General features: G+C 44.2%; 2 long non-coding RNA genes across 2 annotated transcripts in view; both read left to right on the top strand.

Annotated features, from left to right (window-relative positions):
• Positions 1–12968: 12968 nt before the first annotated feature.
• LOC310844138 lies at positions 12969–109208 on the top strand. Its single transcript, XR_014563980.1, has 3 exons — positions 12969–13118; positions 108664–108768; positions 109183–109208. It is a non-coding gene; the product is annotated as an uncharacterized lncRNA (long non-coding RNA).
• Positions 109209–131564: 22356 nt separating this feature from the next.
• Positions 131565–134415, top strand: part of LOC310844133 — a 5326-nt gene continuing 2475 nt past the window's right edge. Inside the window, exon 1 of the long non-coding RNA XR_014563971.1 lies at positions 131565–131746. This is a non-coding gene — a long non-coding RNA (uncharacterized lncRNA). The remainder of the gene's footprint in view (positions 131747–134415) is intronic.

The raw sequence follows: 134415 nt of genomic DNA, 5'->3' as shown, positions 1-134415 counted from the left end.
CAAGTATGCAGAAACAGCTACCTTATTTTTTAGGTGTCTCTGTCTTCTCTCCCCGTGCCCCCCCCACCCCTGCTCTGGGCAACAGCCTGGGGAAGCAAGGGTGTTTATGCAGCTGACAAACATCTCCAAGTTGGCATTTCACTGTATGATGTGTGGAGTGTTATTGTAGGGTGCTTCATATGATCTTTGGTGTGAGGAAGGGGGTGGGCTGGGGTTCAGACAAAAATTGGAACACTTGCCTTTGGGAATTTCTATATAGGAGAGAGCACTGAGGGGGGACATAATATTTGGTCCAAAATAAGGAAATTGCTTGTAATAAAGAAAAGGTATATTTCCCTATGAATTGCTATCTGTATATTTCTCTTTTGAAAATAATTCAAGCCTAAATACTTTAATGTACTTGCTTTGTAGCTCAGCATGTGTTGCTTTTATCACACTTCATTCGGATTTGTTTAGGAATGCTAAACTGATAATATACAAAATGGTCCAACAATACTAATGGTGTTTATTCACTTGTAAGTCCCATTGATTTTTGTGGGACTCCTTCCCATGAAAGAGTGCTTAGAGTTGCAGCCAAAAGCTTGTGTTTCATTTTTGTTTCATTATTAGAAAGCTATTATAATTCCTTAACCCATTGTGCGCAGCCGTTAGCACAACTATAACAAGCATTTCCTCTTCAACCAGAATTTGAAGGGCCTGTGTTACTGTGGATGATGCTATAATGAAGAACAGGCACTTTGCAAGGAAAATATGTTTCATGTATTCCATTTCTTCTCCAGTGCCACAGAGTGTGTAGTCAACTTTCACCATCCTAACAAGGATTGATTTGGCAATAAAATGCATTTAACATTCCTGCATAAGCAGCAGTAAATTCAACTGTTAGGGCTTCAGAAGGAAAACAGGGTTAACTAGCTGGTTCTTTGAAACATAATTAAGCATGAATTAAATACGATGAGTTAAAGGCTAATGCTAATGAAGCTAAAGATAAGTTATGGAGATTCAGTCTGAAATGTTAATGGTTGACTTTCAACATATGTCACATATTGAACATATGTCCCTCTGGACTCTCATGCGCTGTGCAGCTGACATAGGCCAGTCAGAACAGGCTGCCATGCTTCTCAAGCTCAAAGGAGACAACAAATAAAAGCATTAGGACTTAATCTTTGGGTTGGGGGGTCACTACTTGCCCTTGACACTGATAAAGAGAAAGAGACCTTTTGCTTTTCTAGCAGGTTGTACTAACTATAGATTTCTAGAGCCACAGCAAAGATGGATACAAAATAGTAGACATTTACTCAAACAAAGAAATGGGAGAAAGTTAATGCAAAACCTCAGCTCTTTGCTGGAGGCAGGGCTGTGTGCAAAACCTCCATCTCTTCAGACACAGCTAAACAAATGCACCCTTGCTTTGCCCCATTTAAGTCAATGGTGATTACTTGTGCCTTGTAATACCATGTTAGCATTAAGCACAGCCTGGAATCAGATGCAGAGTTCAGCTCCATCTAGTCTTTTTTATGCTTACAAATTGCCACATCAAAACGCAAAAGGGAAAAGGAAGTATGTTTGCTTCTCATGCTGCTCTATTAGCTTTCAAATTTTCAATTTCTTATTTAAATGTGATCTTAGATGAGAATGTTATGTTATTTTCTTGTATTCTTTCATCATAACCTTTTGAGTATGAGCTCGTTGGTGGTGGTGGGGTACCTCTGGTTTTGACAAGCAGTATGCAAGTTGTGATATAATGTTCTAATTATAACAATTGCATTCTATAGGTTTCCACTTCTGCAAGGGCCAGACTAGATGTGACATTGGCTGCAATGCCTGTGTCTCTGCCCATTCACATATAAAGCGGGGGTAGAGAGAGTCTCTCACACAGGGGAATGTTGTGCCGGAGAGAGATGCTGAACCTGACATGTGTTCCTGCATTCTCGCACACCACTCTTCCCTACTATTCTAATATTGGCTACTAGATACAGAGCAAAACTGAAAATGACTCTCTTATAAACCCTTTTCAGACATTACAATTAGGTTAAAATAAACGTAGGGAGGCAGGGAGAGGAACAAGAGCTGAAGGCTCTAACTCTGCTCTGCAGTTGCCATTCGTATCACCCTCCAACCCTTGGAAGGCAAATTTCTGCAAAGGGGAGCCTTTGTATTCATGGAGGCTCCCTGTAATAATAATAATAATAATAATAATAATAATAATAATAATAATAATAATACTCCGCCCATCTCAGCCACTCTGGGCAGCTTACAACACATAGAACCCCAATTACATGCACTGAGCTGATTGCAAGCTCCGGTGTTGACATGGAAAGGGGCACCTGGAACAGCAGAACGAGAGGGAGGTAAATATGGGAGACAGATCCAGGGTTCAGTGCATCCATCCTGTGTTCTCCTCTTACTTATAGAGACAGACGTCTGCTCTATATATCAGTGAGGCAGACACATGAAAAGAAAATGTTAGCCACTGTCATGCCTAGCCTGGCATGTCCAATATGTTTTGGCACTTGAGGTAAACCACAAAATGGTCCTGCCACCCCTCCAGAGAAGAAAGGGTGAGTGACGTTCTACATCAAGAACAAGGCAGGGGGCGATAAATATCCTCATCCAGAACAAGGGTGGGAGGAGATGAGCAGTGCCTCCTATCTGCCAAGAGGCTGCTGAAGTGGCAGCCGTGGGGTAGGGGGCTGCTGAGGAGGTGGCACCTTGCCTCAGGGGTGGGCTGGGTCTGTGTCTACCCTTTCTCCAAGTTAAATGTCTTGAAAAGAGGTTACATTGGTGTTAGACGCAGTAACTCTTGCATTACACAGCTTGTGATGGTGCCGCATTTGTTTGTGTTCTGTGTATTTGCATTTGTTGCCAACAGGAGCCACACTTGGACTCTGTCTCTCGCTTGCTCTGCCTCTGGTCTTCTGCTACTGCACAAAGACAAAAGAACCTTCTGGATCAGGCCAAAGGCCCATCTAGTCCAGCTTCCTGTTCTCACAGTGACCAACTAGATCACACCACTCAACTGCCCCAAATTAAGTGGGACACAAAGAATTTACAGAAGCCACCCCGGCATCTGTTTGAAGTCTGTGCTGTCCTGTTTCCGCTGCCTTCCCTTCTCCACCTCTGGTGGGGCGGCCACAGCCAGAGGCTCCACCACCGCCATGACTGACCTCCACTGTCGCCATATTCCAGTGAGTGAGTGCAGCGCATCTCCACTTCTAATGGCTGCAGCCAGGCCAAGGAGGCTGCAAGAAGGCTGAGGCCAAGCTGTGGTGGTGGAGGAGAAAGAGCTGGTGAAGGTAAGGCTGTGGTGGGAGGGGGCAGCTGCAGCACGAAGATCGGGCCGGGGGGAGCGTGTGCGGATCAGGAGGGAAAGAGTGTGTGGGTCAAGTGGGGTGGGTGGGAGAAAGAGCAGATTGGGAGAAGGGGGTGGTAAAAAGAGCAAGCAGGTGGGGCAGGAGTGGGTGGCAGGAAGAGCATGCAGATGTCCCGCTTTCCTGTCCCAAAAAGTTGGCCAGGATGCTAGATTCCCCAGGGAAAATAGGAAGACCTTTATTTTACCCCCACACCCTTGCAATTACTCAGTTTTTTTAAGCAGAAAAGCGGGGGGGGGGACATAAATATACTTTAAACAAACAGGCACACACATCTGGGAAAAGTTGGAATGTGTAGAGTAATCCCTGGTCTAAGGCACTGAGCTTTTCCCAACCTAATGCATACGGGCTTCCATTTTAATACTATTCACATAACTTCTATATAGTGACAAACCTGTAGAAACAAAGGACTATAAAAAAAAGTTGAAGCAACTTCACTGCCACCCGTGGAAATATTCTCCCTCCCCCAGTTCTAATATTGGTCACTTTATACAGACTAAAACTTAAAATAGCTTTATTATAGTCAACTAGAGCCTACGTTAGATTAATGGCTCCCTGTGATGATGGCTTGAGACCTGTTAGGTTCAAGGCTATTCCTTTCAGGCTCCCACACACTCCAGTCTGGACAATAACACAGACAGACAAAATTCAAGCTGAGCCTTTTGCTTCAGCTAGAAAATGGAAAGCAAAGTTGTCTGTGAAAAAATCATTTGCCATTCAATTGTATGTATCTGTGTCTTGGGGAAGGCAGAGCAACAGCTTTCGAGGTGAGAGTCATGTGTTACCTGAAGGAAAACTGACCACAGAGTGCAGAAAATGTTTTTAAGCTAATCAAAGAAGCAAAGCTCCAAAGCAGAAGCCCAGAGATAGGGGGCTCTGCAGGACAGGACATTTTAAAAAGAGCTTGCTTTTCTACTGCAACCATTTCTTACCATCTCTCCTCTTTTTATTCTTTGCTTATGGTATACTTTATCCCTCCCGTTTAAATGACAAATTGCTCTCAATAATCACCCCCACCCTGTAGCTTTTATGAACACTTTCCCCCTTGAGACTCAGGATTCATTTGTTTTTGATATAGTAAATAATGCATTGTTTTCTCTCTGGTTCAGTCCTTTATATTGTAGCAAAAGTGCTTGTCCAGAATGATTATCCCTCTTTATCACCAGAGTTTACAGCAGGTGAGCTCCTTCACCTAATTATGATTCTATAATTTATCACCAATCTAGCCTGCATTGGTGTCTACTGCCTGGCATATATCATGAGTAATATGTTGTTTGAGGAAACAATGTCCCACTTAGAGTTTGGGCAGCCTGCTCCGCCGAAAATGCACTATTCAGCATGTATGTCTGCCTCCTTTGTTTTCCCCCACGTGATTTATTTCAGTAAGAAGCCCAAATAGCTTGCACAGTCCATACCAAGTCCCACGACGTGCTCCAACAAGTGTTCCCTTCCACGGTTATTTACTGCTCAGATACAGCATTTTAGCTGTACAGCGCCATCAGGGCACATGGTGCTTTTACAGAGTGTCCTATTCTGCTTACTACAGTGCACTCTTAAGTGGGGCTGTCCTCTGAAGAATATTTGCATATGTCAGCAAATGCAGAATTTTACAGTATAATCATTCTCCTAATAGTTGCTGAGATTCTGGGAGCATGTTAACATCTATTCTCCAGTTGCCGTGTGGCTTTCTGTGTGATCCACAACCCTTTGCAAACAGCCGGTTTATGGCTCCTGAAAAACCTAGATCTCATGCAGAGTGAAGCCTCGAGAGGGGCGCCCTTGAGACTCCCGAATGTGTAGTGGGGAGGGGCAAACGGGGTCTTTGACACGGGTGAAATAAAGCCTAGTTTTGCCCCTGCCACATGTATTCTCACGCATGAGCCTAACTCCGGGGCAGCCAACATGTCCCTCTGCAGGCAGCGGCTGTGCAGAGGGACCTCTCCCTCCAAGCCAATGGAGCCTGGAGGGCAGCTCTGGTCACTGGCTTTGGGCAATTTCAGGGTTCAGGGAGCCTTATGTCCGCTGCTATGTTTTTCATCTGTATGTGCTGCTACTTTTTCAGAATGTTTTAAATGCTTCCTTTATTGATGGTTTATATTTTTATCTGTATTGTATTTATTTGTCTGCAAACCACCCAGGGGTTCATTGGAATGAAAGGTGTTTTGGAAGTGCGATAAATAAATAAAGCCTTGAAACTAAATTAACTTACATTGTTCATTTGAGAAAAGGAAGACAAAACAAACAAAAATTTGAGCAGCTTTTATTTCTTGTACGAAAACAATACAAATAATAACACATAGAGAGGATTTTCATTATTGGTACAAGCAAACCTTGGCAACTCCAGTCATTAATTATATATTATTGTGTTATATTGTGCTGTGTATAAATTACCATGGAAAACCTGCAGGACAACATATTAATTTATTATGAAAGGCATATTTGATATTTATGGCGTATATTGTGTTATATTGCTTCTTGATTGTATACAGGGTATGAATTTGGGTATATTTTGTACGTCTTATATGCTTGGCATTCTATTTTCTAAAAAACCCAAGAAACCTTCTAGCTAGTTTCATTACAGAACTGGACTTTAACACCCCCCAAAAATTCTGTTTGTTTTTCTGTTCTTTAGCATTAATGTAAAATGTGTTTTTAAAATACTGAGTACATCTCACTCAGTGCTCTTTTTAGGCAGTTAATACAGTTAATACAGTATATTCTGTTGCATAAATCTACGCTGTTCTTCCCTTGCATAGGTTTTCCAGATCCCCCCTCCCACCCAGGAAAGGGAGTCAGACCTCCTTAGAGGCAGAACTCAGGTTTATTCAGATGAATAAAGAAGAGACATACCCCTGACTTCTCAGGTCAGAAAAAGGGTCTGTGTGGTATGGAAAGAAATCACAGTTTACATATCAAAAATGCATTCCAAGGAAACGGTGTTAAACAAAGGAGTATTTGCCACATTATCTGTCCTGCACTGCTCTGCCAGCTCATCTCTGGCGGCCAAATTTGTTGCAAACCAAGCCTGTTCTGTTAGCCAGTCCTGCCAGCTCCGTCCTTGATGTGATCTGCTTACACGGAGCCTGCATTCCATTCCCTCTCTGACTGTCCCATGCCTTAGAAAAAGTATACTTAGAAGCAAGCAATTAATACATAAGCAAATTAAGTATGATTATTATAATAAGCATAAATGATTAATAATTCAGATTTTTGTAACAATTAAAAAATGTTGACAAGCTGTCTTCTGAATAGCTTAACATAATAAAAAAATTAAATAATTAAGATTCAATAATCAAATTTCTCAAATATTGCACAGAAAGCAGTAAAGCTGCTGTTATAACCCCTACCACTGTGCAACGGAATAGCACGGTTTTAGCGCTTTATGAAAAGGCAAAAAGTTGAGTTAGGTAGGTTATGCAGCTGCGGTCATGTCATCTAAGTATCATATCAGAAGCTTAATTCTCCCTCTCATTTTAGAAAATGCATTTATTCCTAGTACCAGAGTTTTGTACAGTCCAACATTTTGGGGAAATGCTGAGGCACCTGCAGTTTCCCAAGTGCTAATGCTGATCATAAAGATTGATCTAAACCTGAGAAAGAAGACGGACATTGCTCTCCTTTAAAAGTGTGATGTTTTGACAATGCGTAGCAGACTATGTTAGATTATTATTATTATTATTATTTTTCAGAGTTCCTGCTTTTGAATATGACACTGCAGCTTTGCCTGCTTGACATTTCACTTGGCAGGACAAAGCGCTAGCTGCTGTAATGGACCAACCTCCACTGACTTTAACTGGGGAGTGAGAGAAATGAAGAGTGGAAGCGATGGACTAAAATACTAAAATTCACCAAAGGGCATTTCATTGTTTGTAGTCATGTTTCAAAGTTCTCCTCTCTGTTAATGATGCATACTAATGGTTTGGGAGCCCCTCAGCCCCGCAGGGCCCAATTCTGCACATACTCTGCATACCCATAAATTCTACACCTGATGTCAGGTGGTAGACAGGTGAGTGTGGTTTGTGGCAGATCATGTGGAGGCCTGGTGTGGCTGATCACGAGGTTTCCCACTTCAGCCGTAAGTGGTCTTACATTCGCAAGGAAGTTCACAGAACACTGATATTTTTTCTTTCTGCTCATGCTTTTAGATCAAAGTAATTCCTTTTAATAGAACCTTTAGAAGCAAAGTCACTACAAATTTTGAGAATGTCATTAATCTTAATTTTAAGATTAAATATCACTATCACAATAGTTGACAATCCTCTTTCCACCACTGGCCTCTGCTCCCAAAGACTGGGTTTTGTTACTGGACCAGGCCCATCTAGTCCAGCATCCTGCCCTCACAGTGGTGAACCAGATGCCAAGTGGGAAGATGGCAAGCGCATAGCTGTCAACTTACAGATTTGAAAATAAGGGACCAGAAGCCTTGAAAATAAGGGACCAGCAGCCAAAATAAGGGACCTGCAGCCTCACCTGTTCCAGGCACTCCAGTCTTCCTGTCCTCCTGCAGTCTGGTCAAACTCATGCTGGTAGCTTCGAGAACACTGTCCAACCAACTTTGTAACCAGAGGTTCAACTGAATAGAATCTGAATCACATGCACCACAAGGCCTATGCAGCCTTAACTTAAGATGGCTCCCCGGCCTGGCTTTGCACTGCAAAGTTTGCAGCAGCAAGTGCAACAAAATGGCGTCCAGCATTCAAAAAACCCCTCAGGTTGCATTAACTAGCCACACACAAGGCATGCAAGCTCCACCCCCCAGTCATTCTTAGACTTCTTATTGGGTGAGAAACACAGCCAAGCAACACAGTTGGAGCCTCCCTCCTCCCTGGCCGGCAGGGAGGGAGGGAGAGGAGCTGCTTCCTTTGAAATTTAAGGGACATCATTTAAGGGACATTTAAGGGACATCCATCAATAAGGGACAGCAGCGGGACATGCTGCTGGAATAAGGGACTGTCCCTTCAAATAAGGGACACTTGACAGCTATGCGACAAGCGGGACATGAGCGCAGCAGCAATTCCCAGGAGTGGCATTCAGAGGCTTAATGCCTCTGGAGGTGACATACAGCCACTGTGGCTACTGGGGACCTTCAAAGATGCTGCAAATTCTCTCTGCTGCTTTTGGTCAACAGACTCCCAAGCTTATGATGCATTTCAGCAAAGCACAGATCTTACTCCTACTCACTGGTGAACCATGCAAATATGTCCTTTCCCTGAGCTCATTCAGCTCCCAGAGGTGGTCATTACATGCATGAGAGGAAGGAATGAAAAGCTTAGCCGAAAATCAGTTACCCTGAAATTTTGCTCAAAGTGACAAGAGGCTGGAGCATGCAGGAAGCAACATGTTGTGCAACTCTTTTTTTGTACTCATGAGACATCCACTGGTAAAATTTCAAATTCAGCATGTCTTAGCATATGTGTGGTTCTTAGCCCCATTCTAAGATTGTTTGTTTGTGTGTGTCGTAGAGATTCTGGTAGCAGTTCCTGTCTCTGAAGATCTGCATGGACTGCATGTATATGGTTTCCTCTGCCTAATTGGGAACACAGTTTTTGTAGGGTTACTGGTTACATGGACTCAATCATTTGTCATAACAGCCTTCCATCCCCTCCAACATTCTGCTGATGGAAATCAGGGTGAGATTCTTTTGGGGTTGGACTAGATGACCCTTGGCACCTATTCCAACTCTACAGTTCTATGATCTATCACCTCTGTGAGGCAGATTGGAGCTGTGTGGAACTTGCCTAGAATGGTTGCCTCAGCCAATGAGGGGTCTTGTTGTCTTGTCTCTCCACCATCCCAGTCACTGCTTTCTGTTTTCCTCAAAAGCCTTTATTCTCTTCTCTTTCTTTTCTCCCCCCACTGCCTTTCCTTGTGCTCTTTCCCCTCCTCTTTGGAGTCACCCCTGAGGGCCCTGCCATCTGCCATGCTGTCCACTCCTCGATGCTGAGAGAACACTCGGGGGGGGGGTATTGATGTGCAACTCCTCCCAACCACCTTCTTGGCTGTTATGAGGGGGAGATTCCACTTGGGCAGTTCTCTAAAAGTCTGGTAACGGCAAGCACGTTCATCTTGTCCGGGTCCCAGCAGACATCACGGAGGTGGAAAATCCCACCGGCCTCCTCCACCGGCTGGCACGCAAATCACACTCCTCACTTGCTCCTGCCTTGGCTGCTTCCATTTCCTCCACTGACCGGAAACAAAAGCTGCATGTTGAAGTTCCGCTCTTCAAGTGAAGCTTGCATGGCTTTGAGCAGCAGGCGGGAGGGCTCTGGCAGGGTGCGAGAGTCCAAATACCTTCTTCCCAAAGCCTAGTAAGCACCAGGTGGGCTTTGGGAGCTGCTTCCACAGTCCACTGCCGGGAGAAATCAGGGGCCCCTGATTATTACACTTATTACAGGAAGTGCTGTGCAATGGCAGCCAGCACACAGAGACCATTCTTCTGTGGCAAGCAGTCTGCATGGAAGTGGTGCTGAGAGCAAGCTCCACGCTGCTGTGAGTGAACCCAGGGAAGGCTGGTGTACAGAGCCTGTGCAGGCTAGCAATGAGCATACCTAGGGCAGGGAGCCTGCTATCCTGACCTTACTCCTGCACACGTCTTCATTGCGTGTGTGAGACCGTTCTGGTGGAGTGTGGAATGCTACTGGGTGCAGAATTCTGCTTCCCAGAGGCCAAACCATACTTAACACAAAAGATCTGTAACAATCCAGTTGGACCTGCCGTTGTCTTTCTTTAAACATTACAATGTTTAAAAAGTAAAGATTTTACCTCAGCTTGATTGGTGCACCAGTGTTTGACCCTTTTCTGATCTAACAGGCTCCTAGAATGTGCTATTAGCCCAGGAGTGATGAACATATGCAAACAGACAGCCTCCAAAATGTGCTTACTTAGCATAATTTATACTAGAGCACAGAGTCCAGCTTTTCTTTCTCTGCCCTTGGATTAGCTGGGCAGGGAAGTTTAAATTCACTAGCATGGACTGCACCAAGTCCCAAGTGTATGCAAGGTTTGTTTCAAAGGCTTGATTTGAAAGAATATCTTTTTGAGTCTCAATTTTGCCTTGTTTATAAGATTTCATGGCAATTTTGCTTGTGTTGTGCTGAGAATGATTTCTTTATCACATGCAGATTAAGCCATCTAATTTCCCAGTTCCCATTTCTGGTGCTCCTGTAGAGGAGATGCACGGATCTTAACAGAGAGCGCAATATAGGGAAGAACAGCCCTCTGGACAGTTCCAGGGCTAATGGAGATGGACGGTTTGGATTAAGTGGAAGAGAAACCCACTTTCAAAGTAATATACTTTTGGTCTCTATTGGCAGCAGGTTGCCAATGTTCTCTTTATCATTGCTCCAACTACAGACGCAGGTCTGGTCAGAAGGGCCTAGTAATTATTTCAGAAAATTGCTGTTTCGCAGGAACAAGACCAGTTGGAGTAATTTCTTCATATAGTAGTGCTTGCAAAACAAACATTATCATGGCTGCAGGAAATAGAAGGAATGTAACAGTTAGTGATTAACATTTGGGTTCATTGCACTGGTCTTCCGCGCTAAGCATTTAATAACATGAGAGACCCTCTGAACATTTGCAGAGTGCTTTCTTGTCTAGTGCTGCACTGCAAATCTACGTAAAGGCATCTGAGATAAAGGAAAGGGCTTCCATAGCAGTGGCATGGTTTAGGGTAGGGACCCATGGCCCAGGTGTTGTCCTCCAGAGGTTGCTCATCTCCCACCAGTCCCAGCCTGGTACCATGGCCAATGGTGAGGCAGGATGGCAGTTGTAGTCCAAGAGCATCCGGAAGCACCACATTGGCTACCCCTTATTCATGGGGTTTGGGAACTGACTCAGGGAATTGGCTCCCCACCACCACCTCCCACCCTGCACGTGGATAGTCCTTAAGAGAATCTTACGTTTTGTTCAACTTCTTGATTTTATAGACAGACTATTGTTCTGTGCAGGCACTTATGCATGTTCCATTGCGTGTGGCCACGTCTACACGTGGCACCGGGAATAATTAAATAATTCAATTCAAACCCTGAAATGGCAGGAGAGAGCTGGAGAGCCCTTGTAGCTCATGAGGAGACCCTCCCCAGAGCCTGAAGAGGATGTCATTGAAGGTGGAAGAAACCCCAAAGAGACCGAAGGCGCAGTGGGGCTTTGTTAACGCTGCTCAGCCTCCCCGCCTAACAGCTGGTGCATGCAGTAGCGCAGCAGCCGCCAATGCCGCTTTCCCATGCATCCTCCAGCAGCCCCAGAGCTTCAGTTCTCGCTGTGGATATGTTTGGATACTGTACTTTTAAAATGGATGGGAGAGCAACAGAGAGTGCATTTAAAGGGTGTTTAGAGGGTGCTCCCCACTTTACGCAATTTCACTTCTATGTGTGGCGGCCTGGGACTTAACCCACGCATACAGTGAGTTGCCTGTGCAATGAATCCTGTTTGCTTCTGGGCTCAATTTGAAATGCTGGTACTTACCTTTGAGATGCATATACCTGAAGGAACTTCCATTCCTATATTAATCTGCCTGACTCTTCCGTTGAGACCCATCTGCAGGTGCTTCCTCCCTCAGAGGTTTGCTCTTTAACCACAAATGAGTGGCCATTTTTCTTTTTGCAATGAAACCCTCCCTAAAGGGGCTTGTCTAGCACCAACATTGCAATCTTGCTGACACCAAGCAATATTATTTTTATTTACCTAGGGATTTTACTAATGCATCCCCCCCCCTGCATATTATGATATAAATCTGGTTGTATATCATCCTGAATTTAACAGGATGGAGGGTGTTCATAATGTTTGTTATGAATAATAAAACAAATCACTTGGTTTAAAACTGCTTTTGTTTCTCTGCAATTTAATCTCCCTTTTCTCTCTCTCTGGGCTTTAGAATTGAAAATCACATCCACAGTGCACTGGAATGGCATCTTGGTGATAGTTGGGCAGGTTTAAGCCTTGGCACATCCCCCATTATAAATTAATCAGGGAGCAGGAAACCAGGTGTCCATAGTTCTAAAAAGCATTGGCGTAGACACAACAATGGGGTAAAACAAGTGTGCGGGGGGAGAAATTATCCACCCAACACATTTACATTTACTTATTCTACGATTGTCTCCATCATGTAGCATCACTAATCCATTTCAAAGGTGCAGCTTTTCAGGCCTACAGAAGTCATGGAATTTCTTGGGCACTGCATTAGCAATGTCACCCTTCCATATCATGTAAAGAACAATCTTTGCTTTGGCACAGTTTCTTGTTCTATACTAAATCTATCTCTCATACCAATCAAGTTCAACTATAAAACCATTCCACATAGAAACCAATCCTCTTAAGTGTGATTTTGAGCTATCAGCTCTTGTTTGAGATATCGGAAATCCTCTGATTCAAAACGGCCTGTTCTAAGGCTTTTGAAAACTCTTTACCCATTTATGAAGTTGGCTAAGATTATGCATTTGGGTGCCTAAACAGCAGAATTGCTTAGTATGCTGTAGCAATAACCTGCAGTTACTCTGTGCTTGCTACCCTGTGCAGAAAGGTGCAAGCAAGGTGCTTATGGGAAACTGTTGGGAAATTGCAAAGTTTCTGCCCTTGGCTACAATCTCACACACAGTCTTTTAATCGAGGGACTGTTTTAGTCTTCCAGTAATTAGTGATGTGGATGCTAGAAGTTGCTCGGAAGGTTGCAATCACTTCTAGATCTATTGGTCTTACCTCTGTTTTCAAGCAACAGAGAAGAGCAGTTTTGAAGCACCACAGCAAGTTGAGGTCAGTGCTGTCATGCATTATATTAAATATACATTCCAGAATTGTTACAACCTTTTATAGTACCAGAAAATGCTCAGATAATTTGTTCTTAAAGATCCACACATCTAGCTGGGAATTTTACTTTATGTATTCTGGTTAGTTTATGAGGAGTGAGATATCACTGGGATATTCTCTTAAAGAAATGCTTTTTAATGCTGGAAACTTATTAAATGTTTGAGGATATTATTGAACACCCAAGTCCATTCTTGTTGTTGCATGTTGGAGTTTATGCTTTTTCTATAGTCCCATTTTAACTGTTTCTATAATCCCATTTTATCTTGCATATGGACTACGTTCAAATGAGTTTAATTTCCAAAAGGGTTATGTAGATGTTAGTATAGTAATCAATCTTTTTGGGTTGAGTTTCATTAGAAGAGCTTCAAATGCAGTCAGTTTATGCTGCTTTCCATATTTATCTACTGTACTATTTTCTCTGCCACATGTCTAAGTTGAAAAAGCTGAAATAATGGGAGAGTATATTGTCAATGCTTGGTGATGAGAGATCATATTTTCATCTTAAATCCAAGCACATACACACAATATATTTATCCATATTGAAGTATTGATTGTCCTATATAGTTCTTTATCCACCAATTCATCCTGTAGAATTGATGCCAGTGGTGAGAAGACAGAGGCTAAATAAATAGGGAGCTTAATACAAACTTTAATTGTTGCTTTAGTAGAAAGTATAAATTTTTAGTTTGAGGTGTTTTTGTTGGGCTTATATCAAAGTGTATTCCACAGAGATTTCCTATAAAGAATTCTTCTACTTATATAGGAGACATATAACATCTACTTAATTAGAGCTAGTTTAGATGCTTGATGATAGCAAATAATACAGGCACCTCAAGGCTGCCTTTGTTAATTTTTTGGTAGAGATTTTCATTAGCTGTTCTTGAAGGTCTGCTTCTTCAGATAAATTTCATTACTTTCTGTTGCCAAAGTGCTAGGTTTCTTTAAAATAACAATTTCCAGCAAAAATGAACAGAAATATCAATTTTGCTAAGTAACCAGGTTTATGATAGCTATCCTCCCCAGCCATGACACTGGTTATTTTCCCCAGTTCTTTTAGTCCTTCTATATTTGTGTATAAAATAAATTGCAGTTATATTCCTTCATTAGTTCAAAATTTGAGTGAATCCAAATCCCCAGATATCAGAGCGGACTTCCAATTTAGTTTAGTAGTTTCTAGAAGCTTATTTTGTTGTTCACTTGAGATGTTTACTCCAAAAAAACAGATTTTAGAATATTTACGTTATAGCCCAAGGCTTTCCTATATACAGCTGGAGGGCATTCCACCCCCCCCCCCCAAAAAAAAACATTCTGGCTGGGATAGATATAATATTATGTCATCAGCATACAAAGATATTTTTACCTCTTAATATCTGGATCTAATCCTTTAATCTTCTTATTTTCTTGTATGTGAATTGCCAAGAGTTCAAGAAATATAGTTAAGAGTAAAGGGGATAATGGACATCCTAAACGTGTTCCTTGGCAGATAGGTGGCATTTTTGGCATAGGATTATTTATGTAGATTTTTTATTTAAAGCACTGATACAGAAAATTTGTCTATGTCTTGAAAAGGCTACCTAAGTTCAGTTCTTGTGTGGCCCTGGTAAGAAAGCTCCACTGTAATTGATCAAAAGGCTTTTCCATGTCAAATAAGAAAAGAAAAGGGGTTGTTGATTTGGTTCTTTACTCATTTCTATGCAACTGATCTGTCTTTTTACATTTCTTAAAAGGGTTTGTGATTTTTTTCATAAAGCCTGTTGGAACTTAGTGTGTATGTATAGCATAATTTTATGCAATCTTTTAGCAAGAATAGCTAGAAAATAATCTCTGCATCTTGCTACAGTTGTGAGATTGGTCAGTAGGATGTCATGGTCCTTATTTGGTTTTCATATAAGCTTTATGGTTGCCTCTCGCCATGTTTCAGGAAGCCATTTTAAACACAGTTAATTGCTTATCATTGTTATATAATGTGGTGTTACAATTTTAGAGTAGCTTTTAAATGTTTTCAATCACTTGGTTTTAACTGTTTTGTTGATAATATTACTATTTCTTACAAACTGCTTAGCGCTTTTATGACAAAGCCTTATTATCCATCTTAAATATGGTGGTGGGAACATGACAGAGGTTTCTTGGAGATGGAATGGCTTCCTAGTTGTCCTTGTTCCTTCTAGCCTTTTGAAAGATGTGGTTTTTCCAGCATTCATTGCTGGCATAACTTTAGTTTTTTTATACCCTTGTTCTTTAACTCAGTTGTCTATATCACTAAAGCAGGACTCTTGTGGCATCCTGCCCTACCATATTTTTGCAGGTCCCCTGAGCACACAGGTAGTGTGTGCTACCTATAAATACCATAGATCATGTCCCCCACCTTGCCCTATAAAAAAATGTTTGTATGTAGGACTGTTCCATATTGTTGTGCTGTGGTTGTGCTCTGTCTTTGTATAACCTCTAGTTGGCTATGTATTCTTACTTTATTATTATTTTTACAATGGATGGCATTACCTGCTTTAAGAGATCATAGATCAAAGGCAAGGTTAAACTGTTTTAATTAATTAGTAAATTCTGGTAGTTCTTTTATAGTGGACATTTGGCATATGGTTACCAGATTTTTTTTCAATGAATCTGGGGACACTTTTTTTTTTTTTTTTTGAAGCTGAGTAGCAACAGGATGGTGAGGCAAAAGACCCTGGGCTCAAGCACACATGCATGTTGTATAAAGGTGCAAATCCCTTCTTTTGCACCCTGTGAAACATAAATGCGCAGAATTTTCTAAAAAACTGGACAACGCCCACCCACCCAAGACTCCCAAGTCTCCCCCGATCTGTCAAAACAAAGGGGGCAGGAGATCTCTACTGCTGGATGTCCACAGTTCCCCTTGGACAGTGGCGGTGGCAGCGAGCAGCAAGCAGCTCCTGAAGCCAGCCAGAGCCGACTGCACTACCAGGCTGACTTCGGGCTGCTGAGGCTGCTGCTGCCACGTTTCCCGGGGACACATTTGCAAATCTGGGAACTGTCCCCGGGAACCAGGGACATCTGGTAACCCTAATCTGGCGGGAATGGATACTTGTTTGTTTTTTATATATTTTTTATAGAATATTTATTAAGATTTTTTAAAATGTTACAAAAAAAATGAAAAAAAATGAAAATAACAAAAATACAAAATAAAAATAATTAAAAACACATAGATTTTCCATTTACTACTTTTCCTTTAACTTATTTCCCGGACCTCCTCATACCTCCCTTTTTTGTATTTCACTTCAAATTGTTGGTTCACCAAATCCTTACCCTTAGATTTTTAACCCTTTTTTCCTATTCTCTTAAAACATTACAGCTGTAAACCACTTAATTTCTATCCAACATCATTCTAACATTCATTAATTTTACAATATTTCTGTAGATAGTCTTTAAATTTCTTCCAATCTTCTTCCACCGACCCTTCTCCCTGGTCTCGGATTCTGCCAGTCATTTCTGCCAGTCCCATATAGTCCATCACCTTCGTCTGCCATTCTTCCAGAGTGGGTAAGTCTTCCAGTACTTTGCAATAAGTATTCTTGCTGCTGTTGTGGCATACATAAAAAAAAGTTCTGTCCTTCTTTGACACCAATTGGCCGACAATGCCCAGAAGGAAGGCCTCTGGTTTCTTCAGGAAGGTATATTTAAATACCTTTTTCATTTCATTATAGATCATTTCCCAGAAAGCCTTGATCCTTGGGCACTTCCACCAAAGGTGAAAGAATGTACCTTCAGTTTCTTTACATTTCCAACATTTATTATCGGGCAGATGATAGATTTTTGCGAGCTTTACTGGGGTCATGTACCACCTGTATATCATTTTCATAATATTCTCTCTTAAGGCATTACATGCCGTGAATTTCATACCTGTGGTCCACAACTGTTCCCAGTCAGCAAACATAATGTTATGTCCAACATCTTGTGCCCATTTAATCATAGCAGATTTCACCATTTCATCCTGAGTGTTCCATTTCAACAGCAAGTTATACATCTTTGACAAAATCTTAGTTTTGGGTTCTAACAGTTCTGTTTCTAATTTAGATTTTTCCACCTGGAAGCCAATTTTCTTGTCCAAATTATATGCCTCCATTATCTGATAATTATGAAGCCAATCTCGCACTTTGTTTTTTAGTTTCTCAAAATTCTGCAGTTTCAATCTATCTCCCTCTTGTTCCAAAATTTCCATTTGGCCTCCATATTAAGCTTTTTCTGGGCTTTTGCTTCCATTGGTGACAGCCACCTTGGGGTTTTATTTTCCAATAAATCCTTATATCTTATTCAAATATTGAACAATGCTTTCCTGACAATATGGTTTGAATACTTGTTTGTTTTATATCCCACTATTCATCTATATATAGCTCCTGCCCACCTAGCAGTTCGAAAGCACCCCTAAGTGCAAGTAGATAAATAGGTACCGCTTTATAGCGGGAAGGTAAATGGCATTTCTGTGTGCGGCACGGGTGCTGGCTCACCAGTGCAGCTTTGTCACGCTGGCCACGTGACCCGGAAGTGTCCTCGGACGGCGCCAGCTCCCGGCCTCTTGAGTGAGATGAGCGCACAGCCCTAGAGTCGGACACGACTGGCCCATACGGGGTGCCTTTACCTTTACTTTATTCATCTATAATGGACACAATGAAAATTCTAAAACCATCCTTAAAACAACAAACTTCAAAACTCTGGTATCTATATATGGCCCACAATTTTTATTATCTCTGAAAAGCTTGATTAAATAAAAACACCTTAAGTTGACATTGGAAGATTACCAGTGAGAGGGACAGCCAAACTTCCAAAATGAGGAGCATGTGTGCTATGAATCTATAGTGTATCTATCTATTTTAAGCTGAACTGGGGCTCTATAGTGTACAGTTCTGCAAAGCTTTCAGCTTTGAAGAAACAGGGCCCTATTTGTCCATAGGGAACCTAATGATTTACTAGAATATATTTCACATCTCCTGTGCTCAGCCTTTATTCAGAACTATTTGAACCACTGCTGCGTCTGTGTCATGCACAACTGTCTCTGCTGCATGCTGCTAAACTATTATTGGTACTGACTGCCCCTCCAGGGATAGTCTCTTCACTCTACTGATTCCATTCTTGCATTTAGGTTTAAATAGTTACTGCAACAACTGAAATTGCACTCATTTACAATTATTCAGACTTACTTGCTTGCTCAGCTTCTGTGAGTTAGGGTTACATCTTGACGGTATCAGCAACTGTATCTCTGAAACATTTTTCAATGCATATCGATTATCTTGTGATTTTTACAGATAGATCTAAATCCCAGGGAGCAACATTCATCCACAATGGACTGGAAAGTAGTAAGAAAGATGCCAATTGGATCATCTGTAATTAATGCTGAACTTCTTTCATCCTTTGGGGAAAACTCTGATTTGTGTTGAATTCCTGAGGTAAGGCAAATCTGGACTTTATCTTGACTCCCTTAGCTAATTCTTCTTTTTCTGCTTCATCTCCTGATTGTTACTTCCTATCACTGTCTGTCATTGGAGGCTTGTAATGTTGTTGTTTATTGGATGCCTGCAGACATGAAAGGCAACAAGCTGGCTAACCAGACTGTCAGAACGTTGACCCAACTTGCCATCCAACACGTAAGGTGTCCCAGGTAGAAGAGCTGTCCCCTGGTGACAAATACAGCCCCCCCCCCCCCCCGCTTCTGATTGTCATACAAGAACTGAATGCTTCTGAATGGCAAAGTGTACAATAACCTTTTGGCAGACACAGAACTAAGTGAATGATCAGTCTCTAGACTAGAACCAGAGCAATTCAGATATGTATGTGACGGACAGCTGAACTAGACCAGTCTGGTGATGCAGTGCCTCAGAAATCCACTAGCGGCCTGGAACCTCACTTGGATTGGCCACCAAGACTGCCAGCCAGATGATGGGGGTGGAGCCTGCACTTTGGGAGGGGAAATAAAAGGAGGCATTTCTGAGATAGTTGAGAGATTGTTTGTGGGGGAGACTTAGAGAGTTGGTCTTGGTCTCTGCTCTGAGGGAAAGGAGTCTCCTGAGCTTAGACTGGAAGACAAGAGTGTGGTGTCTTGGGAGAGTATTCAGACAGAAATGAACTGGAGGGCTGAGTTTGAGCAGGAGAATTAGAAGTTGTGAGGATCCAGTGGGGAGGAGAGAGATCTTCTAGGTAGAGAAGACTCCCAAGCCTGTTAAGAGGGGTGAGGTGATTCCCTGGGTCTGTTGCACTGCCAGAAGTACCTCAGGAGTGTCATTGACAGAAGGTTGGGGATCTGACAGAAAGGTTCACCTTGCTTAAAGTATTAAGTATTAAGCTGTAACACCTATGCAAAAACTAAGCTAAGGAGCTGAAGTGAAGTAACTGGAAATAAGCTGAGCATTGACCATCTAGGCTAGAAACCTGTAACATGTAACTGAAGCATCCTAACTGAATTAAGCAACAGAAAGGTGCATATAGAAGCCTTGTCTAGAAGCCTGCAACACCCACTAGATTTAGTGTAATATTAATAAGTTAACTGTTTCCTGAAAGAACATTGTCTCCTGACACATCCTTTGTTTTATCAACTTTGTTCTGTAAATTTGTTCTTTTATTTGTTCAGCTTCTGCCTGAGTCTCCAAAGATCTAAGTTTACCCCCACAAAAGAAAACCCCATAAGATAACCCATACATACATAGGTGGTATCTGCCACAACTGGTGACAGAGGGGTAGGATCTGCTACAGTCTGCTCCAAGGTGGTAGAGGAAAAGGAGTGAGAAGGCTAGGAAGATGGGTAGAGGAAACAGGTAGATAAATTGCACACGTAGCAATTTTGAAGTGTGGATGTGTAAAATAAAAACAAAAGGGAAAAGGGTTCCAGCACTGCATACCGCTGAGCTGCATACCTGGGGAAAAAGCACTGGAGCTCAGGATTCCTCCACAGGGACATAGTAGCATACATGGTTGAACTCAGGTTTGATCCCACCCTGTTCTGAGTCCAACACTTTATTTCTCTTTCTACAAGTCCAACCTTATAATTGCAGGGGAGAACAGTGTTTTTATGTAGACCTTTTTCTATGGCTAGTGGCTGATGCAAATAAAGATTCTTCTGATCTGTTCTATTGCAGGGGAGGGAAAGCTGTAACCCTCCAGATGCTGCTGAACTCCACCCCCCCCCCCCGCCAGCCTGGCCAGGGATCAGGGGTGGTGGGAGCTGCAGTCCAGCAACATTTGGAGGGTTACAATTCCCCACATCTGCTATATTAGGTCATTTTTTACACATCAAAAACCCTGGAATTCTATTCCCAATTTATGATTTGTTCTTAACCTTCAGTGCCAGGGAATGCATGATTAATCTAAAGGCCATTGAAATTCCTTTGGGGTGGGGTGGGGGGGAAATGAGACAAGAAAGATGTTGGCTGCATCTCAGAGCTGCCATTTACATGTCACGTCACACAATGAGAACTTGCAATACACTTTAAAGATTGGAGATGCGGGTGGTGCTATGGTCTAAACCACTGAGCCTCTTGGGCTTGCTGATAGGAAGGTTGGCGGTTCAAATTCGTGCTATAGGGTGAGCTCCTGTTGCTCTGTCCCAGCTCTTGCCAACCTAGCAGTTTGAAAGCATGCCAGTGCAAGTAGATAAATAGGTACAGCTGTGGCAGGAAGGTAAACGGCATTTCCGTGTGCTCTGGCTTCTGTCATGGTGTTCTGTTGCACCAGAAGCGGTTTAGTCCTGCTGGCCACATGACCCAAAAACCTGTCTGTGGACAAACACTGGCTCCCTTGGCCTGAAAGAGAGATAAGCGCTGAAGCCCCATAGTAAAATTCAACTAGACTTAACTGTCCAAGGATCCTTTACCTAACAGCATAAAGAAAATTGATATGCTGAGTGAGGAAAACAGCAGTCAACTATTTCTTTTGTCCTCACTTCGGCCACACTGAAATTCTTTGCATCTATTAAAGCGTGCCAGAGTACTGCCATTGCCAGCACCACTGAGCCTCTTGTTTGTAGCAAAATAAAATCAACCAAGTCTTTCATAAATATGTGAAGGAGAGACAACATGTCTTAAAAGATAAAATACGAAAAAGTCAGTATCAAGGGGAAAAACTATCCAAAGCTCTAGAGACTCTGTGCAGCTAGTCTTGGTGAGACTTTGTTCAGTCAAGGAGCTAATCCATGTTAACATTTTGTCCAAGATGTTGACCATGGCTCAATTCATAGGAAGAAAAAAGATCATTTACTTTTTATTTTCAAACCTGTATATCTGGCTCAAAAAATAACTGCTTTTAAAGAGGCGACTTTCTTCTTGTCTGAGTAAATTTTGTTCCAATTTTGTTTTGGACACAAGTCAAAGATAACAGCTGTACACTTGTGGGTTCACTGAACTTTACGTGATTGCTGGCTGCATTTGCCGACTAGAGGGAATAACCAATAATTAGAACATTTCAGGTCATCTTCTGAAGAACAGTTTTCTCATGTCATGTGATAACCCCCTGCTGTCTTCCCTTGATTTCCCCAATTGTGGAGCTGGCAGTCATGGAGAATGGAATTTTTCAAGACTGCTGTGTTGTGAGATTAGTGAAAATAGAAAAATTGCCACTCCTTCCAGTTTTGATGTAGGTTGTGCTTAAAGTTTTTCATTTTCATTTGATTTGTTACAAAATGTCTCTAGCAGAATCACTCACAATGTTTCCAATAACAGAGAACTCCCAGAATTTCCGTATCTGACTTTTGGCTCAAGTTTTGGAAATCCTTGTGTTTCTTTCTTCCAATTGAATAAGATTAGCCTAAATGCTGCCTTGCTCCTGTAGGATCATTTTTATTTGCCTTCCAGGTGATAATGTTGATGACCAAAGAAAAGTTGGTTAACTGAATACAAACAACAAGATGAGGTACTGTTGTTGTTGTTGTTGTTGTTGTTTTGTTATAGTTATATTTATTTATACCCCACCCTTTCCCCTGACTCAAGGAGGTCAATAGATAAAATGTGAACAACTAAAACAACTAAACCTTAATAGAATTATATCTATCTATCATCTATCTATCTATCTATCTATCTATCTATCTATCTATCTATCTATCTATATCTATATCTATCTATCTATCTATCTATCTATCTATCTATCTATCGTCATCATCATCTATCTATCTATAGCTGTCTATCTATCTATCATCTATCATCATCATCATCATCTATCCATCTATCTAGTGTTATAGATTTGAGAGGGGGACTCCCTAAACCCTAGAAATTAATAAGTGATAAGATTTTGATTATCTGCAATGTGAAGGGAGAAATACAAGCTGCAGAGGAATTCTTGAGCTGGCCTATGATAAATGACCTGGTCAGGCTAGCGCCATTAAGAAACAATACAGGGCCATTGAGGGCCATTGGCAAGGCAAGAGAACTGTCCTTTCCCTTTGCCCTGAGGAGTGAACAGAGACAAGGGATTTGGAAGGTTCCCAGGGCAACGGAATGTGAGATGATAGGAAGAGAGTCCTGAATCAGGGTTGCTGGGAAAAGGAAGGAAGGAAGACTGGGCTCCATTTTGGGCAGGCTGGCTGCACTGCTGTGCGGCACAAGCTCTTCTACCATGCTGTCTACCATGCTGTAAGGACTGGACTCACTCCATGCAGACTGAATGTGTAAATAGGTGAATAAATCATATTTCTTACGGCTACGACAGTCTCCGCCGTGTCTCAATTCACCAAAGGACCACAGACCTGGCTGCGTGCCTGGAACCCCATCGGCAGAGTGAGGGGGAAGACCCAGGTCTTGTAACACTATCTATCTAGCTCCCTCCCTAGCATCTATCTATCTAAAACATCTATTAACAACATACAGATAATTACAATAAAGACAGTATGGAATCAGCTCTTTCATTAAAAGTCACTTCCCAAAAGCCTGTAGGAACAAGAGGGTCTTTACCTGCTGGAGGAAGGACAACAAGGAGGGAGCCAGGCTGGCTTCCCTAGGGAGGGAGCTCAAAAGTCTGGGAGCAGCCACCAAGAAGGAAACATTTCTTTTCCTAAACATTAGAGCTTACTGTCACTTTGCTCCATCTCCCTGCCCAAAAGGTCAGACTTTAGGTGAAATTACTAGATGGGAAAATGTGGACACTATCAAAATTAAGGTAACCAGTCTTTAAAACTAGCCTGCCATATTCTACTGTTGTCTATATTATATCTACAGTGGTACCTCGCAAGACGAATGCCTCGCAAGACGAATGCCTCGCAAGACGAAAGGGTTTTTTCGTTTTTTGCGTTGCTTCGCAAGACGATTTTCCCTATGGGCTTGCTTCGCAAGACGAAAACGTCTTGCGAGTTTGCTTCCTTTTTCTTAAAGCCGTTAATACTCAGGGAATCCGCGCTCCGCAAGACGAAAGAATCGCAATACGAAACAACTCGCAGAATGAATTAATTTCGTCTTGCAAGGCACCACTGTATTTAAAAGGCAGACAACTGGATGACCTGTGCGTCTCTTGGAGGCAAATGCATAGTCAGGCACGCAACAGCATGTGGAGAACTACAGCTTCTCCACCCCTGATTTCAGTTTTATGAATCTAGAAGTATTAATAGTAACTGGGTGCTGGGCTTGATCACGTTTGGGGAGAAATGAGTTCAACCCTTCTTCCTGCTTTGCCATGGTTCTGAGAAACCTCAACCCGCACCCCACAAGCTGGGAGGGATGCTCCCATCGCCCCCTCAAACAATGTTGAAGAGGTGGGCAGGGGAAGAACTAGGCAGCCCCATTCCCACCCCGTGTTTTCATTCCAAACCACCCACTTCCAGTACTGTTTTGCAGCAAGGAAATAGGTGCCTGGGCTATTCTTACATACCATATGATGTAAGAAGTATATAGGAACTATCATCTATCATCCAAAAAAGTGACAGGTGTCCCTCTCCCCTTTTCACTAGAAGTCCCACTTCCCTTTAAGATTCATTTAGGATTCTGCATGAAAAAGCTATTTTGAGGTGCTGCCCTTAAACATTGTATTTTGGGTGTGTTGTGAGTTTTTATGCATTTGTACTTTTGTATCTAACCCCAGGGAATAGGTTTCACATTCCCCAACCCTGCTCAGGTCCAGCTTGTTGGTTTCATTTAACTTCTGGTTGTCCTCTGTGGATGGCAGACTAAGTGCTGGAGGGGCTCCTTTGGTCTGATCCAGGAGGCTCTCCTTATGCGCGTGGGAGGGGTGATTCAGTGTTCTAGTGCAAAGCAAAATTTCTCATCCAGCATCATCTGGGAATGCAACTATCGCATGCAGTTGCTCCATTAATATCTGACATTTGACGGGGGGAGGGGAGAAATTTAGTATCAGGGTTCAGTAAAATGCAGAGTTAAGACACCGTGAAATATGAAATACTAAAATTAGATATGCATGAGTTAAAATTCATGTGATTTCAGAGGAAGGGAAAAATCACAATGAAAATGCATCCTTCTCTGAACCATGATTTGATTTAATTACTGCTGAACCTTAAATGTACTGTCCAATTAGCAAATGGCATATGAAACTGCTCCCCCTCCCCGCCCCGCTGAACAGAAGTGGTAGTTTTTGTGCTTATCTCCTGAAGTCTGAGAAATAGCTGCAAAAACCAGCTTTGTCGGCCTCCACTTGAAGATAGTTGTTTATGCCAGAGTCCAGAAAGGGGAGCTCACCCAGCGGAATCTGTGGAGGGAGTGATTTATGGAAACTAATTTTATATCCTGAGACAAGACTAAAAAGTTCAATCTATGTAATTAAATTTTATACTGATATTATGAGGGAAGTGAGACAACAGCAGGACAATTTCAGTACAGAATGTTGGCATTTGCGAGTGTTGTAAGCATGCGAATGCTGCAGTGAAACCCTGAAGAAAAACCCATTAAAAGATAAAAGGTCTGACAATGTGCAAAAATTGTGCATGCGAGGTCATTTCCAAGGATTTGGCCAACCACATATAGTCTCTCTTTTATGTCAGTTGCACATACAGTTGTGTTATTGGGAGGGGAGGGCAGGGCATTCTGGCCTCCCAGAATGACAGCTGGTACTACCTACTAGGGGAGTCTTGTTTTTCTGCCCTTACTAGTGAGGAGTCCAGCAATGGGCTGGGAGTGGGTGATCTCCTTGCTTGGGGGGGGGGTGCTTGTCTCATTCTGTTGCTGCCCATGATTATGCCACGTTGATAGATATCGCTTTGCCCAAAGTATCATGGGAACTGTGGTTTGTTTGTTGGTGAGAGTTGTTAGGAGATCCCTATTCCTCTAACAGAGCTATAATTCCCAGAGGGGTTTAACAGTCCCCCTGGGAATTGTAGCTCTGTGAGGGAAATAGGGGGACTTCAAGCAGGAGTAAAACTAGGCTTTATTTTACCCGGGTCAAAGACACAGTTTGGTGCACACACCCACACCCACACACACCGTGCCCATTTGTGTACACACAGACTGGGAGCCTGAATGACACCCCTCCGGAGGCTTCACCCGGGGCAGAAAATCTGGCTAGCCCCCCCCCCCCGCCCCCCCGTAGCTACGGCTCTGCCTGAAGCCTCAGTAATTTTCAGCACTCTTCACAAACTGCAGTTCCCAGGATTATCTGTGGAAAGGCGTGGCTGTTAATGTGGTATAATAGTGCTTTAAGTGCAGATGAATGAATGAACTATGATTGAAAAGCTAAAAAAAATGGGTTTATTGCATGTTTAGTTTATCCTTCCTGCAAGGAGGTCAGAGCAGTGTTAATGGGGCTTCCCTCTTCATGCCACCATGACAGCAAGCTTGTGAGATAGGATAGGTCAAAAGAGAGACTTGCTACCCGGTGAGCTTTCTGACGGAGCAGAGACTTCAGCCCAGAGTTTCCTGCTCTAAAACTCTCTCCCCTTTACACTTAACTCTCTCAAGGAATGAACTGACACTGTGGAGGAAAATATTTCCATCTCTGTGTTGGGGAAATTGATGATTCACAAAAAGTTAGTGATGGCAATGCTTTACAGTCCTGTAATTCTGCTTGGAAGTCATATACGTATTCCATGCCTGTGCCCAGTCCAATCAAACTTTTCTTCTTTTCCCCACATGGTCTGGGGATTGGCAAGGGTCACTCCTCCCTTTGATTCCATTCAGATATAATTTGGTGTGCTTTGTAATCAAAATCTTTTAAATCTGTCCTGGATGCTTTAGCTGTGAGTCCTGCATTGCAGGGGGTTGGACTAGATGACCCTTGGGTCCCTTCCAACTCTAAGATTCTTTGATTCTATGAAACTCAAAGCAAGCACTGCAGTTTGAACTGGGTAGCTGCTTCTTTCTAGGCACAGGGCTATTCCTGTGTGGGCAAACCCTTGCTCACCTCCAGTTTGGAACTCTTTGTACATTGTACATGGTGCTTTAGGGATGTGGGTGGCATTGTGCTCTAAACCACAGAGCCTAGGGCTTGCCTATCAGAGGGTCAGCGGTTTGAATCCCCGCGACGGGGTGAGCTCCAGTTGTTTGGTCCCAGCTCCTACCAACCTAGCAGTTCAAGTGCAAGTACATAAATAGGTACTGCTGTGGCGGGAAGGTAAACGGCATTTCCGTGCACTGCTCTGGTTCACTAGAAGCAGCTTAGTCATGCTGGACCCATGACCCGGAAACTGTCTGCAGACAAACACCAGCTTCCTTGGCCTATAGAGCGAGATGAGCGCCGCAACCCCAGAGTCGTCTGCGACTGGACTTCACGGTCAGGGGTCCCTTTAGCTGTACCTTTACATGGTGCTTCATAGTGCTTGGGGGCTGAAGGAAAAATGGGAGAAGTAAAGGTAGCGAAAGATAAATGAGAGCAAATCAAGTTGCATGGACACAGGCTTCAGTATACTTGGGACTGAGTTTTGGTTTTTCAGAATATGTGAATTTGGGGTATAAAGGGCGGAGTGAAATAAAGTAGTATACAGTGGTTCCTCAAGTTACAGACGCTTCAGATTACAGACGCTTCAGGTTACAGACTCCGCTAACCCAGAAATATTACCTCAGGTTAAGAATTTTGCTTCAGGATGAGAACAGAAACTGTGCTCTGGCAGCGCAGCGGCAGTGGGAGGCCCCATTAGCTAAAGTGGTGCTTCAGGTTAAGAACGGACCTCCAGAACGAATTAAGTTCTTAACCCGAGGTACCACTGTATCAGTAATAATCAAGACAATACCAACAAGAAAGAAAAGTGGGAGGCATCTAAGGAAACCGGTGTGTCTGCATGAGGAGCTTACATATGAGCTGAGAGTTACGAAGGATATATATACGAAATGGAAGAAAGAGGAAATCACAAAGGAGGAGTATACACAAGTAGTCAACAGTTGCAGGGGGAAAGTCAGGCTGGCTAAAGCTCAGAATGAGCTCAGGTTTGCAAGAGAGGTTAAAAATAATTAAAAAGGTTTCTTCAGCTATGTCTGAAGAGGAAGAACAAGCAAGTGGTAGGTCCTCTGTGTGGGGAACAGAGAGAAATGCTATTGGGTGACAGGGAAAAGGTGGAACTCCTCAACATCTACTTTGCCTCTGTCTTCACCCAAAGGAAAAGTGATGCCCAACCTGGTGATAACAGAATAAATGATGTAAGGAGGGAGCTGCAGCCCAAGATAGGAAAAGAGATGGTAAGGGAACACCAGGCTACTTTACATGAATTCAAATCTCTGGTGAGCTGCATCCATGGGTTTAAAGGAGCTTGTGGATGTAATTTCAGAGCCTTGTCTATTATCTTTGAGAATTCTTTGAGAACAGGTGAGGTCCCTACAGACTGGAGGCAGACAAATGTCCCCATATTTAAAAAGGGGGGAAAGGAAGACCCAGACCAACCGGTGGGCTTGACATTGATACCAGGGAAGGTCCTGGAACAGATCATTCAGCAGTTGGCCTGTGAGCATTTTGAAAAGGATGCTGTGATTCATAGGCGCCGACTCCATGGGGCCTGAGGGGGCCCGAGCCCCCTCAAAAATTCGTTTGGGGGGGCTCTGCCCCCCCAATAATTTAAGAAAATTATTAGTTATATTATGCTTTGTAAAATCACAAAATTATGTTGGTATTTTTTATTTTCCTTGTTTGACGATAGTTACCTTTTAAAATACATTCAGTAATGAGTTAAAACAAAGGCACTCCCGATCTAGAGAGGGGGTGGGGCTCTCGACCCATCAACAATCTCGCGGGGCTGGCGTCAAAGGGGCGAGAAGCGGGGATTCCCCCTAGCTCATTAATATTCACCGCCCACGGCGGCAGCCAATCGGCTGCCGCAAAGGGCGGGCCCTCACAGGTTCACTTAAGGTTGGGGCAGCCCGGGGCTCGCCCCTTTCGTTCCCCCAGCAGCAGCGGTTTGGAGGTCTTGGGCCCCCCCGAAATTTTTTTTAAGTCGGTATGGGCCCCCACCCCCCCATACAGCCCCTGCTGTGATTACTAAGACCCAGCATGGGTTTCTCAAAAATCTGATTTCTTTTTTTGATGGAATTACAAACTTGGTGGATCAGGGGAATGCTGTGGACATATTGTATTTTGATTTCAGTAAGGCTTTTGACAAAGTCCCCCATATTCTTGTGAGGAAGCTGGTAAAATGTGGGTTGAATGAGGTAACTGTTTGGTGGATTTGTAGCTGGTTGACTGAAGTTACAAGTGGTGTGCCACGGGGTTCTGTCCTGGTCTGTTGCTGTTTGGCATCTTTATGTCTTGGATGAAGGAATTGAGAGGATGCTCATCAAATTTGTAGATGACACCAAATTGGGAAGGGTAGCTAATGTTGCAGAAGACAGAATCAGAATTCAAAATGACCTTAACAAATTGGAGAACTGGGCACAAGCTAACAAAATGAATTTCAGTAGGGACAAATGTAAGGTTCTGCGCCTACGCAGGAAGAACCAGATGCACAAATATAGAATGGGGAACACCTGGCTTACCAGCAGTACATGTGAAAAGCTTAACATGAGTCAGCAGTGTGATGATGCAGCAACAAAAAAACTTATGCTACTCTAAGCTGCATCAACAGAAGTGTAGTGTATAGATCCGGGACGTGGGTGGCGCTGTGGGTTAAAGCACCGAGCCTCTTGGGCTTGCCGATCATAAGGTTGGCGGTTCGAATCCCCGCAACGGGTTGAGCTCCCGTTGCTCGGTCCCTGCTTCCACCAACCTAGCAGTTCGAAAGCACATCAAAGTGCAAGTAGATAAATAGGTACCGCTCCAGCGGGAAGGTAAACGGCGTTTCCGTGCGCTGCTCTGGTTCGCCAGAAGCGGCTTAGTCATGCTGGCCACATGACCCAGAAGCTGTATGCCGGCTCCTTCGGCCAATAAAGTGAGATGAGCGCCCCAACCCCAGATGCAGAGTCGGTCACGACTGGACCTAATGGTCAGGGGTCCTTTTACCTTTTTAGTGTATAGATCAGGCACCCCCAAACATGGCCCTCCAGCTGTTTTGGGACTACAGTTTCCATCATCCCTGACCACTGGTCCTGTTAGGTAGGGATGATGGGCGTTGTAGTCCCGAAATATCTGGAGGGCCGAGTTTGGGGGTGCTTGGTCTAGATCAAGGGAAGTAATAGTCCTGCTCTATTTTGCCTTGGTCAGAGCCCACCTAGAGTCCTGTGTCCAATTCTGGACACCACCATTTAAGAAGGATGTTGACTAGCTGGAAGGTGTGCAGAGGAGGAGGACCAAGCCTTATGAGGAGCACTTGAAGGAGCTGGGTATGTTTAGCCTAGAAAAGAGGAGAGAGAGAGGAGATATGATAGCCATCTTCAAATATCTTAAGGGCTATCACATGGAGAAGGGAGCAAGCTTGTTTCTGCTCTTGAGGGTAGGACTCAAGACAGTGGCTTCAAGTTATAAGAAAGGAGATTCTGACTAAACATTCATAAAAACTTTCTGACAGTAAGAGCTGTTTGGCAGTGGAACAGACTCCCACGAGAGGTGGTGGACTCTCCTTCCTTGGAGGTTTTTAAAGAGAGGTTGGGTGGCCATCTGCCATGGATGCTTTAGCTGAGATTCCTACATTGCAGGGGGTTGGACTAGATGACCCTTGGGTCCCTTCCAACTCTAAGGTTCTATGATTCTATCAGTGGGACCTCCAGGAGAGGCCAGAAAGGGCCAGGAGTGCAGCTACGTGAGACTTCTGCAACAGGAGGAACAAATGACAGACAGACAGAGATATTTCAGAATTAGAGCATAACAAATGAAGAGAAGTGAAGAATTGGGAAGCTTTGGTAGAAGATGATTATCAGATCCAGCCCCCATCTTCCTTATTGCCCATCCTAGTAATCCCACTTGGAAGATCAACAATAATTTGAGATGCTTAGCCATCTTTGAGCTGGTAGTGTTCTCTTAATATTTTTGCAGTACTGTACACAGATGGACAATAAGCCTTAGAATGAATGCCAAATTGTAGTGATATTGTAAAAAAGTAGGCAAGAGTTGTCCCTTGATGTAGCTTGGACAGCAAACGTTCCAAGGCAGCACTGGCATACGGATTTAAAAGTTGGTGAATAGGAAAAGCTTCAGTTGGTTACAGCATGCATCCAGGTTTTTATGACTTCTCATTGCATTACTTCATACTCTCCAAAGCAGGTGCTAGAAGGTTTTACATGCTCAGTGATGGGAGCTGGTGAGAAAAACTCAGTCACTGTAATTCTCCGCCTCCCTTAAAAGGTCGGCACACCATCTCTGTTGGTGCAGACAAAAGAACTTCTGCATAAAGCAGGGGTGGTCTCTGAGGTCATCCTAATAAAAGTGACTGGCTTATGAGATCCAGGAACATTTAGGCTAGACCAGGATTCCCCAAACTCCACATGTTAAGGTGAATTTTGACACAAATCACTACCCTGGTCTCCTATTTTATTCAGGAACAAAAAGGTAATGCTATGCTTTGAACTAGGGACGCAGGTGGCGCTGTGGGTTAAAGCCTCAGCGCCTAGGACTTGCCGATCGAAAGGTCGGCGGTTCGAATCCCTGCGGCGGGGTGCGCTCCCGCTGCTCGGTCCCAGCTCCTGCCAACCTAGCAGTTCGAAAGCACCTCCGGGTGCAAGTAGATAAATAGGGACCGCTTACCAGCGGGAAGGTAAACGGCGTTTCCGTGTGCGGCTCTGGCTCACCAGAGCAGCGATGTCACGCTGGCCACGTGACCCGGAAGTGTCTCCGGACAGCGCTGGCCCCTGGCCTCTTAAGTGAGATGGGCGCACAACCCCAGAGTCTGTCAAGACTGGCCCGTACGGGCAGGGGTACCTTTACCTTTACTTATGCTTTGAACTTAAAGGTCTTAAGGAGAGCCTCCTCTTTAGATGGTACTACTGTATGTATTGCTTCCCTTTAGAATGTGGTGAGCCAGGCCTGCTGCAAATGAGAGTTCTTTTGCTCATTCTGCTGAGTAGGCCCCCGAGGATCCTGCCTCAAAGTCCTGCCTTGATGGCACTGTTACTTGCTTCCTTTCTTCCTTCTACCAGGACTCTGCAAATGACTTAAACATGTACAGGAACTGATTTCACACAGATGAGGGAAGCGGGCTTCTGTCAGAAGGGATACTTTCAGCTGGTCACCTGAACAGATGTCATATGCATATGGACTATACTTGCAGACTATACAGCTTGGGATCCTGTAAGAAGCAGTTTTTACATGTGTGTAGCACATGTTTTTTATTGGTACCAAATTGCTGGTTGAAGGTGGTGCCCCACACCGAGCCTAGTGGTGGAGGCTGGTGGTGCCTGGATGACAAGTGCAGATCTTCTTAGCCAAGCCTGAATAAACCTTTCGGTGGGAGCATCTATTGACGTTTCAACCAGATTTTGTTACCAGGTAAGAGATATTCACAAGGTGCTTCCAAATATCCATAAGATCATTTTGATTTACAGCTGAATGCCTGAAAACACAGTATAGTTCCCTTTAATTTAGTACTGGCTGCACTAGTTTTTCTGTAACATTTTCAGTGCAAGGCCTTGAGCACGGCTTGGTTGTTGAATGTGCGCTTGCTGGGCCACCTGCACAGGAATACTAGAAGAGCAGGGGTTGTGTATCCATCTCTACCCATGGCTTGCTGGTGCTCCAGCTGCACGCAGAGAGCTTTCTTCACGTACAGCTGTGTACAAGGGATTCTGTTCAAGTGTTCTAATAAAGACACACGGGTTGGTTTTCAAGGCTGATGCCATAATGCCGTCCTTCACGCACGTTTATTCCACATGCAAGTCACATCTGAAAACAATTAAGGGCACAATGCTTTCATTGTTATACCTGGGAGCCTTGAAGCACATGCTGAAGAAGGTTTATGCAGAAGGCAGTCCCACTGCGTTCAATAGGTTTAACCCCTTAGGAAGCATGCCTAATTTTAACTTAGACATACAGCGGTGTCCCTGCCGTGCGTTTGTGGGGAGGGCTCTTCCCCCTGCTAGCCCATTCTCCATCTTGGGCTTGGGGACGGGGCCCATACTCCACCTCAGCATATAAGCATATAAGGTATATATAAGCATATATACCTCACCCATACTCCCCAAGGAGGCCCGGGACACTGCTGCTGCCACTTTGCCAGTGAGTCTTGGGGAGGACCGCTCCCCCTGCAAGCCCATTCTCCACCTTGGGCCTGGGGGCGGGCCCCAGACTCCACCTCAGCATATAAGGCTCCAAGGAGGCCTCGGAACATTGCTGCTGCCGCTTTGCCGTGCGTTTGTGGGGAGGGCTCTTCCCCCTGCAGGCCCACTCTCCATCAGGCCAGGGGGCGGGGCCCACGCTCACCACTGCCGCAGCTTTGGGGACACTGGTGCTGCGGCAGCGGTTGTTTGAAGTGTTTTTATATGTTTTAAACTGTTTTTATTTTTTGCTTTGTTGTACCACCATAAGCGGTGGTTTTTATCCATGTATTTTTTATCCATGTATTTTTATTTTGTTTTGGATTATTTTGGGTTGGGGTGGGGTAGTTGTGGAGTGGGGTGGGGATTGGTTTTGTTTTCGTGTAATTGTTTTTGTTTGTTTGCTTTTATATTCTGTAAATGGAGGCGAGTCTGAGGCTTGGGATTCCTACTGTAGAGGGGCAAGGGAGGTACGGCGGTGGGGGCAGATGTCATAGGCGAAGGGGATCGAGATACGGATATGCTCGTACCCCTTCCAATCTGCGCCCCATCCCGAGAGACGAGGGTAGGGTGAGCAAGGATTACTCACCTCCGTCACTGGTGTTGTGCAATGCCAGGTCTATAGGCAACAAAACCGCCACCCTGCGAGATTTCTTCACCTCGCAGGGGGTTGACCTGGCATGTGTGACTGAGACCTGGGTGCGCGAAGGGGATACTGTTACCTTACGAGAGATGGCGCCCCCGGGTTTCTCCGTCCTCCACCAGTCGCGGACTGTGGGCCGGGGGGGAGGGGTGGCATTATTAATCCGGGAAGATTGTTCTTTCAGGGCTCTACCATCGCCATCGATCCCCGGCATTGAATGTGTTGGCCTAGTGTGGGGCTCCGAGGTGAGCTTGGCTGTCTGGCTGGTGTACCGGCCACCTAGCGCACCAGCAGCCACCCTGTCAGGCCTGCTGGAGGCGGTGGCCGGCTGGGCCTTGGAGTTCCCTAACCTATTGGTATTGGGGGACTTCAACGTCCATGCTGATGCCACTCCCTCCTCACAGGCTCTGGACCTGGTGTCTTCCATGGCGACACTAGGGCTCTCCCAGTTTGTTTCGGGCCCCACACATCAAGCAGGCCACACGCTGGATTTGATCTTTGGCATCGGTATAGATGTGATCATGTTTCCTTCGATGAAGGTGCCATGGTCTGATCACTATGCTCTGAAAGCCAGGATTGACGTTCCACCCTCACCCTGCTTAGGTGGCGAGCCAATTTGAGCTCACCCGCAGAGGCTGATGGACCCTGATAGATTCCGTCAAGCCTTGCGGGACCTTTCTCCCCCTGGCGACTCATTGACTGAGCTTGTTGAGGCCTGGAATACCCAGCTCCTGGCAGCCATCAATGAGATTGCACCTAAGCGCCCTCTGCGACCCCACAGAAACCGGGCTCCCTGGTTTACTGAGGAGCTCCGGAAAATGAAGCGGGACCTCAGACGGCTAGAGCGAGTATGGCGGGTTGCCCGTGACGGAGCTTCAAGAACATCTTATAGGGTTTTTATGAAAACCTACGAGATGGCTGTGAAGGCCGCTAAGAAGTCCTACTTCTCGGCCTCCATTGCATCCGCTAGCTCTCGCCCGGCGCAATTATTTAGTATAATTCGGTCTTTAACGTCCCTCGAAGGACAGCCAAATTTAAATAACAATTTGACACACAGCTGTGAGGCATTTGCGAGCTTTTTTGCGGAGAAGGTCTTGTTGCTCCGCCATGACCTCCCTGCCAATTTGGATACAATAAAGGAATTGGAGGCCCCTCGACTGTCCTCGGGTTCAGTATTGGACCACTTTGACTGGATATCCCCAGCCGATGTGGACAGACTCCTCCGAGCTGGAAAGCCCACCACCTGTCCTCTTGACCCGTGCCCGTCCTGGCTGATTAGAGCGTGTCCAGACGAGGTGCGGGGCCCCCTGGGGGATATCATCAATCTGTCCCTTGGCACCGGGACATTCCCAGGGGAACTGAAGGAGGCAGTGGTGCGCCCGCTCTTAAAGAAAACATCATTAGATTCCTTAGATCTATCCAATTACCGCCCGGTTTCGAATCTTCCATTCCTGGGTAAGGTGATTGAGAGAGCGGTTGCTGAACAGCTTGGTAGGTTTCTGGATGAAACATCAGCTCTGGATCCATTCCAGTCCGGCTTCCGCGCTGGTCATGGGACCGAGACGGCTCTGGTCGCCCTAACAGATGATCTCCGCAGGCAGCTGGATCGAGGCGGGTCGGGGCTGCTGATTCTTCTAGACCTGTCAGCATCCTTCGACATGGTCGATCACGAACTCTTGGACCACCGCCTTGCTGACGTGGGGATCCAGGGCACAGTCCTTCAATGGCTGCGCTCGTTTCTCTCTGGTCGGGGACAGAGGGTGGCGCTTGGGGGGGAATTGTCATCCCGCCACTCCTTGGTGTGTGGTGTGCCCCAGGGTGCAATACTCTCCCCGATGCTTTTTAACATCTTTATGCGCCCCCTCGCTCAGCTTGTCCGGAGTTTTGGGCTGGGCTGCCATCAGTATGCTGATGACACCCAGCTCTATCTGTTGATGGATGGCCACCCGGACTCGGCCCCAGACACACTGATCAGGTGCTTGGAGGCTGTGGCTGGATGGTTACGTGGGAGCCGGTTGAAGTTAAATCCTTCGAAGACAGAGGTCCTCTGGCTGGGACGGGACGACATGGGACTGAGGGGGCAACTCCCATCTCTTGCGGGGGTGCAATTAGTGCCAGCACCGTCCGTTAAGAGTTTGGGTGTAATCTTTGATACCTCCCTCTCCATGGAGGCGCAGATTGCAGCTATAACAAAGGCGGCATTTTTTCATCTCCGCCAAGCTAAGCAGTTGGCTCCTTACCTCTCTCGCCCTGACCTAGCCACTGTGATCCATGTGACGGTCACCTCCAGACTGGATTATTGTAACTCGCTCTACGTGGGGCTGCCCTTGAGACTGACCCAGAAACTCCAGCGGGTGCAAAATGCCGCAGCGAGACTCCTTACGGGGTCTTCGCTTAGAGATCACATTCATCCGGTGCTATACCAGCTGCACTGGCTCCCGGTGGAGTACAGGATCAGGTTTAAGGTGCTGGTTTTAACCTTCAAAGCCCTATACGGCCTAGGGCCCTCGTACCTACGGGACCGCCTCTCCTGGTATGCCCCACAGAGGAACTTACGATCTTCAAATAAAAACACCTTGAAGGTCCCAAGCCACAGAGAGGTTAGGCTGGCCTCAACTAGAGCCAGGGCTTTTTCGGCTGCGGCTCCAACCTGGTGGAACGCTCTGTCTCAAGAGACAAGGGCCCTGCAGGACTTGACATCTTTCCGCAGGGCCTGCAAGACAGAGCTGTTCCACCTGGCCTTTGGTCAGGGCGCAGCCTGACTCCCTCCTTTGGCAATCTTTACAAAACTTTAGTTTATGGTTGCCATCAATTTTGATTTTAATTCATTTTTATAATGTTTTATAATGTTGTACTGTTTTAGTGTTGTTAGCCGCCCTGAGCCCGGCTTTGGCTGGGGAGGGCGGGATATAAATAAAATTTATTATTATTATTATTATTAAAGGCTGGTAGCCGAGGCTGTTTTTTCTTTCAAAATAAAATTGGAGGCAAAATTTGCTTGCACATAAGCTGTAAACATATGTGGGTATAAGACTGAGTGCCAACCACCCTCAGAGGGCTACGCAGTGTGCAGTTCTCTGTGAACCACTGGTCAGGCAATGCTTCTGGGTGCACAGAAGGAAGAAAGCCAGAGGCTTATGCAGTCCTGAAACTGTTGGGCTAGAACTGGGAATGTTTAGTCCTGCTGAATGTAGAACTGGCCCGTGCAGTGAATGATCAGAACTGCAGTTTAAAACATCCTTTTGAACAGTGACTCTGTGAGGCTACTGGGTCTTCCTGAAATGGAAGGCAGGGCCAACCCACCCATCGGGCAGAGTGGAGCAGCCCACCTTGGGCGGCAGCTCCGCAGGTGCCCCACCAGCCCCTGGCATTGCATTGCACTTATTTGCCCTATTAGCTGCTTGTCACCTGAAGGTCTCCAAGTGACTTGCAGCAGCAGCAGCAACAACAAATATACACTGCAGATTACTGTAGGAGGGAAAGGGGGGAATCATATAATGCATTAATATTTCATATACCTTAATATCCACACATAAAACCCATGTTTAAATAATAAACAAAGCAATGCTCAGACCCACTAATTACCAAAGAAATAAAATACACAAAACCTCAAACTCCCCATAGTCCAAAAATCATTCCCACCAGACCAATATTTCTTGTCTCAACCTCCCCGCCCACCCAGAAGTCTGGGGTCAAGGCCAGCTGCTACCCATCCATGGTGGTGGGGGGGCAGCCTGGCACCTCTCCTTTCCCTTCATGGGGAGCAGCAACAAAGCAAAGCAGGAAGAAGACGGGAACCAGAGTTCTACCTGCTTTGCAGCTGACCTGGCTGCTGCTCCTCTCCTGCTGCTCAGGCCCCCCCGGCTTGGCTCCCAGATTATGGGGGCCTGCGACATAACGTGGGTGGCATGATGACGTCGTGAAATCAAGATGTCACGTGAAATTGGCACACCGCAGTCGTGCTTCTGAGGCCTCGCAGGGCCTAAGAGGCCACGCCGAAGGCCTCATGAGACCTCCAATGTGACTGACGGTTTTTACTGGAATGGGAGCCCCGCTGTGTGGGTGCTGAGCACCCAGGGGCCCCTCTAGTTGGCCCCAGTGCTGCTGCTGCTGGGGGCCTGCTGCTGTGACTGCTGGGATTGCATGGCTGCAGCAGCTGCTTCTGGAGAGATCTGGCTGAACTCTGCAAGAGTTCTGTTTGCTCTTACTAGAAGCTACTGGCACGCAAAAATGCTCTTCTGGTTCTGGTTTGCCTCAAATCTCTGACTTCTGATTCCTGTCTCCTGCTCACCTCTGACAGCTGCCCAAAACTGAGCCTTGACCAAGTGGAAGTCATTCCTTCCCTCTGCGCTGGGAGTGATTTGTCCAGTCAAATCTAATGTGCAGGCACAAGAAAATAACCTACTTCCAGCAAGAGGCTCTTTGGAAAAAGCCAAGGCCAGAACAATGAATCAGAGGTGGCAGGCAGCTCTGGGTTCACCAAGACTCCTTAATATTATTAGTTCTTCCTGGCACACCATTTGCCTGAGCAAGGTTACACTAGAGAATCCCAAAAATTCTATAATGGCTTCTTCTGAGAAACAGCAAAATGTGGAGACAGTGAGAGCAGACGTACTTGCTGCAACACTTTACATCCTAATCATCCTCATGTAATAAAAGTTGCTCTTCCAATTCACAACCAACACATTCATGTCTATTTGTTGCAGAAGATGTCACTGGAATTTAAATCCCCTTTTAACCTAAATGATGGGTGGGCTTGTGTTCACTAGCTGTGGAAGAATTTGCTATCCACCCACCATTGTATAATTTTAGTAGATTAAACTGTGTTGATTTTCTGACAGATTTTGTAGAAATCGGATGACAAAAAAAATTAAACTTAAAAATTTATGACACTTATAAAAACTGGTTGGAAAATTTCAGCTCGTAAAGACACGAGGCAATGCTTTGTGGCTTATAGTTAAAACTCTTGTGAGGCAATATTCTTGATTTTACTACTAGCAGATTAATCTTGGTATTAAAATAGGTAGTATAAAGGTAGCACTGCTTCTTTTTAGGCGGTTCCTGTGCGGTTGGGTCTTGCTCTTCAGATCAAAGCGGGAAAAGGTTTTTGATGACTTAATTTACCCACTTCTATACAGTGAATACTGTATAGAAAATACTGAAAAGACATTGAAGAGGTGCAACAGTAGATTACTGGTTGTTAAGCAACTCTTAACTTTGGTTTGTGATTCTCTGTGACAAGCAGAATCAGAACTGCATCACAGTGTCACTGAGGAGATGTGGAGGGGTTCCTGTTGCAAGCCCTGCCAGCATCTACATGCATCCAACTGCCATTGAAAAGTTAAGGCCAGAGTGACCAGCTTTGATGGCAGTAGGAGCATTGGATGATAGACAAAGAGCCAACATGATTCATCTCATTTTATCCTTAGCAAAACCCTCAAAAGGACAAAATGATTTTGCCTCTAAGCTGATGAGGATGGAAAGGCAAACATTTAAGCTTCTCATTCTGATAAGAAAATTCAAACGTGCTCAAAGCTTACGCCTTTCAGTATCCTTGTGGTTCCATTAATGCACTGCCATTCAGTAAAATATAAAAGAACCAAAAGGATCTTTCTGTACTCGGCTTTATATCTCATGTTATCTTCCATAAAACTATTCTTCAGCAATGGAACTGATTGTACCTCTTAAAATACTACTGGTGAGGTGTTGGGTTTTTTTTTTTTAAAAGAATTTGCTTAAATTGGATGCATTCATGAAGCAGCAGCTACATTAATATTTGCAGGCAATTGACACTGAAATGTGACAGGAGCACATGGTCAGCTTTCCAGTGTGTCTGTTGCGGAGAACCTACTTTTTGCCTATGGGAGTGGCAATGTAACTTTATTCCAATCTGTTCATCCCTTCCGGCAATCTCCACCATCCTTGGCTGCCTAAACAATTATTGCCATTTCTTTTTGTTGCACCTTATGAGCAATAAAATAAGAAAATAAAACAGGACATTTTTTCCAACATGCATGCAAAAATGAGGTAAATCTTATTGGCTCAGCTCCACAATGAAATCTTAACTCCCTGTAATTGCTTCTTCATCTCTTGCTACTCTTTCTTCCCTCTGTGCATCAGAGTCAACAGAGTTTAGATTGGGGGGTGGGGTCTATCACTGCTCCCTTTATGTTACGCTGGAAAATGCTGTGTATGTTTGTGATGCTGTGTAAAAAATCGACACCTCACAGAAACACCTATACATAGTATGTATTGCATTCCCAGTGAAGCTGTGGTAATGTGATTTTTAGTAAGATGTATTGTTATGCATTTCCTACCACCACTCAGGTGAAAATTAAATTTACTAATGAGTTATGACAGTTGACTAATGAGATGCATGGAAAGGTTAGGCTTTTCAGGAGTGAAACCACGCCCCCATTCTGGTAGCTGCAAATTTAGGGCTTTTGCAACTCATTAGCAAATGTAATCTCTCTAATGTATCATGCCCTCATTATGTGAGTGACATTTCAATGTATTGTTTTAGTACTTTTTCCACACAATATTAGTGATATGTATATAACGGGGGGGGGGGGGGAGTAATATTGATCCTTCTGGTCAGGTCTCTCCCTCTCCAAATAAGTAGGTATTTTTTTCCTTGTATGAGACAAGCTCTGGAGACATATTCACTGAACCCTGTGGGGTCAGCTTACATAGCTTTCCAGCCATTCAGTGAACTCATCTGCTGGCAAGTCTGGTGTAAGTCTTTTCCCTTATAAAGGAAAGTCTTTTCTCTTTGACCACCAGGGGAAAGGCTGCAGACTTTTGCTCTCCACTCCCACTCCTTGTCTCCACTGCCTATTTCTATCTGGTAATGGTGGATGTTTCAACTCCCTGGGATGATATTGCAACTCTGCTGTAGTTGTGCTGGTATAAGGTGGTGCAGAAAGGCCCACCTCACCTGTAGAGCATGTGCCCAACTTTGAGAGTATTGCACGCTGACTCCTCAGCATATCTTCAATCACAGTTAGCAGGGCTAGAAAAAGCCTCTAACTTTGGACCCTCAATAGCTTTTAGCAAGCTGTGAAACAATTGGACCACAGGTTTGAATCTCAGAGCTGCTTCACACACTACAAGGAGTGTGTGGATGCAGTTTGTTATGTTGAAAAGGAAACTTCTTCATGGAGACATTTCAAATAAATCCTATATGTCTGAAACCATTTCAAGTTGGATTTCCCCACCTCAGTTGGTTTCCTGTTTCCATCTGAAGCTGCTCCAATTCAGACCAGTGTTGCTGTGCTCACACTGGAACTGTGTGCATGCCTGTGTCATGTGCAAGTTCTCTTTCAGATTTTATAAACAAAAGTCTCCTCATTGACATAGTAAAGGTAAAGGTGCCCCTGCCCGTACGGGCCAGTCGTGTCCGACTCTAGGGTTGTGCGCCCATCTCACTTAAGAGGCCGGGGGCCAGCGCTGTCTGGAGACACTTCCGGGTCACGTGAGCAGCGTGACGAAGCTGCTCTGGCGAGCCAGCACCAGCACAGCACATGGAAACGCCGTTTACCTTCCCGCTATAAAGCGGTACCTACGGTATTTATCTACTTGCACTTAGGGGTGCTTTCGAACTGCTAGGTGGGCAGGAGCTGGGACCAAAAGATGGGAGCTCACCCCGCCGCGGGGATTCGAACCGCCAACCATGCGATCAGCAAGTCCTAGGCGCTGAGGTTTTACCCACAGCGCCACCCGCGTCACATATATAAGCTGGACTTGATATTGTGGGGAAAGGGTGGTTTACATGTTAGATGTTTCTCCTGTCAACCCCTTTAATTTAAAAGACCTTATGTGAAGCATTAAAATAGGATCTAGGAAGGTCATGAATGTGTAGATAACTAAAAACTGAGTCCCTACATCCCACTGAATTTAGTGGTCTGAGTAGACATGTAAAGGACTGCAGTGTGTGCGAATGGGACTCCACGTATGCAAGTGGCTTTCAGATTGCCCACAAGGAACTAGCCTCTTAAGTGTCAGAACTGTTTCACAGTCTCCAGCATTTCCCAAATGATTAATGGGGCACACATGTCTCCTTAGAACAACAATCACTGCATGAGCCCATTGCAGATTGTTATAGAAGCGCATTGTGAATCCTCTGCTCTCTATTAAATTACTTTGCATCAGCCTGCAGTATACCCCAATATGTCCCTTTCACTTAAGAATGTTCAGTATTATGTTTAGATTAATAATGGATCTGATTGTGCTGTATTACTTTATTTATTTATTTATTTATTTATTTTTTTAAAAAAATCCTACTTTTCCTCAAGACAGAGCAGAACACTAGTTGCAATCAATAAAAACGTACAAAGAGTGTAGAAAGAACTATAGATTTTAAAAATGAGAAATAAGGAGCAAAACTATGATTGGCTGGATAAAATAGCATTATGAAGTACCCATTAAAATAATTTCCAGCAGAGTTAAAAACAATTAAGAGCCAGAAGGCGTCCAGGAAGAGGAAGGCTTTCACTATGCAGCAAAAAGGCCTTAATGAGGAGGCAGGTTGAGCTTCCCTTGGGAAGGGGCTCCAGAGCCCGCAGTCAAGGCTGCAAGTCAAGGCACTTTGTGGGTTTTTATAAAGAGAAAGGATGGAAGGGAAGCAGGCAATGTGCTGGTGTTTGTGTCTCTGCATGCATTTAAATACATGTGCAATAGAATGGAGCTGCATGTCTGCTCTGATTCAGAAATTTAACCTGAACAGACTCAAGGGGAGAGCAGTAAATCTCTGAGGAATTCTAGTGCAATTATGTGCGTGTGAACAAAACTTTCAAAAGTTATCACCCAAGGGCAAAAAAAGGGCAGTGGTTTAACAGAGGCAGGCCTAGCAAACAGGGACAGTGGCAGCGTGTGAAGTTTTACTGTCCCCAAAGCAGCTAGACAGGGGCAGTTGGTTGGGAAGTCCCTCAAGGAAAAGATGAAAGGAATATTGCGGGAGTAGCTGCCTGGCCTGGAGGCCTTTCCCTTTGGCATGATTTTAAATCACCTTTTGAATCTCCTGGGTCTCAGGAGGATATTTGAGTCTGCCCTTTTTGGTTCTGCTGAATTGCTAGACACATTAGCCTGTATAATGTGACCTTTCTTATCCAGAAACCTGAGTCCCCAAAGCACAAAGATATTCAGAGAATTCTTCAAAGACTTCACAAACTTCCCTTTGTTTTATGTTTTTCTGGTTCCCACAATCTTTTAATTGTGAAGATCTTTTCTTCTGTCTCTTGGATCAAGTGTATAAGCTTTTAACCAGGGGAAAGCATTGCTGAAGTACATCAGTAGCCTAGAAATGGTATACAACTGACCGCAAAAAAAAACGAAGCTTAGGCACTTGAGATTGTTAAGAGCTCTTCTCATTTGAAATGGATTTTCCCACTCTTGATGTCTAACTGAAAAAGGAATGAAACTCAGACCACTTTTTCTTTATAATACCTTAGAGCAAGAATAGGCATTTTTTTATCCCTTTTTGCAACTAGGCATCCCTGCAGAGCGACATCATCCAATGGTGCATCTCTTTTTCTTCTTGCTTTCCTGCTAAAAGTATGCAAAGTAAAAATAAAAAATGAAACTGCGCATTCCAGTATGATGGTTCTGCTTCTAAGCCTGCATTGTCACATTAGGAATTTTCTTTCAAGATACTCCATATGCTCTAATTTCCCCCCCATATGCCATATAAAGTATGGCTTGATGAAGGGCTTAATTAGTATATATTAATTAGCTTTCATTTAATCTTTCCTGTTTCAGTCTTTCTCATCCTTGGTCCACAGATGTTCTTGAACTGCAACTCCCATCATCCCTGACCCCTGGCCTCCTGGCTAGGAATAATGGGGCTTGTAGTTTCATAACATCTACGGACCCAAGACGGAGAGAGGATGGAATCCTCACTTCAGAATTTGCTGTTAAGTCAGATGTAAGCATCAAAATAAAACCAGCTTCTTTCTGATGCTTCATGAAATAATGTAAACAAGATATATTGTACATCCGACAGTGTAATGGATTTCACTAATAGAAGAATTTCAAAGAAAAATCTAAATCACTTACATCTATTTGGCTCTAATTTCTGGGGAAATATTCTAAAGCCCAGGAGTGATAATTCTTAGTGTAGCTTTTGGGCATTAATTTCTTCATGTATCTATCTTAAAAATGCATTCAGGGTTGCTGTATGAAATATGCAATACTAACTTTCCATTTATATTGTATTATCCTTGTGGCAGTGAAGCCCCTGACATGCACTGTGTGAACTAGCTTGGTGCCTGGAATGTTTACAGTCAAACATCTGCAAGAAGAGCCTTGATGAATCAGGTGGGGGGTTCATAGAGTCAAGCGACTTGTTTACAACAGCAGCCAGCCAGAACTAGCACAGCCAGGCACTTGGTTTCAGACTCTCACTTCTGTCAACTGGAAGGTTTACAGGAGAGGGGAGCAGATTTTTGCTGATTCCCTGCTTCTCTCTTTCCCTTGCACTTCCCTGCATCACTTTCTATGCTGCTCCAGATGGTCCCCCAAACCTTTTGGACCCCCATTAATATCAGTGCTGTATCTGCAGTTTTTCCCCTAGGGGCCAAAGGTCTGCACTGCACTGGTCTGCCCCATGGCTGGCACCAATGTGTGTGTATGGGGGTGGAGGTGGTGAAAAAGTCTTTCTGCTCTTCATGTCCCATGCAGGCTTCCATAGAAAGGGCTATCTCCTTGCCTGCCCTAGGAAGAGGAAGGTGAGAAGCTGCAGCAGGAAATTATTATTATTATTATTATTATTATTATTATTATTATTATTATTATTATTAAATTTGCTGTCCATCTGACTGGGTTGCCCCAGCCATTCTAGGCAGCTTCCAGCCAATTAAAACTTCTGAGCACAGTCAACCACACTGCATCTGTCATCAAAGCCTGAACCCGCCTTTATGTCCCTGCTGCGTCAGCAGAACATGAAGGAAGAGTCAGGACCTGGTGACAACACGGTGTGTCAGATGGAGGCATGCCATCCACCATCCACCTACCACTTCTAATAAGTGGACGCTGCCTGGAAGGTGTGGAGCCACCGAGTGTGTGTGGCAGCGGCTGCAGGGAGGGTGTCTCTAAACTCACATTTCTAGTTCATGTGTTACTCAAAACCAATTTCCCTGCTTATGCCTTTCTAGAACATCTAAACAGACTTCTGTGTAGTTGCCAGTGCCTGCAGGAAGCAGTTAAAGGGGACTGATGAATATATATTACTTAAGATTTTCTGCATGCTGGGATGGAGATATGGCTGATGGGATGAATCAGAATCAACTTGTTGAGAAGCCAGCAATAGTGAATGATTAAGGTATGAATCTGACCTAACTGTATAGAGAGCAGGTTGGATAGCTGAGCAAAATGAGTCTGCTGTGGCAGAGACAAAAATAATTGCACACTGGAACTACAGAGCATATCCCGGCGGTTAATTCATTAAGAAGCCTTTCTATTTAGTTATCCTGGCTATCGTTTTCTGCATTAGATCCCTCATGCAATTCACAATTCCACAGCTGGAGAGCTGAAATACATGAAACCAACCCTTTTCACAGCACTGAAGTTTCTGCAATGGCAAGAGTCATAGCCAGAGACTTGCCAAGAACCTTATTTGCCAGTCCTAGTTGTGCGGGTCTCCCCAAGAATGGATCCTTCACAGAAGTATTCTATAGTTTGCTGTGTAGGGGAGGCACATTGCAGTGGACGATTGTGCTGCGTTCACTGGCATGTCTGCAATGCGTCTGTGAAGTGGAAATCTGCAAAGGCAGGGATCGCCATGGCTCAGAGAGGTGCCTGCAATATGTCAGCATTCAGACATTACAAATATGCCCCTGAATGCATGTACAGTGAGGTGTGGGAGGAGAGTCTCCTCCCTCCCCACATGGTACGTGCATTCTGGAGGAGAGCCAACAAGAGATTAGGGTCCTTGAAGATGCAGTTGGGGGCAGTGATCACTTTTCAGTTACTGAAGAAGTCACCCCCCCCTAAGTGAACGTGACCCAGAAGAGGAGGGCCCAGCCAGATCCGTGGGCCCAGTGGCAACAGAAGCAACGAGGCTGGATAACAATCCAGGCAGTAGCATCATACCTGGATCTGAGCCAGAGCCTCTCCTTCGGGGGCTGCTTGCGCCAGGGACCCCTTTCCCTAGGGACCCTGTGCACCCCTATGCCTACTCCTTGGGCAGGCAGAGAGGCAAAGAAGAGGCAGAGTGATGGGCCAGACCACGGCCAGTGCAAGGCCTCCCCTCCTCTGGTGCGAGGCTGATCTGAACCTAGAAGAATGAAAGGTCTCCGTTCAGCCCTGGGCTTCATGGAAGTTGCTCATGCGTGAGCTTTCCAAGGTCCTGCATTCTTGCTTTCCTTGCTGAGCACCACAATACTTGCATGTATTTCCACTCAAGGTATGCACTGTTAAATCTTGCTTAATTTCTATGACTTGCCTCTGTCCCTGTGCATTTAGCATTGAATACCATCCTAAGGCACACTTCCAGCAATTCACCAACTTTTATCGTGTTCCTAGAGCCCCAGAGTTCCCTCCCCTGACTGCATTGTCTGTGTAGATTCATACATATGAAAAATGAGGAATTTATCTGACTGCTTTTTCAGTGTCTGCCTGTTTAAATGGCAAAAAGTGATATTCTCAGTTTCTTTTGCCAGCCGCTTCAGTGCACTTTGTGTGTATGTACCAGCTGTGGTTATTACAGCTCCACACCAGAACCTCTGTACTATGAACATCTGCTGTAGCTGATGGCTCCATTCCTTGCCAGATGTGTTTTGTAATTCTCAAGGGTCTCTGCAGCTGCACGTCCCATTTGTTTTGGTGAGCCTTATACTGGCACCATAGTTTAAGGATTGGGCCATTTTTACATGAGTTTGTTGTCATAAAAAGAAATGTTATTGCAGTAGCAGATCAATGAAGGCTGCATATACCAGAGACCTCTTGTAAACTTATGAAACTCTGCATTCTGTTGTGTAAATACTGAATTAATGAGGGTGGGTTGGGAATAGTCAGAAAAGAGAGGCTCCAGCAATGCATTTTTTACCACACACCAAACTTGTAATCATTTTAAAGCTCCGATTGACATGAAAAAGCCGATATAAACGAGGGTTGCCACATCTTGAAGAGCAAAAGAAGGGCAGTCCAAGCTGCTGCCAGCCTGAGTGGGGCAGGACCCCAGCTCCGCCCTGGTCTTTGCTGAGAAGGCTTCACTCTGCTGCGGCGCTTCTGCTTCTGGGGCATGTTGGCCCCCCAAAAGAGGACATGTCCAGGTTTTCCTGGACATATGGCAATCCTATATAAACTTAAGATTGTAATATATATTGATCATGAGTGATTTGAATGCAGAGCCTCAAATCCAATAGATTTGACTGCATCTATACCTGCGAATATACTATCTTCAACACATATTTTCTTTTTTGCTACTTAGTAAAATTCTGTGTATTAAAGAGCTGCCGAGATCAATTGTCAGTTCCATCTACTGTAAATCATTGTGAAAGACCACAATATTGGGTCTCAGCGGTTTTAGATATATTAACATTCTAGTAAACCACTGAAAGTCTTCTTTACCGGAAAGCACTAGATGTAATTTGACCTTTTTATAATACAAAAATCAGATCTTCTCATTCAGGATTTTATAATGCAGTAAAAACAGCATGGCTCGTGAAACGTAGTATATGCATTCTAGTTTCCTGTAAATATAATAGTACTTGGGTTGTATTTGATTATTTTATTACACCTGCTATATTCAATTATACTAGCATGTATACATATTTCTTCCTACAGTGTTGCTGGGTTCCCCCACCACACTCCAGCCCAAGCCGTGGTTTTCAAACCTCATATCAATTTAAAAGCAATCCTTTCCTCATAGGTGCCTGTCAGGGAATTCCAGCTAGTCTGCAAGAAAAGCCCTAGATGATGGACAAAGGATTATAAGGTATGTTCTAGGTAAAGTGGGGTGTCATCCAGCTGTGTTGGGCTGCTTCTTCCCTACATATTTCCTAACAGTACATCAGATAACACCTTCATGCTTCAATTTTCTGGAGAAGATCTGTGCTGAGGGAGCTGATTTCCAGGGATGCTTTTCCGCTGTTGCTGATCATGTCACTGAGGAACTCCTGAGATGCTCCCAAGGAACCACAGGGTTCCCTGGAGTGCAAACTGAATATGTCTGCCATAGAGCTTACTGGGACTGTAGATCAACACATTTTAAACCATTTGGGAATCAATGTGTTGTAAATGACTTTTCTGGTTGCTTGTCAGGTCTAATGTCCTGGATTGCAATCCTTGCCCCACTTACTTGGGAGGAAGCCACATTTAACTCAGTGGAACTTCCTTTCAGGTAGAGATGTCTAGGACTGAGCAGGCAGGAAAGAAAACAATTGCTGTTCTGAGGATCAGTCCTAGTGTACCTGCATGGAATATGCTCTTTGCCAAACCATGTTGTCTACACTTAGGGCAGTAGCTTTGGGTATTCCAATCTTTGACAGAGTTGGAGAAGACCAAGACTTCCAGTTCCTGTCCCAGCCGATGTGGATGGAATACATAAAGCCAACACAATCCAGATACATGGCAGGATTCTGACATGGGAACAGTAAGAGGAGCATATGAGCAGGTACAAGCATTCAGGCCAGGAGTCTTAAACAAAATAAGAGTGAATGAAATGGTATGAATCAACACTGCATCAAATGTTGAGGTTTTTAAATGCAGATAAGGCCACAATTTGAAAGAATTGTAAAAATGTGCAGTATCAGTGGTAGTATGTGTCTCATGGAGAGCAAAATTGCAGATGCAGATATGAACACAAATCACACAGAATAGCACTAAGTTACCCATGGAGCAATGCTCTGATATCTGTCCTCATTCAGGGAAAAGGATGAATTGATAAAAACTTACAAGGGTGATTCTAGTGCCCTCCTAGCTCAAAAGCCTATTAAAGCCTTGGGAAAGCAAAAGAAGAGCTAAATTTTCCTTTTCTCTTTTTTTCCTTCTCTGGCTGTCAGAGGGGTGAGGATGGCTCACTCTTCGGGTCACTGCAGATTGATTTTGTGTAGCACACTAAAAAGAACTGAGGGGGATTTTTCAGGGGGGTTGTCTCTGTATGACTTGCTTTTAAAGATTTCCATTTGTACTATTGATTTTTTATTTTTCATCTTTCCTTTGCTGAGAAGGGCTTGTCATTTTAAGAAACAAATGGCACATATTCTGTGAGGCAAAATAGACTCCCCACCCTTCTTTGGGGGATCTTCTGAGCTGGCAAGGAAATGCCACCTTAGCCCAATTCCAATGGCCCTGTTCCTTTGCAGGTCATAGTCTTTAGTCTTTGAAGCAGCACCTTGGGACTGTGAGGCTAATGATGTGATTAATAGGGAAGTTATGTAAATATGGATCTGGTTTATTCATATTTCTAGCTTGGTAGTAGACTATAATCCTTGCTGAACCTGGATTCTCAAAGTAAGCTTTTGCCCAGGGGGCGAGGACTTGTTTGTGCTTTTAAATGTATCCCAGTAGTAGAGATAATGTGATGCTCTTTCCATATCAATTGGATGACCTTCTGTTTTACTGTGCTGCTTAATGTGAAAAGCTATGAAAAAGCACAATTTGGCTTAGACCTGTTCAGAGGCTGCCTTATGGAGCTTGGTGGGGAGAGAGCTTCATTCCCTACCATCTGCATTCACTTTTGGGACATCAAATAATGGCTGTAACCTTTTGTGTTTTGACATGTGGGTCTAATTTGCCAGCAGAGTAGGGTCGCCCAATGGATAAAACTTGATGAATTACAAGCAAATAGGTCCTGCAGTTCTGTGCTGGACACTGCTAAAATGTGATTTGTTTCTTCTCCCCCCCCCCAAAAAAGGAACCGTCTATCTGTTTTTGTTTTGTTTTGCATTTTACTTTTGACCAGAATTGGATGAAATTTGCAGGCTACATTGCCTCTTCTGAGGAGATGCATCTTGCAAAAGGCTGGCAACAGAGTATGACTCAATAAGCTCTCCACACCAAGAAAGAGTTCCAAAGTTTTACTGCAAATTGTCTTTAAATTTGTTACAAAAAGTTGTACATACAAACCAACACATTGCTCTTAAACAATGAGCAATGCAGTCCAGTTTTCTTTAAGTTCTTACTTGTTTATATAGTCTAAGATCTATTATTTCTCTGATTCCAAGGAGAGATTCAAATAAGTACAATAAGTTGCTTCTTCATTGTGCTGTCAGCTTCTGAGAGAGACCCAGGGCTCTTCCATACTTACCTTTGCTAGGCACAGGTCTGCTCTTTAAAGCTCCCTGTCCAAGCATCCTTCTCCACCAGTGCTTTCCATACAAAAACCTGCTCTTTACCACTGAATCAGAGCAAATGACAATCTGCAAATTGCCATTAGTTCCAATTCAGCATTAAAAAGTGACTTTTCCTGGGGAAAGCAGCAGAACAGCAGCAGCAATTGGACACGGACTTAGAAAGCACTATGGTTGCCAGATTCCCAAAAGTGAAAATCTAGACAAAATTGTTGACCTCCTCGCCTCCACCGCCCCGAAATTGTTGAGCCATTGGGCTTTTGGGAGATTTTTAAAGCTTTTAAATTAAAAAATCGCCCTGGTTTCCATACCTCTGTGTTTTCCTGGACATTTTGCAAATTCAGGGAAAATCCACCCAGACGCCATTTTAACAGTCCCATTCGCAGACATGTCGGGGAAAACCGGGGCATAGGGCAGCCCTAATGATGAGGACCCTGCGGAGCTGAATTGGACCTGAAGGCTGGAGGTTCCTCTCTGCAGCACCACTGTGTGGAGTAATGCTCACCAACTTGAACAGCCTTCAAAGGGAATTTGACAAATCTAAGGAGCATAAGGCCATCAGTGGCTACTAGCAATGTTAGCTACCTCTAGTATCTGAGTAGCATGTCTCCAAATTGTAGCTGGTAGGGAGCAAAAGTGGGGGAAATGTTGTACTCTGGTGCTGCTTGTGGCCTCCCATAGGCATCTGATTGGCCACTGTCAGAAGACGATGCTGGATGACATGGGCCTTTGGCCTGATCCAAGAGGGCTCTTCTTACACTCGAGTTTTATTCTTGTCTGCGTACCATGATATCTTTCAGCAGTCACACTGATGGAATGCGTATGAGCAAGAGAGGTTAGCCAGGGGCAAAGCAACAAGCAATCAACCCAGAGAGCTTCTGTTTTATCTGCCCAGTTGCTGGAAGTAAATTAAGTTTGTATTCCCACCTATGGTTTCAAACAGTAGTAGTTTATTCTAACAATGACAGTAAAGGCAATAAAGGACTTCACTTTATACTCTCCATATTACTACCTCAGCTTACACCCAGTGTGTTGGCCATAGTGGTAGGATAAACTCTGCAATTGGGTGACTTGCTTCCTCAGCTTTGGACCTCATTCGCTCCTGTCCAGTAAGTTGTGCAGATTGGGTGGAGCTGCTCCTCCCAATTCTCGTCTTTAAAAAGTGGCCCTATACTTAGTATATTACTGAAGCAGCTTGGGGTGCAGCTTTGAGAAAGCAGTGCTGCCGTCACTCAGGTAAGTGTATGCATTAGGGCTATAAAGCAGGACAGAGCCAGTTTATTTTTTTGTCTTGATCTGTGTGTGTTCCTTTTGCAAGTGTTGAAAAGTACCCCCCCCCACACACACATCCATTTGCGGCAATTGTAACAGACATATTGCAATACTGAACAGCTGAAGCCTCACCCTTCAAGTGCTGGCCCTCCTTTTCTTTCAGTCATACCCTCATTGTAATAAACATTTGCACTGCTCTTGAGTGCCTTTTGTTTCTTGGTGTCCTCCGCCTTCCTTCCCAGTTGCTGCGGCTGATGGAATGGCAGCAACAGGTCCATTTCTGTTGGCTTTATTAGCCTCTTGGACACCTTCAGGCACACACAGATTGCACATGCAGACTGGGAAGTGGGACTGGGTCTAGTAATCCTGTTCTCCCTCCCACCCCGATGTCTGTGTCTTCAGAGGAAGACCTGAAAAGGGCCACTGTGGACACACGTAGGCTCTTTATGCACACAGCTGTAGGTGCACAGAATAAGGGCAGCAGCAGAACTTGCTACCACCTCAGTGTGTTCACAGCCTATGCATGGAGAAGAGAGCTGGGAAGGAATGGCAAGAAAACTGCTTGCTTGTTTGCCCACTGCAACAGCAACAAAATGGGTGACAAGAAGAAGAAGCTGCCCCCACCTCTGCCACTTATCCCCCCCCCGCGCTTAGCCGCTGCTCTTAATTTCCTGGTCCAGCAGATGTGTGAGCAAGACTGCATGCAGCCCATTCTTCCTTGGGCAGCATTGGCAGCTCCTCCTTCTGATGATCCCTCTTCCACACGCCAGAATGGGCAGGCAAGGGCACAGGAGAGCACAGGACAAGCAAGCCGTGGCCATTCTGCCTCATCACCCTAACCACTAAGCCTGCCTGCCCCTGCCTACCAAGCAGGAGTTGCTGCAGCCTGCCTTCTCCATGGATGTGGGCTGCAGCAGATGGGAGAAGGAGCAGGAGGAATGGTGGGGATGGGCTACTAGCAAAGATTCAATCCTCTCTTAGGGCCACACGGTGGTAGCAGTGGCAGCTGCAGCTGCAGCTTTTCTCAAGAGTTTGGGTTTTGGAAGTGACTGATCAGGGCAGCCTTGCTGATTGCTGCTACTGCATTTCTTCTTTATCCTTAACCCACCTTGGGGGTTCTGCACCTGCAGCACTGCAAGGAGGAGAAGCCCCTGTTGGCAAAGGAGATAAAGAGAATAGAGAAGAAGAAGTCAGCAAGCACTGTAAAATCAACACACATGATCAGTGAGGGTTTGGGGGGAGACGTGGGGTGTGTGTGTGTGATTTGTTCACCTTTGTTAAATATGCTTATTTTGAACTAATTTTGAAACTGGAGAATATTTGGTGCAACCCTAGGATGAGGTGCTGTGTGTGTGTGTGTGTGTGTGTGTGTGTATACGCACACAAATTCCATTCCATTCTTGTGCGCCTTGGCAATCAGCTGTTTTATTATAGGTCTGCTGTTGCTTTACAATGCTGCCAAATAATATTCTGGAGGGAGACTTTTCCTGACCAATTTTTGCAGAATTGTAATGCATAGGCAATATGTCTCTTGCTGTGGTTTTAGCAGCTACTGTGGAGTGTGCAGGGAGAGCTACAAAATGGAGCACATGGGGAAACAAAGAAAATGTTCACAGGGTTATAAAGAGAGTGATACAAATTATGAGGGGAGAGGGTTTTTTATGAAGGTTTTGTTGATGAAATGACTTTTTCTCGCCACATGAAAATTAAAGAATCCCTGGACCCAAACCCTTTTAATACCCCAAACAAGGCTTCTGCCACTGCAGGAAGTCAATTATCTCCATGGCAACGAAAACAAATAGTGAGCACTGCCTTAGCAGCCACAAAGGATAAAAGGTGCATCTAAAATTAATTTATGTCTTGGGATCAGACACTTCAGATGAGAGAACTGGTCCATAAAGCACCCAAGAGAAGCTATTAAAAGGAAAAACAAAATAAACCCACTAGTTTTGCACTCAGGGGAGCAATGTTAGGAGCCTGCGCATTTGTTTTGATTCTGCCTTGAAGCAGGGGCTGGGCAAATGCTGCACCCCTTCTTCCATCATTCCTCCTTTAAGGTTCCTATGTAAATGCTGAGGCTGGCCACAGAGGGTTTATTGTAATTATTATTACTGTTATTTTTTAAAAAATTATAACCTGCCCTTCATCTATATCAGCATTTTCCAACCTTTGCTTGTGTGAGAAGCCTTTTTCTAATCTCAAAAAAATTCATAGAGCCCCACATGCTAACTGTTGCAATTTTAGGCTCCATTAATTGAGAAAATACAAAATGACAAACAATTTTTATGAACTTAGTAGCACTTTTGAAGAAATTCATGGATGTGGCAAAATCAAGAAAGAAAGAAAAAAATAATTTATTTATTTCTCTAATCAACGACCCAAGCAATTAATTCCAAAAGGTGTTAAATATATATTTGTTATTTATAAACATAAATTCATTTCTTTCTCCAGTATGCCCCCGATCAATCCAGTTAATTAATTTAAAAGATATGTTTTTTTATAAATACAAATTAATTTATTTCTTTCACAAATATGCTCACTGATCAACCCAGCTAATAAATTTAAAAAGGTATGAAAGATAAGTTTTTTATTTATAATTATAAATACATTCATTTATTTCCCCAGCAACAATCAACAATGCAATTTACCAATCGATCTGAACAAAATGCAAATTTACTTGTTTATTTATTTCCAACGGAACTGAGTTGACATACAGTGGTACCTTGGGTTACATGCGCTTCAGGTTACATGCGCTTCAGGTTACATACGCTTCAGGTTACAGACACCACTAACCCAGAAATAGTGCTTCAGGTTAAGAACTTTGCTTCAGGATGAGAACAGAAATCGTGCTTGGGTGGTGCGGCGGAAGCGGGAGGCCCCATTAGCTAAAGTGGTACCTCAGGTTGAGAACAGTTTCAGCTTAAGAACAGACCTCCGGAATGAATTAAGTTCTTAACCCGAGGGACCACTGTAATACCAAAAGAATTAAAATGGAAACATTTATTGCCATTAATGTACCTAGAAATAAGACTTAATATTTCAATGCAATCCTTAATCCCTATAATTAAATCTATTTTTATACATAATTAAATATTTATATTGATGTATTTATTAGTATTTTTTGTTCTTAAAAGCCGGAGGGCATGGGCAGCGAATGCCACTTAGGACAACAACCTGCCCCAAAAGATCTACTCCCAAAATCACCTAAACTGGGGGGGGGGGGGACCAGGGGGAAAGCCCCAGCCATAGAATTTATTCCAATAAGGCACCAGAAGTAAACCAAGGAAAACAGAATTCAACAAGCAATTCTTCTGCAGAAAGCCCACCAATGGTCCCCAATGCAAAGCCCGCTGAAATCAAATTGGGGTCTTTAAGCTGCCAAGCTGTATTCTGCTTCCCACTAATAAGTCCTTTGTGTGGTGCAACGTAAAAGGCCCTGGGCAAAATGTGCCTCCACAAACAATACGGCAGAGCGGGGAATGCAACCCCCAAAGTACTGATTTCCTGCACCTCAGTGCCAGGCTCTTTGAAGTTCACTGAGCATCAGCAAGGGAAGTGAGGAAGACACAGGCCAAAGCTGTTGAACTGTGTCCCTGCACTTTGCAACAGATGCAAGCAGCACTCCTGGAGATAAGCAAGGTTCTTGGAGATGTTGCTGCTGTGAAGAAGAGCGTGGCAGGAGAACTAAACCAAGCACTGTCTGGAAGAGTATTAATCGTGGACCCCTTGGGATAACTGTGGGTCTGCAGTTTGCAGGATGTGAACCACAGGTCTGTACAAATAGAGTGACCTACACACACACACACACACACACACACACACACACACACACACATCCACTTCAAAGCTGGAGCTGCAAATTGCATAATTAGTGGGCATTGAAAGGCAATGTGATTCACTAAATGGAAGTGAATAAAAAAATAGAAGTGCCATAAGGGCAAAGCTTCTGTCTGCAGAATAAGGAGAAAATTTCCAAATAAACCCATAACACAAATTAGCTGCAGAAGAGCATTACTGATTATTGCGAGGCACTTGGCTGAGGCGTCTTCAGGAGTGCCTTCGTTTGGACTGGGAGTCTCTCAGTCTTGGTAGGAGTGACCACTGTTGAATCACACAACTTGCTTAGTACAGATTGTCCAAGTCCCAAAGAATCATTCTCACAATATGTGTTTATTATTATAAATATTGATATCCATCAATTATGTCTAAGACAGCTATCCATAATAAACAGCTGGTGAAAGGCTAGGAGTTCTCTCATTCCTTTGGTGGGAAGCTTAATTCATTGGTTGTAAGTTTTAAATTTCCCTTTCAATACAGTTTTTGCTTCTGCCTTTGGATTTAGATACATACTTATTTTGCTGCTACTGAAAGTTGCATGTAATGGTAAATTTTTTTGTTTTTATAATGACTGTTTTGTGATGATTTACTAATGTGCACTTAACTCCCTTCAATCCTACTTTGTGGGAGAAAATATTTTAAATAAATATTATGTGGGGACAATTACCCTCATAGCGTCAGCATGCTTCATGGTCCCATGAAGATATCACACAGGTTTTAAATCTCAAGTGTGGAGTTATGCCAAGAACAAAACAAAGATCACACTGCAATTTATGGTCACAGGTGGTGGGGCATTCCTGGGTGAAGTTTTTGCATGCAGATTCATTCTTATTCCATTTGTGTTCCGATCTCCTTCTGCAGCAGAATGGGACAAAGCAGTTATCTAAGCAAAGGTAACCTCCAAGTAAAAACAAAATTAAACATGTATTAGAAGATGTTATGACTATACCCTCTTGAAAATATGTTTTGGAGTTTTCATGTTTCTGGAAACACCAAAGCTGATAAGCTTACATAGCATATGGCAACACACTTTTTCATTCCCGCTTAGGGATGTAATAATGCCACATCTCCACATACTGGCCTCCAGAAAACTCGTTGAATCATTCTGTGTATCTCAATTATTGAGTGCATGCCCCTTTTCTCTATTTGAAAGGGCACAAAGTCGCTGATAAATGGGGAAAGGGCAACATTCTTTTGATAACAGAGTAGCTTAGTAAACTACGGCATAGTGCCAAATTAACTACGTATGTACAAATTTGGCAGAAACCATTAAGAAAAGGGTCATTTATCAGATCTAGAGTGTGTACAGTTCAGATGGCTTTCAGTGGCCCCATATCACATATGTCCTTTGCTGCTTTTTTCTGTGCATGTTCACAAAGGCTGTTCTTATAGCATCATGTGAACTCTTTCTGCTCTTAAATTGTTTCTAAAGTTACATTGGGCTCTTTAAGTAAAATGGCCCATTACATGCAAATATTTGTGTTAAGTGGTCTCCATCGCGTGAAGTGGCTTGGAATTTTGTCCAGGTACCGAACAAAAAGTGCAATCATACTAAGTGATCTCACATCACGAAATGAACAGTATTTGCATGTAATGGACAATTCTGCTTAAAGGCTACTACTATATGTGTGTGTGGTAAAAAAAACCAATGAATGGAGTTACACACATGTTTCCATTTGCTTCAGTGGAAATCCTACAGTATATATACTTATCTATAAGTAAGTCCAATTGAACTTGAGCCATACTTTTTAGTAGAAATGTACAGGATTATACAATTAAGGCCATGCCATGTCCCCACTGAAAAGCATAAGTCTAACAGCATAATCCTTTACTTCTCAGAAGTAAGGCTGAGGGAGTGATTGTTCTTATGCTCATGGGCTTCTTATAGGCATCTGAGGAAACTTACTGCCTGGTAAGCAGAGTGGAATACATCCTAAGAAATATAAATCCTACAGGGCACGTTCATGTGTTTTTATGAAACTGGCTTGAAACTACAGTGGTGCCTCGCAAGACGAAATTAATTTGTTCCGCAAGTCTTTTCGTCTTGCAATGTTTTTCGTCTTGCAAAGCACGGTCCGTCGCAACTGCACCTCTTCAAGCGGCTTTAGGAAAAAAGCGAACAAACTCACAAGACGTTTTCGTCTTGCAAAGCAAGCCCATAGGGAAATTTGTCTTGCGAAGCGACGCAAAAACCGAAAAACCCTTTCGTCTTGTGCGTTTTTCATTTTGCGAGGCATTCATCTTGCGGGGCACCACTGTACATCCTATTGCAAAGGTCCAAGGAAGGTACCAGGCTTATAGCACACACCCACACCCACACACCCACACCCACACACCCACACACCGGTCTTAGAAGAGTGTGCCAGTTTAATTGTTTTTCCTTCACCAAGCAGGTGATATTACCAAGCCAACCTAGCCGTTCAAAAGCATGTCAAGCGCAAGTAGATGAATAGGTACCACTGTGGTGGGAAGGTAAATGGCATTTCCATGCACTTGTCACGGTCCTCTGTGTGACAGTAGCAGTTTAGTCTTGCTGGCCACATGACCCAGAAAAGTGTTTGTGGACAAACACCGGCTTCCTTGGTCTGAAGAGAGATGAGCGCTGCACCCCATAGTCAAGTTTGACTGGACGTAACCGTTCAGGGGTCCTTTACCATTACCTATTACCAAGCAGGTAATACAAGAACATATATTCTTGGGTAGCACTTATGACAACCATGTCAAATAGGCAAGTATTATTATCCCTACTTAAGAGCATCATGTAAGAAGAGCCCTGCTGGGTATGACCAAACACGTATCCTGTTCTACCAGTGGTCAACCCATAAGCAAGTTATCAGCACCAGCACACTCTTCTGCCCATGTTCCATAGCAGCTGGCATTTGTTGGCATACGGCCTCTGATACAAGGGGAAGTGCACAGCCACCAGCACTAGCAGCCATTGATAGTCTTCTCACCCAGGAATTTGCCTCAATTCATTTTAAAGCCATCCAAGTTTGCAGCCATCACCACATTTCGTTTACAGATGAGAAGGCTGAGAATGTGTGACTTGCCCAAGATAGCACCAAGAAGATTGTTTTCACAAGAGGGGTGAGGGATTCATTCTGTGCACATAAAGCGTTTCCTGAGCTCTGTTCTTCCTTGTCTTCCTTCTTCCATGACACAGAATCATAGAATCATAGAGTTGGAAGAGACCACAAGAGCCATCGAGTCCAACTCCCTGCCAAGCAGGAAACACCATCAGAGCACTCCTGACATATGGTTGTCAAGCCTCTGCTTAAAGACCTCCAAAGACACCCTTTATGACACTGTCATTTACTAATGAGTAGCAGACGGGGTGTGGGTGGCACTGTGGTGTAAACCACTGAGTCTTGGGCTTGCTGATCGGAAGGTCGGCGGTTCAAATCGCCGCAACAGGGTGAGCTTCTGTTATTTGGTCCCAGCTCCTGCCAACCTAGCAGTTCAAAAGCATGTCAAAGTGCAAGTAGATAAATGGGTACCCCTCCAGCGGGAAGATAAATGGCGTTTCCCTTCGCTGCTTTGGTTTTGCCAGAAGCGGCTTAGTCATGCTGGCCACATGACCTGGAAGCTGTCTGCGGACAAACATCGGCTCCCTCGACCAGTAAAGCGAGATGAGCGCCGCAACCCCAGAGTCATTCGCGACTGAACTTAACTGTCAGGGGTCCTTTACCTTTATCTTTTTAGCAGACAACAGTGTGGTTTAAGCATAGCTCTTGTTATGGAACATAAGTTGTGAGAAATGTGGTAAAACACTTCCTAGCCACCCCCTCCAGTGTGCAAGGACCATTCTTCATATATGTGGGCCAAGCAACCTGAATCCTCAGCTGGAAGAGGACTATAGTTGATATAGAAAAGGGTTTGTAGCACTTGTGTGCTGATGTTGGAAGGACACTGAAGCCAATGAAGACAAACTAGAAATTGGTAAAAAAAAAGTTTCCATATGCTAGAACATGTGGTGCTCCTCTGGCAGAGCCTGAGAGTTTTTCTCTGTAGCCAGACCCTCACCTTCTTGATTACACAGAATCACAGAACTGTAGAGTTGGAAGGGACCCTAAGGATCAACTAGTCCAACCCCCTGCAATGCAGGAATCTCAACTAAAGAATCCGTGACAGATGGCCATCCAACTTCTTCTTAAAAACCCCCAAGGAAGGAGAGTCCACCACTTCCAAAGGGAGCCCATTCCATTGTCCAGCAGCTCTTAGCATCAGAAAGTTCTTCCTATGTCTAGTGGGAATCTCCTTCCTTTCTTTTTTTCTTTCTTTTAAAATATTTTTTAAAAGGTTTACAATGCACGTACTTTTGTAAACTGAGAATCTCCTGTCTTGTAACTTGATTAGTTCAGGTCCTCCCCTCTGTATCAGGAGAAACCAAGATTGCTCTATCTTCCATGGGTCAGCCCTTTAGAAATTTGAAGATGGCTGTCGTATCTCCTCTCAGTCTTCTCTTATCCAGGCTGAACATACCTTATGATCCTGGCCTTCAAACCCCAGCGTGCAAGGCAGATCTTTGTCATAGCTTGCTGCCACAGGAACTGCTCAGGTGCTTTGCAAGAGACCTGCGGATGCTCATGAAAGAGTGTGGGGTGTTCCCCCCCTTCCCTGACCCCCTCTTAATGGCAGGTAGGTGCAGACAGGTAGCACATCTGTGGATCGTGTTTTCCTGGGTTCCTTGACCTCGATGCTCTTCTTTGGTGACAGGCTTTTTGTGAGATGATGCTCCATCCATAGTGATGGAAAAGGAGCCCATCTCTCTATTATTTACAGTCTGTCCAACTATATCATCCAATAATGTTATCACCAGGCTGGTATAGCTAGGGAGCATTTGTTTCCATGGGGTTTGGTGCATGGGGAGCTGTTAGAATATTTATGCCAATGAATTCAATTTGGTTTGGATCAGCTGGATGGACAGACATAGCCATCCTGTGTTCTACTAGTGAGACGAATCTTTCACCACCTCTGTAATGGACTCTGCTTTTGGGTTGCTAAGTCATATTCACACACACATTTGCATCAGCCAGGGTAGGCAGATCCTGCTATTTGTTGAAATGCGCACATTAAAGGAGTGGCGGAGCAAAAGTCAAGGAGAACTGACTGCAGATCCAGACATTTATGTCTTCAGTGAGTGTGCCTCCCTTTTAGATGATAAAAAACTTTTCCTCTCCCCTCCCCTTCCTTTACAGCAGTAAAAACCCACTAGAGCTATCTACTTGTGAGTGATAAATATACCGAAATTCTTTAAAAAGGTTGGTCTGTAGGACAATCTCTGTTCTCTATGCTAATAGCACTCTTGCCATGCTTTCTAATCCTTTGTTTCGTGTCTTGGGATTCTTTCATATGCAAATCAAACCATAGGGGCACTTTCACATGTAAATCACATTATCAAGTTCATATGTGTCACACTGTTTTCAATTTCTTTGTCTTTGGGGAGATAATAAGTAGTACTTATTCAACATATATAGCATTGCATTGGGCACGTTTCCTGAGTTCAGAATAAACTGGAAATGGGGCAGGACACCAGTTCTGATGCAGGATTTGGAAGAAGCATAAAAATTGGGAAGGAATTGTAAATACCTAGTGGCTGATTGCTTCATTTTTCATAGAATCATAGAATTACAGAGTTGTAAGGGACTCCAAGGGTCAGCTAGTCAGACCCCATACAATGCAGGAATTTCCACTATAGCAGATGGCCACCCAACCTTTGCTAAAAAATTTCCAAGGAAGGAGAGACCACAACCTCCCAAGGGAGACCGTTCCATTGTCAAACAGCTCATACTGTCAGAAAGTTCATCCTGATGTTTGTTGGAGTCTCCTTTCTTGTAACCTGAAGCCCTTGCTTTGAGTCCTATCCTTCAGAGCAGGAGAAAACAAGCTTGTTTCCTCTTCCATGTGGCATCCCTTGAGTTATTCGAAAATGGGTATCTTATCTCCTCTCAGTCTCCTCTTGTCCAATCTAAACATACTCAGCTCCTTCAGACGTTCCTCATAAGGCTTGGTTTCCAGGCCCTTGATAATCTTGGTCGCCCTCCTCTGCACATGTTCTAGCTTGTCAACAACCTTCTTAAATTGTGATGCCCAGAGTTGGACACAGCATTCCAGGTGTGGTCCGACCAAGGCAGTAGAGAGTCATACTATTACTTCCCTTGATTTGGACACAATACTTCTGTTAATGCAGCCTAGAATGGCATTAGCTTTTTTTGCTGCTGCATCACACTGTTGACTGTTGTTTTCTACTCTGGCAACTTCATAAGGGCCCCCACCAAATAAATACCACTTAGCTGCTAAGGTGAATTTGGGAAGATGATTGTGTAGCATGATGTACATGTAGGAAATCACTCCTGGCACTGTGATTCGGAGGGAGCTTTCCACCCATAGAGTCCAACCTTCTGCTGATGCAGGAAACCCAGAGTGGGAGCATCTCCAGCAGATAGCTGACCTCCAGTGAGGAAGAGCATATCACCCTTATAAAGAAGGTGGTCCCATTGTCAAGCTGCTGCTACTGTTGAGTTGTTTCTCCTAATGCCCACTCAAAATCTACCCTCCCATAACTTCTCAAGCCCCTTAGGCAGAGTCATTCCCTGTGGGGATAGCAGAAGGCAAGTCTTTGGATGCATACAGACCTTTAAAGCACAATCCTCCACTTGAAGAATTATGGGCACTGGAGTCTGTTAAGGGTTGCTGGGAGTAGAATGTTGTGAGGGTTAAATCACATAGCCCAGAATTATTTGAGCAAAATAATTTGCTTCAGTTGTTCTTTAAGGGTATAATGGTGTTCAGCCTTTGTGACAGCCATTTAGGTGTTTGAAGAGCACTATCATGCAACCCCAGAGTCATCTGTGACTGGACCTAACGGTCAGGAGTCCCTTTACCTTTATCACGTGTGCCACCCTCCCCCCAACCCTCTTCCTATTTCTGGCTAAATGTACCCACTTCCTTCCGTCCTTCTCTTTTAAGTGAGAGATTCAAGGAACAGCCCTACAGGGGTCCATTTATCTTTGGATCAAAGTTATAGATACTTGTATGTGCAATGCACACACACACACACACACACACACACACGGGTGGGGAGGGAGGGAGCTCCCCTCAACAGGCAGCATCTGCTTCAAACCGGCCAAAGCTCCTTCCCGCCAGCTGGAATAGCCAGGCTTGTTTCTCCCTGATCCGGCTACTTTGCAGTTCCAAGCTGTTTTCTCTCTCTCTCTGCCCCAAAGACATACTGGCGGAATACTGATCTCAGCTGTGACCTGGCTGGTAATAGCTCTGAACCATCAAGTCTCATTTTAGACACATCAACTACTCTTAGCAGGCAATCAAGCACAAAAGGTGGTCATTTGACAGATACTAAAACTTTTTATGATTTGGGCTGGCCATGGCTCCCCGAATCCAGCTTGCAAAGAAAGGGGGGGGGGAATCAATTTCAGCTGCTACAACTGGTCCAACAAAAGATAGTTCATTACCTATTCTATAGGTGTACAATTGCAGTGCTGCTCTGATACAAAAGCATTTAGCAGGATAAGGTCAAAGGATATCTGCTTCCAAGCATTCAGTGTGTCAAGGTCTATCAGGGCCAATCACATACCCTTTCTAAAGTCCTCTTAAAAATACACGGTAGTGAATTTCTATCATATGATATCAGAAATCAATTTTGGAGCTAAAGAGCATTTGACCTGACATGCTTGGAAGGCCAGGAAAATGAAAAACACACACATATATATGCCAGTTTCTGGCAATGTCTGGAGTGGTTGGTAGAGGCAGAAAGCAATACCGATAAAGCTTGTTGCAGCCTCAATAATACATCATAAGGAGCAGGAGGTTTTTCTTCAGGTGAATCATACTGTCAAAATTGTTCCAGCTAGAACTGTGTGAAATAGCCAGAGTTGAAAAATCTCAAAAAGTAATTGGAAACTGTTTTTACCACCACCTCCCTGAGATTCCTGCATTGCAGGGGGCTGGACTAGATGGCCCTTGGGGTCCCACCCAACTCTACAATTCCATGATTCTGTAATTCTCTGGTCTGCAGAGAGAGGACGGTGGTAAAAATAAAAAAACTCTGCCCCACTCTCAAATCAGTGACTTCATTTAATATGCCATTCTATATAAATATGCCAGGTGCCTGTCATTATCATCCTGATAGTTTAATATTTCACCATTCTCCAGTGCCTGGGGGAAAGGAAGGTGGGGAGGGCTGGCTGCCTAGGTGGAGTTCTCCCTCTCTTTCACTATAATCATGTCCTGACAGCATTATGTTTTGCAATTCCCCACCACCAGGAGCTACTGATGCAGGAGAAAACATATACCTTCTAATGGCATCTGGACATCACTGAAATTGCAGAATACGGAGAGGTAGAACTTGACATCATTATAAAATGCATTTCTACCATAGGAATCCCCAAGTTACTGGGGTGAATGCAGCTATGAGTTCCAGTTCTGAACTCTCCTACGGCTCCTCCTGAAAATGAATCCACTAGCTCAGAATTTGACCCTTGGCAACCCTGAGCTCCTTGAATAAAAATGTGGTAAATAAAATACAAAATAATATCCTACTTAAGGGGTTTCTGCAGCGGCACTGAGGGAAGGCAGGGTCTGTACAATGTGTGACCCACCAAGCCAAGCAGAACATACCAACCATGTATGGTACAATGGAGAGGGGAGAGCCATGTCTGCCATCTTGAGCTCTTTGGAGATAAGATGAGATATAAATGTAATAATAAAATAAACAGTTGCTCATCTTGTTCAGTCACTTCACTGATAGGTTTAAAGTGAATTTTCTCCTTCCCGGAACCATCTAGACTGGATACCTGCAGGATTCCAAAACTGGTCCCTGCATCAATGCAGCTGAACTTACCGGATGCTCATTCTTGAAGAGTAGCTCTTGAGGCCATTTCCTACTGTCTTGCAGAGGTAAACTGCAGAAGGGCTGAAGAATCACAGTTTGAGCTTAAAATGTGAATGGGAAGATTTGTAATATAAGTCAATCAAGATTGTATATTTAGCCATCTGTTATGGATACTTGAGTGGAGAGTCCGGCATGGCAGAGGGTTGGGCTAGATGGCCATGGGGTTCCAAATCCACAATTCTATGATTCTAAGACTTCTCACCTGATTCTCTGCTCCACCTTGGATGAACTCTGATGTTGGGCTGCTGTTAAAGCAGATTAAAGCAGATTAGAAGATCTCTATACCTAATCCATGTCTGATAGAAAAGTCCCATCAGAATAGACAGTCTCCAAATAATTGGGTTTGTTCTGTGTATGGCTCTCTTTTTGCATCTTTTTGGGTAATGGGTATTTTTATGTTTTCAGATTCACTGCACTGTTAGACTTCAGAACCTATGGGGAAAACATGAGGTTAACAATTATTTCTCTGTCTCATAATGAGGCAATGTTGAGAAACTGCTGAGAGGGCACAGCAAAAGAAAATGAAAAATTGGAGGAATGTGGAAACAGAGAGATGACATTCCTTGAAATCAAAGTACAGGAAATAGATCTTATGAGATAAACTGAGCAATATGAGAAGAAAAAAGATCTCATTAATCTCTCAGGTATTTCTTCCTACGGTGATTGAGTGCTAACACAAAAAGCAACACAGCTGGTTTGTGATCAGCACTTTTTGTTATGGATAGAAGACTGAAGCAACAGATCATGAGTAGTGCTGGAGTTGTTGTAGGGTAAAGGATGCAGATTCTTCCTTAGCTCAGCTCAGGCTTACAAAAGAAAATTTTGCTTGGTGCAATTGTTCTTCAGGATGAGAGAAAAAGGATTCTTAACTCAATAAATCATTTGGAAAAGTTATCTATTTTCAAGGGGAAAGGGAGCTCTGCAGCAGAATCTGGTGACAGTTGTGACCCATCTTAGATTGATACCCCACTCCTTTTGTCTAGGCTGGAGGAGAGCCAGTAGACCTGGTTGAATTTGGCTGTTTAATACAGCTACTGTCTAATTTTTCATTGCCCAAATGAAATGTGTTTTATCTTATATTTTAAAAAGTAGTGTGTGGTCAAAGATGTGTGCACGTGCGTGTTTGCTTATTTCAAATGTGATGGCGCTACTTTTGAGATACCCCCCCCCAAGTACTGCAACAACAGCATTACTAATTGGGTGTGCTTGTGTGTGTGCTTGTGTGTGTGTGTAATCCCATGTTTATAGTGGTTTTATTTACCATCAGAAGTTGTACTGAAGCAGCAGTAAAGCATGTAGATAGCCCAATAAATTATAAAATAATCATTCAGGTGAGACATTCAAAACCAAATCTTAATGCATTTGAACAGAATCTATTGAAAGCAACCAAAGCGTTCTGTTCTTTTGTTCTAAAAATGTTTCTTATTTAAAGACATTGCTTGTACTAAAACCAAAATGTTCTGTAGGATTCTGATATTTGAGAGATGGGGAAATATTGGAAGCAGTATTTTAAAGAATTTATTCTTGTAAACAATATATAAAAGGTGGAGATGGGGAAAGTAGTTAATCACTCTGTGTCTAAAACGTGCTTTGCTTCTCTTTGGAGAAATCCTGGTGGTAATATATACAGACACACACATGGCAGTTAATAATAGATTATAAAAAGCAGTGCCCTTTATCATCTAAACCCCAAACCTTTTGAGGCTTGCAAATATAGAACCGTCTGCTTGGTGATTGTAGAGATTTGACGTCAGAAAGCAGTTCTGTTTCTCATCTGAAATACCAGTGTGTTATTTCACATACACAAAGGGGTAGTATTCAACAGGTTATATGGATTTGCAGTAATTCAGGTAGAATAGCAGAGAAAAATAAACTTCTTGCAGAGGGGTAACAAAAAGCTTGACAATAAGGCCAGTAATTTAAATATCTAGACAAAGATGATACCGGCTAGAACAGGGATCGGCAAGGTTTACCTCGCCTGGGCCAGTTCACTCCAGCGGAGATCCCTCCGTGGGCCAGATTGCGCGTGCGTGCCTGTGATTCCCAGCGTCTGCGCAGACGCCATTTGCAGCGCTGCAGAAGCGAGTCCCCACACTGCACTGCGCTGGTTTAGCACAGCGTGCAGAGACTCGCTGAGCAGGCAGCTCGGTTTGGGCGTGGCTCGAGGGCCAGTTAAATGACCCCCTGGGCCGCTTGTGGCCCATGGGCCTTAGGTTGCCGACCCCTAGGCTAGAAGAATTATGTTACCTGTACTGTGTTCTTGCTGCCAGGCTACGCTTTTAATATGCACATTAATTGCTTAAGAAAACCCAAAGGATTGGATAAGCTTTTTAAAAAATAAAATAAATCTAAAATTGTTTGACTGCTGTTCTCTGTGTATATATAAAACTTTGGAGGAGTGGGAATGCAATGGAGTACTCTGAAAAGGGGTGTTGCTGAACAGGAGAATTCTACAATGCAATGTTTGAGGTTATGGCATAGTGGAGCTTTTTCCATTGTTTGTTGGTATGTTCAGATCTCTTTTTTCTAAGATGCTGCAATACATTTTTAGATCTGATATATTCTGGGGGTGGGGCTGTGGCCTCTTCCTTACGGTGTTGTTGGAAGATATTCCGGATGTGTGTTTTGAGATCTCTGCATTCCTTATCAAACCAGATTGCAGCAAAGGGCTTCGCACTATGAATTGTTGTTTTGGAAACTCATTCAGAGATGTTGTTAGGATTTCAAATGATTCAATAGCATCTTAGGGGATTATTGAGTTAATTATAGAAGCTCTACATTCCAACATGATCTCAGTTTGTGACAGTTGGAGAAGTTTGTGAGTTGAGTCTCTGGTCCAAGGGATTCTAAGCAGGAAATCTTTGCTTGCTTCAGGAGTCAGAGGCAATGCAGATGTGAGCACAGGATTTTTAAATTTGGTGGCCAGAGTCAAAGATGAATAATCACCATTGGTGCAAAGTTCATGGCTCATGCCAGATCAGTTCCATTGGCAGGGGGTTCATGAAGAGGGTGCACGGGGAAGGAAGAGCTGATGGTTAGAATCACAGGGAGGTGATCGCTCTCACTGTGGTGTCCCACCTGAAAGGTTTCAACCTAGTTTATTAGAGCAGAGGAGCCTAAGATGTAGTTGATCATGCTATGTGAACTCCGCTAGCCAATCACTGGGTAATGAACCATTCAGGTCAAAACGTGCACACAGCTTGGCAAGGCAAACTCCGGCCTCATTTATATGGGTGTCTTTGGAATGCTGCATGCTAGAGAGAAGCTCGGGCAGGGGATCCTTGGTGTCAAAACCCAGCTCTCTTGCAAGCTCAAAATTGTCTTTCCCACTCTTGCGTTGAAATCGCTTGCACTTAGCAGATTGATGTTGGGGAATTTGGTCTCCAGTTTTTCCAAAAATGATGTAAGTTGATTACAATAGCCCATCAATGTTTGCTTGTTGAGGCAAGGGGCGGTGTATAAACGTTAATTATAATTAGAACCAAGTTTGAAGTTCTCAACAAGAATGCCTGGGCAATGGCTGGAGGGGAATCATTTCAAGATTAGGCTGCCGGGTGCAGAGAAGGGTTAGTCCCGCTTTATATAGGCCCAAATTGAGAGTGCTTCAAAATGCTTTATGAAGGAGAGAATTGATCTTAATGTGCAAAATGACTAATCACAGGTTAATTGTAACATATTAACATGATGATAGAGCAATCTGGTTTTTTTGCTGACAGCTTTTTAATAGTCTTAGACTCATGGGCATAATGGATTTTTAATAGCCACTGACAAACCAACCCTTATGACTACTTTCCATAAAAAGGTAGTACTCCCTTTAAAATGGGAGCATGTGGACACAGCTCTGCAGATTCTGACTGCTGGTGGAGGTAAATACACTCTCGCAGTTTCAAGCAGCCAGCTCCTTTCTTTCTCCAGCCATGTCTCTGTGTGAGGACAGTGTGTAAATACCACTTGTCTGAACATGTTTGATCAATGTCTGAACATGTCTGAACATGTTTGTGCTTCATAAGCTTGCTCATATGTAAATACTAGGGGTGTGTATAGGCCCCAGAATTGGCCTTGCATGTGATCTATCTATCTATGATTGGTTTCAAGAGTTGCTCTGAGCTCTCAGCTTCAATATGCAATTCAGGTTTCTAATCACTCTGTATAAAACAAAGCTCAGTGGTGCCCATTAGCTATGCAGCGGACCCTCTAGTTATGCACTGTTCTGGATTCGTAACTTTCGGGTTACGAATGCAGCAAACCTGGAAGTGTATACTTTCAGGTTTCGCCACATGCACATGCGAAAATTGTGTCTGCACATGTCCGTGGCGTCAGAAATCGCTTCTGTGCATGCCCAGACGCTGAAAATTGCACCTGTGCAGAAGCATTTTTCGGCGTCTGGGCATGCGCAGAAGCGATTTTTTGGTATATGCGCATGCGCAATTTCTGGCATTGCTCGGTGATTCCCTTCACCGCGTCGTGCTGTGCCCGTTTAGTACAGCGTGCAGGGAACTCGCCAAGTGGGTGGCTCAGTTCAGGGGCAGCTCATGGGCCGGTAAAACCGTCTTTGTGGGCCGGATCTGGCCCATGGGCCGCACGTTGCCGACCCCGGGCCCGGTATATAGACACCTTAAGCCAGCCCAGGCTTATAGGTGATAGGTCACCTTGTGTTGTAACTAGCGAATCACAACACTGGCCCTTTCGCAGCAGGGGATTGGCTGCCTGCCAGCTACCAACAACCTCATTGGAGCGTTTTAGAATCCTCCCTGTATTTTGTTATGCAGTTGAAGCTCCAGGAGGCATTAAGGGCTAGGCCTGCAATGACATGCACGCAGCATGGGTTTGGCCTACAAAGCCTGCATGCATAACAATTTGGCTCCGCCCAGGGGTGCCAACTTGAATAAAATATGGATGGGGGAAGGTAAGCTCCGCCCCACATAATCATTCACAAGATACAGTGCACACACACCATCTGATGGGGGCCCCCGCCTCCCTCAAATATTTAATGGGGGGCGAAGGGACCTCAGTCCCTACGGGCTGGCTCCTATGCCCCCTCCCCCAAGCCAATGCTTTCTTTCCCATCAGGTTGTGGTTGTGAATCCCCATGGTAATTATATAGTAGATGGACTAGTCCCAGGACAGCATTGTCCTGAAAAGGTTAATGTTTATTTGTCACTGATACACCTAGCACATGCAGAATAGTGAAGTTTGTTACATTTCTCTGGAGGATTGTGACATGTTGTTAATTGGAAGGCGATAAGCCTGGCAAGTTAAGTGCCTTTTAATGGGCCATGCTGGATTAGGAAGATAAGTCACAATCTTCAGGTGCAGAGTGCAAGGGAACATGTATTTTAATTGGTGCATAGTTGAGTATTCGTGCATTTGAGGTAAATTATCTGGTAAAAAATGAGCATGTCATTTGTGTGACAGGCTTGTTTAGGCGCATTTACAATCCAATCCCACTATCTTTAGCAGGGGGGGAAATTTCAGTGCTGGATGATTTTAAAAGCACATAACCCAAGGCATTAATGGAATTACAGAAGGGTTAAGGATGCAGCTTTGCCATAGCCTTTAGAAGGAAAACTTGGGCAAAGATGTGATAGATCACATGTAGATTTATTTGCAACACAAAATTAGCTTGGTTCCTTGCAGCATAACCTGCTCCCTTCAAGATGCTTATTTAACTTATATGCAGAATTCATCGTGCGAAAGGCTGGGCTGGATGAATCCCTAGCCGGAATTAAGATTGCCGGAAGAAATATCAACAACCTCAGATATGTAGATGACACAACCTTGATGGCAGAAAGTGAGGAGGAATTAAAGAACCTCTTAATGAGGATGAAAGAGGAGAGCGCAAAAATGGTTTGAAGCTCAACATCAAATAAATGAAGATCATGGCCACTGGGCCCATCACCTCCTGGCAAATAGAAGGGGAAGAAATGGAGGCAGTGAGAGTTTTTACTTTCTTGGGCTCCATGATCACTGCAGATGGTGACAGCAGCCATGAAATTAAAAGACTCCTGCTTCTTGGGATAAAAGCCATGACAAACCTAGACAGCATCTTAAAAAGTAGAGACATCACCTGTCAGGGAACTGCCATCGGAGCCAGAGGCAGAGGGAAGGCTCCAGAGCGATGCCGGAGAGGGTCCCAGCAGGGAGAGAGGCAGCCCATCTGCTGGGGAAGGAAATCGGCGTAACACCAGGGATAAAGGGGGGCAGATGGGGGAATTGGAGAGAAGGCTCCAGGACTCTTCACCGGAGACCAGTGGGGAGAGCACGGGTCCTCCGCTGCCCACACCCTCCCTGCGCAGAAGACTTCCGCGCAGGGAGAGTAGGAGGAGACTTGGCGTCAAAGAACTTCTTTGCTGGAAGAAGTTCAAGAAACGCCCACTGACGGATTCTGCCAGCGACTGAGACAGGCACAAAGTTAAAGGCAGTCCAGAAAGAAAGGGTTCAACCAGATAACCTAGCCAGGAGTGGCGGCAACTTACGCACGAGCAACCCCTAGAACCATTACATCACCTTGCCAACAAGTTCCGTATAGTAAAAGCTATGATTTTCCCAGTAGTGATGTATGGAAGTGAGAGCTGGACCATAAAGAAGGCTGATCGCTGAAGAATTGATGCTTTTGAATTATGGTGCTGAAGGAGACTCTTGAGAGTCCCATGGACTGCAAGAAGATCAAACCTATCCATTCTTAAGGAAATCAGCCCTGAGTGCTCACTGGAAGGACAGATCGTGAAGCTGAGACAGATCGTGAAGAGAAGACTCCCTGGAAGAGACCCTGATGTTGGGAAAGATGGAGGGCACAAGGAGAAGGGAACGATGGAGGACGAGATGGTTGGATAGTGTTCTCAAAGCTACCAGCATGAGTTTGACCAAACTGCGGGAGGCAGTGGAAGACAGAAGTGCCTGGCGTGCTCTCGTTCATGGGGTCATGAAGCATTGGACACGACTAAACAACAACAACAACAATTACTCCCTTTATTGGAACTCTATGTATCCTAGAATAGCATGAGCTTTTTTTGCTTCTGAAGCACAATGTTGACTCATGTTAAGCTTGGGGTCTACTAAGACCCCTAAATCTGGTAAGCCAGGTGTCCTCCATCTTATATATGTGCAGCTGGGTATTCCTGCCAAAGTATAGAACCTTATGTTTGTCCCTGTTGAAATTCATTTTGTAAATTATAAAAAAATTATAATTATCTGACTGGGTTGGCTCCCAACAAAATATTAAAAATACAATAAACCATCAACCATTTAAAACTTCCCTGTCCAGGGCTTCCTTCAGATGTCTTCTAAAAGCCATATAGTTATTTGTCAGCTTGACATCTGATGGGTGGGCATTCCACAGGGATGGAAACCACCAGAAGGCCCTTTGAGATAGGGTTCAGGCTAGACAATGTGGGTAGAGACGCTCCTTCAGGTATATAGGGCCTAGTTCTCCAATCTCTTCAGGTCATATTGAATACTGATTGTGTCTTCTGTGAGAAACCCTCCCAGTTTGGTGTCATCTGTAAATTTGATGAATATCCCCTCAATTCCTTCATCCAAGTCATTTATAAAGATGCTGAACAACATTGGGGCCAGGACAGAACCCTGTGGCACCCCACTTGTCACTTTTTCCAGTATGACAAATTAAAACTAGACCTCTCCATCAAAACAAAATCTCTCCCATGCTGACCATTTCTCCTCTTTTCTCTACCTTTTTCCAGCTCTGGTAAAAGGTAAAGGTAAAGGTACCCCTGCCTGTACGGGCCAGTCTTGACAGACTCTGGGGTTGTGTGCCCATCTCACTCAAGAGGCCAGGGGCCAGCACTATCCGGAGACACTTCCGGGTCACGTGGCCAGCGTGACATCGCTGCTCTGGCGAGCCAGAGCTGCACACGGAAACGCCGTTTACCTTCCCGCTGGTAAGCGGTCCCTATTTATCTACTTGCACCCGGAGGTGCTTTCGAACTGCTAGGTTGGCAGGCACTGGGACCGAGCAGCGGGAGCGCACCCCGCCGCAGGGATTCGAACCGCCGACCTTTCGATCGGCAAGTCCTAGGCGCTGAGGCTTTAACCCACAGCGCCACCTGTGTCCCTCATTTTCCAGCTCTGGACATTTCTCCAATTAGCTTGGTTTTGTTTCTTGGGGGAAGAGAGAGCAAAGTTGTGTGTTGGGTTGGGTATTCCCTAATGTGCCTCAACATGCCTTGTTAATGGCTCAGCTCTGACTTGGGAATGTGAGACCCTAATCCCTTTGATTCATCTAGTCATTGATGGTTGATGTGCATGACTAATATTTAAAACGACAAGACATTTCTGGTTGAATTAAGCAGCCAATGGTAACGGTAAGGCAAAATCAAATAATGTAACGCAAATAGCATTTCCTCATTATCACTATCTACTCATTGCCTTAATTGCTAAGGAAACATTAATATTCACAGACATAAGTGCAATGTTTAAAGCTCTGCCTTACATTAGCAAAAGATAGAAATTTGCTACAAGTTACTTTATTAGAGTGTGGATGATACCTTTGGGAAAATAGGATCTGTGATCTGTACCTAATTTGGAGCATATTTTCAGTTTACCTGAAATTAGGGGGAGATGAGTGCCTGGATGCTGTAGTGATTAGAATGGGGTTGAGCAAAGCAGTATCTTTTGCCTACTGCATTGGGCTCCAGTCTGGTTGCTTCCGGCTCAAGCTCTAAAATTTCCCTGTCTAGCAGAAGACAGCTGGGACATTTCAAAGTCTCCTATTTTGAATCAGCTTGCCTCACCTGGTTCTAAAAGACCTCACAACAGACATTGTAGAAGATACAGTATCGTGTGCCCCCCCCAGCCCCAGTTGATGAACAATACCATTCAAAAGGTGTGCTTGTGTGCTGTGTCTTGTGATTGATTATGCAGGTCAGGCCTTACCTGCCCCTCCCATATTTTATCCAAATTGGCACCCCTGCCTGGAGGAGTAACTTCAAAGCAGCTTGCTCCATTTCAAAGCACTTCCCAAAATGGAGCACTCCATTTTAAGAAGCAATTTGAATGCAAGCGTCTTCAAAACGGAGCAAAAGAGCCCCCACAGCTGCATATTGGGGCTTCCTGTCAGGGAAAGGGAGCCCTGCTTGCGCAGGAACAGGCAGGAGCTCACATTAGGTTCCCGCTTGCTCCTCTGTGTCCATGTCCATACCTGCTCCACACATGATGTGCTGTTGGCCTTGGGGCTGGTGGGTGTGGCTTGTAGGGAATGGCCTAGGCCCATGGTCTGGAGGCTCCCCAATGCCAAGAAACAGGCTAGTAAATAAAAACATGATCCCGGAGTTTCATTGTTTGGTCTGCTTGTTGGTAGAGAGGGAGGAAGCAGATTGAATTGGCTGGCTTCAGTCCCATCCACTCAACCACAGAACCCAGTGATGGACTACATTAACCCAAAATCTCTCCCATGCTGACCATTTCTCCTCTTTTCTCTACCTTTTTCAGCAACCCAAACGCAGCAAGTCATCAGTTCTTGAGCCAACGTAACCCACATGGCTGCTGTAGTTACTGATACAAAGGTCAGGAATCGAGCATCCCATTCTCTTATGTTTCTGTGCTTTAAGTATTTTTGTATAGTGCTGAACTTTAAGCATTTTCTAAATAAAAGATGATGGCTTCTATTCTTGACTGTGAGCCTGTGGGCATCTGCTGTTGTACAGCACTTCGTTACATTAGGTGCTTAATAATAATTTTTTTTGCCACAGCAGGACTCTTCAAGTTGACCTCGGAGTTTGCTTTAGGCAAATTCCATGGGCAACTCTACCTAGTGCTTATTAGCAAATCTCATGCTATTTTACTCTTGGGCCTTTCTTGAGTGTTGGATTTCTGTTTGCACAGAACAGCGTCACATCTCATGGTTTTAGTGATGCAAAGCAAGCAACTCATTTGACACTTAAACCAACTTTTGAAATACAGAGTGTGGAAATAAAAGACTGCCTTGTTTGTACTCAGGGCTGTCACCAGGCTCACACACAATGAGCATATTCTGTGCCAGAAATACCTTGACAGGTGTTAGCAGCTGGCTCTACAATTACAATTAACACAGTGCCTTTATTAGATTTGACATTGACATGTGTATTAATAAATCTTGGACTGGGGTAAGAAAATCACTCAGCTGTACTTTAAAGGTTTAATTACACATGTGCATGTTTGTGTGCAGTGTCTCCACACCCACATTCAATTTTCTCTGCCTAATGTCTTGTGTCACATTGGTGGTTTTTTTTTTTCTTTTTTAAAAATAGCTGGTGTTTATTTATAATATATATTCCCCCTACTAGACTCAGTAAAACAAGATGGATTTACATTTCTTAAGATTGCTTAGCAGTGACACACCCCCTCGAGAGATTGCACTAATCTTTTAACATCTTTCAAAATTCCTACATGATTCTTGCCTGGCCAAGACTCTCCAAATTGTGTGTTGTTTATTTATTTATTTGCTCAATCAGTTTTTATTATTATTTAAAATATTTTCACCCAGTGTTTAAGAGAACTCCTTACAAGACAACTTACAAAAACCACTCACGTCGCTGTAGCCAAAAGTCCATTCTACATCTAGGTTTCTTTCCAAAGGCTGCAGCTGTGTTCTAGGTAGGGGCCAGGGGTAACCAATGTGGCACCCTTCAGATGTTGTAGAACTACCTGGTCATTTTAATCCTACTAATGGCTCCTGGTGATACGGCTACCCTGGCTCCATATGGACGGATACGATGCAGACCTGTTCATGGCTCTCCTGCATCTCCCTACTGTGAATGGTAAGATATTCTAGGAGTGACATTTGACAGCATCTGTTCCCTTTTTAGGAAAGGGTTCTGGAGACTTTAATGTCTGTTGAAATTAACAGTTTGTTGACATATACACAGGTTGAACAGACAGAAAAGAAGTTAACAGACAGTTTCACCATTTAAGCCAGCCAAGTATCTTACAGGCTATTTCTGGGAGCCAGGAATATCAGAACTGTTAGATAGTGGGTAGACATAGCAGATGACGCAGCGATTTCTCCAAAGCAGCTCTTCATTTTTAAGCTGGAACAGAACTGAACAGCAAACAGCTGTCAATATTGTAGCAACAACAGCCCTAAGGTAACTGACGTGGACCTGAGTGAAAACTATCTACACAATACTCCTGGTGGCCAGGGTGAGAACTTCAATACATACCCCCCCCCCACGAGAAAAGGCATTAGTTACAATCATGGTGGTTCCATTACATACAGCAATACCCTTATTGGTTTCAGTAAGGCACATAAGCATATTAATTGACCCTATTCACCATACAGCTTTACATGTGCAGTTTGTCCAGTGAACATAGTCTTTTAAATACGCTGGGCGCTTGGAAACCCTGCTAGATCGCCGAGGGCCAGTACCAGAGTCCAGGTGGCCTTCCGATTATGGCTGTGACTGTGGTGTGACCAAATGTGGCATTGAGCCCGAGTTCCCTGGCTCCGCTGCTGTCAAAGGAACCGCCGTGAGTGGACTCGGTGGACGGTCAGGCATGACGGTAATGTGACACGGGCTGCTGGCCTTGCAGATCTCCTGGGTGGAGCGTTCAGCAGCTTCTGAGGTCACAGCCTCCTCAATGGCTTTCTGCAGCGTGAGGTCTGGCTTGGCGAGGAGACGCCGTTGCGGACGGATGTCCTGGACCCTGCAGACGATTTGATCCATCAGGGCATCGTCTGAGGCTCAGAACTCGCAGTGCATTGCAGCCTGTCGCAGGGCGGTGGTGTAGTTGTTAATTGACTCCCCCTCTGCCTGGTTCCGGTGGTAGAACGCATGGTGGGCAGCAATCTTGGACGGCTTTGGCGTGTAGTGGTTGCAGAGCTTCTCTTGAATTGTGTCCCTTGGCGCTGCCTGTACTGCTAAAGGCGCAACCAATGCTTGGGCCATTGTGAACACCTCAGGGCCACAAAGGCTGAGGAATAGGCCCCGCTTCTGCTCTACAGACCCTTTTGTCAGCTCATTTGCTTGGAGGTAGCAGTCAAACCGAGCGAGGTAGGAGTCCCATGATTCAGAGGATGGGGCAAACAGTGGTAGAGGCGACGTGAAGGCGATGGATGGAACACAGTGCTCTAGCCAGAACGGTCAGCTCTGAATTGGTTCCGCTCTGTGATTTCGCTCAGTGTTTCAGCTCTGTGATTCAGCTCAGCTCAGAGGGTGGCCACGTCTGCCTGTGCTCTGATGTCCATTGATCCCACCTTCATCGCCAGTGTTAAATAGTGGGTAGACATAGCAGACGACACAGCGATTTCTCCAAAGCAGCTCTTTATTTGTAAGCTGGAACAGAACTGAACAGCAAACAGCTCAGCCGGCCTGCTTTTATAGGAAGCCGGCTGACAACATTGTAGCAACCCAGGGTTTTCCACATAAAGTAACTGACGCGGGCCTGAGTGAAAACTATCTACACGATACTCCTGGTGGCCAGGGTGAGAACAATAACAATTTTCTCCATCAAGTGCAAAACTCACTTTGAGTCTTTTTCTCACTCTGCCTCCAACTGACCAAAACAGTAACAGTTTTGGTTTTATCTTTTAAATGTGTAATAATAGCATAAATTCATTAAAAAAACCAAAAACCTTTTAAAGACATAGCTTGTACTGCATCATTTGACCCCTAAATGTTTCCATTAATGATTTGTGGCTGTCAAAAAAGTAAAACTTCTTGTAATTGGTAACTTAAGAGGTGCACCCTTACTTTTATAAAGTCACTCTGAATTTTGCTATTGATTTCTTCAACTCTTGGGCAAATAATGCACTTTGACTTAATGTTCCTGCTTAGAAACAGCTGCACCTTAATGTTTGGGGTGGGCCTAGGGGGCTTGTCTTCCTTCTTTACAGAGAAGAACCCTGTTTGAAGAGCCGTCTGGTCCTACACAATCATTTCAAGCCTGCTAGCAGTAACTGTTAGCTGTAAACTGCCAGGTCACTGTGACTCGCGACTCGTCTTGGGTTCCCTGTAAATGTAACCGGCCATCTCTCTTCCGAGTCTGAGTCAGTCTCAGCTCAGTATGTGAGTTGCAGACAGAATGGCTCCAGGCTCCAGTTAATCAGAAACTAAGATCTGTGCCTCTCTGAAGACTAAGATAGCTGCTATGAGCACTCTGTGTATGCTCTTTAACTATGCTGCTTATGAACAAGTTTATTTTCTTCAAGTAAAAGTTTGATTCTGTTCATAAAGAAGACTGCATGGATTAATTTACCACTGCGTGAAACATGGCTCGCTGCATTCTGTGTCTGCTGTTTGGAGGTGAACCAGGACAGGGCATCCACCCTTCCGCTTGCCCTGAGTCTAGAAGCCACAGGTCTGAGTGATTTCTCCCTTGTCCGGTGCTTGCTAGGCATGGGTCCAATTGGTTTTGCCTTTGCCCCACCACTTTCTCCTAGAAAATGCACTCTTTAGCACTAAATTGGGGTAAACGTCAATCCAGAAAAAACCTGATTGGCATTCAGCAGTAAAGAGCAGGTTTTCCTGGGGAGAAGTTGTGGGACAAGCGGAAGGATGCTTGAACCATGTGTGTTGCACTGAGAGAGTATATGAGGGGCTACTTTAAAATGAAGGTTTTACTGGCCACAACAGCATGGCTGAAATAAATGTAGACTTCTCTTTGTGTTGGATTTGCTATCAACATGAATTTCAAAACAGTAGGAATAAAGGCTTGTGTCTCATTCCATTTTGCATTTGGAAAAGCTCAGAAGAGTGGAACAACTCTACAGTCACACAGCATATCCAGAAAAACATTAAAAGTCATCCTTTATTTGGTTCTCTCTCTCTCTCTCTCTGGCCCCCACTTTGTTCTAATCACAAAACCACACTGCTTTTTGCTTGAGAGCTTGCTTAGCTCTTCGTCCTCATAAATGAAAAACATAAAGGCAAAAGTGAGCCAATATGTTCCTGAAAATAATGCCTTTTCCTTATCTTTTGCATCTGGAGTGTCAGTTACAGAGACACAAAAAGCTTTGAGAGTTAGATTTCTCCTCCCCTCCCCTCCCCCAAGGAAATTAAAATCTGCTGAGAATTGCTTTATCAAAAGATGTCTATCTAATAATTCCTTTAGCAATTCAACTATGGTAAAGTTACCTTGAGAGAGTATTATGAGGCTTTTTCTTTTTTAAAGCATAATGTTTCTCATTCATTGTCTGGAATGGATCTTGAATTCAAATTTGGTGTTATCATATTCAACATACTTGCAAGTGGCCAAGGAAGTCCATCACAGTCACACTGGACTTCAAAAGAGGAAAGCTCTAAAAAGTGAGGTGGAAAGGAAACTGGAAGGGAGAGTCCGTTTCTCCAGAAAACTTTAGGGTTATTCAAAACCATCATAATTGCATTCACAAATGATGAAATGGGAGTGAAGAGTTTGGTGAATTTTCCATGTGTATCTGGCCATAGTGGAAAACAGGATGATGAATTAAACCGGTCTTTGGTTCTTCTTACATCCTTACCATTGGCATCATCAATTTGGCCTCCTGCCTTTCTAGAGTTAAATCAGCAAAGCAGGAGGCAGATCTTGCAGGACTCACAGGTAAAATTCTGTATGTGTGCGGACTTATCCACACTTACGGTATCTTTCCTCTACTTTCCAGGCATCGTCCATGCTTTATAGCTCTGTGTCCAAGTGCGCTCTCTCTCTCTCTCTCTCTCTCTCTCTCTCTCTCTCTCCTGACACTTTCCCCATGAAAGTCCACTCTTTAAATCACTCTGGAATCAGAGCAAATGACAATATGCAGAAAACCTGAATTGTCATTTGTTGTGCTTCAGCATTAAGGAGCGGGATTTTATGGGAAAAGTTCTGAGGCAAAAACAAAGTGTGCTTGGGCCTGGAGGTTTAAAAGCCTGGAAAGCATGAGACAAAAGCTAAGTGTGGACAAGGCCGTAGTCAGGCTGCGGCAGCAGCTGAAGCCAGGCTGGGGACCCCAATGCAGACCCACCGATTTAGAGGTTTGAGCTGTGGAATCTGGATGCTGTTGCTCATGGAATCTTCTGCCTCATTAGACAAGTGCTAAATACCAGGCTGCTAGTGCTCCCTGCCCATCCATTTATTAAATATAATATATTCCAGGACTTCGCATGGGGTATATGCCTTTGTGCTTCTAGTGTTCCTGCATCCTTCTGGAAACTCCTCCTCCCTCAGCCCCTCTTCATGCCCAAACTAGGAACTTCCCACACATATAGTACTGATTTAATATTGGATCTTGCAAAGTCAGAGCCTTCACACTTCTTGCCCACCACTGGGGCTGAAGATGAATATCCCTGCTGCTTTAGCTACATGAAAGACACTCTGAACTTTGTGTGTTAGGTCAGGCCCCAACCACAGACTTCGAGGTTCCCAGCTGAAGCCTCTGTTGACTCAACAGTTACTGGTATATAAAATTAATGCAGGGGCGGTAATTAATGGTTCAAATTCTATAGCTGGCCTTTGTCTGCCTTTGTCAGATATATGTTGTCTTTCCCCCCCTTCCTCCTTTTTCTTTTTTGCATAAACTTTGTAGATATTTTCTTCCCGCAAAGCAACCCCGCTGAGGGAAATGGATATAAACACTTTGAATGTCAAATTCATTTCATTACAAAAATACTTGAAAAGCCTCATTAGCAAGAAACAAAACAGAAACACCCACATCCATTTTGCTTATCTTGTGTCATCAGTGACAGTTGGGAAAGACAAATACGCCTTCCCTTCTATTACTGCCGTCAGCCAAGCAGTAAAGCTTAAAGCGAAGGGGGAAAATGCAAATAAAACCCATGAACCTATGAAAGCTTTAACTACAGTTCCAGATGAACATGTATTCTGCAGTGAATAATGCCAGGAAATACTTCATGTGGCATCCTATTTCCCCCCATGTCATCCAGTGACTCTTGAGTACTAAAATAACATTACTTGTTTTATTACCATAGGAACTACTGTCATGTCCTTCAAGGGGGGTTGGGGGGTAGTATCTGTATTTTTTGTTTTGAACTGAAGATTCAAAATAACTGCGTTAGCACCATGAAAGTGTTCACAGCTGGAAGATTCCCTACAAGATTGATTATATGGATTCACTGATTTATAAATCCTGCATGAAGAGGTTTTGTTATAGCAATGGTGGGACACCCGCTCACAGTCACAGCTTCTCTTCATTTAGATGCTTTTAGATGCTTTTGGCTATGATGTTGTTATATTTTTTTATTGCTCTGATGTACAGTGGTACCTCAGGTTAAGTACTTAATTTGTTCCAGAGGTCCGTACTTAACCTGAAACTGTTCTTAACCTGAAGCACCACTATAGCTAATGAGGCCTCCTGCTGCTGCCGAGCCGCCGGAGCCCAATTTCTGTTCTCATCCTGAAGCAAAGTTCTTAACCTGAAGCACTATTTCTGGGTTAGCGGAGTCTGTAACCTGAAGCGTATGTAACCTGAAGTGTATGTAACCTGAGGTACCACTGTATTTGGCATTCTGGGCTCCTCTGAGAAGAAGGTGGGATAGAAATTTAATTATAAATGAATAATCCATTCTATGCAGCCACTGACATAGAGGATTTTCCCAGTGATTTCTCCTCCAGGAAGTTCTTGGGTGAGGGACCCAGCAAGTCACTTGCCACAAAAACCACACAGCTACATAGAACACTGTTTCCATTTGAGTCTGGTCGCTCTCCCTGTCTTCCTTGCTTCCATATGTACCTTTTGGTAATATTTATACCTTACTCTCCGGTGAACACCTGTGGAGTGAAAGGTCTGTCATTCTGATGCTAAATAACTGCCATTTGATGTGGCCTACCCTCGTTTCCCACTAGTACTGCAGAGTTCAGTGTACATTGCAATATCATGATGATATGATTTACTGCAAGAAGTGTGGAACCTAAAAGTTGCAATTTGTGCCAGCCCTTCCTCTTGGTCCCTCCTAAAGACCTCTTCGGACTTTTAATGTTTTTAGGTGCACACCTAAAAATGTATGGTATGAATTTGACCTGTTTGCCAGCAGAGAGCTAAAAGAGCTAGGATGGGCTGTGGTCAAATATACACAAGGTAACAAACCCAGTTTTTGCTGTGTAATGCACAATATGGCCCTAGCATGCTTTTGAGCCAGCCAGATTCATGTATAGGAAGACTCTGGCTACTGTGTTCGTTCTGCTCCTAACGGCTTACGGTTGTCCTTCATATTCCGCTCAGATCTTCTTTGCAGCCATATAAGCCTATTAGTTTTTGTTCTGTTCTCATTCACTAATGAGAATAATTGGTCTCTATCCTCCTCCTTTCAGGCAACCTTCTGTGAATTTGTAGATGGGTCACGTCTCCTTTCAGTCCTCTTGTCTCTAGACAGAACATGTTTAAATCACTTGCCCTTTCCTCACAGATCCTATTTTCCCAAACGTTTTATCATTTTTTCCTTGCTGTCCTCTGAACTCACTCCAATTTGTCTGTCCTCTCAAACATATTTTGCTCCCCCCCAAATGAATGTAGTAATCCAGCTGAGGCCTAATCAGTGTCAAAAAGAGCAAAATAATTACCTCGCTTGTTTTGCATGCTGTACTCCTGTTAATACTTCTCAGTGTAATATTTTATGGTTTTATACACAGTGCAGCCTTACTGAATTGTAATCTGTTGTGTTGTTTGCTAAATCCTACTCTCTGTGGCATTAGTCACTTGGCATTACAATGTTATTCCCTCACCCCAAAGCCTAAACTGCTGTGTACAATATCTTGTCTACTCAGCATCCTTCCGTTTTATGAGGAAGATTTCTTTAATCAGATAAAAGTGTCTGAAAATGAGCACTAAAAAGTTTCATGTACATCTGAGAGAAATTATGCGGCTTAAATAAACCAGACAAATTAGGCAAACCCATTTATGGCATAATTCTCATGTAGCTGCAGCTGCCTGCAGAGGGAGAAGATCAGCATAAGACTCAATAGGGCCTCCAAACTCCTCCCTCCCTCCCTCTGTGCAGGTGAAATTCAGTAGGTATGGCTGGTACATGCTTTGATATGCAGCTACTGCTACTGCTACAATCTATGTACATGGAGCTTTCCAGAAAGGTTTAAGATGCCCCCTATTGCAAGGGATTTGTAATCTGCAATTCAACATAGGGCAAACAACTTAGTTGGGTTAAAGGGTAGTTGGGGCCACGGGAGGGATGGGGAACTATTACCCCATGGGCTGGATGAAGGCTCTGTGGGCTCCCCTTCCAACCTGCAGCAACTCATCCACACCCCTCACAGAAATGGGGCTGGGGGAAAACCCTCTCTCGGATCATAGGAAATGTTTCTTCAAGTCTAATTATTGTGAAGGGGGCTTTTATTTTGGTGGTGCAGGGTTTGCAGCACATCCTCCCCATCGCATGCACTGTGACTCCTGCACCACAATTAGACTGGTGGTGGTGGTGGAGAACTCCTGCTGCAGATAATAGAATTCTTCTAACAACTTGGCTGACCTGTCCTTGCTGAATTAATATGGGGATGGAGACAGTTGTCCACTCAATTTTGCACATATTATGTGTATATTGAGATAAAATGCATTTCAAAAGTGAAGATTCTAATGCACATATCAACATGCAAATGTTATAGACCAGAAGTAAACAAATATGAAGGTGACATATACCTCTTCTCATGAGGTGGCCAAAGTATTGGAGCCTCAGCTTCAGGATCTGTCCTTCCAGTGAGCACTCAGGGCTGATTTCCTTCAGAATGGGAGAGGTTTGATCTTCTTGCAGTCCATGGGACTCTCAAGAGTCTCCTCCAGCACCAGAATTCAAAAGCATCAATTCTTCGGCGATCAGCCTTCCTTATGGTCCAGCTCTCACATCCATACATCACTACTGGGAAAAGTGGGAAGCTTTAACTATATGGACCTTTGTCAGCAAGGTGATGTCTCTGCTTTTTAAGATGCTGTCTAGGTTTGCCATCGCCTTTCTCCCAAGGAGCAGTTGTCTTTTAATTTCGTGACTGCTGTCACAATCTGCAGTGATCTTAAAGAAAATACTGATGTCATTAAAGTAAAATGCATTTAAGGACATTTAAAATGTCCTTCCACACAGCCCTACCTCATTGCTGCCCTTCCTCTGCACTACCCCAGTAACTGCTGTTGGGAGGGTGGGGGCACAGCGTTGCCCCACTGTGCTCCTGAAAAACCACTTAGGGCATAGATGTATTTGTAGACAATGCAACAAATAGATAAATAGACTAGCTGTGCTTCCTTGCTGTGCTTCCTTGCTGTTTTCATTAGCATACAGTGGTACCTCGAGTTACAAATGCCTCAGGTTACAAACGCTTCAGGTTACAAACTCCGCTAACCTGGAAGAGTTAGCTCAAGTTGAGAACTTTGCCCCAGGATGAGAATGGAAATCGTGTGCCGGTGGCACAGCAGCAGCAAGAGGCCCCATTAGTGAAAGCACGCCTCTAGTTAAGAATAGTTTCAGGTTAAGAACGGACCTCCGGAATGAATTAAGTTCGTAATTAGAGGTACTACTGTACTAGAAAATTTAAGTTGTGCAATTATAGTTGACTGGGATGTCTTGCACTTCCCCAAAGATCAGACTTTCTGCAACAGGGAACATGCCAGGAAAATGCACTGGAAAGTATGTAATAGCCCTACCTTTGACATGTCACCTCTCTGAAAACAAATCAGAATGAATGCTCATTAAAAAGCCAGTGTCCTTTAATCTCCCTGCAAACAAATTAAGATGGATGCTCAATAAACAGGTTGTCTGGAGGCATATTATTCTGGTGTCTGCTCCACCTTTTACTTGAGGTAAAAAAAATTAAGGCTTTACGTTTACGCACACTTGCACAGGAGTAAACATCAAAACCAATGAGACTTACACCTCATCAAAATGAAGATGATCAAGGGTCTGGAAACCAAGCCTTGTGAGGAATGTTTGAAGGAGCTGGGTATGTTTATCCTGGAAAAAAGGAGACTGAGAGGAGATATGATAGCCATCTTCAAATATCTTAAGGGCTGTCACATGGAGGAAGGAGCAAGCTTGTTTTCTCTTGCACTGGAGGGTAGGACCTGAACTAATGGCTTCAAGTTACAATAAAGGAGATTCTGACTAAACATCAGAAATAACTTTATGGCAGTAAAAGCCTTTTGACAGTGGAACGGTTTCCCTCCGGAAGTTGTGGACTCTCCTTCCTTGGAGGTTTTCAAGCAGAGGTTGGATGGCTGTCTGTCATGGATACTTCATCTGAGATACCTGCATTGCAGGGGTTGGACTAGAGGATTCTCGGGGTCTCTACCAACTCTACCATTCTATGTTTCTATGACAATCTTGCCTGTGCTTCAGCTATTGATATTCCCCTCCCTCCACCCTGTTCAGGATGCGACAAAGTGTGACTGTGAGAAGGATGGTTCTGCTGGCAGCATGTCAACTCCTTCCTACAACCCTGGACCCGTATATCAGCTGCTTCCCAAGGTTTCATCACATGAAGACAGACAACCCAGGGTGGTGGATGCAGGTTGAGGGGTGGGGTTAAGCAGATATGCTTTTTAAAAGTAAAATAAAGGGGCACGGTTGTACTACTTTTCGGTCTAATTTCTAGGGTGTTTACCCAATGGTCTGTCTGCCAAGAGAGCACAGTTCTTGGCTGTTTTTGCAAAAGAGGTCTGAGCAGCCACTTTTCAGTTGCCAGCAGGCTTGACTATTCAGGTGGCAGGGGGACATAGATGTGGCCACAAAGAGGAGCAGAAGTAGCTCCCTGACTAGTTTCTGGCAAGTAGATGTAAGCATTCCAGTCTGGGAGCATCATTTCAGCTGCCAAGCTGTCCTCCCCACAGAGGAGAAAACCTAAACGACACTTCATATTCCCAGTTAAAGAACCACTACCCCATATAAGAGGGAGAGCAGAACAGCTCCCCTGACCGGCTTTGGGACTTCCGTGCATACAACCCTTCCTCTTTCACTGTCCCCACAGCTGGGAGGTGAGGGCAAGAAGTCAGAGTATCAAGGTAGGCCCCCATGGTGCATTCAGCAAGCCAGCATCCCTTCTCACTCCTTGCCACAATGGTCCAAGAGGACTGCAAGTGGTGCAGCAGCAGGCTCCGGGCAGGCAGGTGGTGAGAGAAGGAGTTCAAGGGGCCAGCAGGGCATGGATGGATGCGCTCCCACCGCTTCCATGGGCAAGCAAGCAAGCCGGCTGCTCCCAGGCTCTGGGTGGGGTCTCCCCTCACTCAGCAGCCAGATCTGCTCCAGGAGAGCCAGTGAAGAGATGGCTCTGGCAGGTTGTGGGGTGGGGACCTCTCCAGGATGTCTTCCCCTCCCAGATAAGAAGTTTGGGATGAATACTTTGGCCTAATACCATTTCATTTGCACCGAGTTAAAAGATATAGCTTTAGCTGTTCAGTACTATTTCCTTTGTTTCAATAGGAACTCTAAAAAAGTATTCTTCTGGGACACACAATATTGTAATACAGACCTTCCAAGTAAGTGTGCATCCCTGTTTTGTTATGTTTTAAAAAGTTTTGCTAAAACTTCTGTTGTGTTTTGTGACTTTGGGATTATAGAGTGATCATTATCCTGGCACCAAACCTGCAAATCCACAACAGAGATGACTCGAAGGAAGGTGCTTGTTACTGCTACTCAGATGGAAACAATATGAATTAATAGTCTTCCTGCTGACAGTTGGCATAAAATGATTTACAATTTTCAGCATGGAGCCGAATTTTCATCATTTAGGTGTACTACTTCCTTATAGATTATAATTTAGCATAATGATGTGATTATCTGTCTAAAGTACAAAAGGGCTTGTTGTCAGCTGAGGATGTAAAGTACCTATTTTCAGTGCCTCGAAGCAATCCTTTGAGTTTATTTCCCCCAGTTCTAGCATGCTGGTTCAACACAGGCAAACCCAGTGCTTGTGACTAATCTTATTTTCCTTTGTTCAAGAAAAACTTCAATCCTGATTGGTTCCTAATCACACTGCCCTTTAACACAGCCTGCGTTGTATGTCAGAGTAAAGGGAGCTGCTAAAAAAACAAGGAGGAAATGTTGTGATAAATGTAAAGCAGTTATAGCCTCTGTCACACATTTATTCAGGTTTTGTTTTAAAGTTTTGTTCAGATTACTACCTGGAGTGTGCCTAGTCAAGCACTGACAATATTATGAATGTTATTTTCTGGCAATTGAATGAGTGAAATTCTTGGTTTTCTGGGATAAATTGGATATATTCACCTAGAAAATATAAGGAAGATGAAGTGTTTATGTGTGTGTCTTTTTCATCCCTGTAATGGGACAGCCTCTGGGCTCCTAAAAAGCCACTCTGGAAGGTCAACAGGTTCTACAGAACCCTATATAATGTGGCTTGTGAGGCGGCAGCTGGTGTGAGTGAGACATCCATAGAAACTGGATTTCCTCTCGTTGCAAAATGCAAGTGCGTTCTTCTCACAAGCGGCTTTGAGGATCCAGTATGTTGAAAACAGTTGAGCTGAATATGAATAAAATACAAATGAAACAATTGAGTTCAATATGTGCAAGATTCCGGGCCAAATTAGTTGTGACATTACATTTATGAATGCATTGAGTCTAGTTTGGAAGGGGTGGTGGTGGATATGTGCAGGATTTAACCATTTCGCGTTATGCCAAAAGTTATTCCCCTGAAACTGCTGTTCACCCTGGGAGGAAGGGGGCCAATCTCCTTTCTCCTGCCTATAATGAAAGATGTCGGGGGGGGGGCATTCCTTATGAAGGATGGTGACTTTGGTAAAAACTTCATAAAACCTTGGATAATTGCATAATTAATTACTACTTTTTATAATAACTTAAGGGTAATTAGGTATGTTTTTATGATCCCCCTCCCCTGCAGTTGTAGCACCTCATTAAAAATGCTTCGAAGATATTTGATACCTTCTTGAAAATATCTCTCATACAAAAGAGAAAATAACCAATGGGATGCAAAGCGTTATTGGAGAGAGGAATGGTGGGTGGACTTGGAGAGGGGGGGCAAATAGGCCGGGCTTTGGTGGACAGAACTTTTGGTATGAACAGTTCAAGAACACAAGCCAACAATGCTGTCTGCCCACCCTCACTTTTTTGTAGATGTGGTGAACATTTTTTGACAACACCCAGTAGCGGGAAAACACAGCAGTAATGGCAACATACAATAGTATTTGTAGGCAAAGATGAATTGAAAAGCTTTTATTTACAATTCTATTATTTTTTCAGTGGTGTTTGAAGCAAAAAATAAAATACTGGTAAAATAAAATAACAAGAGCTAAAATGATGGGTGTTAAAATAGTTTACATATCTTTTCTAAAATCCTAAATACCATGTGATGTTACAGATAGGTAGCCGTGTTGGTCTGCCATAGTCAAAACAAAAAAAATTCCTTCCAGTAGCACCTTAAAGACCAACTAAGTCAATTCTTGGTATGAGCTTTCGTGTGCATGCACACTTCTTCAGATACACTGAAACAGAAGTTTCCAGACCCTTCTATATAGTGAGAAGGTGGGGAGGGATATTACTCAGAAGGGTGGTGGGAATGGGTGATTGGCAGATAGCTGTGATGAGCCTGTTGACGACTCTTAACGACTGCAATAGGTCTTACAGAAAAAAGCAAGGGGTGAAAAGGTGAAAAATGGCTTTGTCATGTATAATGAGATAAGAATCCAAGGTCTTTGTTCAGACCAGGTTTCTCCATGGTTTTAAGTTTGGTGATAAGTTGCAATTCAGCAGCTTCTCGGGACTATTTAATTGCTCATCATCTAACATTGTGTATGCCATCAAATGCCAACAGTGTCCTTCAGCTCTCTATATTGGACAAACAGGCCAGACCTTACGCCAAAGAATAAACGGACATAAATCGGACATCAGGAATCACAAGACAGAGAAACCAGTAGGAGAACACTTCAATCTCCCAGGACATTCTATACAAGATCTCAAAGTAGCTGTTTTACTACAAAGGAATTTCAGAAATAGACTGGAAAGAGAAGCTGCTGAATTGCAACTTATCACCAAACTTAAAACCATGGAGAAACCTGGTCTGAACAAAGACCTTGGATTCTTATCTCATTATACATGACAAAGACATTTTTCACCTTTTCACCCCTTGCTTTTTTCTGTAAGACCTATTGCAGTCGTTAAGAGTCGTCAACAGGCTCATCACAGCTATCTGCCAATCACCCATTCCCACCACCCTTCTGAGTAATACCCCTCCCCACCTTCTCACTATATAGAAGGGTCTGGAAACTTCTGTTTCAGTGTATCTGAAGAAGTGTGCATGCACACGAAAGCTCATACCAAGAACTGACTTAGTTGGTCTTTAAGGTGCTACCGGAAGGAATTTTTTTTGTTTTTACCATGTGATGGTAATGGATTAGATTTAAAAGCCAGCAGTTAAACTGTAGATTTTAAATTCTAAAGTGGAGTGCTAGGTTATTTGTTAGTTGCTCTTTTCTGTGGCATATATAAAAGCACTTGCACATAGGACTGTTCCACTTTGCACATGGCAACAGACATGGATTTGGTACCAGGTGTATACTGGAGTGGCTTCTACAGTCCTTCTTGCTTTTCTTATGCATGTCCCTGTAGAACATGCAAACTTCCAAATGGGTCTCATTGGTGTGTTATACATGTAAGTGTATTCTTAAATCTTAACTGATCCATCAATAGCAATGTGTGTGTGAAGTAGCCCTCAGTTCCTTCATGCAACTTTCGTCTTATTTGCTTTTTACACCTCTTATCAGCCATGTAGTTGTCTTCGCCTGAGTCCTTTCTCAAAATGAGATCTAGTGTGTCCCAAACAGAGAAGGGCTATCATTTCCCAAAACTTGATTATCCTGACATTTGTCAATGCAACTTAAAATGATTCTTATTCCTCTTCTGCCTTCCTTGGGGCTACTATGAACCCTGATGGAATGCAAAAGCTAGCAAGCCTGGGCCAGAGAGCACATAACTATCAGCTCTTGAAGTGGGCTTGAAAATAGTTTGGACCATTTGTTTGTGTTAATATGACAGGAAGGCTTTACTAAAATGCATTAAGTAAATATTAGTATATAATAAGATTGTAAGAATGTCAACACACTTCAGTTTCTGTGGCTGCCCAAAGATGGCCACACGTATTGTAGCATGACAACGGAACAGCAGGCAGGTGGCTTGGGCAGGCAGAGGAGGTCCAGGCAAGTGGTGCAGGTGATGGCCAGTCCAGTTGGGTCTCAGAGAAACAGCCACCTCATACCAACGCTACCATTTCAGTCTCAGGCCAAGGAGGAAAAGTGGTAGCAGCTCTGGACGGCTGCTCTGAGGAGCTCCCCCAGCATGTCCTGCCTGCTCCTCTTTCTTGGGCTGCTCTTTGGCCAAGCGGGTGAGTGAGGAGGAAGGAACTGGAGGTGGATGCAGTTGGGCAGGGTGGGTTTTCAAGCCTTCCTACAGTCCCTCTGCCACTGCTGATAGAGAGAAAGTCTGCTCTTGGTCTGCTCTCCTCCACGCTGCTGCCACAGCCATGGCTGCTGCTTTGGGAAGGAGAGAAAAAGTTGACATTTTGAAACGCAGACTTCTTTCTCCCCTCCTCACTGCAATAGCCTCCCACAGCTAGCGCGCTCTCTCTCTCTCTCTCTCTCTCTCTCTCTCTCTCTCTCTCTCGGCATGTGTGTGAGTGCAGAGGGATGGTGAAGGGGATAAGGAGTTTCTCCCCTTCATTCCCCTCTCCCCTGCCAGTGGTGTAACTGGAGGTGGAGTTTGGGGTTGGCAAGGTGCAAAGGGAGGGGTGATTTGGGGTCAGCTCTGATGGGAGGGGGGTTTGGGGTGCTGTAAAGGGAGAGGAAGGAATTTTCGTCAGGTGTAAAGGGAGGGGGCTGCAAAGGTGTGGCAGTTTGGCGGGGGTGATGCCCCTGGCAACCCAACTGAGTGATAGTCCACAAACTGACCACTCGCATCACAGGTAACATGGTTCTCCCCCACAATATAAATTCTGGCTATGCCCACGCAAGCAGATTATTTGTACAGTATTGTTCAATGTTACCTTCTTTCCAACAGGTATGGACCCAGATGTTGCTAATGCTTCATTTCCCACTTCCAGTACAGAGTGAAATTGCCTTGTATCCTGGTGAAATACTTGAGCCTAGGCTCTGAGCACATGATCTGATCCTTGGCCATCTTGTAGCAAAGCCTGGCTCAGTTTTACGATTGAGAACTGGGTGTCTGCATACCTGGTGATCAAGATCCAGGCTCTAGGTCCATCCATTTATATTCATGAAGAACAGTATGCAGCATGTGCTCTCAACATACTTCTTTGTGTACTGCAATGCAGGTGTTGTATTCTTTTAAAAACAAGGTGCTGTGTCTCCTTTTCTTCTCTCTGTAATTTACAAGGCAAGTTAAACTCTGGGCCTGTTTAATGGACCTAATAGCAGACTTTCAAAGCCAACAACTGAATCAACTACAAAGCCATGCATTTGCAGACAAGCCCGATGATTTACAAAATTTAATAAGCTTCTTCCTTATGGCTTTCTCCCCAAAGATGCTGTTCCTGTAACTGCTGCCAGGAATGCTGTCAGAGGTGCACAGACTATTGCTATAATGAAAATTTTGTGGAAAACTGCATAAACAATCTCTAGCACTTGCTAATTCATTAACAGTGACTATATTCTGCACTATGTAATGCATACAATTACCTACAGACACCTTATAGATAGGAGCAAGAACCCAAGGATTGTCTGACTATCCACTTGTGATAAATGCTCTCACTGTTCAACTATAGAATTGTGCACAGAACAGCAGGCAAAGAGAGAAAGAAACATTTGCAAAGAGGAAGAAAATAAGTGAAATAGATAGCAAAAAAGAGTAAAATGGAAAAAGCACTGTAGGGAGTTAGGAAGCCACCATCAACAGCAACCTAGCATCCCGCCATTTAGTGCTAACTATAGCATATTGGCCTGTCTCACTGCTGTTGCTGCATGACATTGGGCCTGATCCAGACCGGCTTGGAGCTGGTGCAGAGATTGGACCCAGTTGCCCTGTCCCCCCTTACTTGCTGCTGCAGCCGCCATGAGCAGCTGGGCTGTGGCTTCTGTGGTGGCTAAACCACACTTCACCTCAGGCCTTTTTGAACATCTGCAACATTCATTGTGGTCTTGCAAATATATCACAAGTTATGTTGGAGCAGTGCAGATTTAACAAACTTGTAGTTAGGCTATCATGAGATTGGTACTCTCCTGGCTCACCTTAATCAAAGTGAGGCATTACTGCTCCAGCGCAGATGTTCACAGAGGTGAAAGTTCATCAGATTTCCATTTAGCCAGAGTTGCTATCAGCTTTAAATCCTGGTTAAGCGAATTTCTCCATTATAGCTGTGTAAGAATATAGGGTGGTCTTCTCAACAGTACCATTCTGTTTTGCAGCATTTCTTCAAGTCTAGATACACATTTTGTAGAATGTGTTTATTCAGTATAGGATGTTGTTCCTGTTTAGACTAAATCTGTTTAGAGCTGGGGAATTGATAATAGATTCTGACTGAATGACACTTCCTGATTAGATAAATTTCCCCATTCTAAATTATTAAGCCGTCTTCTGCTTCCTGTTTCCTGCCTTCCATTATTCTTGTCCCTTTGTCTCCTACTTTGTCTCCTCCCCTGTTTGGCTTTGAGATTTTCCAGTTGTATTATTCACATAGTCACAACTCACTTTCTCCCCTACCATAAGAACATAATAAGAGGTCTGCTGGATCAGACCAACAGCCCACCTAATCCAGCCCCCTGTTCTCAAAGTGGCTAACCAGATGCACCAGGGAGCCTGCAGGCAGCCGAGGAGACCTGTGGTCCTCTTCCACCGCAGTTCAGAGACTGGTCTTCAGAGGCATGCCGCTTATGATCCTGCAGGCCATATATAATCTCTGTCGTGACTGGTAGTGGTTTTATCCTTCACACGTTTGTCCAGATCCCTTTTAAAGGCACTCAAGGTGATGGCCACCACATCATCTTGTGGAAGTGAATTCCATAGTTTAAATATGTCTCATGTGACCAAGTTCTTTGTTTGTCTGTCCTGAACTTCTATGGGACAGGAAGCAAATCATCTTTCTACTCACTTTCTCCAAATCATGCATAATTATGTACATCTGTATCATTTCCAGTGATACAGTGTGGTGTAGTGGTTAAGAGCAGTGGACTCGTAATCTGGGGAACCGGGTTCGCGTCTCCGCTCCTCCACCTGCAGCTGCTGGGTAACCTTGGGCCAGTCACCCTTCTCTGAAGTCTCTCAGCCCCACTCACCTCACAGAGTGTTTGTTGTGGGGGAGGAAGGGAAAGGAGAATGTTAGCCGCTTTGAGACTCCTTAAGGGGAGTGATAAAGCGGGATATCAAATCCAAACTCCTCCTCTTCCTCTTCCTCTTCTTCTTCTTCTTCTTCTTCATCCATTATTTATTTAACCCCCCACTCACGTTGTAACACAATGGGGAAAAGCTCCAGCCTTCTGATCATTTGCTTTGCCCTTTTGTGCACTTTTTTCAGCTGCACAGTGTTGCCAAATCTACAATACCCAATCTTCTTAAAATGTAGATTTTTCTCCAGAGGTGTTTAGCAAGAAACGCCTCTAATGTAATGATAAATGTGAGAAAGCAGACACATTCTGTTATCACAAATGCCTACTATGATTTATTTCCAGCACAGGAGCCCCTCATGGAGATATGTGGGCAAAACAAATTGAAATCAGAAGGGTGCTTTCCTTTCTTACTATCTGATAGGATTTGGGTCCTCCCTCACTTGCCCCTTGCAAATTTTTGTGTATGTCCTTGGGCTGTGCAGAAAGTACACACATTTGTGGAATCACAAGGGAATTCTTTTTAGATGAAAAAGAGATGTGTGGGACAGCTTAGTGAGAATGAATTAGAGGTATTTTCTCCTCTAAACATCTGTCAGCCACAGGGAAGAATAGAGATGGTAGAATAATTTAATGCATGAAAAATGATTTCTTGACATTGTTACAATATACTTGAACCTTGTTAGGTGTTCAGTCACATTCCTCCACCTCAGAATAGTTTCTAACTCAGTTTTATACCAGGAACAGCTTGTAGCTTTAAAAAAATATATATTGGCGAATATTAACACATGTTAATGTTCTACAGAGGGTAGGAGGGCCATTGGAAGGTGTCAGTGATTCAATGATCTATGGCTTTCTTGCCATTGGGTTGTATATTTTTATAGACTGTTTAGGGTTAGCAAATAGGATTGGAAAGGAAACCCACTGTTCATGTCATGAGTACAGCAAGAGAAATAGAATATTGAAATATACTCAGAGTCGCAAAGTGATTTCATGCTCTTTATTCAGCTCATAGTGGTGAGGAGGAATGAATAATGTCCCCTCAAAGTATCTGCTTTATATACATTCTTTACACAATGGGCTGCACATGATTGGCTAATTCTGGAATTCTACTGTAAGCCAATCAGGTTGTGGATTCACTTATATCTGGAGCATGATTGGGTGGTTCCTGCCAACCAATCATATTGCTGCATTGTTCTAGGACCAATCAGACTGCTGCAGTTTAGATCCTATTCAACTCAGTACATAACACCCCTCCCCTCTAAGTTCCAGTCCTGCCCGGGAGGTCGCATTCATAGTCCTCGAGGTACGCCGGCGGCCTACGTGTGCGTTGTGGCCTGGGGTGTTCCCTGGTCCGGGGTTCAGGTTCTGGCTCGTGTTCCAAGGATGCTGGCTGTGATGGGGCTGTTTGGTCTGGCGCAACCGGCTCGCTCAGTCGTGGTTCTGGCTCCGGTGTCCTTTCGGCCTCGCAGGTCCTCTCTGTATTTACTGATTCTGCCTCTCCTGCTGCCCCCTCCTGCTCTATGGGCCTCACTGCCCCGCTGTTCCCTTGGGACTCCTCTGACCTTTCCTCCTCCTGGTTTTCTCCCGGGAATCGTCGCCGTATCTGGTCGCAGTGGCGGCGCCAGCATTGCCCCCCATCCGTTAGCACCTCGTACGACACGGGGCCAGTGACCCTGGTGACTGTGGCAGGTACCCATGCTGGGCCTGCCCCAAAATTCTTTGCGTACACTGGGTCCTGGGCCTTGAAGGTCCAGGGGTTCCTGCCTTCCCCCACCACTACCTCATCCTGAGCTCTATCGGGGTGAAGGCGGTCCAATCTGATTGCAAGGCGCCGACCCATTAGTAGTTCAGCGGGGCTCCGGCCAGTTGTTGAGCTGGGGGTGCTGTGCTGTGCTAGGAGGAATGTGGCAAGGCGGTACTCCCAATCCCCTTGCGTCATGCGGCGAAGGGTGTCCTTGGTGGTCCGCACCATGCGTTCTGCTTGGCCATTGGTGGCAGGGTGGAATGGCGCCGAACGGATGTGGCGGATGGCGTTCTGCGCTGTGAAGGTTTGGAATTCTCCTGACGTAAATGCAGTCCCATTGTCTGAGACGAGAGTGTCAGGGAGCCCATGGGTTGCAAAGAGCCTGCGTAGTACCTGGATGGCTGCGGATGTAGAAGTGGACGGTACCAGTGCAACTTCCAGCCATTTGGTGTAGGAGTCCACCACTATGAAGAATGTTTTCCCCTGAAAGGGGCCAGCGAAGTCCACATGCAGGCGTGACCATGGTGCTCGGGCAGACTCCCAGGACTGGACTGGGGCCCTTGGGGGATCTGGGCGGGATTCTTGGCAGGCCTGGCAGTGTTTGACCCAGGCCTCTATCTCTCCGTTGATCCCTGGCCACCACACATAACTCCTGGCCAGGGCCTTCATTCTTACTACCCCTGGGTGTGTCTCATGTAGGGCTGTGAGGACCCTTTTGCGGAGGGGCTGGGGAACAACAACCCTGCTTCCCCATAACAGGCACCCCTTGTGGGCCGACAGTTCATGTTTGCGGGTTGTGTAGCCAGCGAATTCTGGCCCAGGACTGCTGCTGGGCCATCCCCTCCACACCCAGTCCAGGACCCGGGAGATGACCCTATCTTTCTTGGAATGGTGTGCAACTTCTTGTGCCTGAATGGGGCGGTCAGGAAGCAGCTCCAGGCTCATAACCTCTTGTGCAGGTGCTGGGTCGGGGCCTGTTTCTGGTAGTGGTAGCCTGCTGAGGGCGTCCGCATGGCCCATCGCCTTCCCCGGGCGGTGAATCAGTGCATACTGGTAGCTGGCAAGGAAAATTGACCACCTGAGGACACGAGGAGACAGCACTTGGGGGGTCTGCTTTTCGGGAGCAAACAAGCCAAGCAACGGCTTGTGGTCAGTCACCACGGTGAAGGGCCGCCCGTACAAGAAATCATGGAATTTTTTTACTCCCTTCACGATTGCGAGCCCCTCCTTGTCTATTTGCGAGTAGTTCCGCTCGGTTGCGTTGAGTGTCTGGGAAAAGTATGCTACCGGTACCTCTCTTCCATCTGGGAGTTGGTGTCCCAGGACAGCGCCAATGCCATAGGGCGAGGCGTCGCATGCTAGCACCACCGGCAGCCTCTCGTCGAAGTGTGCCAAGACCGAGTTTGAGACAAGCAGGTCCTTGACTGCCTGGAATGCAGCCTCCTGGCGCTGGCCCCACACCCAAGGGGCCCGCTTGTCCAGGAGTCTGTGTAGGGGCTCCGCTACCGCCGCTTTGTGGGGAAGGAGGGAATGGTAAAAGTTCAATAGTCCCAAGAAGGCCTGAAGTTCAGTCTTGCTCTTGGGTGCTGGGGCATCACAAATGGCCCGTACCTTGTCCCCAGTTGGGTGGACCCCTTCTGCGTCCACCATAAATCCCAAAAAGTCCACCTGAGGCACTCCTAGTAGACATTTTTCCCGCTTCACCTTGAGACCCGCCATCTGGAAACGGTGCAGAACGGTGCGGAGGCGGTCCTCAAACTCCTCTGGTGTGGGCCCGGCAATCAACACATCACCGAAGAAGGGGGTGACGCCAGGAATCCCTTTAAGGAGCGAGTCCATTAGATTCTGGAATATGCCTGGTGCCACACTGACACCGAATTGCAGCCGCTTTACCCTGAACGCTCCTCTGTGCGTCACAATTGTCTGTGCCTCTGCTGTGGCCTCATCTACTGGAAGCTGTTGATATGCTTGGGCCAAGTCCAGCTTGCCAAAAATTTTCGACCCAGCCAGGGTGGCAAGGACATGGCTGACCACTGGCACTGGGTATGCATGGGCCGTGAGGGCCTTGTTTATGGTACATTTGTAGTCTGCGCAGATGCGGACTGAACCATTAGGCTTGACGGGTGTGACGATTGGGGTTTCCCAGGGGGCATTGGGCACCGGCTCCAGCACTCCTTGCTCCACAAGCCGGTCCAATTCCTCGTCTATACGGGGTTTCAGGGCGAACGGGACCCGGCGGGCCTTTAGCCTGACCAGTCGTACTGCGGGGTCAAGCTGTAGAGCAATGGGGGGGCCCGTATACTGTCCCAATTTCCCATTGAAAACCTCTGGAAATTCCTTGCATATGGCATCCACGTCCACTTGTAAGGTAGTGTGGTTCACCCCGGTGATGGCTAGCCCCAGTGGTCCAAACCATGCCAATCCCAGTAAGCTAATGTAGGGGCCCTTGACCACAAGCAAGTCCAGTTGCCGCGTCCGCCCTCGGTATTGCACCCTGAAGGTCCCCACCCCCATTGTGGAGACCTTACGTTTCTGGAAGTCCCGGAGGGTGAATGGGGCTGGCCTGAGTTTGGGACCCCCAGTAGGACACAGTTTCCTTAAGGTCCTTGCCGAGATTATGGATAGATTTGAACCTGTGTCAAGCTCCATGTGGCATGGGGCCCCCTCTATCCGTACCTCTACATAAATTTTCTCTATGTTGGGGTAGGGCAACTGGTATACCTGGACGTCCGTGAGCTCCGTCGAGTTGCCTTGGTGCGTTGGGCCCCGGGACCTGGGGCTCTTGGATTGGTCATCTGATGCCTGGCGTCGGGTGGGCCGAGCCCGACACACCCGGGCGATGTGTCCCAATTTTCTGCACTGCCTGCACTCTACGTTGCGGAAACGGCAGGTCCTCCTCTCGTGACTTTCCCCGCAGCTTGCGCAGTTCCCTCCTTCTCGTCGAGGCAGCTGTGGTATGTGGGCTGCTTGAGTGCACTGCTGTACTCGGTGCACCTCCTCCCTGTCGGATCCTGAGTCGTTGGTGAGGTCTTCGTGGTGGACCCTCGGTTGGGACGGCTGGCTTGGCCGTGCCTCTTGCGTCGACCTCTCGGCAGCTTCCGTTGCCAGGGCCTCCTCCAGAGCGACCTGGAACATTAGGTCCTTCTTAGCGTAGAGGCGTCGTTGCAGCTTCTCATCCTTCAGGCCACCGACGAGGCGGTCCCGAAGCATGTTCTCCAGCTCTGAGAAGTTGCAGAACCGGGCGGTTTGGCGGAGAGAGGTCACAAACCCAGTTATGGTTTCCCCAGGGGCTTGCCGCTTTGCGTAGAAGGCATTTCGACGAGCCACCACTGAGGGCTGTGGCGAAAAGTGCCCCTTAAGCTGTTCCATTATTGTTTTGTATGGAACAGTAGCGACGTCTTCAGGCGCAAGGAGAGCCCGGGCGATTTCAAATGTCTCCTCTCCGCAGACGCTGAAGAATATCGCCCTCTTCTTGGCGTCTTCTTCATCGGTGACCCCTTTGGCTTCTAGGAGGAAGGTAAAATGGGAGGCGTACGCTTCCCAGTCTCCCGTTGCTGGGTTGAACGGCGAGAAGCTGCTGTCGGTTGCCATTCTGAGTTCCTTGTGTCCCGGAGCTGAAGCCTGGATACACGGTGCGAGGCAGCGGTGCGGCAGGTGGCGGTGCTGCGGTGCTGTGCGTGGCAGTCAGCTCAGCGGGATCCCACCTTCGTCGCCAGTGAAATATACTCAGAGTCGCAAAGTGATTTCATGCTCTTTATTCAGCTCATAGTGGTGAGGAGGAATGAATAATGTCCCCTCAAAGTATCTGCTTTATATACATTCTTTACACAATGGGCTGCACATGATTGGCTAATTCTGGAATTCTACTGTAAGCCAATCAGGTTGTGGATTCACTTATATCTGGAGCATGATTGGGTGGTTCCTGCCAACCAATCATATTGCTGCATTGTTCTAGGACCAATCAGACTGCTGCAGTTTGGATCCTATTCAACTCAGTACATAACAAATATGAAGAAGCTTATGGCACTGGCAGCTTTTCAACTGGTTCAGTGCATGTTGGGAAGTAAAAGTTCTTCTCCATCCCACCTGCAAAGCTCAGATATTTTCTCTCCTTAAGAAAACTCCCACTTCATTTGTGGCTCTTTCAAGAGACTCACACACTCAACTGCTTTTATTCCCGGTCTTTCCTTGAAGGCAATGAAGTGGGGGGGACGGATGCCCTACTGATTTAAAAGATATATTAAGAGAGATCAATGACACAATGTCACTGACAATTGAATTCATGTAAAGCTCCTCAGAGTGTTAGAAAATAAAGTGGAAGCCACAGAGTTTCATTCCTTTTATCTCTTTGATCCCCATGTTCAAGACTAGCAAAGGCCTGCAGCAGTGCTTAGACTGTAACACCATCATGAGAGGAGCTATTATTGACTTTGGCATTACTGAGCACATGGTGCCAGTTTACTGAAGCCAAAGATGCTGATTTTTATTTTTATTTATTATTTTTAGCTCAGCCACAATTTCTGCAACAGCAGAACTCATCATGATGGCACTGATGTTTTGTCTTAAGGAATGAGCTACTTGCCATCAATAGCATTTATGGGATGGTTCAAAGGGTGTACATTTTTCTTAATGGTTTAATCAGAAAGGATTTAACTTGTTAATCTGTAAAAGGAAGTTCAGCACATAACTCATTGGGAAATTGCTTCCCTCAGTTATGGAGGAGGAAATCACCCAGTTCTGCATGGATTTCTAGCTCTCTGAAGACAAACTGATATGTCTTTGAAATGATGCAAAATTCTCATAGGTTTGTGAGAATTAAATTGTGTGCCATCCACACTTTCATTTCTCCCACAATTTCTACTATTTTGCATTGGTCTATTATCACAGGTCTGAGGGGGTTTTTTTGTTGGTAATGTCCTGGGAAAACCCGCTATTTACTGCTGAATCAGATCAAACATCAATCTGTGGAAAAAACAAATACAAAATTGTCCCTCTTCTGAACCAGTCCTAAAACAGCTCCTGAATGGGGTTTGCTTGCTTACCCGGGAGCTGTGTTGGGGGTGGTCTGCTCCCACCTCCTTTTTTTCTTTCCCCAGCTATCCCTGTAGGATAGTTTTCCAATGGTCTCTCCAGCCTGCAACAGCAAACTTTGTGTCCTCAGCATGCTTCAACTTTTATTTATTTATTTTTACTTTCCCCTGTTTGGTGCTCATATAAAAGCTGCAATCAAACAATAGATGTACAAAACGAATGTGTGTGATCCTGCTCAGTTGTTTTGACTTGTTTTCATGGTTCCAATCCCAGTTTTATTTTCTGTCTTGTATTGGAAGTGTCCTGGCTCCTTTTGTGTGTGCTAAATGCTTGTCAGTTTATCCAGTTTTCTGCTAATCTGGTTTTCTGATTCCTTTGGAGTGAATGTTAGTTTTTTTAAAAAAATAATAAAGTGGACCCTGGGACTTATCCTTCACACCCAGTGGTTTGACAAGCCCTGGACCCATTGCACAGACGTACGAGAGAATTCCACCTTCATACAAGATCCCGCTCTCTCAGCTGTTCTGGCCAGAAATAAAGACCTCCTCAAGGAAACAGGAATGTCTGTTGTTGTAGTAGTTAGTAGAGGCGAGCGATGGACAATAGTTTTATCTGAGTGCTGAAGATGTTAAATGAGAGGTACTGCTCCCATAGTGAGTATATTCATCTGCCCACCACATTGGGTAAAGAAGTTTTGTGGCTGTTTGAAAGGCTACAAAGGGCGGTTGCAGGTTTTGGTGTTCTTTCCCAGGCCTGCGAAACCTGTTTTGTCACAGTCTTATCTGACAAAATCGCAGCCTGAAGACAATACCCCTACCACACATTTCAGTGCTAATAAGGGATTGTATCCAGCTAGAGACAAACAGAATCTGATATGTTGCCTGATATTAACCTCGAAGAAACCTGAAGTCCACTTTTGCAGCAACCTTGATTTATGAGTTCATCATTTATTATTGAAGGCATGTATCCTGTGAAGTACATTGCCAAGGTGCTTCTTTTTAATCTTGAGAATTGACTTTGAATCATGTATCCAGGCTGTACCTTTACTGCTTTTACAGGAAGCTATAAAGCCCCCAACCTTTCCCTAGCTTTGCAGCCTTGCCCTCTTTCAGCCCTGAGCTCCCTCTTCAGCACTGTTGCAAGCTCATTTTTATTTCCAGAATTTTGTCAGGAATTTAGCTACTGCTAGAATTGCCAGCTGGCTGCTGAGTTGCCAGCCTAGCTGTTATTTTGGTTAATTAGCCAGTTGAGTTGACTGCAAGAGCCTCTTATGGGCAATTGCACCAACTGGCATTTGTGTGTTGCTCCTCTTGGTGCCATAAGTGGAGGGCTTTCCTGCTGAAAGACATGCCGGCTGTCTCAGGCTCTAGCAAAATGCATCCAGAAAGGGTGGTTCTCCTTCCCATCTTGATGTTGTATGCTTGTCTCTTCTCCCGCCTCTCTCCCTGCTGCCTGCCCCCCACATACCTCCCCAGGTATTCCTCCCCACATACCTCTTCTATTGTGACATGCAATGGCTGGGGCTGTTTTTCTGCTTCTCTTCATCAAGAAGAATTTGCAGACCCAATGCCAACACAGCAGAAGGAAATGACGGCTGCTGCTAGGGCAGTGTTGCCAACCCATACTGCCACAGCCTGGAACCACAGGCTGCTTTCTCCTGCATGCCCAGATGCTCTTTAGAAATAGGTTTTTAGGGGAAGGTTAGGCCCACAGGCAAAATGGGTTTTCAGCACATTCCAAGAACGCAATCTTTTCAATTATAAGGTTTTAAAAAACACCTTCAAAGCAACTCTCTTTCTCAGCTTTTTTCTGTGGTGCTGATGGACTAGTTACATATTACATGCTAGTGTATATTATCCCCTGGATGTTATATATAACATAGCCACTTTGGGGAAAGGGGGGATTTAGAATGAAGAACTGCAAGGGAGAAAGGGGCTCAACCCTTTCATTGTCCACTTTCCCCCCTTCTACAAATTGTACCTTCAGCAGGTATTTTTCTCCACAGTTTCAGATACATGCCTAATCTTACAGATGTGGGTTTTGAACCCTTGCACAAAGTATTGGCTTAACTGGAGCAGAGCAATGCCCTTTCCCCACTGATTTTCCATTCCAAATTTCTCATCCCAAAATGGCTGCTCAAAACATGCATTTGGATAGTGTAGATTGTGCAAACAAAGACGTGCTCTCTCTCCCAAGCCCACATTCCCAGCATGTCCACAATCCTGTCTCTGCAACATCTGCACTGGATTGGTCATGTCCACAGAATGGAAGATGGCAGGATCCCCAAGTAGGTGATCTACAGGAAGCTAGGTTCAGGCAACCAGGCCTGTTGGCAGACAAACTCTGTGCTAAGAAGATGTCTGCAAACGTGACATGAAGGCTGGCAACATTAACCCTGCAATGCCTGGAGACAGTCCGGTTGTTTATCCATAGCAATGACCAGAGGACAAATGACCATTGGGAGGAGTGCAGAGAGAAGAAACACCTTGGTGAATGTGCATCAGCACAACTTGGCGCCTTCATCTGCCCCACCTGCAACAAAACATCTCTCTCCTGTATCAGTCTCTACAGCCACAGCTGGCGATGTAACTTTCAACAGTTTGACTTCACCCCTAAAGGCACACACATCTGTTGTCTCCCGAGACAGACAGATGCCCACCAAACACTTCAGTACCCACAATGGTCCCTACAGTGGCTCCAAATTCTGGGTGTCAGCCATTGGCACGCAGAGCCTGCTGGGTGCCTTTACTTCAGGGGGAGCTCTGTAGGTTGTCCAAGTGTAACTGTGCTGTAAACCTAAATGATTTGTGTAGCTTGAACTTTTAAACGCAACTGATGAGAGTAAAAATGACACCAGCCTTGTGCTCATATAGATCTATTATATCTTGAAGTTGGTCCATGCATACTAAAGAGAGCACATTTGGAAATCAGAAGTCACTTAAAATGTCTCTTGCCTGGAATATGTCTGGATTTCCTGCCAATATGAGGAGTGACGTCAAATAATAGGTGCTATTACTGGAGCATGAAATGATTAGTTAAAGTTCACAGTGCTTGGCTAGATCATTTAGACCCTTATTAGGCAAAAAGAAGAAAAAGAAATTGTGAGTGATTTGTGTGTGTGTTCCTTTTAAAAAATGTAACTGCTCCAACAACTTTGGCATACAATTCTTATTCCGCACTGCGGCCCCAGTCCAGTACATGGAGGCAAGTTTCTATGTGATACACCTAGGTAGCAAGGTTAGGGAGAACTCTGCCTGAGGCCTAGGGGAGAGAGCGCCACTGCCTGCTAAAGATGGCTGGATGGGGTAGCTTCATATTGTTCCTGTAGTAATAATAGTGCACCCACCGCCTGTCCACAATGGGCACTGATCAGATATTGGGAGTAGGGACATAGAACCGTTTTTCTCCTTTACAGTCAATCAGCACCATTGCCTGTTATTTGACAGTTTGTATAGCAGAGATCACGAACCTGATGCCACGTTGGCTACCCTTGCCAAGGCTGGGTTGGTGGTGTGGCATTCAATGCGTGGTACTTGCCTGTATGTGGAATCTAGGTTAACCTAGATCAGGAGGGCATCCAGCTTGACTTAAGATGGATTGACAAGCCGTCCTTCCTTTCATTCTTGCCGTTTGTCTAACGATCTGCACGGGAGTTCCCCTGTGTATTCTGTGACACTTATTAGCAAGTGTGCAGGGCTGAGGCAACTGTTGTTTATATCCATATCTCACCTGTGATAACTTTAACAAGAAATGACATGAGCTAGCGTCTGGAGCTGGCTGAAGGTCACAGCCAGTTTGCAAAGGAAGCCCAGTGCAGCCCCTTCTCCAACTCTGGGCCTTGCCAATTCAGATTTGTCGAGAGCAGCCGGCTGAGTCATTTCACATCATTAATGCCAAAACGACTGAGGGCATGCTACCTGCATTAGCTTCTCAGTTCCAGGAGTAGAAGCACACAGAGCTATTAGCGCACCTCATTCACATCTTAGATAAGAATGTTGGAATAGTTCCACATGGCAGATGAACAAAAGAAGTCATTAGGCTTATGCTTGTCCACATCTACTCAAGTGGCTGACATTCCCTGCCTTTGCTGTTTTAAATCAAGACTGATTTACTGCATTGCCTTTTTTGTGAGGGTTGTGTAAAAAAGAAAAGAAAAAAGAACCCCCTTCTGCACATCACATGCAGTCCATTAGAGCAGCTAACCTACATTTTCCACTGCAAACAGCTTCTGTTGTACACATTATGCCCTTAATAGTGCTATAACAACATGTGCATTTGCAGCTCTGTTAATGGCAGTAATTACTGGGATGCCTACAACTGGTGCAGCTGTGTGGCTAAAAGAGTGAGCAAAGGTTGTTCTCCCACTTCTGCAGCCCCGTCTGCAGGATGTGAAGGTAGGAAGACATTCTTCAGCAACCTACTTCAGTTGGGGGCAAGTGAAAGCTTTAAAATTGTCAGAGGCATGAGGACTTATCAGTAAGCACAGTAGTCGTAGGAGTTTGTTTTGAAATTTGTCTTCATTTTATGGAATTTTTTCTTTCTGCTAGTAGTCTACATTGGCTATCTGTCTAATTCAGCAACGATCTTCTAATGTGGAATTGAACCAAATATTGACTCATAGACTTGGTGACTATGCTACACCCTCCCATCCGCTACATACTTCAGACCAGTTTTGAGCAAAATACTAGAGGAACCTGCTTCTTGTATGCATCATGGACTGTGTATACACAAAATCTTATTCTAGAATCAGTGGAGTCTGGGTACTTGTTCTTGTTGTTTTACATATTCCACACACAATCGAGATATGTTGCATTTGTCCCTGAAAAGTACTTCTTGAGAAACTGGTTTCATTCTGAAAATGAAAGCTCATTGCAGATTGATTCTGTCCAAGCAGTGTGTCCATTTGAAAACAGGTTCCGGCAGCCCCAGCAATGGGGGTGTAGCCACACCCTTGGGGTGGGGGTGCATCAAGAATGCAATTGCCACTTCCTTCATTCACTTTAGGTATGTGAAAGGGGGAAAATGCATGTACAGTACAGTGGTACCTCGGGTTACAGATGCTTTAGGTTACAGACTCCGCTAACCCAGAAATAGTACCTCGGGTTAAGAACTTTGCTTCAGGATGAGAACAGAAATCGCATGGCAGCAGTGGGAGGCCCCATTAGCTTCAGGTTAAGAACAGTTACAGGTTAAGAACGGACCTCCAGAACGAATTAAGTACATAACCTGAGGTACCACTGTATAAACTACGTAATCGAAGAGGGGGTGTCCAAATGTGCATACTGTAAAGTAAGCACAGCCAGTCTTGCAGATGGCAAGGCCTAGAATCAATCTAGCATAAAAGCAGCATGCTAGCTGAGGACAAGCATGAACGATTCTGAATTGAGAAAAACTACATTTTTGTATTACAAATGGTTTAGTGTGTACGCAACCTTTGTCCCCTTTGGGGTTTGGGTGATTGCAAAATCATAGAAGCATAAAATCATAGAAGAACTGTAGATTTGGAAGAAACCCCGAGGGTCACCTAGTCCAACCCACTGCAGTGCAGGAATCTCAACTAAAACAACAGGGGGAGCTGACTTGGCCCCGGGGTTATGGGTGCGCAGTGTGCATGACGCCATGAAATCCCATTGTGACATGGCGTCACGGCGTCACACGCCCCTCCCCCAGCCTCAACTTGACTTCTGGTTCTGAGGTCTTGCAAGGCCTCGGAAACATGTCTGAGGTCTTGTGAGGCCTCAGACATAGACAAAACAAGAAATGGCAGTTGCTTAGCTGCCCCTTTTGTTGCTGCAAGGCAGTTGTGGATTGGAACACTGTCACTCAAAGTGCCAATATCATAATTTATGGACAAAGTAATGAAAGAGAGAGATATCAACAGCTATTAAGCATGATAAGTACTGGTTTGGCCACTGCTGCTTTTCAGAACTCCTAAAGAACCCACTATTCTGCTGGGCTTGATCCATGGTAATTTGCTTTTTTTGGAACACCTGTATGATGGAAGAAAGACAAATCATTTGTCTTTTGTTGCCTCTGACAAGGGTTATGGAAATCAATGGAAAGATTCCTAATGCAGGATTGTGGCTCCTTAGATATTGTTGGACTATAACTCCCATTATCTGTGACCATTGGTCATGCTGGCTAGGGCTGATGGTTAACTCCCATCCAATAACCACTGGGGGGGGGCACAGATCCCCCACCCAATTATGATGGGGTTTCTATTTTTAAAAAAGTCAACTTTTGAAATAAATTTAGATGAGTCAGTTCATGCTAACAAAGACCTTCCATTTAAGATGCTTCCATTCATACACTGCATCCAATAAACCTTCCATTTCTCCCTCGGGGTCATCACATTCCCTTTTTGCTTGGGAATACTTGAACCAACTCTAGCACAAGTTGCAATATATTCCACATACAGTGATGAGCAATAAGAGTAAAAAGGGAACATTAACAGCGGCTTACAGCAGAACAACAAGGAAGCTGTTTGTATTAATTATCCTGTAAACAAAAAACACAATAAGGAAAAAACAGATTACATGCTCTTACATTAGATGGAACAAGAGAGTGAAGCATCCACTGAATTATTTCTTTGATCTGAGGGAAAACAGTTCCTGGTGAATTAGAGTCCTGGAAAAGAGCCATGGAAACTAAATGGTTGAAGAATGAAAACATGCAAAAATACGTAAAGGATTCCATTTCCGATAGTTAAATTCTGTTTCCATGGCAATGTATTATGAAATGTTGTTATTTGCTTCTGGTGACCTAATCGGCCTACTGGGCTCTGAAAGTTAAAATCTGGGCTGAGGATTCAAACAAAACAGAACAGAAAAAAACTTGCAAAGTTTTGAAGAGTGTTGCTGCATTTCTGACTGTTTACCACTTTCTCAAAAGGGACTTTAATGTCCTCCTAGCCAGAAGCATCTCAGATTCTCCGCTAACAAGCTAGTGCCAGAGGTATTCATGATGTTAGTACCCTTTCTCATGCCCGGCTGATTTGTTTTGCTTCCACCCTCTGGAAATGTGTTGCCATCTTTGTCTTTTGTTTCTTCATTTTATTCTGCTTCATAGTATTTTGCTATTCCCAGTGATGCCAGCATCCTTAAGAAAGCAACGACAGTCTCTTTCCATTCACATGATAATGCGTGGTGTCTACTATCAAAGCATGGTGTGAAGTGAAGCCTGGGCTCCCAGGCAGGCTCCTCTGCTGGAAGACTGGGTGTGGACACCCTTCACCAATTCCTATTTTTATTGGGCAGGAAACGTTACACAATTTTAATATTTTAAAAAGGATTTTATAGTCTTGGCAAAGCTGCTGGATCCAGTCAAGGTTGGTTTTGATTTTATGTTGGCAATTAGTGTCTTGTTGCCATGGCAACCACACTTCACATGGTTCTTGGAAATTAAACGGCTGAACGTGAGCCCCTTCTTTCTTTTAGCCTCTGCAGTTAAAGGCGCTCACTGTGTGTGAGAGATTTTGATTACAGATCCCCATAAAATATCTATAAACATGCACCATAACAGAAGAGCTCCATCAATTAAAACCAAGTATTCAATAATTTATTCTTTAATTAAAGCACCCTGCTTTTCCTTTTGCTCTAACCTTTCAAGTGTTAAAGGAGACATAAGAGCTAATTATTTTGCAAGGAGTACTTTTTAAAAATTAACAAATTAACAGACAAGCATGAAGAGGAAGGGAGGCATGGAGGTTTTCAAATGCATTACTTATCTGCATTTATTGAACACAATACAAATTGTTTTCAAAGTTAAATAACTAATTCAATAGTTTTTCTTAAAGGCTTGTGTATATGCGGGGGGGGGGGGGAGAGACACATGTCACTCATATCTGCTACTGAGCAGGTTATGTCAATCTATGAAGGAGGTATAACCCATGTGTGAATTTTGAGCAGGTCTACAAACATGATTTTTTGTGATAACAGAGGCCTTGAATGACACTGATTCATTAAAACAGGACTAGAAGTGGAAATGAGAGCAATTGGAGAGTTCCAGTCTGTGTAGAAGTTATTATGCTTTCATCATTTCAGAACTTGCCATAAACTACACCCGGTTCTCACAATTGAAAGCTGTGTGTTACCAGATCTGTTCATGTGTCATACACACACACAAACCAGCATCTTACACAAGTGTAGGTGGAAGAATCATTTTTGGAAACTTTACCGGAGAGAACTGTGTGCAACAGACATTTCTGCAAGGGACATTATTACTTTTAGAAATACCCTGCTTATTTGCAGCAACTGTAAGAACCAAACATATGCCAATTTAAATGAATATAGTTTATTTACACAAAATGGCAGACAAAGAGCAAAATAGCATTGTGGCCTAGAGTCCTATTACAGAAAGATAAAATAATAAGCTGGTTAGTAGTAAGTAAGCACCTACATTGTCTGAATTGTAGAATAAGAATAAAGAGATAGGAATAGGTGAAGATATTGCCTTATATGGAATGTAGCAGAGTGCTAGGGAAAAAGCAACCAGGTAAAATAAAATGGGCCTAAAACACACCAGATGGAAAACTTGAAATGGAAATTACTTGGCTTTGGACTATTGGGAGGTTCAGAGACAGTGAGATTAGGGAAATAAGGGTCAATACATGAAAGAGGAGCAAGCTGCTAGTAGTTCCAAAGGAGAGTAATGGCCTGTGTTCCAGATAGAGCTAGGGAGGAATGATCATGGCAAAGGCCAGACCAAGCCTTATGAGGTATGTTTAGCCTTAAGGAGAGAAGACTGAGAGGTGATATAATAGCCACCTTCAAATATCTAAAGGGCTGACCCATGGAAGATGGAGCAAGATTGTTCTCTGCTGCTCCAGAATGACAGAAAACCAGTGACTTCAATCAAGAAAGGATATTCTGACTAAACATAAGCAATAGGTTTCTGATGGCAAGAGCTGTTGGACAACGGAAGGGACTATCTTGGAAGGTGGTGGACTCTCCTTCATTGGAGGTTTCCTAAACAGGTTGGACAGTTGCTTGCAAGGGATTCTTTAGTTGTGTTTCTTGCATTGCAGGGGAGTAGACTATATGACACTTGGAGTCCCTTCAGACTCTACAGGTTTTGGTTGCTGCTCTATGTGGAATTCATAGGCTGCCTTTGAGCTTAGTCCACACACAACCCTGCAGTGTTCTGAATCCACTGACGAAAAGTTTTAAAAAGAAAAAAGAACTTTCCTTTTGAGAAATGCTGACTTCCTGCAATCCTAACCCTGAGGGCAAAATAACAAACATCACTTGAGAAGCAGGGATGCAGAGTGAGGAGGGAAGAGGGCGAACTCCCACAGGCATCCACAGGATTGGAGCAGGCCTGAAGAAGGGGGGGGGCATGGAGGACTGCAGCAGTCTCAGGGGAGAAAGAGCACACTAGGTGGTGGGGTGAGAGGTGTGCAGTCATCAGAAAGAGACTTACTTGAGGGATGTTAACTTTAACACAAAGTCTTCTAGCCTAAAAGCATGGCTAGCTACACAGTGAACTGTCAGAAGACATCACAATACATTTTTTTTCCTACTGAAGAGTGGCAGCAACGGCAGAAGCAATCTCTGGCCAGTCAGAACTTACAGGATGCGACTGATGGACCATCGTGGGGGAAGGTAGAGAGAAATGCAAATTCAGAGTTCATCCGATGTCCCTTTGTTACTTTGAATAAGGGTTTCTAAGTCTGGGGGATTTACGTAGGCTTTGCACATATGCTTTCCTCTATGTTCTGCTTGCCTGGTCAGGCAATATGTTTCTGAATAACAATTGCTATTGTGGTTGGGGGCTGCTTGAGAGTTTTTCACAGGCCTCCAGGTGTTCACAGTGAGAAGAAGATGCTGGACTGGATGCGCCATCGCCCTGACCCCCCAGGCTCTTCTTATGTTCTTATGTGAATGGTCTACACATGTGATTTAGCCAAAATGAGGCTATGTGTCAAGGGGCACAGTCACCGCTGAACAGTTGCAGTGCAGCCCCTGCATGGTCATGTTTAAAAGCAGCCACCCACGTGGGTCACTGCTTGAATGAATTAGGTCATTCAATGTTTTATTATTTAATTGATGTTTATTCTTTAATTGCAGGTCAATCTGTTACTGTTACTAAACATATGTTGAAGAATAAATGATTTGACCTGCACATTGAAGACTTCTAAATACCACAAGGAAAAAGAACCTGATGCTGTTAAGGTATGGACAGATTTCCTATTTCTTAACTTCTTATTCAGATTAACCTGCCATTTCTCTAATTTTGCCCTGTTCTAAATGCCGCCAGAGCTCAACATCTCTTTGGGCTTGTCCACACTTCTGAAAGGTTTCCAGACAGGCTTTATAGACATGGGTCCAAGGGGTTTTGTCTTTGCCCCAGAAAACCTGCTCTTTAGCGCTAAATCAGAACAAAGGGCAATCCATCAATTCATGGGAAAAGCCAATTGCCATTTGTTTCAACTCGGTGCAAAACTGCTGGTTTTCCTGGGGGAAAGCCACAGGGCAAACAGAGATGTGGATGAGCCCTTTGTGGTGCCCTTAAAGGCATCAAAGAAAACTTGTCACAACACATTTGAAGGCACGGATGCTTAATATTCTGAAACTTCCTTCTTTCAGATGTTTTCCGAAGTTGCAACCTGAGCATCTACCAGAATCAATGTGAGAGGTTTCAGTTAAAGCATGCATTTAATCAGCAAATATATGTAAACAGCTGCTTTAGTTGCACACTTAAGAATTTGGTATTTTATAAAGCAACATGTCTAAAATGAGTATTTCAGGGCCATGTAGGTTTAAGCTCTTGTAGAAGTAAACATTGTGAAAGTTGAAGAGGAATCCAGTTTCTTTTCTGGGAAATTTGCCGAACTTGAACTGGGAAGAGGGAGAAACCTCAGCAATGCGCAATAATTGGCTTATTAAAGGCCTTGTACATTTTGAATCTAGAGATTCTTCCTTAGTAGCTACTAGAAAATAAAGATACAAAGGTGCAGACTTATAACTGAGACCAGATGGTCCAAACATGTAACACCGGTGCTTGCGCTTCTGCACTGACTGCTAGTTGGTTTCTGAGCCAAAGTCAAAGTTCTGGTGTTAGCCTATTAAGCCTTATATGACTTGGAACCCCATTACTTCATAGTGCATTTTCCCATATGAACCTGCCTGGACCCTTGGCCAGCCATCTTTGGAGCTCCTTCTCCAGTACCCTCTCCAAAGGAGGTGCAGAGGCTCCACACAAGAAAGGGCCTTGGGAATGATCTCTTCAGGCAGGTGCACCATCTTTCTGGTACCAGGCTAATGCTACAGCCAGCAAAAGGGAGCCCCTGTGTTCCATGCTGGGACTTGCTTTTAAAAAAGAGATTGGGGGAGGGAGGGAGGGAGAGAGAGAGAGGGAGAGAGAAAGAAGGGGTATCCCCACATGTACTGGCTTGGCAGGTTCCTCTTTCACCCCATACTGGGCTTGCTGCTGCTGCTGCTGCTTCTTTAAAGGTTGGGGAGGGAAGGAAGGAGTGGCAGGGCTTTCAGTTGCATTCAGGCTACCATGGTCTTCTAGCCAGGCAACGCCAGGGGCGAGTGTTCCCTTGGCCCCAAGGAAGAGCTGTTCTGAATGGGGTGTGCGTACTTGTGCATACATAAGTAGTGCATATACTCAAGTAATGTATGTGTAAGTGTGGTTTTAAAGAGTTATGAATGTGTGATTTGTGTAAGAGATAGAGAGGTGTATTTGTGGCATGTGTGATGGAGGGAGTTGTGTGTATGCATGTGAGAGGAAAGGAAATATGTATGTGAGGTACAGTATGTGGGGGAGGGGTGCACCTGAATAGTGAGGAGGAGATCTATGCAAGGTGTGTGTGTGTGTGTGTGTGAGAGAGAGAGAGAGAGAGAGAGGGAGGGAGGGAGGGAGGGAAAGAAAGAGAGAGACCCCTATATGTGTGGTTGTGTAAATGTAAAGTCTGAGTGGGTGAGATGGATAGATGCATCTGTGCCTGAGGTTTGTGGGTGCTAAGTGAATGCTCCATTTGTGTACTAGAGAGAATGCCATGGCCTTTCTATATGTTTCCCCTGGAACTTTTGCACTGGACAATAACAGTGTCACTGTATGCGCACGGGGGTGGTGGGGTGGGGGCAGTGTTGGCGCTGGCATCTCTGTGTGGAAAATCAATATTATGTGAATGTCACAAACAGGACCAGCAGCGCATAGCACCGACTTCTCATGCTAAGCACAAGTTTGGATGGGGCAAACAGCAGTGACTCCACTCTCGTTTAATTTTGTGCTGTGCCACACACCTCCCAGTGTTCATTTTGGGACTGATGCCCTTGGTAGCAGTCTTAATTGCTACTTCTATATAATTCAAGGTAATAAATACCATCTATAAAACGGTAAACATTTTGAATTTTATTATCAACTTTTTAATAAAAAAGTTCATCACAAAATCAACAGAGAAATGGGGAGTGGGAGGAGAGGTATTTAGCAATTTATCAGGATACAAGTATGGGCACCTTCTGTTTCTACAGAAAAAGCACTGCTTGTGGTAATCATAAGTGGAATGGAATGTTTCTGTGAAGGTCCACAGGCTTGCCAGTGCCAGGGAGGCTGGCCATGTGCTGTGTGAGCCTTTCTTCATACAGTAAACGCTGCTGAGCAGTGTGACGAGGAGGGAAGTTGCCAGCACCTGTGATTGTGTAGCCAAAGGCCTTTTGTGTTTGCTTCTGAAGTAGTGTAATTTCCATGTCTCATCACCTCATTTTCACATACAGAAAATGTGTTAATTGCCCCATTTTAATTAGTAATAAAAAAATTAGACGCTGCTTTGCCTTTGTGAAAGTATGAAGTAATCAAGCATGTTGCTATGTTCACACTACCATTCGTGAAACAAATAAGCCTGCAAGTGATCTTTCCACCCTCACAAATGATGGACAATCTAGACCCCAGACATTCACTGCGAGAAGTTCATTAAAGACTTTACTGCATCCACAATAGAATTAAGGCATTTCTGGGTTACAAAAATGTTAACAAATTAATATAATATAATTAATGTATTCATTAATTTAAAATGTAACTGTCAAAATACCGGTTGCGCCATGCTCCTCCTTCAACTGCCACCAATAACCTTCGCTCAAGCTACAGGAGAGTGAGAAAGATGGGGCAGAACCACTTCAACCACTGAAAGACTAGCAACCTTTGGCTCATCTCCCAAATGCTTATATTTTTGCTGTTTACTACAAGATCTCTGCAACTAATTCTGTGTTCACACTTCCATTTACTGTACACTCACTGCTTTTCCAGTGCTGAGTTTTTAATCCACTTTCACACATGCATATGTATCCTGTGCTTTATTATAAGATACGACTGTATGATGCCTTGTACTCAAACTAACCTCAAACTTAAGCCATTCCTAATTTGCATAGGCTAAGGACACCCCTGCCTTCTCAGTGTCCCCTGGTGTGTACACAAACGGAAACAAATGGGGCACTGATGAAGTCATGATGATGTGAACGGGGTGGGGGTGGAGACGTGATATACAACAATTAAAGAAAAGAAAGCTCCATTAAGTGCATGTATTGCTTTTCGTTTGCTCCCCGTTCCTTTTGTGTCACCTCTCTCTTACTGTGGGCACAGACTGTCTTCTCACTGATATTTGTAAGCTGCTCTGGAAGCCTATTTCAGCAGAACAGCAGGATAAAAATGCCAATGATAAATCACAATAACAGTTTTAATATATGAAGGAAAACATGTCCCAGTTTGGCAGCACTGCATTCAAGTAACATCAAGTTGGATAGGTGGGTTGATAAGCTGCACTGCATCTCCACAGGGGCATATTTACAGAGGCTACTTATCAAAAAGTGAATGCATAATCTATGATCTGTAATTCATATGAAATTTGCTCTTATCTTTCAGGCTTTTGATTCTATCCTTAACCATTTTTTTCTACTTCTTTATGGATGAAACTCTCTGAACAGTGTGTGAATGTTTATAAATAGGTGTCCACTCTAGAAACAAGTTATATGCTACATCTCTTTTAAAATGTTTAGATGCACTTCTGCAACGAGAACGTCAGCACAAGTGAGGCCAAACCAGCTGAATCCTCTGCACCAGCAAAGGCTTGCACAGCTGTCAATCATTTAGGGAATGGTGAGGTGAGGCTAGGAGAAAAAAGAAAAGAAAAGGTGAGCCTACACCTGCCTTTCTCAACTTTGGGTCCCTAGATGTTATTGGACCACAACTCCCACCATTCCTAGCTAACATGGCCAATGTTGGGTATTGTAGTTCAATAACACATGGGGACCCAAGGTTGAGAAAGGCTGTGTAAGCGGGGCTCTTCTGTTATTTCAGTGGCACAGGAGTTGTTTCTCCATGACTTTTCCCCATGCTGGTACATTAAGTCCAGAATGATATGGGAAGAACCAGCTGTATTGGTTCCTTTTAACTGATTGTCACCCTGTCTTCCTACTCATCTGGTGATGGTCAGTTGAAAATGAATTATATGATTGGTCCCACCTATGTGGTTCTGGGCTTCAAGACATTAACGTGCTTCTTGTGAAAAAACAGACATGTTCTGTGATTGGGACCTAGATTAAATTTGGGTTAATATCTGAACACAACTCTCCCTGATTTGGAGATACTGCAAGCTCATCCCTAACTTGTTTTTGTGGAATTTGTGAAAGGACCTCAGCAGCTATGGGGGAGTCCCGCCCGGAAACCAACGTCCCCACTGTGGAAGGACATGTGGATCCAGAATTGGCCTCCACGGTCACTTATAGACTCATTGTTAAAACTGTGTTTATGGAAGATAATCTTACTCGGCTGTGAGTGATCGCCAAAGAAGAAGAAGAAATTTGGGTAATTCCATTTGTTTGCAAGTCAGATTTTGACCACAGCACATCTGAATTTGTATGCATGTCTGAATAGGTATCTGGTTAAAAAGGAATGACCTCGTCTGGGAAAAAATGTATGCTAGAAGAATGTCAGAGTGCCAGACTGTGTGACCTTGGTCAAATCTTTATCAGCATAGGCTATCTTAACAGAGTGGCCTTTGAGGCAAAACAGCTGCATTGAACTCCTAGGAAACAGGGCAGGAAATAGAATCATAGAATTGGAAAGGGACCCTGTGGATCATCTAGATCCACATTCTAACCAACTGAGCTGTCCAATTGGAAGTAATAAATCTATTGGAACCAGCTTTTTTTCACTTTCAGCACTATTTAAAAGTTAAGCATAGTCTCTAACATACTTTCCTTCTCTTGGATCTATTTAACTCCAAGCAAATTTATGGAAATGACCCTTATTCAGATTAATTGAATTGACTGTATGTAAGTGGGAAGACAGCCCTAGTGTGCTGACTTGAGCCCATGTGTCTAAGGTTGAGACATGACTCCTCATAATAAATGTCTCGGGGCATGTGCATATATATATTTAAAAGAAATATCTTTCCAGTGGTTACACTTGCCATCATTTCAGATACCTGAACCTTGATCCCAATTTCATTCTGATAATTTGTAGTCAGATATGTCCTTGCAGTGGAATGTTCTCTTGACCTCTTGCAACATCATACAAGAGTGTGGTGCAAATAAAAGCCTTTAAAAATTGCAAATCCAGTATTAATCATTGCATCATCATACAATTGCCACTGTATGGTAGAATTTTATTTGCACAATCCGGTGCACTTGGGTTTATTGAATGCACTGAATAGCTTCTACTATATTAGTGCCTCTTGTTCATTGTGCTATCTAATTTACCAGTAATTGTTTTCATGAACTTATCAAATTTTATCTCGGAGTTCATTAAAAACATGCTGGGCAAAGAGGATCAATTTACTAATTCAAGTTTATAAAGAAGCAGGCATTTGTCCCTGAATTTATACCATGGCTATTGCAACAGAAGGTTCAGAGGAGAATAAATATTCTGGCACAACGGAATATCAAATACTAAATTTCAAGCTAAAGCCCTTCTTAAAAAGTCAAAACTTGTTCTTAACTCTTATTGGAATCAAAAGATCTCCCACATGGATACATCTGAATCATGCTATATGTGGAATTTTATCAGAGAGATTTAAAAATCAATGTGCTGACCACAAGATTGGTCTGGACCCCAATTTGGTGCTTTGTGAAACAGCTTAATTTGGGCTGGACCAATATATGGAGGTCGTCTAATGTGGCTCAGCAGTCCAGGTCTGTTTCATTTCCCCCATTCACTATTTGGAAATCTGTGATAACCTTTTCCACTTTTGACAGAAGTAGATGAATATTGCACAGAGTATTGGCTAAAACCTATCAAATTATAGTCCAGGGAGCCGACCATATCTAATCTGGACACCCCCCCCAAAAAAAAACACACACCCCAGAATGGTCTATAAGTTTTGTTATTATTTTGGCCAGAATTTGATTAAATTAGCAGTCACTCCTTCTGGAGGCATGAACTCAGTTAAATTTCAGACAGCTAGCTGCTGTACTTTCCCCATAAAGGCAGCTGTTGTACTTTTGATTATCTGTTCAATTCCCCTGTGTCAGTATTTAGAAATAAAAAATGGCTCAAACTTTATTTTATTTTAACAGAATTGGGTGAAATTTGTAGACATAGTGGCTCCTCCGGCATGAATAAGAGTGGTCAATTTTATGTACTGAAGTTCTCACCCTGGGCCAGCAGGGGGATACTGTAGATAGTTATGCAAATGAAGGATCGAAAGTGACGTTTAGTGATTGGATAGTTTTGTATGCAAATGAAGGATCGAAAAGTGATGTTCAGTGATTGGATAGTTTTAGAACGTTGCAACAGTTACAATTGTTCTGTAAGCTCTATATAAGCAGGCTGACTGAGCTCCTCAATTCAGTTCTGTTCCAGTTTACAAAATAAAGAGCTGCTTGGAGATATCGCTGTGTCGTCTGCTATGTCAACCCACAACTTAACAGTCAAGTTACAGAAAAATGGTTATAACTTCTAGTATCCTGAAGCCAGCTGCCAGCGACAGAAGGAGCTGTGCCATTTTCTCTTTTCTTTCAAATCCCCACCTGAAATGGGAGGTTTGCTTTCTCCCCCACCTCACAACATGGGACTGACTAGCTGTATGTAGTTCATTGGTATACATGTATGGCTCTTCAGATGCAACTCCTAGCTTAGCTGAAAAAAGTCCTAGGCCGAGGGTCCTCTTTATAATAAGTTTATCATCACAGCAAGTTATGAAGGAGTATTTGCTCCTGAATTTGCAGTGGCATACAGAAATGTCTGCTTCAAATATTGGATATGCTTTGCTTGCTCTTGCTCTTCCTAGATGTGATCTAGGTCTGTGGGTGAAAAGAAGAAATGGAAACCAGAGATTTGAGTGAGGAATAAGAGAGGGGCAGAGCAAGAGGCAGAGAGCTGGGTGTGGGGAACTGCAACTGCGGGAGCATTCTGGAGGGCTCTCTGCCTTTCTCTGGAGACCTGATGTGGGCCAGGGATAAAGAATCTGTGCCCCCCCCCCACATGTTGAACTGCAGTGAAGTTAATTAAGTCAAATATTACAAAACACCATAAGCATTCACTAACCTCCTTCCAAAGGAAACCAAACCTGGTTAAGCACTGCCACCCTGCAATTTCTCACTGCTTGGGTATAATAAGGGTCAGTGAGCAGTTGGGGCAGTCTGCTTAAATGTTAAGAACAGAAGCTTGTCCTTTGGTGGGGAAGAAGGAGATTGCTCAGTGGTAGAGCATAAGATTACCATGCAAAAAGTCCCAGATTATCTCCTGTCATCTCTTTGTCAAAGATCTCACACTGCAGAGCTAAGAAATCCCCGGCCTGTGACCTTAGTCTTACTGCCAGCAAAAATGACAATAATGGATGAGGTGGAGCAACGCTCCTACTCCTTTCATGACTAAGCTTCATATGTTCATAATGTCTGGATATTATGTGCTTGGAAAATGTAGATTAAATATATCTACTGCAATGCATTTTGTTTTGTACTTGAACCTTCTGGGAAAGTGTACTTTGCACAAGCAAAGTGCACTGCATTCAGCTAGTGCGGAAAGCTTTTCTAGTTTCCATTGTATTTTTCTGCCCTCTCGTTTCATGCTGTTCTTGCCTGTAAAAATAGATACATCCATTTACCACTGGCTCAAATGCTCACCAAGGCTCAATGGGAGCCATAAAACATTCTCTGGATAACCTAAAAGCTTTTCTATGCCTAAAAATGTCATGACATTAACATCCAATACCTTGGGACCTTCTTGGAATGGAAGGTGGGAAATCACTCCTTTTCACATAGTATAAAACTGTCGTTTCTAGCCATAGAGGGTTGCAAGATAATGGACTTTAAACCTGTGGCATATTTATGTATAGGAAAGGTGTCACTGAGGCTGGGTTAAATATACTGTTGCATCTCAGGCCAATTTAATTTGGGGGGTGGGATGGGGAACTACCTCAATTATGGGAGCAGGAGGCAGGCTTTTATTTGATACTTAAATGGTGATGGTTGTGACATTTGAGAAGACCGACATCAAATTGGCATTCGGGCAAAGAGAAAGGACAGAGCTTGAAATGGCATCACAAAAGGAACTGCACACTTACTTAAATCAAAGATTTGTTTAATTTGGAATAATGCTGGCTTCACATTAGGATGGCTTAGCATGATCATGTACCTTGGTTACTTTCTCTCGTGTTCTGTGTGTATAATAGGGAAGCTGGAATATGCTTCTACCTCTTGGTGTGTACATTTAATCTGCATGGTCTTCTCACATGAACACCTATTACTTACTTGTGCACAAATAATTAGGAGCCATTGTGGTGCAGTAGACGGTGTGCTTGGACTGGAGAGAGCTGGTAGTCAAATATTTGCTTAGCTACAAAGTCCATTGAGTGACTTTGGTTCAGTAATTCCCATATCGCCATAACCTACCTCACAAGATTGTTATGAGGATAAATGAGGTTAGTGACCTGTGTATTGCCAGAGCTGCTTGGAGGAGGGGAGGGGAAATACATATTCATATTTTGTCTTTGGTTCTTCCTTGATGCAGTGCTTTGTGAGAAGTGATGTTTCTTAACTGAGCACACTTCTTGCAGGAAACTGAAGCATTTTTCAGATAATAATGTGTCATTGGTTTTTCAGCCCAATAATTGTGCATTTGTTATACAAACATCCTCCTTCAGCTCTGTGTTTCTGTTGTGCAGTTGCTGGGCATTCTAATACTCAAGGCAATATTTAGTTGCTGTGAGCAACACAACTCTTTTCCATGTTCTAAATTCTCAGTATGTTGATGGTTTTGCCACCTGTCAGTTACTGCCTAGTTTTATGCCTCTCTTCCATTGGTGATGGGGGAAATGGGAAAATGTGGGGCAGGGTGAGAGGAGAACTGAATTGTGTTTGTATCTGCTTTAGCAGATGCTGTTTTGAGTTCTGCCGTACTATCAATCAGAGTGAGGCAACCTCAGGCAGCATATGTTGAAGGAGAGACGGCAGAACCCCTTGGCCACAATTTCCCCCATCTGTCTGGGGACAGAGTTGTCTGTGCTCTGGTCTCCTGCTCTGTGTCTGCTCTGCTAGCCTCCTCCCTGCAGGGGGAAGGGAAGACACTGTCCCTTTCCCTGTGTTAAAGAAGAAGATTTAGCTGCCGGTCTTGTCAGGCAGCAAAGTGCCAGGGGCCAGTCCACTTTCTCTCGGGTGTCCCTGTGGCCCTGTTTGTATTTCTTCCATGCTAAAGGTGAAATGCCAGGAAAAGGCTGGCCCACCCATGAGGCAAGGTGAGGCAACTGCCTCAGTCTGCCTCCTGAGGTGGATCTGTCCCCTCCTCCTCCGTTCCCCCTCACTCCTTCGTCCCCGGCAGGGAGGTTGTGGCCTTCTTGTGATTCACCTCAGGTGCCAAATTGGCTTGGTCCGGCCCTGCTCACCATTGCAATAAGGATCTTATTTGCTTCTTTTAAGGCTGTGCAGTCTCCCACTTCAGCATGTTTGATTAAAATAAAATAGTGAACATATTTGTGGAATTTCCTTCCCAGAGAGATCCTTTAAGCCTGCTTTCTATTATCCTTCTAAGGGTTGACAAAGACATTCCTGCTGCAAAAGGCCCTTGAGGCAGAGGCCTCGTGACTAGGGCTGCCATATTTCAGACACAAAAGTTGTTGAGCTATTTTTATGAGAAATACCTCCACTTCTGTCATGGGTTGCCATACGTCCAGATTTTCCCGGACATTTCAGTGCTTCATTACATGACTGAGGTGCATAAATTGGTGCTGTGTTGCTGTGATGGAGAGACATGCTTCTCTAATAGTTTTCAAGTTTTTAAATGATGTTTTATAGTATCAGTTGTTTTATGCTGATGAGTGTAAGTCACCTTGGGAGCCCTTGAGAATATGACTATAAATATTGTTATAAAATATAAATATATAAAATATTCCACTAGTGGTGGTGATCTTGGGCTTGTACAAGAATAACATTGTGAAAAAGGTGTGTGTGTTTGTGTGTGTGTGTGTGTGTGAGAGAGAGAGAGAGAGAGAGAGAGGTGTGTTTAATGCTTTGGAAAGGACCTTAAAGTTGTAATTAATTGCAAGTTTGGGAATGAATGTGAAAATCTTTTGCCCAGTTCAGTTTTGGCAAGGAGGCAAATGAGTTGGCATAAAAAGTGTATGCTACAGTCAGGTTGTCTTCCCAGTCAATGCCTCAGGCAGAGCAGTTGAGTGAAGGTAGATTGAATCTGCTCCAGAGGCTTAGTGTCTTGGTGTAGTAGAGCAGTAGAGCAGAAGTGAGATTATTTACTTTTCTTGGAGGGCAGAGATCTTTTTGTTGTCTGGTTTCTTTTTTGGATTTATCCACAACAGAGTTCAACAATCAAGTTGCAAGACTTTGCACAGGTCAGTTTGGAGGGCCTGTGCATTGTACATGACTCTGGGCTGTCACCAAAGTGGCAATCTGTTTTTAGAAAATGTATATCCCATGTTTTGGACTTTGGCTGAAGATCTCAAAGCAGCTCATAAGATAAAAATACTGGATAGAATACAGCTCAAATTCCACCAATCAGGTCAGCCTCCTACTGCCCCTGGGGCAGCTGATTTCATCCTTATGGCTTTTGTGTCTTTTAAGGTCTAGCTCAGCCCCTCCTGGATCAGCCAAGGAAATACAATGGACATGTGTTTTTGTGGGTGATTTGTTCATCTATCTAGGAATATGCAAGTGGAAGCAAGCTTCCATGCGGTTATTATATCAAGCTGGACTGAAACAGATATATGGGAACTTATCAGAAATAGCTTTTATGAGATGACCTACCTTAAACTGTGGTTGTAATTGTAGAGGCAGTCACCACATATTATTGTGTCCGGCCTGGAAGGTCCTCACACTAGTCTCAGCTACCTGCCATAAGAAGTACCATTGGTGCTCATCTTATTGAGCACATAACTTAGAGAACAGGCTGTGAAGGATGGAGCCACCCCAATGAAGAATGGAGCTCATCCAGGAGCAAGACCTGCATGAAAGCCCCAGGACCGAGTGCCTGTCTTCCTGAAGGGTGCCTGCCCTCACTGGCCTTCAAGGGCATAACCTCAACTTCTGCAACACCTTTGAGGTGAGCCACCACCTCAGCACCTTGGAGCGGCTGGGAGACATCAACAGTTCCAGCTTCGCCAAATTCTTCATGAAGAACTTCTTCACTAAAAGGACAAAGGAACTCAAACCTGCTGTCCACAGTTCTCCTGTGCACAAGGCAGGAAAGGTAATTCGGGGGCTGTCCTACCAGACCCATCCTCTGCCCACCCTGCATAAACTCCCGCTCTCGCTCTGCTCCCACTGGACCCACCCTCTGCCTGCACCGTTAGGATTATGACTTCAGATATGGGTCAAACTGTGTTCCATATTAAATCAGTATTAAATCAGGGATGTAGAATGCCCTCCCTCCTGAAGCATGAGATGCCCCCTCCACATTGGCACTCTGCTTCCTCTTGAAGACACACCTGGGTAGGCAACCATCTGCCTGAACTTGAACTTCTTTCTCTTTTAACTGTTTTAATTGTTGTGCTTTTTATTGGGCTTGTTCTACTGTATATTTTAAATATAGATGCTTTTAATGTTTCAATGGAATTGTTTTCTTGCATATTTTGATTATGTATGGATTTCTTAATTGACCTTATGCTAATAAACTGTTTAGAAGTCAGTCCATTAATATATACATTTAATATTACTATATCTTACAAAAGCATGGGGCTCAACGTGGTGCTGCATATCTAGGATTATAACATGTGGAGCCACTTGTGTTTGCATGGCTAGTTTTAAATAATTTGGGCAGGAGCGGATGTATTTTGTAGTAGGCTGTTTTCGAAATAACTTCTTTTAAAAGGAAAACCATTTAAAAAACGCAGTTATTTGTGAGCAGAACAAAAACATTTAATAGAAACTTGGAGGCTGTGAAAATCAGTCACACAAGGGGGGGGGTGGAGAGAAGATTTGATGTTTGAGGCTTTTGAACTGACTTGGAAATTTTCCATGCAGTTCTTCGCTGACTGACATGTACAACCTAGTATAATGATATGAGATTGTACCGAAGTATTTAAATTTCAGAATGATTGATTAGCTTATAGTGACAGACTGCCAACCTCTGCAAGCTGGTGCCATAGTGCTATCCCAATAGCAGCACTTCCATCTGAAGTGGATTTGCCTAACCTTTGCAGCATCAAATCATAGGATTTCAAGGCCTGAAGAGGATCTTAAAAGTTCAATAGTCCATCATCTGGCACTGAAGCAAGACCAATTAGACTTCACATATCTCAACTATTCTTCAGGCTAAAGTCGTTTTCAAAATATACAGTAATAGGGGTTCCACAGCCTTTCCCTTTTTGTTGCCACATGGATGAAATATTTTCATTTTTATCCCAAAATCTTTTGTTCATTTTGAGCTCATTTTCCTTTGTATTACTTCTGGTGGTTTTTTAAAAAAGCAGTTAATTCCCACCTTGTTTATCATTGTAAGCCCATAACTTAATGCACACTCTGTTTTATACGCTTGGCAAAAAAAACATTAAATAGGGGGGGGGGAGGGCAGAAAGAGGGAGGAGTTCCGGGGAAAACGACTTTGGCAATCCCACCCACCATTGAACCCAGTGGGTTTTGAATATACCTGATTTTGGCTTTTGGTGCAATCCCTGCAAAAGTTGCAGGCTTACTGTATTTGAAATGTCCTTAGAGATTATTAATAGATTTCAGCTATGAGGCAACTGAGTACAAGAGGACCATATAACACTAGACGCCTGCTTGCTACTAAGCCAAATTCAAGGTGCTCATTTTGATATTTGTTTGATGGACAGCTTAAAAACCAGGTATCCGAAGGAGCATCTCTCCAGGCCTGGCCCTGTCCATGATCTGAGATGTGTTGAGATGTCCCTTCAGGTTATTATATCATCAAGTAAAGTCCAGTTGTCTGGAAACTCTGGGATGTTCTACACCCTGAAGTTAGGCTGGTACCTCCATTAACCTGCTTTTAGCACCAGATGAAAACACTGTTGTTATAACAAGCTTCTGTACGAACAAAAGTATGTTTCGGAGTAAGATAACTGGCAAACTACCCATCTTATCTGTGCGGCCTATAGGTTGGTTTTCTATGTATATAAGAGATGATTGTATAGTTGCATGTTGTGACCCACTCTGAGATCAATGGACACTGTCTGTCCTGTGAAGGGAAGAATGAGGGGAGCAGGCAAAGCCAACGTCAGAGCCTGCTCTGGTTGTGCCACCCTGTTCTACTGCGCCCCAGGACCAACTTTTGTATGGCAACCTGGCATATGCTGGCAGACATTTTTTAAAGGCTTGTTTTCTCTGTGCCAGGCTTAGGGCAGCTCAGCCAGGAATTGCCCTGGTGCTGAATGGAGTTTGGATCTGGTCTAACTTGAGACTGGCTTAATTTACACCAGCTTTTGGGGTGTTCTGCCTTACCTTGTAAAATGTTCCTAAGCAATGACTGCATAAGGGTTGGGTCCCTTTGTCCATACAATATAATGGAGAAAACATGAGTTATATATGCACCACCATTCATTATTATTAGAGTCATGTGAATTTTTGTGCTCCTGTATTGGTTTCCAATTACAATATGTCTCAAAAATGCACCTTCTATGTGTCTGAGAATCAGCTTGGGGATTCCATGTGACGCTTCCTCTTTGTGTCTGTTTTCCTTGGCAATGAGCTAGACATAGGCATGAATATTCTTCGTTGCATTAGCACTTCAATACAAATTTGGGATTGCAGGTGATGATGAGAGAATCTCTTTCCTTCTCCTCATCTCACTTTCCATTTTCAAACTTGTGGCGTGCTCAGTTTGCTGATTTTTGAAATGAAGTCTTTATTTTACTATCAGTAAATATGCCTGTAACACATATTGATTCTTAGATGCACTGGGCTCCCCTCCCCTCCTTATTAGGGATCTCTGCACTGATTGCAATATTGGCAACAGACAATAGTTTGAAGAGGACGTTGAAAGTACTTAAAGAACACAAATAGAGCTCTGCTGGATCATCTGGTCTGGCATGCTGTTCTCAAGGTGGCCACCCAGAAGCCTGTGGGAAACCTGCGAGTGGAACCTGAGGCCAACAGCTCACTCTCTCTGTCCTGTGCAGCAAGCAGTGTTCATACCACCTCTGATGCTGGAGCTACTACACAGCAATCAAGGCTAGTACCCACTAGTAGCCTTATGAACTATGAACTAATCCCCCTTTAAAGCCCTCTATCTTGGTGGCCGGGACGCAGGTGGCGCTGTGGGTTAAAGCCTCAGCGCCTAGGACTTGCCGATTGAAAGGTTGGCGGTTCAAATCCCTGCGGCGGGGTGCGCTCCCGCTGCTCGGTCCCAGCACCTGCCAACCTAGCAGTTCGAAAGCACCTCCGGGTGCAAGTAGATAAATAGGGACCGCTTACCAGCGGGAAGGTAAACGGCGTTTCCGTGTGCGGCTCTGGCTCGCCAGATGCAGCTTTGTCACACTGGCCACGTGACCCGGAAGTGTCTCCGGACAGCGCTGGCCCCTGGCCTCTTGAGTGAGATGGGCGCACAACCCCAGAGTCTGTCAAGACTGGCCCGTACGGGCAGGGGTACCTTTACCTTTACTAAAGGTACCCCTGCCCGTACGGGCCAGTCTTGCCAGACTCTGGGGTTGTGCGCCCATCTCACTCAAGAGGCCAGGGGCCAGCGCTGTCCGAAGACACTTCTGGGTCACGTGGCCAGCGTGACATCGCTGCTCTGGCGAGCCAGAGCTGCACACGGAAACGCCGTTTACCTTCCCGCCAGTAAGCGGTCCCTATTTATCTACTTGCACCCGGGGGTGCTTTCGAACTGCTAGGTTGGCAGGCGCTGGGACCGAGCAACGGGAGCGCACCCCGCAGCGGGGATTCGAACCACCGACCTTTCGATCGGCAAGCCCTAGGCGCTGAGGCTTTAACCCACAGCGCCACCCGCGTCCCATGAGAAGGGAAGAGGGACATAAATTCCTCTCCCATTTCCTCTTTCTGGGCCTCACTTAGCTTCAAGGAAAATTGCTAGTTCTCACTCGGATGCTAACTTAACACATACTTCTTTGGTATGTGTTACATATCCCCTTCTAGGGTCAGATAAGGCTGGAAGTGGTAAGCAATGTTTGCACAGCTGTACACAGTGCAGGAGAGTGGCATGAGGGTTACAAAATGCAGGTACATAAAAATCAAGCCTAATACATTCTAGCCAAAGGTTCAATGCAATTAATATTAAAACATTTTTTAAATAAAAAAATCTACACCCTGGGTCTTTAATTCTTACATCATGGTGATCAGAATTGTACACAGTACATAGATTACTATAACAGCAGGACTTTTATTTTCAATCCCTTTCCTAATGATCCCTAGTCAAGAATTTACAGTTTTCACAGTTGGCACACAATGGGATGACATTTTCATGGAGCTACCCACCATGACTACAAGAGCTCTTTCCTAGTCATTCACTGCTAGCCCGGACTCCAAAAGATTATGTATGAAGTATGCTCCAAAATTTTGTCCCAATGTGATCACTGTACACTTTGTTACACTAACGTACACTTGCCATTTTAGTGCCCATTCACCCAGTTTGGATAGATCCTTCTGGAGTTCCCCAAATCCCTTTTTGTTCTCAGCACACTGAATAATTTGGTGTCATCAGCAAACTTGGCCACTTCTCTGATCGACAAAACTCCAGGTCATCTGTAAGCAAGTTGAAAAGCCTAGGTTTTGATTCCTGAAGAACCCCACTTCTTACATCCCTCCTCAGGAGGCCTGTCAGTTTAGTCCTACTCCCTCATCTCTGTTCTTTAACTAGTTTCCGACAATGATATGTCATCTTCTCTCCGAGCCAATATGGGTGAAGCCTCAGAAGCCTCCAAGCCAAGACAGGTGAACCTGAGTGCTTGGTCTTAGAGGATGGCATTGATATCAAGGCATAATGGAAACCTTGGTTCTAAATTCTCTTAGTCCTAGTGATACCTTTTCTGATCTGTGGAATACATCCTAGCTGAACTTCTATTATTGTTTGACCATTCCCCAAACATTCTGGAGATATTTCATAGAATCATAGAAGGGTAGAGTTGGAAGGACCCTGAGGGTCACCTAGTGCAGCCCCCTGCCGTGGGGGGATTTTCTAAACGAGAGGCTTGGATCTTCATGCAGATGCCCTCTGCAGGAATGAATTTATGGAGGTCCCATTTGGAATGTGTAATTGTTGTGCTTAAAAAAAATGACTTTCTCTCGTTAGGTTTTGTTTAATATTTGAAGACTGCTATGACACAAGGTCAGATAGGGATGTGAAGGAAAGTGAATGAATGTGTCTGGGGAATCCTAGATTATGAAACATGCATTTTAAAGGTAGGCTCAACTGATGCTGATCTGTTTACTTCAAAAGTGTCCAGTTAATTCAATGCCAAGCCAAACTTCTGTCCTGATATTTCACTTTAGCAACAGTAATTTGCAATAAGCTCCAAGACCCCGAAGCATGCTTTGACCCTCTTGATTTACCAATTCCCCCAATTTTTCTAGAGTTCCTGTTTTGAAATCAAATGTGACTGTGCTGAACTTTTGGGCAATTGCCCACTTGCACATATGTTGAATTTGATAGCACTGTGGTCACTGTTCCCAATCACTTCAGCAACACTTGCATTTTATACCAGACTCTGGCCACCACAAAAGATTGCAGTGAATTGCTGAGGGTCTTGGTGACAGCTTAATGATTTTTCTGTCCATTGTTTTGCAGTAGTGTTGTGCTGCACTAGGTGTTGAAGTATTTTCAAAAAATTATATGGAATTCAAATTTTAATACAACAAAATACAATAAAGAAGCATAAGAAGCAATTCAGTTCAAAATGAGTGTGAATATTCTAATGCAGTGGATCTGTGGATGTGCCAGTTAAACAAAGATCTTTTGAGTCTTATGTCAGATTCAGCATTCATTCTCCTTCTGCCCATGTATCGATTCTTCACTCCTTCCCCTGTCTTGCTTTCAGCCATGGCTTTATTCCTCTAATGAATGCAGAGCCTCCTGCCCTGGTTACTTCCAGTCCATCCCACTCACTCACCTTCCAGGTAGAACACCATGTTCTAGGTCTAAGAATAATGGACCAGTCATACCCGCTGTTCTTCTCTCTCATACATAGACCTCTTCTTTGGCCACCTTATTCAAATAGGTATGTGACGCAATGCAAAAACCTCATCCCCAAAGTGAGAGTGAGCAGCAAGCTCTCTTTTCAAACTGTTTTCTAAGTGGAAAAACTTACTGTTCTCCAGCACGAGCTTTTCAAAATTGATGGAATTTCATTTACATGGTTGTGGTCCCTCCCTTTACATTCTGGCAGTTCCCTGGCCTAACAGAATGAAAGCACCAGCAATGTTGTACTATCACTGCATTTGTTTCTCATGCATGACACAACACTTCTTACTCAGATTTCCTGTCCCCCAAAGGCACTCGGGATTGATGAAGTTGTCCCTGATAAGGGAGCAGTTGCTGTGGGCCTTATCATTTATGGTACTTTAGCCAAGGCCATCCTAGAGGCAAATAAAACCAAACAGAACTTTGAGCAGTTGCTGCTAGAGGCAAAGGAAATGGTCACTCTGGTCCTCTGTTGTTGTAGCTGTTGTTTCAAGCATCACTGCGTGTAAGAAACAGTCGACTGGCCTCAGGATAATGCTAGCTAATTGGAGGGAGATGAGCACAGATGCTGGCTTTTATTAAATATCTGCAGGAGTCTGCAGTTCCACTAGGCTCCCAGACAAAAGAGAAAAGGGGGGAGCCCTCCAAACCCCTTGACTGCTCTTTCTGTCCTTGAGACCAAGCATTTTATCCAGCTGTCTTCTGTTAACTGTTGGAAAAACAGCAGCGACTGAAGGTAGTATTCAGAGATAAGAAGTTAAAGATCTGTCCATTTGTGCAGGCACGAACACTAATTGGATGCCTTTGCACGAGAAGGTGATAATGTTAGCAAAATGTTCTTCCTGTTAACAGAGCACTTCCTGGTGTTGCACTAGAAACATTTTATTTGTTACTTTTGTATGCCACCCGTTTTAGCCTTAAACATCATTTTAACTTACGTTAAACATTAGGAAGTGTGACATTCATTTGTCCCCTCCTTGCTCCCCCCTGCCCCCCCCCCCGAATGTGGCTGAAAGGATATTTGAACTGTCTGTCTGATCACAGGGAAGACTAAGTAGAGTGGGCATTTTCACTGATTCCATACCTCTAAATATTTGTCAAACGAAAATAGGTACATTTCACACCTTCATGCTGACAGTAGCGATATGTTCATGGTAGTTTCTTGGAACTGTATGTTTCATTCACTCTCACCACCACCAGTGCCCAACTAACCAGTTTCCTTTGTCTTGGCAGTAGAGGAGGCCACCAAGCTACAGCCAGCCAGCCACAATAAGGTGCTGTCTGTAATTATGGTTTATATTTCATGCTTGTAAGTTGCCTTGCAGGTTCCCCTTTTTGAAGATGGGGACATTTCCTTGCCTCCAGTTTGCGGGGATCTCACCTGTTCTCCAAGAATTCTCAAAGGTTATAGACAAAGGGTCTGATATTACATATTGATTGTTAGAAGTGGGTCTGAGACCCTCAAAATAAAATCTGAACAAAACTGGTGAAGCAGCAAAGAGTTTATTGATTACAACCACCTTCTTGCAAGAACAGGTGTCCAAAAGTAGGGACACACAAACTGATAAAACACCAGCTTATATTCCCTATACTTGAAGTGCAGGTTCCCTCCTTTGTCTCTCCTTGGGTGGAGAGTACAAGGTTTACAGCCTATCACAACCATCTAATTAATCTATTAACATTATTCATTATTTACCTTATTTGGTCTATTTCCTATGCAACTATTTGCTAAGCCAAGCAAAAATACCTGGAGACAAGTGTGAATTGATCTCTGTACTTGCTGTACTTGCCTACTTATCACAGCCACCTTCTGACCACTAGCAGGTGTCAGCCGGTTCTTGCTGGCGCCTGCTAATCTGAACTGTCTGAGATTACAAATCAACGTTATGCGTAGCTATGGCCTTGAGCAAAGCAACACCATGTCTTGGAATTGCCTAATAGCTGTGGCCTTGTGGCTTTTATATATGAAAGAGCAACATTTTCATTTCTTATACCCATTACTCTAATTTTGGCGACTACCACCCTTGATTACCTTTAAGCCACATACCAACCACTAGTGGGTGTAAACAAGCTCCATATTAGCCAAAGTATACAATAAATAGCATTTCAATTGCAAACGGACCTTATCTATGAGCACCCTAACCACACGCTGTTCTAAAGATACGCCCTATAAGCAAGTCTGTGATTACGCAGCGTTTTAACTTTATGGCCTTTGAAAAAGCATATTCTTATTCCTCACATTGATGAATAGAAAAAGGGGAGAAATAGAGGCTGAAAAAGAAGCCAGCAAAAGGGGCGGGGAGCTGGCAGTGGGGGGTTGAGTGAGTTAGGAGAGAAATTGGCAGTGGGGAGGGTTGCCCTGCTGCCCTAAGGCAACCGCTTCACCTCATGAGCAGGTCAGCTCTGTCCACCCATGATGCTCTCCTAATGATAACATCCATGCATCAAGTTCAGCCAGCAAGGTGCAGCTGCCACCCCCCCCCCCCACTGTGGAGTTCCCTCTCCATAAAACATCTAAACCTGAGCACCATTGGGAGTCATTGCAAGACCTGCCTGTTTGTGTCAACCTTTTGGGGCTCATCCATCTGTCATGGGTGCTTTAGCTGAGATTCCTGCATTGCAGGGGGCTGGACTAGATGACCCTTGGGGTTCCGTCCAACTCTCTGATTCTATGATTCTATAATATTCAGAAAACTAGCCAAAGAGTGAGGGGTAAAATGCACTTGGGTAAAGAGTTTATGGGGACGCGAGTGGAGCTGTGGGGTAAACCACAGAGCTTAGGGCTTGCTGATCAGAAGGTCAATGGTTTGAATCCCCATGACGGGGTGAGCTCCTGTTGCTCGGTCCCTGCTCCTGCCCACCTAGCAGTTTGAAAGCATGTCAAAAGTGCAAGTAGATAAATAGGTACCACTCTGGTGGGAAGGTAAACAGCATTTCCGTGCGCTGCTCTGGTTCGCCAGAAGCGGCTTAGTCCTGCTGGCCACATGACCCAGAAGCTGTACGCCGGCTCCCTCGGCCAATAAAGCAAGATGAGCGCCATAACCCCAGAGTCGGCCACGACTGGACCTAATGGTCAGGGGTCCCTTTACCTTTAAAGCGTTTATAGAACCAACATTCTTTCTTGCAAGCACTGTGATTGGACACCGTTAGTTGAGATCCCAGGCCTGGATTGGAAGATGGGCCTCTCAATTGGCCAACCCCAGATCCCTCCTCCCACCCTGGCATCTCCCTTATATGAGAGGGATACCTGTAACTGTTGTTGTTTTTAATCTGTTGTCTCCAAATAGCTTGGAGGTCCATTTCTGTCAGTATATGCCCAGCTAGCCTTAGTATTTGGGATATGGACAAAGTGGTTGCACAGCCCTTCTAGATGATAGAGGTGGTTTTATGGTAGCTCACACAGTTTGGGCACACTAGGCGCTGTGCTGTCGGGGATGCCACAACAATGCTGTACAATGGAGCACAAGAGATGGGGAGGCGCCAATTTTTAGTGTTGCACAGGGTGCTGAAATTGGAGAGCCCAAAGTCTGCCTCTGCCAGATGGGCCTTTACCCTGATTCAGTAGGGCTCTTCTTATGACTACCAAGTTAATAAAAGATAACCAGTGTGGCACCAGAAAATTGAGGAGAGACAAAATACATTTACAGTGGTGCCCCGCAAGACGAACGCCTCGCAAGACGAAAAACCCGCTAGACGAAAGGGTTTTCCGTTTTGGAGGCGCTTCGCAAAACGAATTTCCCTATGGGCTTGCTTCGCAAGAAGAAAGCCCATAGGGAAATCTCCGGGGACCTCTTTTAAATGCTAGCGGTGGGGAGCAAAGCCTTTCCCCCCCCTCCAGCCTTCAGAAGAGGTCCAGGATTTTAAAAGCAGTCCGGGATAGCAGGGAAGCGCTTCCCGCTATCCCGGATGGCTTTTGAAGGCAGGCGGCGGGGGGGGGGAGCAAAGACTTTCGCCCCCCACGGCCTTCAGAAGAGGTCCTGGACCTCTTCTGAAGGCGGGCGGGGGGCAAAAGTCTTTGCTCCCCCCTGCCTGCCTTCCGGGAGAGCGGAGAAACGCAGCGCTGCCTTTGCTGCCGCCCACCAGCATTTTAAAAACCCCGGGACAGCGGAGGACTTCTCCGCTGTCTGGGGTGATCTTAAAATGCTGGCGGGCGGCAGCGCTGCTGCTCGCCAGCATTTTAAAATCGCCCCGGGAAGTCTCCGCTGTCCCAGGGGCTTTTAAAATGCTGGGGGACGGCAGCGAAGGCTTCGCTGCCGCCCGCCAGCATTTTAAGACCGCCCCGGGACAGCGGAGAAGTCTCCGCTGTCCCGGGAAGGCAGGCGGGGGGGGGGGAGCAAAGACTTTCGCCCCCCACCGGCCTTCAGAAGAGGTCGGGGGACAGACTGTCCCCGGACCTGGTCTGAAGGCGGTTTCCATAGGAACGCATTAATTGATTTTTAATGCATTCCTATGGGAAACCGTGCTTCGCAAGACGAAAAACTCGCAAGACGAAAAGACTTGCGGAACGAATTAATTTCGTCTTGCGAGGCACCACTGTATTGGTGTGTGAGCTATAGCCCATGTTAGATTTCTGAAAGAGAAATAACAGCCTATTTCTCATTAACACTCCCATCCTAAACATATCCCCCCCCCCCCGAAGTCCTTTTGCCTTTGACAAAGCAAATTTAGGTGGTATAATTTTCTGTGCAGAAAGTATTAACCAACTGAATTGAAATTACAGCAAGGAAAGCGAACAAGGAGAAGAGCTTTCAAGCAAGCTACAGTCCCCACACAAAACATTTTCTTGACGTTCAAATTAGGCACACTGGTGTATTTCTTTAGAAAACACAATTATCTGAACCAGGTGGAACCATGAACACAGGCTCTAAGAGCAAACTGAAACAGACATAGGATGGCCAGTTATGAATTGCCCATAAAGGAGGACTTGCATCAGCAAAAAAAGACCAAAGCGACACCAACGCATAAAATTTGCATGTGAGGATTCATATTTTTAGGTGTAAATTAAGGAATAATTGGTATAATTCAAAGAGAAATGCAATATATCTCCCCATATATTGATGAGATACCAATTTCATAATGCACTAGTGAACAATTTCTGCATTCTTTGGAGCTATTAGGATCTCCAGACCAAAGGCTGGAAGTATTTTGTCACTTAAACTGACCCCTCAGGCTGCGTAATAAAGCTGGGACCATCCAGCAATGATGGGTCACACCCACGGAGCCCTTACACCCAGACACAGTATTTTATACAAATGTGCACATATTACATGCATATTACATATGAAAAGAAGAAAATAAAAAAGGTGTATATCATTAAATTATTAACTTTTCCAGGTTCTTTTTTTAATGCAGCTTGAAAATGTTCTTTCTTATGGGTGAAACTGGGCAACCATATTACCATAAACTGATTTACAATTTTGCAGGATCTAAATCCTTGAAAACAGGATTTGGCCCATGGGTCATGCCTAGTTTGCCATCTCCACCACAATACATGAAAAATACAGAAAAAATGATCAGCCAAAGAGAAAACAGCAATGGTCTGATCTTGTTAGTTCTGAACTATCACAGTGCCAATCAAGGAAGGTTGCATCAAATTAATGTCACCAAAGGGTGAGAATAAATTAATTACCTTACTCATAGCAGTTTGGTATTAATTCATGGAACTTTCTGTCTCCCTATCATCATCTAATTGCCAAATGGCGGTAACCTTTCTAAAAATTAGGTTCCCATTAAATCCTTTTAAGTAAAGCTAATTTGGCGCTCTCTCCTAGGTTTGTGCTCTTAGCTTCTGAATGTTTGCAGAGCATATTTGGATACTCTTAACAGCTCCAGAGGTACGTTGTACTCATTCTCAGTGAGGAAAATGTTATAATTTGAATGTGCCCCAAGCAACAATGGTTTGTTATGATGAGTTATTTGAAAAATGCAGTAAAGATAATACCAGTGCAATGTACATCTTAGCTCACTGGGGGTGGGTATCCCCTCACATTTCTAAGAGTGAATTTTCCATCTTTACAAATAAATCTAAAATAGTGTTCTGAAGTGGAAATCCTGTAGGTAAATTTGAAACTATTTTAATTTCCTTGCTGTTTCCTAAATGCCTCCGTAAGGAGATCTACATATTGTGTAGACTGAAGTGGCAACAGTCTGGACTGTATCACTTCAGGTGTGCAGGTGTAGTATTTTTTCATATGCTCAATATCCTCTTCTCCCACCACACTCTTCCTCCCCTCAGACCTTCTTGTCTCCCATTATAAAAAGCTTGAGACTTGATTGCATGCTTTTGGCAAGATAACCTCTAATTTGGCCCATACTGAGGGGGCCTTAGGCAAGTCACTATCTCTCAGCCTCAGCTTTCCACTTCTAATGTAGGATATGCTGGCCTACTGTTGGGGCTTGCTTTTTAATCATTACTGCAGGGATATTAGTGAGGAGCATTAAGTTAGGAACATCCGTAATAACAATTTATTGCCATTGTGATAGGCTAGGTCCTTAGCAAAGGTTGACCTCCCAGTTGTGTGCTTTCATCGAAGAGGAAGCAAAGAGGGTAAAATGGACAGATTAAGGTCACCAGCCTGTCACTTGTCAAAATTTCAGCTGAAGTAACCAAGATATGGAGACAATAAAATGGAGAAGCTGGTGACAAAGTATAATGCCAAGCAGCAGGGCTCTGTCTGTAGCTACTCACAAATGAATAGGTGTCCAGTTCACTAATGCATGCCAGTGTACAATTAAATCTCAACAGGCATTCATCAGATAAAAACCACCACCTTCTCTGCTTTGAGTTTCCCCCAACAGATTGCACATCTACATCAGAGCCCAAATCCACCTTTAAATTAACCTGGTCCCATGTCACACAGACAAACCAAAATAATTCCTTCAAGCAGTGAAGAAAACTTGGTGTTGATGTAAAATATAGGCTCTCTCTCTTGGGAACTCATTATCTTTTAAGGGTGCTGCCTTGGAAATCAGAGTTTTGTAGGTGAGTAGCCTCACAAACCTCAGCCACTTCTGCAGCATCAATAGAAAGGTTCCATGCAGGTCTGTCTTTCAAGGATATCATCAAAATTCCTCAGTATTAATATATGTTTTGACAAAGTATGAAGCAAAATCTGCATAGAAAAGAACCTAGGTCATTTGGGCACTGGAAAATCAAAACAGCAGGTATTCAAATGCCTCAGAAGCCCAACATTTGGGCCCTAATTTTAGTGGATAGCAACTCTCCCTAACTCCCTGGCTTTAAGATAATGTGATGATTCTTCAGGTTTGCAATCTATACTGTGGTACCTTGGGTTAAGAACTTAATTCATTTTGGTGGTCCGTTCTTAACCTGAGGTACCACATTAGCTAATTGCCACCACGCCGCAATTTCTGTTCTCATCCTGAAGCAAAGTTCTTAACCTGAGGTACTATTTCTGGGTTAGCGAAGTCTGTAAGTTGAAGCGTCTGTAACCCGAGGTACCACTGTAATTCTTACCAACTTTCTCATTTTATACCAGCCCTATGAATGAACCTACAAAAGCTACCAACTTACAAAAACAAAATTAGCCTATTTATGGGCAGAACAAAACTGTTTATGCATAATTGTTTCATTCGATTCTTTGGGATTAAATCTTGCACAGCTGTGAGTAGAGACCAGCAGCCCAATCACTGCCATGCCAAGCACCAGAGGGAAGGAAGCAGATTAGGCAACCTGCCCTGATTGTGGTAGCCTGTGTAAAAAAAAGTCTTCCTTGCTGGCATACAATTCCTCGTCACCTATGACTAGCAGGTGAATGCCCAGTGGAAGGCTGTTCTAAACAATAAACAATTAAATGTGCCTAAGAACTACCTGTACATGCTGAATCTATGTCTAAAAAGCAATGCAGAGACAGAGGACAAAGAAATGTGATTCGGCTGCTTGTGCTGAAAACACTGTGCAGTTATTATGAAGTAATTCTAACAAATTTAAAATACACTTTGATATTTGAGTGTTATTTGCAATAGTCCTACAAACTTTGTGCCTCTGTTTTGCATTTTCCAAAGTAATGCCTAGAACCATCTTCCATGCTAGGCTGGAATGGTGAACATTTCTTTCAAATGGACCAGTAGAATTTTAACCTTTCTTTCATGACATAACTAGACATTAAAAAGGAAAGCAGAAAAATGACATATTCTTAAGGATGGACAGATCCATCTATTTCTGCTCCAGAATAGTTTTTCCTCCTTAAGTCTGTTCTGTTTCATTTCTCCATCAATCTGCAATTTTAAAAAGCATGAAAACTTGCATTTCATGTGCA

Source organism: Podarcis gaigeae (genome assembly GCF_964106915.1).
Source record: "Podarcis gaigeae genome assembly, chromosome: 4".
In the NCBI taxonomy this organism is placed as follows: Eukaryota; Metazoa; Chordata; class Lepidosauria; order Squamata; family Lacertidae; genus Podarcis; species Podarcis gaigeae.
This window is presented reverse-complemented; position numbering and strand designations above follow the sequence as displayed.